Here is a 107,904-nt window from a genome sequence, read left to right on the forward strand (position 1 = left end):
GGATCATCCAGGGCAGGAGAGCCATCGCGATGCTGAACGGGGTGCTCTGGGATCAGAGCATCTCAAAGGCAAACAAGCACCGGATATATGACGCCATCGTTAAAAGTATCGTGCTCTATGGTAGTGAAGTGTGGCCTTTGACGAAAAGAACGCAAGAAATGTTGAGGGCAACTGAAATGGATTTTTGGCGGCGATCTGCCGGCATTTCGAGACGGGACCGTGTCCGTAATGAGAGAATTCGCCAGGTGATGAAGGTTGAGAAAGATATCGTGCACGACGTCATGTCCAGGCAGTTATGCTGGTATGGACATGTGCAAAGAATGTCGGAGGAGAGGTTGCCCAAACAAGTTTTGGATTGGGTACCACCTGGGAAGAGGCGACGGGGACGTCCCGTAAAGGGTTGGCGGCAGGGCGTTGACAAAGAGATGTTGCGGTGTCAGTTGCCCGATAACCTCTGGGAAGACAGGCATATGTGGCGCTTGGGTGTCGTAGAACGCCAGAGTGCGTTATAAAGCGACTTTATATATATATATAGATGTTGCATGTGTGAGGGATTTGCAATTTGACCATTGATTCCTCTGTAAAAGTTCGCGAGAAACACGATGGTGCCATTGATTTTCTCTGAAATCATCTCCCAAGCTCAAAAAAAGCTCTCAAAATGAAGCCAAAATGGAGGGGATATCCCACCGTACCCTGAGAGTCCACCTCTACATCAAAACAAACTCTCCATACAAAGATAGGGAGCAAATACATTAGCAGGGTTGCCACTTTATTTGGGGACTTCAAAACTGAAAACACGGCAACCCTGCTAATGTATTTGCTCCCTATCTTTGTATGGAGAGTTTGTTTTCATGTAGAGGTGGACTCTCAGGGTAGGGTGGGATATCCCCTCCATTTTGGCTTCACTTTGAGAGCTTTTTTTGAGCTTGGGAGATGATTTCAGAGAAAACCAGTGGCACCATCGTGTTTCTCGCGAACTTTTACTTTAGAATCAATGGTCAAATCGCAAATCCCTCACACATGCAACATCTCCATTAAAATGAAGGAGTATACTGAATGAAATGATGCACGGGAAAAATAGGGTAGTCGGCACAACTAGCGGCAGGTTAAAAATGCGCCATGGCGGTAGTGTGGTAGTTGTAACTACCGGGTTAGTTGTGTCGTCTACCGCGACACTATCATAACTACCGCACGGTTGATGCCATGGCAAATTTTTAATCAGCCGTTGGTTGTGACGATTATCGTATTTTTTCCCGTGTGGAGGGAATTTTGGATGAGTGCCCCTATAAACAATTATAACAATTTAAACAGGAAGAAACAAGGCTAATTTTCACGTAGGTACCACCAAAACGTTTCAGCTGAAAACTCAGCCTCCCTAAGTCGGATAAAAACAGTGAAAAAATTTAAAAATCTAAAAACTTAGTACTTGGCTGTGCCTTTCAACGCTAGAAAAATGTTGTTTTCCTCTAATGATGTTCTAAAATGTTCTAGGTTGACAACATTTTTCTCGCTTTTAAAGCTGCAGCCAATCACTAGGTTTTTGGATTTTTAAAATGTTTTACTGTTTTTATCCAACTGAGGAAGGCTGAGTTTTCAGCCAAAATGTTTTGGTGGTATTTATGTGAAAATTGCCCTTGATACCGCTGTTACCAGCTGTTTAAATTGTTATTATTGTATATACCTTGTCACGGGCTGCGGAGCATCAAACATATCTCATATTCCTACAAATGGGACGATTTTCGTTGTACCAAGGAAACTACTTGAACGAGAAAGGTGAGGGAGTGGAGGGGATGTGTTTGATTGGCGCACCCCCCCCCCCCTCAGTCAACTTCACAACTTCCCACTCGTCACATTTTTTTTTAAATTCACTAATTTATTTTATTATTTTGTTTATGTAACTTATTTTAATGAGTAGTTGATTCTTTGCATTTTTGGCAATTCTGATGAACGCAGGCAATTAAACAATTTCAATCGTTCATGACCCTACCTGGGAAAACATTATTAAAACTTCTTATAAAGAAGAGAAAAAAACATTTATTAAACTTTTTACAATAAAACTTAGTTACACGATAAAAAGTTGGAACAACTGAACACAATGAAAGTTTAAAGAATTTAGAGGAGAAAAGTAGAAAAATTTGGCCTCAAAGACCATTATTAAAAACTACTCTGATTATCTCTTTCCGTCCGGCAAGGCAACGTTGTAGGAACGTTGTCATTTTAGTGGCAACGTTTCCTGAGAAAGTTTTGGCAATATTGTTACAACGTTATTTTGGTCGCAGAAATCACAACATTTTCTGGCGACATTACCCTGGTAAAAATTGGCAGTAGAATTTGTGTTCCACAATACCACAGACCTACAGCCGGCTGTAAGATTTCCAATAGCTTCTCTAGCCGGCAACACAATTTCTTATAGCCTTTTATAGCCGATAGCGATTGAGCAACATCCTGGCGATAAAATGTATGCTAAAAGTTACTAATTACGGATGCTAGGACTTAGTGAGTTTTTGGACTACCGCTCTCTTTTTGGGCCGAAGTATCTTGATTTATTTTGCGAGGAAAGCCCCGTACTTTTGAAGGATGCCTGCCATTTCTAATATGTTGGAGAGCCTTCAATTTTGTATGATACTGTGCGATACCTCTGGTGTGAAATAGTTGCTTCAAGCGCCGTGATACGCTACGGCCGGCGCGGCGCGGCGGGCGGGCAGCCAGCGCGGAACGCGCATTGGCGCCTACAAACCTAACAGGGATACTTCACGCATTGCGCAATGCGTGAAGTATCCCTGTTAGGTTTGTAGGCGCCAGTGCGCCCGCTGCTCCGCTTTGTGTTAGGCTCTAATATTTAATCTCGTGGAGTCAGTGTTTTTCAACTCATGACTTTGAAATGTTTGCACACTCTGTATGGATTATTCTCATTTTAATTGATGAAAAAAGATATGTAGTAAAGGAAAATATAATGTGGGTTTTGTAAATATTAAGGTGATTCCGTACAAACTTAAGGATTTACAAAGCACACGAATTTCTACACAATCTATACTATAAGCTCCAAGACCTCCTAATTTTGCGAAACTGGTAACGCTTAGTTCCAGCGTTCTACCGGGCCGATTTTCATGATTTTTGCGGCTATCGACGGGCAATTGCCTCTAGATAAGCCAACTCTTTTCAGATTTTCAAAATATGGCCCAGGTTTTTTTATATTACGTGGTAAAGTTGCGAATTCTCCCATTTAAACAATGTAAATTTATACTTTTTGTCATAGTTCGTTTGAGCGTTCTACCGGGCCGATTTCCATGATTTTTGCGTAAATCGACAGGTAATTGGCCCTAGATGAGCCCGCTGTAATCAGATTTTGGAAAAAGGATCCAGGTTTTTTTAAAATCACGTTATAAAAGTGAGTGAGTTTACAGAATGCTCCGGTACTGCTACCGCTATGCGCGGGAGGATGCGCAGTGGTCAAGGAGGTTGCGCAGTAGCTGTGTAGCCTGCGCATCAGCTCTACACTTATCTACACAAGATTCGTATCTGGAACCTCACGTTGAGCGGTGGCCGAGTCGTCTAAGACGTCGAGTGCGTCCACTTTGATCTCGGTGTGGGTTCGATCCCCGACTCATAGATTCATAGTTAATGTCTGCCTATCATTGCTAATCGTTTTATTGCAATATTTCATCAAGCAGTCATTCCAAAACGCGTCCTTTTAATTTTGAAGTAATTTCAAGTAAAGTTTAAAATTAAAGTATACATCATATTGTAATTTTTTAGGGGAAAAATAAAACTAACACTACAGGGATAAAAATAGGGCCGCGAAGCGGCCCATTGATGGCGCGGAGCGCCTTCAGGGGGTTGGGCCGCGTAGCGGCCAGGGGGCGTAGCCCCCTAGTTTCTTATAGTCTTTTATAGCCGATGGCGAAAAAGCAGCAGCCAGGCGATGAAGTGTAAAGCCCGGCGATAGGAACTACAGCCGGGCTGTATAATTTTGTATCGCTTCGTGTAGCCCGGCCATATGATTTTTTCCACTTTCTACAGCCAGCTATATGATTTTCTATCGCCTTCTTCAGTCGGCTATAAGAACTCCTATGGTATTTCGAAACGCAGGTCCTATCGCCAATTTTTACCAAGTTATGGCAATGTTTCATTCAGCAATGTTCTCACCTCATTGTTATGAAACATTTTGGGTATCTTTCTCGGAGGTCACTCGTTATTATGACCAAAATTATGATTAATAATAGTTTTAAATTGATACATCTGATAAGTATTCACGGAATAATCAATGAATTACGTACCTAGCGGTATCACTTGACGTTTGATCCGATTCTGACTTGCAAATTTTTGGTCTACTTTCGCGGGACCTGAACCATTGATCTGTCGTTTAACATACCCTAACGTCCAACCTGTTGCCAATTCCCTCTGTTACAGCAGTTTTAGAAGTGACAAGGTAATGAAGGTACAGTATATACACAAAGTAATAAAATGGTCATAAAAATAATAGGACTTCATGAAGTAATTTTCCTCCCGGACTAGGTGAAATCAGTGTAATTATTGCACATTACAGATAAAAATATCACGGCTAAAATCAAAATCTCACTGATAACTATGATATGATTGCAAATTATTTAAGAGACAATAAAGTGTAAATGGAAGATTACATGAATTGTAATTGATTGAGAGTTGTATACTTGGCCGAGGAGCCTTAAAATTCAATTAAAACTGGAATCTCAGAATGAAGAAAAAAGGCTCATTCGAGCACAAATTTGCCTTCAAAGAGCTATGCTGTTTAAAGCAGCACCAATTACGACCAAGCAGGAAAGCAACTGTAGAAGCGTTACGGAACTATATCTATGTCTAAAGTGCAAAAGCACGTATCTCCATTGCGGTGTTTCAAAATGTCCGCTCCTTTTTTTTCTTTTTTCTTCGAAATGGAAAATTTGTGTTTGAAAGAGCTCTTCCGCTCTTTACTCAGAATCACAGTTTTATAATGAATTTTAACGAGAGTTAAGGAAATCACTAACTCTCTGTCAAAGGGTGGATTTTTTTCCCTGATCGGGTGTCCAGCAAATCTTTTGGACACCCGTCATAAAGCAGAAAAAGGAAGAAAAAAAGCCTCCTGAAAATTGAAGGAAAAAAATCTACCCTTAAACGACTCGCGTTTCGGACCGCAATCTGTTCATTGTAAATACTATGAACTCGTACGGTTTTTCTATACTTTTTAACCATCGAACTAACTTCATCAGTTTAATTATTTCTAATGACCCATAAGAAGCTAGTTCCAACAAGTGATTCATCTCTCTCTTCAACTTTACGCTTACTTCATAATTTGGTGATTTTTTAGGCTGAAGCGCTTATTTTGAGACTTTTGTGCTCTTATCGACCGATTTTAATGGAGTATTTTCAAGTGCGTCAGTAATTTATGACGCAATTCATCTGGATAAATCTTATCATTATACTTAGGCGTCCCTGTGATTATACGAAGATTTGGGAGCTTTGGAAGAGGTCCGCGGGAAACTACATCGCACGGTATAAAATCATATACAATATTTAGAAGATTATTAAAGATAAAGGCAAAGAATGGAATCCAAGATCCTCAGTCGGAATTAAATGTATTTACAAAAGCTTTAAAATATAATCATTAAAGATTCTATGATTGTAATCAGTCCGCACTGTTCCGCTGTGTTCCCAAGTAGCACAGTGCGATGAAAATATTGAAATAAAATTGCAATAAAGTTTTACATCATTTAGCCGATAAATGCATATTTTAAACGATCGATACGATGAGCTCCATACATCGAAGAGGTAATTTGCAATGCAAAAAAAAAAAAATTGCAACTTTTTTCAATTTCATTGCAATTTATTTCGACAAGGTGCCCCTTCGATGAGTAGATAGGCAACACACACAACTTTTTGATGCAGTGGCAATAATTTTACTGTGCAATTTCAATGAATTGCAATCCGTGCAAAGATAAACATTCCCGTGTTTGATGTCTCTCTGCGTTACTTTGTGTTACTTTTTTTTGTGTCAGGTCGACCTGAAGGACTTGCTTGCTCAACACAGTTTTGTGTCTGATCGACCCCAACCGTAGGCTACTCTGAAACATTAATTGCGATGTATCGATTGTTATGCCATTTAAACCTATGGTAAAGAATCTATTATTAAGGTGTTCGCTGCGAACACCCTGTTTATCGATACTTTTCCATTGGTTTAAATGGCTTAACACATTCGCAGGTTTTCAACACAAAGATTTGGTCGATTTGACATAGGAAAAACTAACACAAAATAAAAAAAAACCAACCAACAGCTTAAGCTACTTCGTGTTCTACTTCCTATATTAGACGCAAGATTTTTGTTACTTTTCCTTCCTGTGTGCTACTTGGGTTGTGATATATTCTAAAGTCCCTTTATACCCAGAGTTACGATATCTCACTTGTGGTCGGGCTCGATTGGGCTGAAAGCGGCCTAAAAAAAATCCAATTCTGATTGGTTCTCGCTCATGGAGCCACAAATGAGTGCGCCAAGATGGCGGTGCCTCAAATGTAAACAAAAATAATGAAAATATAACCAAATTATGATTTATAAAGAGTGAAGTGTTCTTTTCATTGCAATTTCCTAACTGAGACAGATATTGTAGTTAGTAATTGCAAAATGTAGACATTTTGATGTCTGACTTAGCAGTGGTAATTTTGCAAGTTGGAAACATTGTTTTTCCTCCATTTAAATCCCTTTAAAATATCGATTTTAGGTCGGGCAAGATGTCACACCAAGAATCGATCGTTTTACGTGCATTTAAGGGGAAGAAAATCAGTGTTGCCAATTTTCAAAAATCTCCACTGTCTCTTACGGATAGCTAGAGGTCGTTTTAAGCATTTTCTCATTACTGAAAAACTGTTGAAGGCGTGCTCGTGAGTACAAGAGGTATCTTCAGCGTGGCTCGTGATTTTACACAGTTGATATTTGGCACTTCTTGCAAAGAATTTTTTTCACATAATTGGACTCAAGTAGATCTCCATGGCACACCCTTTCCTGTAAGCTTAAAGTCAAAGTGGATTACATTTCAATCACCGGCGCCACCCTTTCCTTAAGCCATGATTCCCCCTAAATCGGCTCAGCGACGTCACGCAGTGCCGTGCGGCATCAGTTGCCATTTGATTGCTTGTAATGTATCGAACGCCACTCGGCGCGGTGCGATCTGGGCCTGGATTGTTGAATCGTTATCGAATGTCCTTGACAGATACATAGCATTGCAAAAATAGGGAGTTATCGATCAATATCATTCGATAACGATTCAAAAATCGACCTACTGCATCTATGCGCTGCTACAATCTACCATGAAGAGTATAGCTTATAATTCTAGAACTGAAACAGTTTTTTAGAGTTTTGGCAAAATAATTCTATTTCATAGGCATTTATGAAAAAGCATAGGCGGATCCAGACACTTGAAACGGGGGGGGGGCATAGGGGGGTATGGGGGGGCTCCCCCAAACTTTTCAAAATTTTAATGCATCTAATACGCAGTTTTAGTCAATTTCGTCGTGAATAATTATACCAAATTAACGCCCTGCCTTCTACTTTTCTCCGTTCCTGCCTCCTTTCTTTTACCCCTTCTTCTTTCTCCTTGTTCTCGGGCGAAGGTGTGGGGGGGCTGACACCCCCTACGCCCCACTGGAAAAAAACACATTAGATCTAGAGTCCAGACTATTGAAAACATCGACAAGAAAAAATACTCTTGATTCAATCGGATTTTTGCTTAAATCAAGAACCAAGCCTCTTGATTTGAGCGGATTTCCTTTGGATTCAAGCAAAAATCTGATTGAGTCAAGAGTATTTTTTCTTGTCAATGTTTTCAGTAGTCTGGACTCTAGATCCAATGTGTTTTTTTTTCCAGTGCCCCCCTCTGGATCCGTCTACGAGAAAAAAGGCCGGATTTTGCAAATTTGCCGATACTTAGGCAAATTGACCCATGTCTGGACCTTTTGAATGCGCGAGTGTTCAGAAGGAGAGGTTACAAGACGTGGAGGTTTTCGCATGATTTGGATTTACTATCCTTGAGGCAGATTCGATGGAAAATATCCCGTGCTATGTTGAATGTGAGCGAAGCTCTGGAGCCGTGGGAGAGGACCTTTTTCTGTTGCTTCCTCTCTCTCGTCTCCCTGAGTCGAATTTGCTTGAGGATTCCGACCAAGAGCTCGTCGACGTTGTGCTGGATCCCGCTTGAGGTTTCGATAAATTTGCAGCCTCGCGATGCGGCCAGTGCTTTTCCCTCTGTGCAAAAATGAACAAATGCAAATTAAAAGAAAAGAGAGAGAGAGAAACAAAGCTGGCATTATATCCGTTGAAGCATAGCTATGTTATTGCGTGTGTCGCAGGCAAATGGTCAAATTAGGCGTTTCACCACATGCCCAGAAAAAAAAGTCAAATTGGGCCTGTTGCATGCAAGAGATACAGCCGTGCGAATAGACTTTTTAGTGGTTAAATGACACGAAAATTACGATGCTCACATTAAAAAAGTCTGAAATACACTCCTTACTGCGCAATTTGCGTTGTCAGGAACGCGCTTTTTCAAATTTCCCGCGTCTGGGGGCAGTTTTCTAACGGAGACAATTAACGGCAACTCGCGGCTATTTCCGGTCAACTAAAACTGACAACATAACCTAAAAATCGGAGCTCGTGATATCGTGAAATGAAATGTAGAAGGATTGCGTTGGATATTTAAAAGTTGATCGATTTGGTTACTGCATAAAGCGTATATGGACCACTATAAGAGATCACGTTGGGTTTGTAAACAAACTGAAGGAAAAAATAACAACAACAACAACGACTCGACATCTTCCGGAAATCACCGAGCCCGCCGTTTGCTCGTTTCCGGTGATTAGAAAACTGCCCCCAGACGCGGGAAATTTGAAAAAGCGCGTTCCTAACAACGCAAATTGCGCAGTAAGGAGTGTATTTCAGACTTTTTTAATGTGACCATCGTAATTTTCGTGTCATTAAACCTCTAAAAAGTCTGTTCGCGCGGCTGTATCTCTTGCATGCAACAGGCCCATTCTATGGAGAGGAGCTTACGAATTTTCAATTGATTTGGGAAAATAACTCATCAAATCTATAAACTCTTCTCGTCCCTTCTCCTTCAAATACTTCTCATATATTTGAATGTCAACGTTTTAAAAATCCAATTTTTTATCCTTTAAAAAAACTAGGATAGAGATTTTAACACCGCAAAAAAATATAGTATTTTGGGAGTTTCAACATCGATGGACGATATGCTCTTGATGTTTTCTTTTGAGGTCTGAATACAGGGTGATCCACGGTTGAACGGTGAGACTGCAGGAGCCGAAACACCCTTAGACCCCCTCTTCAAATTGTGATTTTTTTTCTTTTTCTTTTTTTTCTTTTTTTTTTCATAATTTATAGAAGAGGCATAGAAGTACAGAGTAGTACAAATTTTCATGAGATTTGGTTTACAACCGTTGCCAAAATTCAGGCAAAACGATTTAGCTTCTGAAATTTTTTTTTTTGGGGGGGGGGGGGGTCGTAGCTTCGATTGGGGGCACTTTTGGAAAAAAAAACCTTTATACGACAAAAAAGTCTTACTTGGACCCATAGAACATGCTCCTGCAGTCTGGCCTTTTAACCCCGGATCACCCTGTATAAATTAATACAATGAAAGTAAAACTAACCACTTGCAGAGATGACCCTAGCACGGGCGAGATCTGCTTTATTGCCGACTACTATAACAGACTTTTCTTGTGTGAAATTCTCTCTCCATAAATAATTGAGGATTTCCTCTGCAGCCTTTAGAGACGACCTATTCACGATTGAATAAACTACAACGCAGGCATGCGGCTCGTACGTGGATAATGAATTCTCCACCTGAAACAAAACAAACGAATTCTATGAAATTTGCCCCAAAAAAAATGTAAACAAGCTTCAAAGTAAAAAATTATAAAATTTATCGTCGAGTTCGACGTTTTGCGAGATAGCTCTAAATGTCGGGCCGTTAAAACTCCGGACGCGAATGGAAAAACCAACGAGTAGAAGAAAATACGCTCACTTCTTTAGGAGGAGCTAGATGTATTTACCCCTGAAGTCGACGTATCTCGACGTTAAATTCTCAAACTACGTATCTGGTTTGTTCTGGTGTTTAAAAATCTCACTCCAATTTTTTTAAGGCAAAATAAATCAACATTACCCCTTAAAGTTTTTTTCAGAATTTTCTTTGGAAAGAGAAAAAAAATCATGTTATTGAGAATTGACGCTCAGTAGTTCTTCCATTTCAATAATGAAATAAATCATCGGTGTAACGTACGCGTTGCGACGCAAAACGCTTGAGGCGCGAAGCGCACGGGGGCTTACCCTCTGGTAGTAAATCAAATTGTCGAGGTACTATATGTAATTCCCAAATAGTTAAGGGAATGAAAATCTTACAGCCTTGTTAGAGCAAAGCGTCTGAATGTGTGTTTTTCGGGTAGATAACTATTCGCGCTCTCCGGTAGGATTGTTGCCTATGCGGCAAAATTGAAGGCGACATTCGAATCGGTGACAACTACCAGTACCCATCATTTATCGGTTCAATCGAGTCATTGACAAAGCTCGGTAAAATAAATGATAAATTGAGTATCAGGTTGGGATTGAGTTAAAAGTTCGGCTCTTCTCTGAAAGTTTATCGTCCTCCCGAAAGTTCTGCGCCTCTTTTGATGTAGTTACTCATCAGAGCAAGTTGCATTCCGGAGACCACCTGCCTGCTCGTGTCCGGTCTGACGCATCCGAAAAGTAAATTTAGGAGACGGAGGTCACCCCCTTCCCCCCGCGTTTACGCTGGGGTTGGTGCCACTTTCATGTTGGGCCTCCCTCTGCCTGCTTTGATAACGTGTATTTCCGCGAATGGATTTGGTCAAATTTTTCGACCATATCGGTGGGGTTGTAACCCAAAGGAGGAGAAAGCTTTTCTAAAGTTAAGAACTAAAGTCAGTACCTTGATGAATGTTTGTCAACGTTTACATCAATCCACTTTTTTTTTCTTAGCGACGAGTATTGCGATCGAGCACAAGATTACGTTGCAACAATGTGGCCACAATATATTGACCTAAATATAGCCACCTCTCCTCCTCAACAATTGGCTGCTTTCCGTTATATCGCGCGAGGAGTTAATTAGATAAAAAACTAATTGAGTAACATCAAGGAGAGATATGTGATGCGATTCCAGCACTTTCAACCATTTCGAGGGACCTTTTCTTAGCGTGTGGGTTTGTTCCCGGTCCTTTGTTCGGGGCGCTCGGTTCGGAAGTATTGATGCACAATTCGCCTGGCAGCATTCAGCGATCAGTCACTGTGTGTTGTCTCCACGGGGGGAGCCCGTGATTTATCGTCAGACCTGTGTCGTATCGATGGGGACGCAGGGCTTACGTTGCCGCACCCTCGAAATTTCCCCGAGTTCCCTCGAATCCGACTCCTGCCGCTTCCCTCGAGGGGGTCGGGTTTCGCTTCCGATCATTCCGCGTCAGAACGACCGGGTCCGAAACGCGACCCCCTCCGATTTTACTCATTTTCAGCACCTTTTAAGCGTGCCAATACGCGTATTTTGATCACATAAATAACTTAATTTTAAAGGGGTGTTCCCTCACATGGACTCATCTCTGCCAAACGGAACTACTGACGAGTGGATAAGATATGAGAACTGTCTCCACTCGTCAAAATGGCGTCAAAGTGGATCGATTTCAACGATAAGTGGCTAAAAGCCGGGACTTGATGCGATTGATGAGTGTTGCAACTCAGAATAGAGCGACGCGACTCTTTTTTGATCAACAATCGCGAACAGATTGTACTTATCGATTCACTTTGAGCTTCCATTTTGACGCCATTTTGACGCCATTTTGACGTCATTATGACGCCATTTTGACGAGTGGCACGTCCCAGCAGAAAGTAAGTTGTGGTATCAAATCAGTGGTGTAGCGTGAATTGCGATGTATTGATTGTTATGCCATTTAAACCTATGGTGAAGAATCGATTATTAAATTGTTCGCTGCGAACACCCTGTTCATCGATCCTTTTCCACAGGTTTAAATGACAGATCAATCCGTATATCGCAAAACACGCCACGCCACTGTATCAAATGGTTTACTGCAGGTGATCAATGTTTCAATATTGACTTTTCTCCAGAGTTATATAGAGCATGTTCATAGTAGGCCTCAGCCCAATAGTGAAAGCTATCCGATTTGGCGGAGGCATGATGCGGAAATTTTACTTATTTTTAGTTAACTAGCATCTAGAAATATTAAATCTGCTATGAGCTTTTCCCGAGCACCTTGCAACTCCCTCCCCTCAAATATACATGCAGTACATGTTTCTTAATGTTCATAATACGCTTTTCACCTCGTATTCAGGGTCGTATTTACTTACTTGGGCGGCCCACTGGCCGCCTGTATTTTGCCGCCCCCTTCTCATTCGTTTTGAAACATCAATAAAAACCATCAAACGAACGTGCCGGAGGGGGAGGGATGCATAAGACTCGTTTACCTACTCGTGTTGGATATAATTTTTGCGGAAGCCCTGTCAACACTACTAGCAAAATTTCACGGAACTTGGCGCGAAAGTTAAGTTCTGTGAACCTATCTCTGTGTGGACAAGGCCTTCCATTCACATGAAATGAACGAAAAAATTATGAAAGAACAAACATAACTGTGATTTAATAATTTCAACTTCCGCCGCCGCGCCGCGCTGACCGCACTGTGTTTGACGCAATGCGTGAAGTATTCCTGCAGTCTTGTATGCGGTATGCGTTTCACGCTGACCGCTACTGTACGCACTGTGTTCGACGCAATGCGTGAAGTATTCATGCAGTCTTGTAGGCGCTATGCGTTTCACGCCGCCCGCTGCTGACCGCAGCGACCGCACTGTCTTTGACGCAGTGCGGGAAGTATTCATGCAGTCTTGTAGGCGCTAATATTTGTTACATGCCGACCGCCACGCCGCGCCGAGAGTTTCTCCTTTTCATCTCAAGTCCTCGTCATCATTGCTCTCCGCGCCGCGCCATTCCAGGCCAAATTCCGTGTCCCGATTTCTCTCTCAGTCTTAACTCGACTCATTAAAGGTGCTGTCTATTGTATTATAGATAGACGACAAAATTAGAGATATACTCTCAGGAAATGAGAGATTTCGTCACATTCTCTCGTTTGCAATTTTTTTTCTGAATCCGATTTTTCTTTAAAACTACATTTAAAAAAATTGCAAAATTTGCCGCCCCCTAATTTGCCGCCGTGGGCCGCGGCCCATGTGGCCGCCCAAAATCCGGCCCTGACATGTAACCACTTGAGCGAGTAAAAAAAAACGAATAAATCCTGGCAGAGAAAAGTCGAGCCTGCTTTGGGGTTACACGATTGACGAAGGAAAGGAAAAGTGTTTAATGAGACATCGAAAGAGGGGCTCTTAAACTTAGCATATTGAATGACGGATGCCGCGAATTTTTCTTTCTAAAAGACCTCATTTGCGAGGAATAGAAATCACCTGTGACAGGAAGGAGCTCAGCGCGGCCGCCGACGAAAGCAAAGAACCGAACGGCGCGCGAGAGGGCCGAAGAAAGCGATGGGTTAAGAAACCGGGCGGCGCGGCGCGGGGCACAGAGGCGGCTGATGAGTCCGGAATCGGAAATCCAGGGCTAAATGGGCCGGATTAGCGTAATGGCATAAACCCTGCGGAATTTCAAAGCGCGCCCCTCCCTCCTCCGGCTGAATTCCTGTTTCGCAGTTGCTACAATTGGCAACAAAATAATCACGAGCCTCGATTCTGTGTTCCGCCTCACCGACGACATGCCAACGCGATAGGCGCACGCGTATGTGCTCCTGTAACTTCATGAATAAAATGTAGGTTACAGTCTTGTCGGGAACATAATCTAATTGCAAGAAAGTTAGCGTGACGCATGATAAAGGCGCCCTCCCGTCCTTAATGTCATGAAACCTTCAAGTCGAAACTCTGGGACCCACTTATCCGATCGCTCGTTGCCGGAATCGCTGCCAGGGTAGGCACCTTTATGAAAAAGTACGGCCGCAAATATATGCTGCCGTGATAGCGAACAGAGCCGAAAGTGAAAAAGTCAAGTTTGGAGAAAATGGGCTTAACAGCGTCTAAGCTGAAAATTTTATTGGAACTGGGAGAAGCCTCCAATCTTTGTCAAATTGCCACCGATCATCCGAAAGACTCCTACAAATCATTAAAAATCGACCAATTTTATTTCAATTACATGAGAGGGGTATTCATTTTCATGTTGAGCAAGACTTCTGCATGCTTTCCTGGTTGCGTTTTGAACACGCGACAAACACATTTTAAGGTTAGACATTGGCAGGAAAGGGCGGCATTTTACTTGAAAGTTCTTTTTTCATTTCCTCTCTGGAGGAATACTGCTCTTAAGGCTGTTTTGTCTGAAACTACGTCATTTTTTGCGCACTTACGGCTTTCGCCCTAATAAAAGTGAGTCAGCCTGACGTCAGGCTATGTTTCATAAACTACCCTGAGTCTGACTGATTCAGTCTGACTCAGGGTAATTAATGAAACATTGCCTGACGTCAGGCTGATTCACTTTTACTAGGGATCCACATGTCTCGTTTTCATATAACTAAGACGATTTTTGCTGTTTTCGCTATTTCAGATATTTTATCTCAAAGAGATTAGACGAATTTTTTAAGGAAACTGGTTTTTTAAAATTTGAGAGTTATGGCTCTCTTCGCTATTTCGGCAATCTATGTAGAATTCGCTTCTAATTGGTTTGGCCATCTTGGGCCTCACGGAGATCTCAGGAGTAAAAAAATAGTCGATACTGCATGTAGCACTTTGGATTTTTGCTCCCCACTGAAGTTTGATGCTGACACACCTACGGCCGTGGAAGCTAAGAAATTTTATTCATGTTGGTGCAAAATCCGCGGGGAAATCGCCGTTAAAAAGGCTGATTCTTCCCATTTAAAGAATGGGTGCGATCGATCGTAAGAGTGGGATAGGGGATTTATCGAGCAGATCCTTGTCTTTTGCGACAGTGCGAGGCATATCGTCACCTTTCGGCCAAATTATCACAAGCGCCATGCAACATTTAAAAATTTCCGCTGACATTATATTTATTTTTACAGAGAAATTGTTGGTTGAATCTGTTTGAAAATTTCACTGAATTTTATCGGCAGCACAAAGAAAATTCAGTGAAATTTTCAGACAGCTTCTTGGAACAATTTCCCGTAAAAAAATATGATGGTGGCGGAAATTTTTAAACGTCGCATGACGCTTGTGATATTTTTGCCGAAAGTGACGATATTTCAGAAAGTTAGCTGGTGCCGCTTCCCAGTAATTTTACCATGCCTTTTTCGGTGCAAGTCAGTCAAAGATTGGTTTCAATGAAGGAGAAAAAAAATGCCTCAGTGACAACATCTTCGATTTTGACTAATCAACGTGTGTTCCTTGCCGGGACGGTGCATACGTGACAGAACCACTGCGCGCAACTATTCGTGCTCCAACGCCACTCATATTGCCATCATGATTATTGAAGGCGAACTTAACTGAATGAGATACACGCTATCGAGCAGTGAGGAGAGTAGGCAAAGCGCATTCCTTGGCTTCCTACGATAAATCTCCTTTTTTCATTAACTTATCAATATTATTTAGGCGTAATTGATAAAACATTTACCGCAAGGAATGTTCTCTGCTCAGCGCGTAATGTAACGCTCCGTGCGATACACGGATACACCTATATAATGCTTGATTTTCATTACTTTCATTAATTTGACAAACGAGATGTATCATTCGGCTTCCAATACTAAAGCTACACCGAAAAAAAGAAAATAATAACACGGCATCGGTCGTTATAAAAGTGTCTAGTTTGTTATTTTACATCCTGGAAATGAAAACTTCACAGCCCGGACAGTCAAACAATGCATCTAAGAATCACCAGACGCATTTTTGACATCCTAGATTCTGAGGGAACATAATATTTTATTAGTTTAAGTTTGCATAAATGGTTTGTCTTTTGTAAATTAAACTATTTCTCATCATATTGAGTCTGCTAACGTCTAAAGCATGTCCTCTGTACGGCTATTCTTCGAACGAAGAAATCTCCTACATGTTTGCGTGACGATCAATAAAAATAGGTACAACAAGAGTTTCAGGAAAATAATTAATTGAAAAGTTAATTATTTTAGACGTCACAATTTTGCAGATGCACATTTTTATCCATTTCGCATTATTTCCTTTTAATGTCTATTTGCCTTCCCTGTTTTGATATTCCGAAAAGAAAGCGCGAGACAGGTGCTAGGTCATTTTTCCTAAAAAATTTTTTCCTACATCAGGTTTTCCTATTACTTTTTTCCTACTCGTTTTTTTTCCTATTACAGTAAGTCCTACGAGTGAGATGTCCCACTGGCTTTCTTCCTAAGGGTGTTTGTCCTAAATCCAATAAAATTGAAACGTAAGCATGAGTAGAGTAGAGGGAAATTTTTCAGAAAGAGTAAAGTTTTCTCAGCGAGCCGAATATAAGTGCGTGAACAGGAGACATTACAAGCTGAGCCTTGTATACCCTCAATATAAGGAGGAGGATGAAGCTCCTTTACTTACGGGCATGCGGCCACAACTTTAACTTGTGAGGTACCTATGTTGTTTTTTTACTTTCTCGATCCCCTAGTTTTAAAATTGAATTTAGGACAAATGCCCCTAGGAAAAAAGCCAGTAGGACATCTCACTCGTAGGACTTACTGTAAAAGGACAAAAAACGAGTAGGAAAAAAGGAGTAGGAAAAAGTGCAGTAGGAAAAAATGTTTTAGGAAAAATGACTTGCCACCGCGAGACAAAGCTTTTACGGGACACGGGACAGTCTTACAATAACAATTAAACAAATCGATGTCCACAGTTGACAAAAATGTATCCTCGGAGGAAAAAAGTTTGGTTCATACTGAAGTTTTTCGATTGTAAACTGAACTTTGAGCTTTACCGGACATTGATTCCTATGACCGGAAACTCCGATCACCTGAACCAAAGAAGTTCGATGATAAAATTGTTTCTCTCTACATTGTATAGCGCCATTTCGACGTTAAAAAAACTCCGATTAAGTCTTATTTTTTGGACGGCAAGTAACGAGAATGTCTCCTTGAAACTTCCGGTGAATATCTAAGATTAAGTGAGCACAATTCACAGAGAGTGTCACAAATGTTGGTCGGTTTATTTTTTTAAAAAAAGATATGAATAAATAAATAAATAAATTAATAAATAAGTAAACAAGAGCAGCGATTTGCGACGTCGCTGTGTTTCAACTTCAGTCATCTTTTTCTTCTTCTTGTTCTTCTTTTTTTAACTTCAGTCACCTACACAAAGCGTATTTTCATGGCGTTAAAACTGGCTTAGAGCATTTTTCTCCCGCTTGTATTAATAATTTTTCTCCCTTCTTCCGCCAGGTAAAATTAAAATGAGATGTGATAACAAGCAGAAAAAATTATGTCGAGGAAACTCTTTCACGGAGTCGCTCCTAAATAATTAAGTCAAAATATTCAACAGTCTCCATTAATTTTAGTCCTCGATTTTTTAAAATTAAATTAGGTGGATGTTCTCGCCTGGTCATGAATATTCATGACCTTACGCAAGATTTAATAACAATGCGTCCGGGGATAACTTTTCAGATTATATTCTCTCCCCCGAAAAATGGAAGTACTCCACTGCGCATCGGATTTCTGCCGTGCTTAGGAAAAACGCCGTATGAACATTCGGGTGTTGCCAAATTTCACCGGATAAAACACGTATTTGTGAGGAGAGTTTTCTACCTTTTCTCTTGAAATTTTCAGATATGTAAGATTAAATTACGAGCAAAATTGCCCTAACATTTTGACGAAAAATATTCACAATTTTCCTTGTAAATACGTTTTTCATTGAAAGAGATATGACAACGTCTAGACGTTTATACGGCGTTTTTCCTTAGCTCAGCAGCTCTACTCGGCTGTGCATAGTCAGAACAAGATGAGGAAAAGGGTTACGGTGCTCAAATTGTCAGTTTAACATTCATTATTGTAAACTCTTTGGAAATTATCAAAGAAAAACAATTGTTCTTAAATCTATGAGTATTTTCCCCCTTTTTCTTCTAATAACGGGCTGTGAAAATGTATCTTTTGCCTTTACATTACCAATAAAATGATATGTTTATGCCACGTATCATTATCCGCATCTGTGACGTCACTATCAGGACTTCGAATTGCCTCCATTCATTCATAGGACCGCGTTTATCAGAAAATTGCCAAATTGAACAGGGCGATTTAATTTTTTACAAAAGAACGTTTGTGCGGATTCCTTTAAAAATGTTAGGGAATTTGCTTCGTACTATGCAGAAAATTCACTGAAATTTGCACAAAAATGTGCACAACCGTTTTCACGTTAACAATTAAAGTGCCCGAATAAACGAATAAAAGGCAATGACTGCCTTGGCTTGGCTTTACCTCGACGCGGTTCATTCAGACTTTGTGATTTTTCACCTTTTTTAACTCGTTGATGATGACGTCATACAGAAAGATATATCCAGGCTTTTTTATCATCGGTATCAATCTTATAAATCTCATCATTTCTATCGACCTTTTCGTAGAATTCCCAAAATCCGATTTTGGGATCGAACTAAATGAGCTCACTCTGAATACGGAATTCGGTGCCCACAAAAAGTGAACATGATAACCTCTATTAGATCCAAAAGATAATTTGTAAATTATTTATAATGACTAGATATGCCAAAATTAAAATTAAGACTGTTGAAAAAGCTATTACGTCAACAAATTCCGGCTTACCTTTCAATTTTCAAAATTTACGCCGGTATTTTCTTTAATGACTTTCTTTTTGTTAGGAATTTCCCTATCATAAGGAGGACTGGGTCACTCATTAAAACTCCTCATTATTTCAGGTATTGAATAGCAAGGCCTGGGACGCATGGTTAAATTTTTGACCCCCCCCCCCCTCCCCCCCAACAGCGACTAAGACGGTCAAATGAAAATTAACTCTATAGTCTCTTCATCACTTTTGAACGGTTCAAGATCTTGAGGAAACCCTTGCTTTGAATTGAGGTCGTTACAAGAGCTTTCTTGTTAAGAATAATTTGTTTTCCAGTTCAGTAGTGTTTCACTGATTCACGCTCTATCAAATATTTTCTATCAGTTCAAAAATTAGATTCCTTTAGTCTACAGGAGTGCGAATTGCAAGGAGGTGAAAAAAAAAACTGTCCAAGTTAGTTGACGGGTAAACAAATCCCAAGATCAATAGGGGGAAACAATTTTCCTTGAAGTTATGATTTTAAATGCTAGGTCGGAAGGCTGGCGTACACGGGGCAGCTCTCGAGAGTACCCATGGCCAAAATCACGTATCTCCGGTGCCGCGCTGCTTCAAAATTTCCGTACCTATTTTATTTTTGCGAGGAGTAATAAGCCAACCCCCTGTTGTAGCACAAAATTTATACAGAATATTCTGCCTACAGAAAGGAAAAATCAAGGAAGTTTTCAAGAAATAGGTACTTTGACTAAAATGTTCCAAAGAAATAATAAAGTATGAAAGGAAGTATGCAACGTCACAAACAGAGATATGTGGTTTCGCACTTTGGCCACCGACATATTTCCTTCTTATTGTCACGCTCACCCCCCCCCCCCCCCCTGGTAAAAATTGGCAGTAGAATCTGTATTTCGAAATACCGTAGACCTACAGCCGGCTGTAAGATTTCCAATAGCTTCTATAGTCGGCAACACAATTTCTTATAGCCTTGTATAGCCGATGGCGATTAAGCAACAGCCTGGCGATAAAGTGTATGCTAAACGTTACTAATTACGGATGCTACGACTCAGTAAGTTTTTGGACTACCGCTCTCTATTTGGGCCGAAGTATCTTGATTTATTTTGCGAGGAAAGCTCCGTACTGTTGAAGGATGCCTGTCATTCCTAATACCTTGGAGCGCCTTCAATTTTGTATGATACTGCGCAATACATCTGGTGTGAAATAGTTGCTTCAAGCGCCGTGATACGCTGCGGCGCGGCGCGGCGCGGCGGGCGGGCAGCCAGCGCGGAACGCGCATTGGCGCCTACAAACCTAACAGCGATACTTCACTCATTGCGCAATGCGTGAAGTATCCCTGTTAGGTTTGTAGGCGCCAGTGCGCCGCCGCGCCGCGCCGCTCCGCTCTGTGTTAGGCTCTAATATTTAATCTCGTGGAGTCAGCGTTTTTCAACTCATGACTTCAAAATGATTGCACATTCTGTATGGATTATTCTCATTTTAATTGATGGAAAAAATATGTAGTAAAGGAAAATATAATGTGCGTTTTGTAAATATTAAGGTGATTCCGTACAAACTTAAGGATTTACAAAGTACACGAATTTGTACACAATTTCTTATATCCTTTAATAGCCGATGGCGAAAAAGCAACAGCCAGGCGATAAGTGTAAAGCCCGGCGATAGGAACTATAGCCCGGCTGTATAATTTTTTATCGCTTCGTGTAGCCCGGCCGTATGATTTTTTCCACTCTCTACAGTCTACAGCCAGCTATATGATTTTCAATCGCCTTCTTCAGTCGGCTATAAGTACTCCTGGTATTTTGAAACGCAACTCCTATCGCCAATTTTTACCAGGGCCCCCCAATACCCTAATTTAATTCACAGATTGATGCACAATTGTGCAACAAAAGCCAAACAAAACTCCCATGGTACATACGGCGCGGCGCTAGGTAGTAGGGTTTACCTTTGTATGTTACTTCGCCATTTTATTTCCTCTGACATCGAAAAACTCTAGAGGACAGGATCACTGAGCCATGCGCATTAAAATTTTTACTGAAGTATTTTTCAAAATTAAGAGACTTAAAATAAAATGTAGTTTGCTATTCTTTTGTACACTTCAGTTCTTCGATGGTGAAAGTTTGAAAGTGAAAAATGTAGCTGTAGTTAGAATGTACTGACCGACATTTCTGAGGCTGGATGATCTATGAAAACCATTTCCGACTCAGTTCCATCGAGTAACACTGACACCGCTTTCTCCCCGAACTCGTCATCTGTAACATCATTAAGTCAGACATTGTAGTACATTAGAAGTATACCGAAGCCAACAAAACCAACTGAGTTTAAGAGGGACTTTACAAAGACCGAGAAAGTTTCTTCGAGAAAATTATGAACTAATTATCGTCGAATGTCACTGAAATAAAAAAAGGGACGAGATTTTCTGACTCTTACATACGGTTGCAGGAACTTTTAGACAGAGTTGTTAAAAGAGTTTAAGATTATTTCCGCTCTCTCTTCCACGAAAACGATTATTTTCAGATGCGCGCTCCAAGATTTTTCCCTGAAGATACCATGAAACGACACTGTCGCATTCGTTTCTCTTGGATTCGTAAGTGGATTACATTTTGCAATAAGGAGCCACTATCTCTAAGTCTTCCATAAAATCACTTTTCTGGATAGGGAACCCAGTGGCATATGAAACAACAAATATGCCACTGGTTTCCCCATCCAGAAAAGTGATTTTATGGAAAAGCCAGAGATAGTGGTTCCTTATTGCAAAATGTGGTCCAAGTGTAGGCGCCGCATCTTATATTTCAGAAAAGGAAGAGCAGAACATTATATAATTTTTACAAACATATTTACAAGACTTATTTCGCTTTAGTTTTTCCAATGAGACTTGAAAATCATATACGTGTATTTATGCTTATGATAATACAGATTTCCAGGAGCATTTCATTTTTTCGAAAGACGGATGGTTATCGTTTCTATTCCAAGTTCCGAGCGATTGATCAAGATTGTTCTTTGAAAATTTTGCACTTAAATATCAAAATTATTTTTCCAGCAGGAAAACAAAAAAATACAAACAAAGGATGACTCGTTGAAGTAATATCAAAACAGCTTTACAAATGATGCTCAGATACCTAGTTTTTTGCAAAATTGAGGACCCGCAACCTTGCTAAAAATGATGAGTAGGCTATTCAGAATTCGCCGACTCACATGAGTGGAATTTCCTACTTAAATGAGTAGAAATCCTACTCATATCACTAGAATATTCTACTCATAAGAGTAGGAAAGTTCAAGTCATATGAATTCAATTATTTTCATTTTTCCGAGGTGGTGTTTTTTAACCAGGAGGCACCAACCTTATAGGTAAATTTGAAAAATAAGAACATTTTGTTCTTACACTTTTTTTGATGCGGTGACTAGTTTCTGAGATATCAGACACGGTAGATTCAACGCTGAACTCATGTGAGTTGAAATCTCTAGTCATATAAGTCGGCGAAAAGTGAATAGAGAAATTCTGCTCATGTGAGCTAAATTCTATTCATTTAAGTTGAAATTCTATTCATATGAGTTGAAATTCTATTCATATGAGTTGAAATTCTATTCATATGACTTTGATTTTCTACTCATTTGTACTCACCATTTTTAGCAGGGAACGTTTTAATACATTTAAAGTATCGATGAATTATCAGGAAAATCGACAATGTTGCGATACCAAAAGTGACACACCAAAGATACTCTCATCCCACGCCTGTGTACAATAATTCATACTTAAGAGATGTCTTCGTCGTATTGACGAAGAATTGAAGGCGCTCTATCGTTCCGGATCCTAAATAACAGTACAGCCTGCCACCGAGGGCTGCAGGTGAGGCGGCGAGTGCCCGCGAGCGCAGCGGGAGAGTCAAAACGCCTTCAAATCGGGTGTATGCAACACGGACATCCGTAGAGCCCGAATAGTTGCATTCAGGCGTTGTGATGGAATTTGTCTAGTGCTCGTCGCATGCAATAGTGAGTGCGCTTTGTATGTTTCTCCTACGCTTTAACTTAATTCCAGCTTTGCGTATAGTGCCGAAGCGGTAAATTACTGATTTTTCGTCAGTTTTCTGAAAAATACTTTGTATAAATATGATTACATTTTCCTCCATTATCCTAGACAAATGCGATGCAAGTATCCACTATCCCGTACAAACATCTTCTCTGCCGTGCTAAGGAAGAACGCCTTATGAGCCTTCAGACGTTGCCAAATTTCCTTCGATAAAAAACGAATTTACTGGGAAAAATGTGAAGATTTTTCCCCTCATTTTTAGACAATTTTGTACGCACTCTAATCTAATATATCTGAGAATTTCAAGGGAAAGTATGTATGAATGTCGTCAAATAAAGAAAGGGAGAATTAAAACATGGGTAAACAAGGCTAAAACATGAAAAACACTAAAAGGCAGGACATTTCGAGCTGTCACCAGCTCATTTTCAGCTGCAAAAAAACACAAAAAACAAGTAATCCGCCGAATCCTGACCCCAGCCATTATCACGTAACCACTCAAAGGGTCCACTCGCCACTCAATTTTTGACTTGTTTTTTGTGATTTTCGCAGCTGAAAATGAGCTGGTAACAGCTCGAAACGCCCTGCCTTTTAGTGTTTTTAATGTTTTAGCCTTGTTTACCCATGTTTTAATTATCTCCTTTTTTATTCGTACATTCGGGCTATGTTTTTGTGCTTTAATGTCGTCAAATATACATGTTTTATCGTGAACCATTTGGCAACGCTCGAATGTTCATACGGCGCTCTTCCTTAGCACGGCAGTACTGTCCAATGCAAATGTTGTCCGATGCAAAATATCCCGCAGCTCTCATGCACGATCCTGTGCTCTGACGCGCGCCACCCTTGCCGAATCCGCTTCGGTTTAACAAATTCGATACTCAAAATCATCATTTTCATGATAAATTCGGCAACTTCCCGATGCAAAACTCTGCTCATAACGCTTCCAAAGTTCCTACGACCGTATGCAAGACACGTAGTTGCAAGAGTAAATTTCAGACTTTTATGATATGCTCAACGTGATTTTAGTGCGATTTGACTTTAAGTTGCGTACACGGTTGGCCGTATCTCTTGGGTCCGACGATACATCTGGCAAGCCCCGCATTTTATGTCGCAGTAAAGGCACCCGGGTCCAGGAGCCACCACGAAAATGTTGGTCGAAACTTTCGCACACGAGCATAAGAAATGAATAAATAAAGGAAGTAAGAGTGAACTTTTCCATTAAGCGACGTTTAAGTGAAAGCGCGGCAGCCATTCTGAGAGGAAGCAATACATTAATGATGAAGTTGTGGCAGGTTTGCAACAGGTGCTTACGCCAAATGATGACTTTTTCCTCTCTCCTCGGAGTTGATCCGCTCGCAGTATTACGATCCTCCTTTTTCGTTCGACCCTTGATTACCTCCGACAAACTTGACTGGAGCGACTGTCGATAAGTAAATCAGTTCAAGTTCATGAGTTCTCGAATCAGCTAAGAGGTCAGTCAGCCACGCTTTTATCCAGTTTAGTCCAATTTAAACCCCACGCCATTCCCTCTCTTCGTTTCCTCTACACAAAGGGAATTAAAAAACTATTCACGATTAAAAAATTGTAATTTGAAATTGTAATTAGTACACATTTAAAATGTACAAGGGACACGGAGAAAAAAACTTCGTGCGTGGGACCCGAAGTTTAAGTCATATGGATCTCTGAAGTTTTCGGATTGAGCATCTGAACACTTTAGGTCCAGCTGAAGAACTTCAGATGTAAGAACTGAAGTTTCAGATGTGCGATCCGAACCTCGACAGCTAGACCTGAAGTGTTCAGATGCTCAATCTGAAAACTTCAGAGATACATATGACCTAAACTTCGGGTCCCACGCACGAGGTTTTTTTCTCCGTGGAGGAGTAGCGTTACCGGACCTTCTCCATCCCCTAGATATTTCTGAGTATTTCATTTTACCAAAGTACCATGGACAGACTCAGTGCTAAATATTTCACCGAGCATAGTCCTCATAAAGATGCAGAGACGCATCGTTCCCAAAATCCCGGAATTGAAAAAAAATAATTATTTTTGCCAACTTTTTCGACTACTATCACTCCATCGTGGGACGATGTGGAAGTAGTAATTATTTGCGTAATTTGTATTCTTGGCCTTTAAAAAGGCATCTGGTGAATTTTAAGGGGCCGCAGAGTCCGTTGTTGCCAGATTTAATCTAAAATTGTTGGCTAGTTATATGAGGATACATCCTGTATAAGTAAGAACTGTTCTTGTCATTTCATTTATTTTTGTTTGTTCCACCTCTGAATTATTTTTCTTCACTGTCCCTGTTTCTTCCAATTTCCAAGCAAAACTACGCAAAAAAAATGCGTCATGACTTGGGAGTCCTTGCTTACCGAGAGAGGCATCATAGGTGTTCATGTATTCTGACGTCATAAACTGCGAAACGAGGGCAGTTTTCCCGACTCCGGTGTCCCCAAAGAGCACGACTCGATACTTGGGGACTTCCTCGCCTGTGGAATCGGTGCTTATATTATTGTAGCTACTTCCACAGCAAGAACCCTCGAACGGACTTGCTCCACTCGCGTTACTGTGATGGCTGTGCCTGAAATCAAATCAACGTGTACATTTAGTAGACAAGAGGAGATTGAGAAAACTTTTTCACAATCATATCGATGACCAAAGAGCGAAACCTTGCGGTGTTTCAACATTTCCGCTCGCACTGAAAAAAAACTCTCGGCGTTTTTACCAAGGTCCGTTGGTACCTTTACCATCTCACTTTTTTTTACCAATTATTGGTAATTTTACCAAGACAGACTGGTAAGCTTACCTAAAAACCGGTATTTTTACAGCTTTTTTCAGGTAAGAATACCACTTTTATTCGTAATCAATTCCCGGTAACTTTGCCATTTTATCTCGGTAATTCTACCACAGTCGATAAAAAATATTGGCATTTTTACCAAGGTCCAGTAAAATTACTGAGAAAGTTCAATAATTTTAGCGAGATTTCTCGGTAAAATTACCAATTCAATAAATGGTAATTTTACCAAGAAAAAACTGGGATCAAAGAGAACCCTGAATTCTTGGTAATTTTACCCTTTTCTTAGTAAATACACCGAGATTTTTTTTTCAGTGCGAATTTCATTCTTTTACAGAGGAACAAGCCACCTTGACGGCTTTACATTTGCATGGAATATTCTGGTATACCAGAGAAAGGAACCAGGGGATTTTAAAAAAGTTACAAATAGTTTTCAAAATAAAAAGATAAGTATGACAGTATGTTGCAGAGTCACAAACGAAGATAAGTGGTTTCACACTTTGTCCATCGATATACTTGACGAAAAATGAAAATTAAGGAATAAATAAAAAGGATACGAAGATCAAAAAACGGCAGAAATAGGTAAACCATAGATAAATTTATACTGATTTTCGCAGGCAAGTGGACAGGATTATTCAGTCTTCACACAGACATTTAAGATGTAGACTTTGGTGCCGCATTAACTACTTTTGAAAAATTCAAGAAGATGAGATACCATATAAATCTCAAAAATTCATTTTCTTGAACTCGATAAAATATTTCATGAAGATTTTAACGTTGGGATACATATTACGATGTGCAAATTTGTTAAGAGATTTAAGCACCCTCAGTATGTAACGATCAATTTCCGGTAAGCATTTCCTTTCAAAACTTCAAAAGTAAATAGGCTTATCTTACTTGAATGGGGCCAACTCACCGCGAGGTAGTGGAATTAACACTTGTATTGCTCCGAGATCTTCTGCTAATTATACTGTCGCCGCAGTTAACGACGCTTCCTTTATGGGTAATACTAAAGGTACGCAGTCTATACAGTTCGTCCCCTGCCCTTGGGTTGTAAGGTTTTTCGGGCAAGGAGCATACCCTAGGCCGCACATGATCAGGAACTGAAACATAACACATAGAAAGCGAAAATATAGAGAGGCTCAATTAATTTTGAGAGAATGATTTATATGAGAACAAGGAGCACAATCCATCAGAAAGTGCAATGAATATTATTCCAATAACATGAAGAAACCATTCCGCTTTCTTAAGAACCGCAAACCGGCGCACGGTGGATCGAGTCAATAGGGGAGGTCGGACAAAATTTGGAAACTTCAAACGCTTATAACTCTGTTCATACAAAACTTGGAGGTTCTAAAAATGGTTTCATTGGTTTCCTCGCACAGTTCTCTACTACAAGTATCCCTTGACGTATAAAATGGACGTATTTCTGTCAAACGGAACTAAGCGCCAATTTGAGTTCCTTTTGAGGAAATTAGAGTGCCGGATAGCGGGTTCTGTCAAACGGAACTAAGCGCCATGGAAAAACATTGCGAGTATAGGACGGAATGAGCCCGACGCCCGGTTCCGCCGCCAATCCAAGCCCCCCTCTACCTTCCTCCCCCTGTGGCGCTTAGTTCCGTTTGACAGAAATACGTCTAAATGTGACGAAATAAGCATCTAAATTTGCAGTTTTAGTCAAACATTGTAAGTCCGACTCCTCTAACTGGCTCGAACCACTGGTGGATTGAGTCAACTAGCGTCAACTAGTCCATTAGAGAGGTTGGACAAGATTAAAAAACTTTAAAAGCGTATATCCTCGATGATATAAAATGTCGATGTCTAAAAGTATTTTCATTGGTTTTCTCGTTAAATTCTCTTCAAGGAGCACCCCTTAGAATTAAAATTGTGACGAGAAAAACGTAAAATTTTACAATTCTGTCAAAAATTTCATGGCCGACTTCCTCTAAAGACTCGTTCCACTGTGCGCCGGGCTGATCCGGGTCCCCAATCCCCGATGGCGAGAAAAATAAATGGATCGGGTGGCGGGCCCCGCGTTCCATGCGCCCTTTGGAAGACCAGATGGACTACATTTTGCAATTTGGAACTATAAAATCTAGCCCGGTTCAAAAACAACGTATGCGCCATTAGTTTCCCTACGCACATAAGTATTTTTCCAGAAGAGCCAGAATTTATAGTTCCAAATTGCAAAATGCAGTTCAGATATCTCGTTCGTCCGCGGGGAGATACGCGGTTTTTCGTTTTTTCCGTGCGATCTTTTCCGGCATGTCGGCTGCCCGGGACGTTTTTCGTCGTGAAAATTCCCTTGGGTGAGGGATTTACATCTCATAAAAAGAAAATAGAGCTAACGAAAATATAGCGTTGAAATTTTTGATGACTTTATTCGGGGTGACTCCGAGAATTCTCTGGAAACTCTTCAGAAAAACTGCGTATACATAGTTTCTTCAAAAACACTGGAATAAAATGAAACATGAGAAGTGGGGTCCCCAATCCCCGATGGCGAGAAAAATAAATGGATCGGGTGGCGGGCCCCGCGTTCCATGCGCCCTTTGGAAGACCAGATGGACTACATTTTGCAATTTGGAACTATAAAATCTAGCCCGGTTCAAAAACAACGTATGCGCCATTAGTTTCCCTACGCACATAAGTGTTTTTCCAGAAGAGCCAGAATTTATAGTTCCAAATTGCAAAATGCAGTTCAGATATCTCGTTCGTCCCGCGGGGAGATACGCGGTTTTTCGTTTTTTCCGTGCGATCTTTTCCGGCATGTCGGCTGCCCGGGACGTTTTTCATCGTGGAAATCCCCTTGGGTGAGGGATTTACGTCTCATAAAAAGAAAATTGAACTAACAAAAATATAATGTCGAAATTTTTGATGACTTTATTCGGGGTGACTCCGAGAATTCTCTGGAAACTCTTCAGAAAAACTGCGTATACATAGTTTCTTCAAAAACACTGGAATAAAATGAAACATGAGAAGTGGCGCGTGACGTTGCGATCGGTGAAAAATACGCTTTTTTGTGCAGGCGTAACGGCAGGCGTAATGAGATAACTATTCGACCCGGGTGTAGGCATATTGCCGCTAGCCGGATTGAAGGCGATTCATACTGCGAAGATGACACGACAGCTAACCTGGCTAGTTCGATGCTTATGTTACCGGAGAACTAGGATTCCGCGTCATTATTCTTGACTTTCTGCCTGGTTTTTACAATACTTAAAGGGTAAATATATTTATATTACTTGCAACGATTCAGAAACTCGGACCATTTTTAATTTTTTTGGTCGGTGGAAATAATAAAGAAAATACAATGAACAAAAATATGCCATCGAGACTTTTTGTGATTTTATTTTAGAGCATTCCGGAAAATTCCCGGAAACTCGTCAGAAAAAACTGTTTGTAGTTAAAAAAGAAAAGAAAAAAAAAAACCTGAAACAATGTAAACATGAAAGGTTGCGTGCAACATTGCAATCAGCATTTGATACGCTTACGCGTATAAATAACGCGTATAAATAACGCGTGATAAATACGCTTTTTTTTTGCGTGCGGGTGTCTATACTAGAATTCATTCACGGCAGGCGTTATGAGATAACTATTCGAGCACGGGTGTAGGGATGTTGCCGCTAGCTAGATTGAAGGCGCGTCACACTGCGGCGACGACACCTCCGCATTCCCTTCCCTGGCTCGCGCGACATTTAAGTCGCTGCAAAACGAAAAATACTCGTCATTATTCTTGCCTTTTCCCCTGACTTTACGATTATTACGGGAGAAATATTACCATTTAGAAACTTGGGTGGGGTCAAATTTTTTCTGATTTAAAAAAAAAAAATGGATTCGAACGAACGAAAATGTCGCGTCGATTTTTTTTTTATTTATTTTAAATCGTTTAGGAAAATTTTCAGAAACTCTTCAGAAAAAATGTGTGTAGCTTTTTAAAAACATTGATTAAAAATAGAACAAAAAATGTGCTTAACGTTGCAATCACAGATAAAAGCGCTTTCTTTTGCATGCACCGCTGCACCCATCGGCATTTGAATCATTCATTTCTTAAAGAACTTGAACATGGTTATTACGACTTTTTACGTGTAGTTTTCTTTCAGTGGTTGGTGGTCGCGTAGGGGCCACAAGCCCCTAGTACTATACATATATATCGATGGTGAAACTACCAAACCATTTATCTCGATTTTCGTCGGTTTTGAGTTAGCTAGAGAGAATTAGTCGACTAGGAAATGTCCTTCATCTGCCATCATAATATGTCGTCGAAAAAAATCGGGAAGTTACTCGAAAGCGTTGTTAAAATATCACATATTTCAGCGCCGCCTCGCCGTAGCGAAGTTATCCGACACAGGAAAAATAGGAGCCTTTGGCAGAGGCAAATTAAAAGGTGTTTCCCTATCCGGGTCAGCTATAATAAAACGGAATTTTCTTAAAAGAGAATTAAGGCCTGTTGCACCAGGTATGTACACTTCAATGGTAATACATTAAATTTTAATCAAAACAGTCAACCCTCCTTTTGAACCTTTTCTGTCATGCATGCCTTACATTCATCTCGACCATTTTTAGAAAAGCAAAGGATCCCTCGTTGCCTGATTTGATTTTATATGTAACCAACACAGTTAGGACGAACACATTCGTCGCTTGGCTGACATAAGGGCGTAACTACACATTGAGATGAGCCCTGAAAAACACTGAATTGTATGGAGGACAGGGTTCATGTCAGAGTGTAGTTATGCCCTTATGTCAGGTAGGCAACGAAAGATTAAACATGAAAAGCCACCGCGCCGCCTCAAAATAAGTAAAATGCACACTTTTCAAGAACTTTTACGGGGATTATGTAAATTTCAGCGATCATTAGCTACTCTTTATGAATTATTTTGAGTAGGTTATCTTCGTGTTTCAACTCGGCTTCGAGACTTCTAAGAGGAAAGAATAATATTTTTCCACATTTTCTCGATCGCCTTGTCAACTAATCCAAATACCCAAGAGGGACGTTACCTCATTTGAACGTATTTCTGTCAAACGGAACTATGTGCATTAAGGCATGAGCCCCAAGATCCATAAGAACATATGCATTTCAGGGCTCACGCCATAATGCACATACTTCCGTTTGGCGGAAATACGTCCATTTGCATTTATTTGTGTTCTAGTTGGAATGAGATAATACTAAGAAACAAACTGAGAATGCTTGATGAAAAATCTCAACTTTCCTTCTTTCCTCGTTACTCGCAAGCAAATGAAGGATCTCCGAAAGTAAATTGGACGGACCTAAAGAAATCAGCCTAATTAAAAGTGCTTAATTTCCTCTTCAGTTTTACTTTGTCAACCGCGAACCGAACATGACGCCTTGAAACTTTCTGCGAGGTTTTCTCTAGATTAAGAAGAAGAAACTAGCAAAATTTCAATATAAAATGTGGACAAGTTTTCTGTTGAAAAAATAAAACATATGAGGAAATTCGACGGCGTTTTTTGTGGTCTGCGGCTGATTATTAAAATTGACAGACTAAGAGGACACAGGGAACATGGAGCGATCCTATTGGTTGAGACGAATGGTTGTTTTGGACTGATAAGGGGGAAAATGATGGACTAACTAGATGGTCTCTCGTTGGTTGCCATTAATTAGTCTATTACTTACCTCCTTTGTCCATTGCAACCACACGCTTCCACCAATAGGATCGCTCTATTCTCACAATGGCGTCTTTGTCTATGGCTTTGTCGATCAATTTGAATAATCGGCCGGATGAGCCCGGTTAAATCCGTCCAATTTTCATAAACAGAAAAAATTCAATTTGAACTTATAACTTCCACTTACATAAATGACTTATCTACACCGGTTTCGGGTGCTTCATCAGTGATAACCAATACTAATTTCCATGGAGATCACCTAAATCGCGAACCCCTGATGTGGTACAGGGCCGGATTTACTCACTTGCCGCCCATGGGCCGCCTGTATTTTGCCGCCCCCTTCTCATTCGTTTCGAAACATCAATAAAAACCATCAAGTGAACGTGCCGGAGTGGGAAGGGTGCATAAGACGTGTTTACTCGTGTTGGACACATTTTTTTGCAAGTGTCCTATCAACACTACTAGCAAAAGTTCACGGAACTTTGCGCGAAAGTTAAGTTCTATAAACCTATCTCTGTGTGGACAAGGCCTTCCATTTATAAGAAATAAACGAAACAATTATGAAAGAACGAACATAAATGCGGTTTAGTAATTTTAACTTCCGCCGCCTCGCCGCGCTGACCGCACTGTGTTTGACGCAATGCGTGAAGTATTCACGCAGTCTTGTAGGCGCTGATACGTGTTACATGCTGACCGCCGCGCCGAGGATTTCTCCTTTTCATCTCAAGTTCTCGTCATCATTGCTCTCTGCGCCGCGCCGTTCCAGGCCAAATTCCGTGTTCGGTTTCTCTCTTAGTATTAACACGACTAATTAAAGGTGCTGTCTATTGTATCACAGAAAGACGACACAATTAGAGATATACTCTCAGAAAATGAAAGATTTTGTCACCTTTTCTCGTTTGCAAGTTGTTTTCTGAATCCGATTTTTCTTTAAAGCTACATTTAAAAAAATTGCAAAATTTGCCGCCGTGGCCGCGGCCCATGTGGCCACCCCCTAAATCCGGCCCTGGTGTGGTATGCAAGCATTTCATTCAGAGACCTATGAGCCGCTGACTAGTGCTAATGCCTGGCTGGATACCCTCTTCTACTCTCTGCGGGCTGATTCTTGGAATTGATAGACAAAGTGCTAGATGTAGAGACGCAGGGAACATGGAGCGATCCTATTGGTTGAAACGGGTGGTTGTTATGGACGAAGGGCGAAAACTATGGACTAACTAGAGGGTCTCGCGTGACTTGCCATTAGTTAGTCTATTATTTGCCTACTTTGTTCATTGCAACCACCCGCTTCCGCCAATAGGATCGCTTTATCTTCAGCTTGTCTCCCTTGTCTATAGCTTTGCCTATCAATTTCAATGATCAGCCCGCTAGCAAAATCCTATGAACGACCGAGGTATCTACCCAACCAGTATCCGGTTTCATGGTATCTGGCCACGGCATGGTATTTTCCCGTTCAATATCCGGTAGGTATCCATCAGGATATTTATCCGTCAGCGGCATCGATCCGGCCAAAATCCGGTTTCCAGAATCCGATCGCGTTATTCATAACACCGATTCCTGGTTTCTAATATACGATCGCGTCATCTGTAAGATCGATTTCCGTTGCGGGCTTCCGGCCGTCACATATATCCAGTCAACATCCAGAATGCTGAAAAAAACGGCAACGGCCCGTGACATCCGTCTGGCCAATCATTCCCGGTTTCCAGAATCTGATCACGTCATCCGCGAGACCAATTTCCGGTCATTTACCATAGAGGCGCACTAGGCGCGCGCCTAGGGACCCTCACCACAAAGTTTTTCCCCCTTCTTATTAGCTTTTTAATTTTTTTCAACCACAGTACTTTTCCTTGTTTCTCATAAGCTGATAGCTAAGTCTACAGCAGTCCCTCTTCCCTTCTATTCCCCTCACAATCATTCCCAAAAACGCCTCCAATGGAGATGTTGCATGTGTGAGGAATTTGCGATTTGACTATTGATTCTTGTGTAAAAGTTCGCGAGAAACACGATGGTGCCACTGGTTTTCTCTGAAATCAACTCCCAAGCTCAAAAAAAGCTCTCAAGTTGAGGCCAAAATGGAGGGGATATCCCACCCTACCCTGAGAGTTCACGTCTACATCAAGACTAACTCTCCATGCAAAGATAGGGAGCAAATACATTGACAGGGCTGCCACTTTATTTGGGGACTCCAAAACTGAAAACACGGCATCACTGCTAATGTGCACTGCACCATCGTGTTTCTCGCGAACTTTTACATAAGAATCAACAGTCAAATCGCAAATTCCTCACACATGCAACATCTCCATTGCGTTTTCGATGGATTAAAATTTTGAATTTATATCGCGGGAGACCTTCTGGACTTCCCTCTGCCGGGATCTTCTCCATTAGATCCTTCTCCTCCAGGAGATGCACCGGGGGGGGGGGGGGGGTGGTCGCACCACACACTTCACCTATGGGCCGAAAAATCTTAAATCCGACCCTGGTGAGGAAGTGAGTGATAGTCTCTCTTTTGTTAATATCGATTTCATTTGAACGCACGTCGGCCAAATCAATAACGCTCTGTCTAAAACGACATGCGTCAAACCGCAATCTGTTCCGTATAAAATAAAATGTGTAATGTAGATTTATTTCGCAGGCAAATAGTGAAATCAGGCATTTTGTCAAATGCCTAGGCAGGTAGTTAAATTTTAACGGTCTACAAAATTTTGTGAATTCATGGCAAAGAGCTCACGATTTTTACTATTTTTGGAAAAATAACTCATCAAATACCTGCGAACTCTTTTCGGCTCTTCCCCTGCAATCGCTTCTCATATTTTTAAATGTTGAAATTCTAAAAATTCTAGTATTTTATGACATGTTGAAAATTTCAAGATAAGTGTCTGTTCAGGAGCTAAAAACCGTTTTAAATACTATTGTATGATGCCAATTTTTACTAAGAATTTTTTCTTGCAGGAGCAATGAATTATTTTGTCTAAAATTGGGAAATGCATCAGAATTTCAATCCAAGTTAGAATATTTGACTATTTGCCTAGGCATTTGACAAAATGCCTGATTTTACAATTTGCCTGCGACATAGATACGTTGATATCCAAATTCTTATTCGCTATGAAGGCGCAATACTCGCATGATGTTTTCCGGATCTAACCCTTAGTATTCGCAGTCGGATCTTTTCGCGGGAAAAATCCTCTTAGCTTGTGAAAGTGTGAGATTTTATGCCTCCGTTTATTGATGTAAATTGAAAGGAGCGCCTTGAATCTACAACAGCAGCACAGCATACGGCAGTCGGCAGCGCGGCACGGCGTTGAGCCTAGCTAACATAATAACTACTTGAAACGCAGCGAGCGAAACGAAATTATCGATCGGTTTACCACCTGTGGCGCAACGCTCTGCAGCTCAACAGGTCCCACTTTTCCTCTCAATTCTAATTTCGTCGTCGTTGGTGGAATCCTTCCCTACTTGAATCAGCTGAGCTCATTCTTTTATTTCTCACGAGCCTTCTTCACTACCTCTGCCTCGATTTCATTTCTTTGGGATCGACTGTACCTATATATGACGAGTTGTTCGATGTCTGTTTGTGTAAAGGAACTTACGAGAGCGCGCATTGAATTCTTCAACCGCAACAGAGTTGGGAGCCAAACCCCAAGTAGCACAGATTGCAATAAGTAGCAATTACAATGCTAAGATATTCTAATTCCACTGAGTGTTGTGTATGTTGCCTAGCTCCTATTTGAAGGGGCCCCATTTATTGAAACGTATTGCAATAAAATTGGAATAAGTGCAATCTTTCATTGCATTGCGTCTTGCCTATATCTTTCTGACACATGGAACTCATTGTGTTGATAGTTTAAAATCGGCTAAATAAATTGCAATTTAATGGTAAAAAAATTACAATTTTATTGAGATCAAAGTGCAATTAAATTTCAATTTTTTCGTTGCACTGTGCCACTTGGGAGGCAGTGATCGCGATAAGTTGCTATTTAATCAGAAAATGTATCGCGATTTTATAGCCGTCAATTCATCGCAACATTATCGGATAAAAAATTGCGATTTCATCACATTAGTTTGCAATAAAATCGCGATTTTATCGACGATGATTTATCGCAATATTATCGAACAAATAATCATGATAAATTGAAAGTTAATTCCGATTTTGCGACAAGATCGATAATAGTCGCTCAGATGCTGATAATCCTGACGATTTTATCCCCAAAAAATCGTAAAAAAAAAATCGGGATTTAATTTCAAAATATCGCAATTTTTTCGTCAAAAAATGTTACATGGGAAGGCTCGAAAAAATCTCATATTGCCGGTTTATGTTGGGTTACGATAGATTGGCATAATATTGTAAGGTTAAATTTGGATTACATCATATATCAGTGATTCCACCTACATATTATATTGGCAATCTATCGATCGACAGTCCGTCAAAACAGGTCCTGCTCGCGAGATAAAATGCCTAACACATAGCCAGCGGGTCGGTTGTTGAATCGCTATCGAAAAGCTTGATCGATAAAAAGCATTGCCAAGATAGGGCTTTATCGATCGAGTTCATTCGAGAACGATTCAACAATCGACCCGCCGCGGGCCGATTATTGAAACTGATGGAAAAAGCGATAGACAAAGAAGATATAGGAAGTATGGAGCGATCCTATTGGTTGCCATGGTTGGTCCTTATAGACTAAGGAAGAAAATGATGGACTAATTGTCGGGTCTTCAGTGGGTTGCCATTAGTTAGTCTATTATCTACCTCCTATGTCCATTGCCACCACCTGCCTCCACCAATAGGATCCCTACACATTCCTTTTGTCGTCTTTGTCTATAGCTTTGTCTATAAGTTTCAACAATCGATCCGTTGGGCCGGATCAGCCGAGCAGCACCCTAGGTTCTCAGCCCCACAGGGCCCCTAGAACGATTTTCCTCTCTAACATTATTTTCAATTTTTTTTTCCTCTGCGGGTGGTCGGATCAAATCTTTTGGGGGCCCTCGGAATCTTGGAGATTTTTGAGGATGAAGGAGGTCCTGAAATTGAAGTTTCGGGGGTTATGGGGCCCTTAAAATTCAGGGTTCAGGGCTACCTATTGACCTCTAGAAAACCTGAGACTGGAATTCCGATGAGACTGTAAGATAAGAATTTTGTGGGCATTCGGCTAGGTCTATGAACTCTTGGGCTCTGATCTGAGTATTTAATCGGGTTTCTAAGACAAACCGACGATGAAAGTTCGCAACCACGTATCTCGATTTTTGGCGGCTTTTGGAGGCTTATGGGGCAGTAGATGCCCATCGTCTGCGAAAAATACATGTATGTTAGTCGAGAAAATCTGAAAGTTAGCCCTTCAAAGACTAAAACTCTTTTCACAGGGGATCCAAGTCTCTTAAATCAGTATTTTTTGATCTCTTGGGACCAAAGTTACAATCAGTTGCGTGATGTGAGTGATCGATTATTCATATTTCCCCATTTGAAGCCATGGTAATGAATAGATCATTAAGGTATCCGTTTCGAACACCCTGTTTATCGATCCTTTTGCATGGGTTCAAATGGCAGATCAATCGATGTATCGCTCGAGCGCCTCGAGACCCTGTGTCTTCTTGTAAATGCGAAACGCCTTCAATTTACAAAGTATACAACCCAGAATGTGAGGGCCCATTTACACGCCAGCACCGCAGACCCCTGAGCGCTAATCCGGCCCTGGCGGAAACGTTTAACACGATTAAGTGGTGCGGAAATCCCCGATTTGCAAAAGTGTAAGGGAATGTACACCTCTCTTTCCGAAGTGCTCTCACACGGACTTGCTGTTCCGGAACATTGGCTCATACTCAATACCATTCACATGTTCCGACTCAAAGGCATTACCTCCCTTAGGTAACTTTTGGGACGGTTTCGGAACAAGTTAAATAAAAAGTTGAGTTAAAAACACCAGTGTAACCAACAACACAGAACGAGCGAAAACCCTGGTAAAAATTGGCAGTAGAATGTGTGTTCCAAAATACTATAGACCTAAAGCCGGCTGTAAGATTTCCAATAGCTTCTGTAGCCGGCTGTACAATTTCTTATAGCCTTTTATAGCCGATGGCGTCTAAGCAACAGCCAGACGATAAAGTTTATACTAAACGTTACTAAATACGGATACTAGGACTTCGTTAGTTTTTGGACTACCGCTTTCTTTTTGTGCCGTAGTATCTTGATTTATTTTGCGAGGAAAGCTCCGTACTTTTGAAGGATGCCTGTCATTCTTAATATGTTGGAGTGCCTTAAATTTCTTATGATACTGTGCAATACCTCTGGTGTGAAATAGTTGCTTCAGACGTCGTGCGGCACGCTACGGCGCGGCGGGCGGGCAGAGAGCGCGAAACGCGCATTGCGCAATGCGTGAAGTATCCCTGTTAGGTTTGCAGGCGCCAGTGCGTCGCCGCGCAATGCGTGAAGTATCCCTGTTAGGTTTGTAGGCACCGATGCGTCGCCGCTCCGCTTTGTTAGGCTCTAATATTTAATCTCGCGGAGTCAGCGTTTTTCAACTCATGATTTTGAAATGTTTGCACACTCTGTATGGACCATCTCATTTTAATTGATGAAATAAAATATGTTTTAAAGGAAAATATAATGTGTGTTTTGTAATAATATTAAGGTACTTCCGTATCAAACTTAATGATTTCCGAAGCACACAGATTTCTACACTATTTCTTATAGCCTTTTATAGCCAATGGCGATAAAGTTTAAAGCCCGGCGATAGGAACTATAGCTCGACTGTATACTTTTTTATAGCTTCGTATAGCCCGGCTATATGATTTGCTCCGCTTTCTACAGCCAGCTATATGATTTTCGATAGCCTTCTTTAGTCGGCTATAAGAACTCCCATGGTATTTTGAGACGCAGCTACGTATCGCCAATTTTTAGCAGGGAACATAAACCACTAAAAAAAAACTCTGGAGCCGCATCACGCCAAATGTAAAATATCGGAAAATAGAGCTAAAAATACTACCGGGCGAAGATAAACTGCTAAGACTTTAATTTTTTCAGTAAAAATAAAAAATTATCCATTGAAGCGTCGGAGGAGGCCTCTTTTGTTACCTCCATTTCCTCAAACTTGTGCATGAAAATCGTTACAAGGTTAGAGAGGGAAAAATTATTAGTTTGACCACGTTTTTGACCTACATAAATTGGGTGAAAATGGTACCTTGAAAGAACTTTGTGGGTTAAAACTCTCTATTGAAGCGCTTTAGAATCGATTCCCGACAAAAGAGGTCGGGCTCCGGGCGTTTTAAAAGCCAAAAATTCATTTTGAAATTTGAAAATTATTGCTTTCGCAGGAATGCTTCGAGAGCAAGCAAGGAAGCAGCCAATGAGTTTAGATCAGTAATTTTTGATTGTTGCATTTTTGGAAGGTAGACAGTGCACTTGATTCACGGGATTAACTTAGAAAACCCTTCAAACTAATCTGCACTCTCTACTTTTCACAAACGCAACAATTACAAATTATAAATTATTTGGGACCCACAACCGTATATTCACTACCAGAAAAGAATGCTGCGACCAAGTGCCTCGGTTCATTCCATGCAACTGTAACACTGCTTTACCAGCATCCATTTAAGGCTTATCACTAGTAACGGTGATCATGATAAGTTGTGATTTGATCGGAGAATGTACCGCGATTTTATATTATCGATTAAAAACTGCGATATATTGAAATTTCATCGTAAAAATAAAATGCAATAAAATCACAATTTTGTGGACGACGATGGATCGCAACATTGTCGAACAAAAAATCGCGATAAATGAAGATAAAATTTCGATTTTATTGAACGCGATTTTATAAAGATAAAATTGCGACAAGACCGAGGATAATCGCTCAAATTTTAATAATCCCATCGATTTAATCGCCTAAAAATGGCAACTTAACTTCAAAATATTGCGATTCTTCCTTTGAAAAATGCTGTATACTTGGGAAAACTTCTGGATTTGGAACACCCTGAACCAGCTGATCAACATGATCAGCTGACCATCTGATCGGGGCTCAACATCCTCGTTTTTTCTTATCAAATTTCCGGTGTAAATCATACACGTCGACGGTGTAAGTCGGCAATCACATAACTCGTTTGCGGTGTCTGAAAATCTTCGCCTCTACGTTATTTTTTTAAAGGAGAACAAACCGACATCATTCCTTGAAGTTTTTGCATAATTTTCTTCACACAGAGAAGAAAAATCACGGCAGTTTTAAAGGATTGCCGTCGAGTGGTTTTTCGTTTAAAAAATAAAGTATGATGGGAAGTCTGCGACGTCGCAAACCGAGTTATGTGATTGAGGACTTACACTGAAAAAAAAATCTCGGCGTTTTTACCAAGGTCCGTTGGTACCTTTACCATCTCACTTTTTTTACCAATTATTGGTAATTTTACCAAGACAGACTGGTAAGCTTACCTAAAAACCGGTATTTTTACTGTATTTTTCAGGTAAGAATACCACTTTTATTGGTAATCAATTCCCGGTAACTTTGCCATTTTATCTCGGTAATTCTACCACAGTCGATAAAAAATATTGGCGTTTTTACCGGGGTCCAGTAAAATTACCGAGAAAGTCGATAATTTTACCGAGATTTCTCGGTAAAATTACCAATTCCATAAATGGTAATTTTACCAAGAAAAAACTGGGATCAAATAGAACCCTGAATTCTTGGTAATTTTACCCTTTTCTTAGTAAATACACCGATATTTTTTTTTTTCAGTGTACACTGTCAATGTATCTCGCGCATTTTTCTGCTCATTATCTCCGCAACTGGTGCCGCGAATCTCGGAATCTCGGCCGCGGGTGGGCACCACGCGCCTACCTCGTTACAACAATACGCTCTTAAAAATAGAATCCGCAGTCGAATGTTTACCTGGAAGCTCGAGGAAGTTGGACGTCCTACGTTGCCTGCTGCGGGCGGTGTTGGCGAAGTTCAGCGGGGCGAGCTCCTCGTCGCAGTACTCCGAGGCCTGCGAATCCCTGCTCTCCCGCCGGGACGCGAGATAAGCCAGACCGCTCTTGACACTCCCCACGCGGGATCGCGGCCGCGGCGAAACCGGGGATGACGGACGCGAAACGGACGCCGCGCTCTCCTCCAAGACGTCCGTCAGGTCGGTCGTCGAGCACCCGCAGGCGTCGACCCCGCACGAGAACTCGGACGAGGGGTAGCTCGAATTGACCTTGGACGGGCTCCGCGGAAGGGACTCGAAGCCGAAAGACGACGACCCTCGAGCCTCCGGGGACCTCGGGGCCACCGGGCTCCTAGGCGAAGACGAGAACGAGAAGCGACGGCTCTTGCTCCGGCTGTTGGGGCTCGGCAGCAAAGGCGGGAACTTGAAGACCGTGCTCGAGCTGGACGAAGGGGTGTTGGGGCTCTTGCGGAGGCTCACGGAGCTGACCGAGTTCTGCCGGAACCCGCACTCGAAGTCGTCCTCCTCGCTCAGGTTCTCGATCTTGTCGTTGCTCTTCGTCTTGGTGATCGGGCTGCTGGCGTGGGAGAAGATCGTCGACGCCGAAGACACCGAGCCGGAGCTTTTGAGGGGGATGTAGGAGTGGGAGCAGGATCTCGCCAGCTTGGATTTGCCCTTGAGCCTCGCCTCGCTCTCGATCGGTGGGACAGAGTTGTAGTGGCTCAGGTCCCGGGTCTTCCTCACGGTGCTCTTCTTTCTTTTGATCGAGTTGGGCGGACTCCTCGTCGAGATGATCGGAGGCGAGGACTGCTTGAGCGGCCCGCTGAGCCGTTGCGCTTCCTCGAAGCTGTAGCGCTGCTTGGCAGAAGGGTCGTGGCATCTCCGCGGCTGAGAATGCTCCTCGCTAGCTCCTCGGGTGCGTCGTTCTTCTTGTGCGACTTGGGCTTGCAGAACTCGAAGTGGAGGGTGAACTGCTCCTCGAGGGGGTCGTTGGCGGATCCGCATTTGTGGAGCAGCTTCGTGGTGCTGTCTTCGCTGCCGCAGTCGGGCGAGCTGGAGACGGAGAACATTTTTTTGAGGTGTACCTTGACTGATAATTTGGCGAGGACACAGACGTAGCGGGGATATTCCATTAAAATATTTTCCGGGGCGCATTAGCTAATGAGAGTTCAGTGCTCGTGGTGATTCCGACCGGGCCTCGCTCGGCGTGGTATCGCATGGAGGCAGCGCGGCCGGGATTCCTCGCTGTCGGTTGCCTGTAACAGATGAGCAATCATTAATTAATTAATCATGGAGCAATCTTTGAGCGGACGCGTGAAAGGGATGTGCAGGATACTATACCTGGTGGTAAGCGTTGGCATAGGTGCCAACGAATACCACTAGTGCTCCCGTTCCCCGAAACTGGTACCGAATTGCGGAATTTTTTAGATTTTCCTGAATTTTTCCCGGAACTTTAGAAATTCCCGAAATGTTCCGGATCTTTTGCATTTTCCGGATCTTTCTATACCTGGTGGTAGGCATTGGCATAGGTGCCAACGAATACCACTAGTGCTCCCATTTGCCGAAGCTGGTACCGACTTGCGGAATTTTTTAGATTTTCCTGAATTTTTCCCGGAACTTTAGAAATTCCCGAAATGTTCCGGATCTTTTGCATTTTCCGGATCTTTCTCGGAACTTTTGAACAAATCTAAAAGGAATCCCAGAAATTTTGGCGGTCATGGAGTTGGAGAAATTGGAACAAAAAAGTTCCGAATCCCGGAGCTTTTGAGGAACATGGAATGGGAGCACTGCACACCACCAGGTACCACGAAATCCCTAGTAGCAGAACAAATTTTTGTTTTTCTAAAAAAATTATAAAAAAACATACCTGTTACCTAAATGATCGTTTTATATAAAAAACATGTAACGGTTATGTAAAAAAAATCAAAGTTCAGACCTGACCGTAATATATGAAAAATGATAAAAGCTAGATAAGGTCCTTTTTTTTATACACAAATGTTTTATTTTTTTATGTAAGGCATGCATACGAAAGTGTTAAAAGTGAACATTTTTATGTAACTATTATATAAAAAAAAATAGGTCACCATTTTCGTGAGCTTTTCGCGAATTAGAAGAAATTTTAGTATGTTTGCGAAAAGCTTACGAAAATTATGACATTTTTTTATATAATTGTTACATAAAAATGTTCACTTATAACACTTTTGAATGCATGCATTATATAAAAAAAATTAACTTTCGTACATAATATTTATCTTTTCCTTCTATGGTTCTGCTACTAGGGATGATTCATCAACACTTTCAAAGCATGCGACGGCGAGTTTTACATACATAGGGTGTCCAAAAAGTATGTTGACCGTATTCATTTTTGGATCAAACTACAGTAGCTTCTAAGATGCGGTATGCGTGGTCTTAAAGTTCTCCTAGGTACCTTTATAATGGAACTACATGGAGCTCTGTTAATCAAAAATTGAATGATTGACGGATTTTTGAGAACGGTGTATTCACTATACTCCTCCTGGATTTTCATCATGTTTTCCAAGAGAAAAAGAGAAAAAAAACCCTTGCCACAAGAGCAAGCGGCAGTGTTTTTCCTTCGGCTTGCCTTTTTGGAAAGTGGAGGAGGCGGTTTTTTGGTAGTCCGTACATTTACCGTGGCATTGGTGTATTTTCCAAAGATTTTCATGATTTGAGGAATTCACGACTGAGTTACGGATGTATCTTAATTTCGGTTTAAGTTATTCATTTTTACTCGAGTTATTGTAACAAGCCCCCCCCCTCCCCATGCACCCATGAAAATACTAAAAAATGGCCGTCATTGCAAAAGGCGTCGGCTGATTATGCTGCACTTTGATAGGAATACATTTCTTGATGGATCTCTTGGTGCACAAATATTTCAGCTCAAAGACACAATTTTTCTCGAGTTTTCGCGAGGGAAAAATTAAACCTTTATTCTGATCCCTCACGCTGCAAAGTAAAACTAACGCATTCCGAATTTAGCTGAAAATGGGGGGGGGGGGGATTAGGCCACGTATCGGTCAGGGGGCGTAGCTCCTTAGTCCCCTGTAGAATATTCAGATTGATCTCTGTCGGCGAATTCGTTTTAGACATGATAACTTTTGATAGAATCGCGTCGACTTATACAAATTTTGTAATGGTCAGCTTCTGCCGGCGGTAAGGAGGTTGAGTTCTAATTTGGGTTTAAGGGAATTTAATGTTTACTACAAAACATTAATTCTATAAGGTGCATGGTCTCTTTGCGCTGTTTACTCTGAACTGGGTTGTTTTTTCTTTATTTCCTGTCGGAACTGAAAAAGATGACAAGAGGAAGGAGAAAAACAAAAAAGAAGGAGCAAAACAAAAAGACAAGAGAAACGAGAAAGGAGAGAAAAAAGAAAGCACAGATGAGAAAAATAAGCATGTAAGAGAGAAAGGAAGAAGAGAAATACAATTGGGAAAGAGGCGAAATCAGAAATAGTAGTGCCATCGTAAAATTGCACGCGTGCTGGAAATAGCTATTTACCAAACAGGGAAAGATTACACTAACGCCATGTCAGTTCGTCTTCAATATCAGTAAAGGCAACTCGAGCTCTCACGTGGTTGAATTGTGTTATCATCATGAAATGCCATACGCTTACTCGGGATACACATTCAAAAAGTAGCACTATATCAGACGGGAAAAGGTTACTGCAACGCCGTCTCAGTTTGCCTTCAATATTTAGGGTAGGCAGCACAAGCTCCCACGTGGTCGAATAGTGGTAGCGTGTCCCCTGTTATTAGTCACACGGCCTTTCCTGGCGAATTCATTGTAGACACGATAACTTCTGTTAGAACCGTGTCAACTTTTTTAAATGTTTAAATGCCGTGTCTTTAAATCGTATAAAGGTTGAGTTTGAATGAGAGTTCAATACTTATGGTGCATTTGCTGTTTATCTACCGATTAACAGCCACTAATATAAGTGCTCCTCTTCCGCTGTTTTCCACTGAACTTTTTCTCTTTTTTTTCCAATTCTTGTCTAAAGGAAAGAAGATGGAAAGGTATAGACGGGGAGAAGAATAGAGATAGGGGAAGGAGAAAGAGAAGAAGAATAATAGAGGAGGAAATAAGGAAAAATAGTTAGTACAATTTTTTTACTTTGAAGATGTGCCGTAGCAACTTTTGGCCATTTCACACGTTTGCAATTGAAGTACGGATTCGGTTACGAAGAGAAGAAAAGAGGAATAACATCCTTAAACTTTAGAACGAATTGAGCTAAGGACTGGACATTTTGACTGTCTTGCTGTGTCGAAGTAAACTAATTTTGTCCCTTCCTCTAAAAGAAACTTTTGTGATCCCTTCTGGAGGGGAGCTCCGGGAATAACTTTTTTTACAAATGGGAACCTCTACCTTGTGGCAAATCTTTGGATGGACAATAAAGAAGAGAATCTTTGGCGCAAATTTCAGGTAGATATTTAGATTTTAACAGAACCCAAGTAGCAGTGATCGCGATAAATAGCGATTTTATCGGTTGGTTATAGCGATTATATCGGTGGCAATACATCGAAATATTATCGCATTAAAAATTGCGATATACGGCGATTAAATTGCTACACTTTGCAATTTTTGGTTCAATAAAATCGTGATTAATTTTCGTCGATAAAATTAAGATTAAATCGCCATTTATCGCGATTTTATCTCGAAAATATCGCGATAAATTGTCCAGCGATAAAAGCGCGATTTTATCGCGATAAAATCAAGGATAATCGCTTAGATGTTGTTGATCCCGGCGATTTTATCGCCGATAAAATCGCATTACAGCTATTTTTCCGTTGAGAAATGTTGTGCGCCCAACTTGACGGGATTTTTAGGGGTTTTTTTACCGATGGAAATGCTAGAAACTTGAAACCTGAGGTATTTTGATACGAAAAACAGGTAGGCACGACATTGGCATCGGGTTTTCAAAATTTTGAAGACCTTTCAAGATGGCGGCCTATCGAAATAATTGGGTATCTGCCTGTTTTTATGGCTTGTTGCCAGAAATTCAGCATTCTATGGTTTTCCGCGAAATTACAGGTCAAATAACCCCTGTCTCTCGAGTTCCGAACTTTCAAACCATATCTCGTTGTTAAAATTGAAGATTCAAATTTCCCGCCATTTCCTTTATCCATCATCTTGAAAAGGCTTCGACATTTTGAAAGCCTGGAGTAAAATTATTATCTCCCATGGCAACAAACGACTTCCCCTCAAAGTTCAAGCGAAACTAACACTGAAACTCGCACTTTGAATTTTTCGTCATTTTAACGTTAGCCACCATCTTGAGGGAACTTCACAATTTTGAAAATCTGATGCCAAATTCGAATTTTTCGTGGCAAACACTTCGCTTCTCTGGCAAAAATATCGGTAAAAAAAATCCCTGAAAACTCTTAGGGGCGGGTTTCTCGCCATTTCGACTGGCTACAGTAATTAAGGGGTTCGGGCGATTCTGATGACCTGACGTCAAATTTGTACTTTTCAAGCCAAAATACTCTTAAATTTCGGATGCCGGCAAATTTATCAGAGAAATTCCCTAAATTCTTTGGAACGGGTTTTCTGCCATTCGATGAGTTGACATCTTACGAAGGCTTCAACATTTTGAAATCCTAAGGGCAAATTTGCGTTTCTCGTGTTAAAAAACCCGTCGAAGCCGCATTCGTGACAAATTCACTTGTAGAACCCGTAAAAACCCTTGAAAACCGGTTTTCTGTCGTTTCACGGGTCCTGGTCTCCGATTGGCTGGTGTAGCAGTCCACTGCAATAATTTCTTAACCGAAATAGCTATTTGACGGAAAAATTGCATTGTTTTGAAAGTAAGATGCGATTTTTTGGTGATAAAATCTCCTAGGATTATTAACATCTGAACGATTATAATCGATCTTGTCGCAATTTTATCTCTATAAAATCGCGTTCGATAAGATAGAAATTTTAATTCCATTTATTAAGATTTTTTGTTCGATAACATTGCGATAGGTCGCTGTCGATAGAATCGCAAGTTTTGTATCCCATAATACTGCAAGAAATCGACGTCTAAATCGCGATGTATTCTCCGATCAAATCGCAACTTATCGCAATCACTGCTTCTTGAGAATCAATTCCTTGTTTCCTTTATGCCCTTCCTCGCTGAAATAATTTAACAAAATTTCATTATTTTATAAAGTTTCATGAGATTTTGCATCTCTCTTCTAGACGCTATCCTAGCTTCGTAATTTTCTAAAATTTGATTTCATTCTATTCCGCGAATTCATTCATAAAGAGCGTGCGAGAGTACACAGATTTCAGCAGGGGGCACGACAGTATGCACTTGGTGGCATGAAAATCACGAAGAAAAATAATATGTACCTTAGAACTGATCAATTAACCACTAGGACCTTCGAAAGTGCATCCAACGCCGTAAGAACGGAGCGGATATCCGACCGATTTTTTTTTACACCGTGTGTTTCCGTGGAATGAAGTCATTCCGAAAATACAACGCACGATCCCACTAAGTTTTTCCGCAGAACTCACTTGCATTCATCGTTACGTGTGTAAACACGAAAATATTTGCGTTTCGAGAGATTGAAGGCGTTACTTGCATTACTCCGCGCCGGATTTTGGAAACAGGTGGCGAGAGAGAGGAGAACGGCCGAGCGCGAGTGGAGACGAACGCGGAGGAGACTAGGGCGACATCGGGATAGGGAGCGCGGTAACAATAGCGGGAAAAAGCGGGAAAAAGCGAGGGCGCGAGGCGAAAAACTGAGGAACAACTGACGCGGCGATGTCCGAATCAGCATGTGGGCGGCTCGTTGACAGTGGTCGAAATCGAGCGCAGACTCTCTGGCAATAACGGAGAGCGGCCGGCGCGGCGCGGCGCACCAAAGTTCGCGGCCCTCGTCTGAACCCCCACAGAAGTGGGCAATCTTCGGAGCGCAGACCGCGGGGAATAAAGGATCTGTATCTCGATTCTTTTTCGGAGCGTCGGGGGTACCTGAGAATTTCCGTGCACGCTTGCAACACCGCAAACACCCCTTTTCGTCGGCCAAGGAACCCTGGGTAACGGCCTTTGTTATTCTCGGGGAGAGAACACTCGCCAGGACCCTCTTCTCCTCTTCAAACGTTGAAATTTCGCGAATTTTTCACTCGAAAATTGAGAGGTTCAGCAAAACTCAGTTCGAACGAGTATTTTTAGCGCGGTGAGAGCTTTCAGAGAGTGTATTGCATGATAGGATTTTATCAATTTATGCTCGAGTTAGCGTCTTCGAAGCGCCGAGAGACCCCCTTTTTACGTCTGGGCCAATTCCGAAAACGCCTCATCTTTAATTTTGACGACATACTGACAGGGCCGGATTTACCTACTTGCCGCCCATGGGCCGCCTGTATTTTGCCGCCCTTTTCTCATTCGTATTGAAACATCAATAAAAACCATAAAAAGAACGTGCCAGCGGGGGAGGGGTGCATAAGACGCGTTTACTCGTGTTGAACACATTTTTTGGGGATGCCCTGTCAACACTACCAGCAAAAGTTAAGTTTTGCAAACCTATCTCTGTGTGGGGAGGGTCTTCCATTCATAAGAAATGAACGAAAAAATTATGAAAGAACCAACATGAATGTGGTTTAATGATTTTAACTTCCGCCGCCGCGCCGCGCAGACCACACCGTGTTTGGCGCAATGCGCGAAGTATTCACGCAGCCTTGTAGGCGCCATGCATTTCACGCTGACCGCACTGTGTTTGATGCAATGCGTGAAGTATTCGTGCAATCTTGTAGGCGCTGATATGTGTTACATGCCGATCGCCACGCCGATGGCTTCTCCTTCTCATCTCAAGTCCTCGTCATCATTGCTCTCCGCGCCGCGCCGTTCCAGGCCAAATTGCGTGTTTGCATGGTTTCTCTCTTAACTCGACTAATTAAAGGTGCTGTCTCTTGTATCACCTAAAGACGACAAAATTAGCAATTACGATACTCTCAGGAAATGAGAGATTTTGTCGCCTTTTCTCGTTCGTAATTTTTTTTTTCTAAATCCGATTTTTTTTATACCTACATTTAAAAAAATTGCAAAATTTGCCGCCCTCTAGATTTGGCCACCCCCTTAATCCGGCCCTGCATACTGATATATTGTTCCTAGCTCTCTGTAAATGTAAATTATTTTTTTGATTCAATATGAAATCATGTTTTAAAAATCTAATAAATTAATAAATTGATCATGGATTACAGATTCGGTATGGATGCAACTGGATGCCCATTTGGCTCAATGCACCCCCCCCCTCCCCCCACCAAATTCGAAACTCAAACTTTCCTCATCGTCAGAATTTTATTTGATCGTCCAGAGTGTCGAATTATTAAAACGGACTGAAGAGACCGCACAGTGGTCTTGAAGCAAAAAAAAAAAAAATGTGACATAAATGTACCCACAAACGGTATGCAGCGGGTCAGTCGTGAGTACGTGTGGACTTAAAATCAAGGAAAATCAAAATCTTGGCTGATCCTAATTCCGAGGTATCGCAATTTGAAATTTTCACAGTAACTGCAAGTTTTCTACTGATTTTGATCCTCTTTTTTATTTATTTGTTCGTTGAATCGGTGGTGATCGGTTCACGTTTTTTATTTTTCGTCATGTCGATCAAATATTCACATACCCTCTCGTTACATGCAGACTACCTATCAATGTCTTTCTTTTTAACCGAATATTTCACCTTCCGCTGCGTCTGCAGCAATTGTTGTTGCGAATATGTTGTGCGTGCTAATTTTAGCCCATTACATACTCGACTCTCTGAAGGCGTTTTATGGGCGCAAATAGCGCTATCTGCTGGAGAATAAAAGAAGTGAAATTGAATGAATCGCTCGATCCTTTCTCCGACAGACAGCGCTACTTACGCACATAAAACGCCTTCAGAGAGTCGAGTATGTAATGAGCTAAAATCAGCACGCACAACATATTTGTAACAACAATTGCTACAAACGCAGCTGAAGGCGCATTGCTTTCGCACATAAAGCGTCTGCGGAGAGTCAAGTACGTAGTGAGCTAAAATCAGCGCGCACAATATTTTCGTAACAATTGCTGCAAACGCAGCAGAAGGCGAAATGTTCGGTTAAAAAAAAAGAGCGTGACAGGGAGTCTGCATGTAACGAGAGGGTATGCATTTGATCGACATGAATCGAACGAAAAATAAAAACGAGAACCGATCAACACCGATTCAATGGACAAAAAAATAAAAAAAGCTTATCAAAATCAGTGGAAAACTTGCATTTACTATAAAGATTTCAAAATCCGATACCTCGGAATTAGGATAAGCCAAGATTTTGATTTTTCGCGATTTTAAGTAGGTAACTATTTGTGTTCTCGAGGCGTCCGTATTGCATACACGAAAAATTGCAGGCCTGCCGGTTTTCTTAATCACAAATCACAATGCACGGCTGCGGATGTTGCTTTCCGCAATTTGCACCAAATTGCAACGCTGCGCAAACGCGACACATAGTGCTACAGGACCCATCCGATTTCGAGGATTTCATGGTAAACACGCTTGTAAATACAACGTAGAAAATCATTGCGAACCAAAAACCGCAGCCATAAATTGTGACGAAGAAAACCAAAACGCCTGCAATGTCTCGTGTAGGCAACAAAGACATCCCGCAAACACGAATAGTTGCAGCCACACTTACCCATTGAAAAGCCAGAACGGCGTCAATTTTCTCCGCTTGTGATAGCTAAATACGTCACTCATTGCATTCATGCGTCGTCGTTGCACAAAAATAGGGCGCTTTGGATAATTAATAGGATTGAAAAAAAGAGATAAATAAAATAAAAATGAATATATAATTATGTAAAATGAAGAATATTCGTGCGGCAATTCGGCACTCGACTGCGACGTTACCGGCTGTTACACATTTATCCTTTTTCCGAATCTTATTTTATTTACTTGTACATATGAAAAATTGTATCCTATTAATTCTACTATCTTCCCATGCGACAGAGTTGCCAAAGAGAGTAGTTAGCGGGACCGTTATCAGCAAAAATGATAGGAATCACGACTATCTTGATCATCGCTATTTTCGCCAAGGTGACAAGAATTCTGGGATTTAAAAATTCCGCCGACTTTCCGGATATTTTGATCATAAAAATCCCCGACTTATTCCTGGCTTTTCAGTGTTTTTCGGTATGGTCTTCGATAAAAGTTCTAATCACAAACAATTCTGAATGCGAGGTGTAAGTTGCAGGAATTTTATTGGTCGTGACCTGCGGGCTTGACATCCGCAATGCATTTATGCCATTTTTTTGTTTTCGGCAGATGATTTGCGGAGAATCGCACCATTTCGCAACGTTGCCATGATGCTACACGACTAATCAGAATTTCTTTGTAAATGCAACGTATAGATAACCCTAGAGAAACGAACATGTGACTAGGCAGAAAACCAGAGCGCCTGCAATTTTTCGTGTATGCAGCACAGACATACACCTCACACATTGCTTTCATACGTCGTCGGTGCACGAAAGTAGATGAGCGCTTCGAATCTGTATTCAAATTGAAAAGAAGAAGAAGAAATGAGCAACTAAATCAGGGTTTTGGGAATTTGAGGGAACCCGGAAATACCAGGGCAAACTTAAGGAATTTGGGGTGAAATTAGGGAATCAAGCGAGAAACCGAAAACCTCTTTCTGCAACTGGTTCACGACCATGATCGGCATGCGGCGGAATCTGATAAACCAACCAGAGTCAAGTATTTTAATTTATCCGACAATAGCATGGTAGTGCCAGAGCCGGATTTACCTACTTGCCGCCCATGGGCCGCCTGTATTTTGCCTTCCCCTTTTCATTCGTTTTGAAACATCAATAAAAACCATCAAGTGAACGTGCCGTAGGGGAGGGATGCATAAGATAGGTACGTTTACCTACTCGTGTTGGATATATTTTTTGCGGAAGCCCTGTCAACACTACCAGCAAAATTTCACGGAGCTCTGCGCGAAAGTTAAGTTCCGTAAACCTATCTCTATGTGGAGAGGGTCCTCCATTTATAAGAAATAAACCAAAAAATTATGAAAGAACAAACATAAATGTGGTTTAATAATTTTAACTTCCGCCGCTGCGCCGCGCTGATCGCAGTGTGTTTGGCGCAATGCGTGAAGTATTCCTGCAGTCTTGTAGGCGCTATACGTGTCACGCCAACCGCTCCCGACCGCACTGTGTTTGGCGTAATGGGTGAAGTATTCATGCAGTCTTGTAGGCGCTAATATGCGTTACAAGCCGATCGCTGCGCCGAGGGCATGTCTGTTTCATCTCAAGTCCTCGTCATCATTCCTCTCTGCGCTGAGCTCCAGGCCAAATTGCGTGTTTAGTTCCTCTCTTCACTGTACTAAATAAAGATGCTATTTCTTGTATCACCGAAAAACGACAAAATTAGAAATTACTATACTCTCAGAAAAGATAGATTTCGTCCCCTTTTCTCATGGATAATTTTTTTTCCGAATCCGATTTTTTTATACTTACATTTAAAAAAATTGCAAAATTTTCCGCCATGGGCCGCGGCCCATGTGGCCACCCCCTTAATCCGGCCCTGGGTAGTGCTGTCAGCCTTCGACCAATTCCATCGACGGATTACAAAAATTGTGCTCTCTATCGGACGCCGATGGACTTCTTTTGAATGAATGCGTCCATTTTTTTTTTCTTTTTATTGTTATGAGAAAAATAAAAATAAGCTTTGTTTTTCGATCAAGATGTTTCATGCTTTATTCCATACTTCGTAATTGATCTATTCAATACGTTTAAAACATACAAGTTTCAGAGGATTCATAAGGACCCCATTCGAGCCCAAGACCAGCCCGTTACACTATTAAAGAAAAAATTTGGATTGAAAAAGTAAATCGTACAGGACCTATTTTTTCGTACTCGGAAGGGGGGCAGCGGCAGGTCTACTGACTCGAGAGTCATGGTAAATTCAATAAACTTGTTCTTTGAAGCAAAATATTTGGGAGTTTCTTAAAATGTTTGGGGTCAATTTACTAATGTACGTCCTTTCAAGAAAATTTGAGATGGAACTCAATACAAGTATAAAAACCGGTTTCAAACTCGTTACTTCCATTGTATGCAAGTCTACTATGAACTACGAACAATTCATTTCAGTAAGGCCTTGATACACGATCAAATCCCCGACCCAATTAGCATCAAAGTGTCTGGAGTCATCAGTCTTAAAATCGTTACATTTGCCTAATTTTCAAATGAAACCTGGCAGAAATGTTTCGTCTGGCAAGAAATGATAAATGGTTGCACCCCATTCTGATCAAAATTTGACGACCCGTCCAATTTTGATCAAAGAGGACTGTTGCATGGTGACCATCAGTCATGAACCTGTCTACTTTGATCGGAATTGGTTCGGAATTTGATGGTGTATCGAGACCTGTACGAAAAAGTACCAAAATAACGAGAAATGCTGCATTAATTTTCACGAGTTGCGCAGATTCCCCGCTGCGCGTCGCTCGTGCAGTGCAACGACCAATCAGAGTGGAGCGCGGTCAATACGCGATTGGCAGAGCTCTCGTTGATCAGGAGGCGGGAAATATTGAAAATAATGAAATATTTCTCGGATTTTTACGAGGTTCACGAGGCACGAAGCTGCGTTTATGGAAACTATGAATAATTCATTCCAGGAGAGGTCACTCAACTCGCATCCAAGAGTATACGGAAAAATGCTGCATTAATTTTCTCTGTCCGCGCAGATTTCCCGCCACGCGCCGCTCGGCCGCTCGTCAGGTGCAACGGCCAATCTGCGTTGAGCACAGTTACAAAATCGAAATGAAAATTCGAAAATTCTAAGCCTATCCGAGGCCGCGGCGCGATCGGTTAAGGAGTTACTTTTGGAGATTGCTATGAAAATATGAAGCACAGAGCTCAGTTTTGTTTTAACTAGTTAGGTTTTTTTTTTTATTTAAAAAAAAAAAAAAGAAAATTAATATTTTGATGTTTATTTTGGTTTTCAAGAACAGAGAAACAACTTAAAACGGGACTAAGGCAGCAAATAATAAAAGGAAACACATAAAATAAAATAAGATACCCGGACGTTTCGCAGGGATCACACCCGCATTATCAACCGGCAAAACAAGAAAAATTAAAAGAAAAGACACTATGAGCCTCACCGTTGTCATTGTCCCGTTTTAAGTTGTTTCTCTATTAATGTTTCGGGCCGATTAAGTTGTGTTTTCAAGAACAAATCTGATGGAAGAACCAAGCTGAGACTTCTGAATATATCTACAGGAGAAACCAATCTCAAACCTTCAAATAGTTTACATGAATAGTTTACTTAAGTAAATATGGAATGACGCCAAGTTCCGAGAATACTGAAAATGAAAACGAATTACCTTCTATATTGAAGAAATTTGTTAAAACTAGTTAGTAAAAATAAGTGTTTTCCATGGCTATTGCTGATTCTAATCGACACACCTGAATGGAAAATCATCAGAAGCCGTATCAAAAGTTTGTGTGCATCTGTATTTGTAAAATATCCATGGCTCCGACATCTAATCACTTCAAAATCGTTGAAACACTGAAAAAAGACTATAGCACTCAATAATCCTTTAAATTTTCAAAAGAGAGAACCAAATAACTGTTTTAACGGTTATTTTAATCTTCGAGAGACTCACTGAAAGCATAAAAAACGAGTTTGAAACCAAACATAGACTCATATAGAATGAGAGATCTGTCTCAAATCATACCCAAATTTTCTTGGAAGAACCTGAAAAGACCCGATATTTAAGGAAACTCCAATATTTTGCTTTCAGGAGTAAAGCTGATATTATTACCTTGATTTTTTACGTCAGTAGAACTCTCCTCTCCCTCTGAGAGGGAAAAAATAGGTACTGCTTGATTTCACCACAATGTAAACCAAAGAGCCTTCCGAGGAAAGAAAACTTTTATTCCTACAATCATGGCTCTTATTTGATAGAATCCAGGCCATATAAGTTTACGCACTTCTAGACTGTGACAGAGGATCATGTGACGTCAGTTTAGCATTGAAAGTAAATGCAAGAATCAAGATAGCAGATCCTCTGTCACAGTCAAAAAGTGCTTAAACTTATTGGGGGAGGACTCTGTAAATAGCTTTTCATTTTCAATGTTTAAAAAATATCTTATTTCTAGATCTTACATTTGGAATGAGTTTAATAGAGAGGAATCATGTACTTAGATATACTTAAAAGAGCACCTATTCCAATCTAGGAATCAATGACAAATATACTATGACTGAAGTAAGCAAAAAATAGGTACCTTTCCAGCTGGAACCTCAGTCCACTTATTTATCATAAAAACTTTTACAGCAAATGTTAGCATAATAACAAAAAGCATTGATATCTATTGGCAATATATAGCAATATTAAAAGTTACTCTATTTCAATAAACTAACATTGTGAATACGAATGTCCATACAAGTCAACGAAGTACACTCTTCAGAAGTAAGAGCTTACTTAAATGCTTCAAATTAAAACGCAGGCATTAAAAAGTAACATTCTTGATCAAAACATGCATTGGTAAAAAAATAAAACTTAGAATGTAATGAGTTGATATGATTTTCAAATATTATAACTTATTAAAAAATGATTACACATTGTAAAAATTAAAAATAAAAAAGATGATCGATCATTCAGAGGAGAAAGCACTTAAATCTCATTGCAAGTGCCACTTCAACAAACCCATATCAACATGATGGGGTAATCTTTGATTTTTATAGCCTATTGTTCCTTCTGTCCAAATTAGTCTGGTTTCTTAGCGGCAAGATTCTGACACTATCACCTTCCAGCCTAAGTATCACAAGCATCATTGTTGACTAATTAGAATATCGAATGAATTATTTTGGTTCGTGACTCTTTGAGTTAAAAAAAACAATTCAGCTTCAATCGTTATTTTTTACAGGTAGCAGAACATCTGCATATCCTTCACTATTTGGATTAAATTTTTAAAAAAAGAAGTAAAAACCAGTTTGTCACAAGCGCCATGCTATGAGGTCTAAAAACAGTTAATCACAAGCGGCATGAGGTCTAAAAACAGGGTATTGCCAGTGCAAAATTGGACACTTAACTTGACTTTCCCTCACAAATTTTATTCAAACCAGTTGGTAGGAGTGATTCTGTACATGTATTAAAAATTTCAAATCTCTGTTATGTTTATAACAACTGTGATGAACTTTTTCCGTTTTACATCAGTCTCACAGTTCAATTGAACCAAAGTATAATGGAAAAAACCAAGAAACAAATCAACTGAATATCCAAAAGCCTGAAAAAATGTTTTTGTATAGAGCTTGAATTAAAGTACTTGCACTCTAATTTAAGATTCTGATGAAACATCAGAAGCAGTGTGTTTTTTCATTTAACTTTGGTTTAAACGAACCATGCACTGATGGTAAACAGAAAAATAGAAAAACAAAACCAGATTAATTTGAACCACGAAATGAGTAAAAAATATAATGGGGCTGTCGCAAGAACCAATAATTGCCTTGAAAATAAGTTTATAAATGATGAATTTTTGCATGAAACCCGCTTTTGAGCTTTCAAGAGCTAAAAACAGGTTTTCTGACTGAGAGATAGGCCTGAAGTTGAATACTTCAAAGGACATTTTTCATTGGCCCAAGGCTTAGGACATTATACGAGGCGACAACCCATGGTTTCAACAACCTTGAATCAAATGCAACACGGCTACCCTGTAATTTAAATTAAGAACAAATATTTTCATTTAAAAAAAAAATAACCACTTCAAACAGCCATTATATTGGAAGCACGGTCGAGATACATGACCTCTCTTTACAAGTGCAACCTGAGAATAAATAAAAAAATGCAAGTAAAAGGATACTTGGCGGTTAATTCTTCTTACAAGGTCACAAAATCTGTAGGTGCAATATTTTTCTGTTCGAAACAGACTTGGATTTTTGGCGATTTCACAAGTATTTTTTCGGCTAAAATTTGATGAAATAAAAAACAGAAAAATGCAGGCTTTCTCATTTTCCACATAGAAGGGAGTTGAAAATACTGAGCAACAGCCCCATTGAGTACAGAATAAATTAACAGAATGTATACAAAACAACGATAATTATTACAAGGAAAGCTGATATGAGTACCGAAATTTATGAGGCAACTGAGTCTTTGCCAAACTGTTAAAACATATATATTTGGGTACTTAAAACAGTCAGGCAAACCTTCAAAACTTTCAAAAACTTTTGAAGGATTGATAACACACAAACATTACCTAAAACACTCCAAGGCAAAATGCGGGCACTTTCAAAGGCAGGATTTGCAAATAGACTTCTAAATATCACAGTGAAGGCAATTGTACTTTACGAACTATCTTGAATCATTTCATTTGGCGAGTTAGCGGCACGTAGAGAGAAATCTTGGAAAACATCATTGAAGGTATCATCACTAGCGCCTTGCTCCGATTCCTTCATCTCTTCATTCAATCTACCTAACCGTAATCTGAAAAAAGACAAAAAATAATGGAATTTTTGTTGCCAGGGTTTTTTATTTATCTAAAATTTCATGCATTCACCAAGACACTATGGCTCTAATGTTCGATTGATTATTCAAACATTGTACAACTAATGAGAAAACGATAGCTCAGCTCTAAAAGATCTTTCTCAGTTTGTAACATTGCAAATTTCCTTTCATACGAGGGGAATATACCATATCATATCATATCATATGCAATATCAGTAGTACTGATATTGCAGCTACAAGCAAGCAACGTGAACATTTGATCTCACAACAAGACGAGCATAACCGAATCACACGTTATGTCATAAATTTTCATAGAAATTTAAGCAAACAATTAATTTTCAAGTAAAACACTTTTTTAAGAAAATCAGATAATCAGATATACAGAATAACTATTTTAATTCACTTAGGCTTAATTCTGCTGGTATTATTTTTCTTTTTAAATGAAAAGAACCAACTTTGTCCCTTGAATCTTCACAAATAATCCTTTACTCGAAGAAAAAATATCACAAAAGTTTTCACGCAATAACATCTTTCACCCTCCTAGTTTAATGGTTGGTCCAACTATAATTCTAGAGAGAGAGCTGAATAAGGCAATTAGGAAAAAAGTGTCACTGAAACGCATATTACTTTACTTACAAGGTAACTATATCTGCATTAACTTGATTGACAGCAATAGCCAGTGGTAAGTCTCCATCATTATCCTCTATGTGCTGATCAGCGCGATGCTTCAATAGAAGACATACTTGAGCTGTATGACCTGAGACACAAAACGCATCATGTAAGGAAAAATACTGATGAAGATGAATGAAAACAATGGGACAAACAAACCAGAGATAGATGTACAGTAACCAAACTGATTTGGACTGGTCTAATTGCTTATAGAAGTACATAAATCTTCTAATTCATTAGCACAGACAAGAAAAAAAAACACCAATAATGTGGCCTGAATATTGTAAGTAACAGGTAGTAAAATTAAAAAAATTAAGAGAGACACTCTTGTAAATGAGAAAATTCTCAAATAAATAAAAGGTTAGAGATCCAAGTACAAAATGCTAAAAACAACAAGACACAGAAATACCTCAGTCAGTACAGCATTCCGACGTAAACTCTTAAAGATAGAAACTCTCAAAGGGACAATATCAGTTTGTGTGCGTAAAGCATCGGAGCAAGATGCAACAAAGCAGTTACAGCATTTATTTTCAGCAACAACACAACATTTGGTCATCATACTGAAAAGTTCTGGTTCTTTTTGATTATTATTTACTTCATTTGCCATCTCTTGCTATAATCTTCCCTGTCTCCAAGAAAACTCAGGAGTCCAAGGACGAGCAGTATGTGTCTCAGCTCTTTGGCAAAAGAGAGATGGCTCTCCTTTGTAAAAAATCTTAAGTCCTGTGATGTTCCCATGGGAACCATATACATATAAATTGTTGCGTTACGATGTTTTTCAAAATAACGTTTTCTCAGAAACGACGTTTGAATTTTTTCGTCCTGTACAAGGAGAAACGTATTATTGGGTAATTGGCGCGCCGAGTTGGCAACAAAGAAAAGTGACCACTGTTGCAGAGAGCTGTCTGTGATAAAGTTCGTGAGGAGTTGCATTTGCAGTGTGTAAATCAGTCTTCGGCCGCCGTTTTCAATATTTTGATTTTTGATATTTATATGAAAGCAGAGTTTGGAAGCTTTTCATCAACCCTGCCCTGTTATGTCATCAAAAAATTTCAAGAAATTAAATTTCGGGATGTAGTGAAACAACGCTCTAAAACGTTGTTTCAAATTGACGTTTATCCGGAAGCAACTTTTGATTTACTCATTCCCCTTCAGAAATGTTATAACAAGGGATGACTGTATCATGATTAGGAGTTAATTTGAGCATTTCTGTTTCCCAAATTGTACTTTCATGAAGAGGAAATATAAATCAGAATGCTTAAATTCATCATTCCTCCAGTGATCCATTAGGAATAATTTGATTGGGACCATAGCTGGTAACTGATAATTTTCTCGAAAGTGGCCACATGTAAAGATAAAAATACCTCTGAGTGTAGCGAGATGCAGTGGCGTCTTCCCATCATCATCTTGAGCATTAATTTTTACACCGTTCAGAAGAAGATATTCACAAGCCATGACTGATCCCTGGGAAAGAAGAAAACATGCATAATTACAGAGGGTTAACAGATGAGGTGAAATGAATTATGACAGATAAAGATACAGGCTGTCATTAGAAGCTTTGATACAATATGTGGGAGTAAGAATATAGTATAGCCTCAGTACAGATGAAAATTTGCAAAGAGGATTTTCACAAGGGAGAATCAATACATGAAACAGGTGGCATTTGGTCAGAAGCGAAAATGTTAATTTAAACAAAGAGGAAACAAGAGCTTCAATATTAATTGCAGGATGAGTCGCACCTCCTACTTTTACGAGTCGCCTCTGATTGGCGAGCTCTCATGGAATATAACACAGGGTTCATTTTTCATCGAAAATATCTCGAAAACAAGGAAAAATTTGTAAGTTGAAAATTTCAGATATCGATTTTCCTGATTTTTCTGAAGAGATTCACGGGTAATACATGACACTTTTTTTTATAACACATTGAACAGTTCAACCTGGAACTTTACTTTTTCATGACACCTAAGTGTCATATTTCAAGTTGAAAGAGCGAAATTCAAGGTCGAACTGTTCCGTGTGTTTAAGAAAAAAGCGCCACGTTCAAAAAAATCAGGAAAATCGATTTCTGAAATTTTCAACTTACAAATTTTTCCTTATTTTCGAGATATTTTTGATGAAAAATGAACCCCATGTTATACTTCATGAGGACCCCAGAAAGTGGGCACCAGGCATATCAGTGAATCAGAGGCAACTCATAAAAGTAGGGCGTGCCACTCGCCCCGTGATTAATACTGCAGCTCTTGTTTTCTATTTGCATTTGAACTGGTAAAATAAGGAAGAACTTCATTGAATTTTACAAAAGATTTGGAGGACTGACAGTGGACAGAAGTGTCCACCTTGTACAGTACTAATCTTTACAGAGAGTTGTAACAATTAATGCAAAAAAATTTCTAAACCTAAATGTGTCTTTATAGAAAAGAAACCGCTTCCTGAGATTGGCATTGCCAACCATTAGTACTGTTCTTTTAGTGATTAAACTTTTCCCTCAATAAGAGGAAAGGATCTTTAATACATTTCTTACAGCAAATTTCTTAAAAATATATTAACACTACAAAAAATTTTGCTCCCATGACATCATCAACGGGTGTCTTAATGAGTCATCAGCCAGAAAAAGTCAAAATACGGGAGTAAGCCCTGAGGAAATAAATGCTCCATGCAACCAAGGGGGAGGGGAGAAAATAGCAAGTAAAAAGTAGGACTAAAGTTTTCTCAAAAAAAAAAAAAACTTACACTTAGCACAGCCTGGTGTAAATGCGTTCTCCCTTTGTCATCTTTATTGCACCAAAATTTATTTGCCCCAAGCGCTAGAGCATAGCACATGACAGGTAAATTGTGAGCTAATGATGCCCTGTATAATAAAAGATCTGGTTCCAACTTTGATATGTCCTCTTCATTGACTGGAAAAAAAGGAGGGTACATTAACATTCGATGAATTGTTCTCCCGATCTTGGAGCAAAATTATTATACATCAAAAACAGGGATAAAACTAGAACAAGATCCTTGAATATCAACTACTAAATTAAAACAAAATTCACTGTGTGTTGTGAACAGAGGCTCTTAAAAGCACTGAGTTGGAATGAATTTGCCGTACAATTTTCAAACCAGACTTTGCTTCAACAAAAACCTAGGTTATCATGGCATTCCGATGTTCATAAAACGTGTGACATATAAATATGTGGTTATTCTTATTTCCCTCCCTGTCTCTGTCTGGTGTCTGTATTCCTATTGGGGGATCCGGTCATATGACTCGATACACCAATGGAAGAGCTGGATACCAGGGAGAGAGAGGGACGGTTACGAGGACGCCATACTTAAGTTACTTCGGTCTTAGCGTGCAGACGGTTCAGTGCTCTTTTTCAAGGTGTGAGAATCTTTTGTGGGGGAAAATCACTCCTAAGGTGATTTTCTTTATGTGATTTCGTTTTTGTGTGTTCGGGCCGGACGGCGAGCCGTTCATCTTCATTCCTATCTCAGTTGTTATTCTTTTCATGTTTCCGTGTTCTTCGACTGCTATTGCAGCACCATCTCAAACGTTTCGCAAAACCTTTCACAAACCTTCAATATGGCCATGTGAGAAGATGAACATGCATATTTGAGCTATAAAAATCGATAATGGCTTTATGTCACTATTACCAAGTTCTACAGGTAAAATGAAAAAACAGAAAAAAATCTGTTCAGGAAAAAAAATTATCATCATGACTTCCCAAAAAAGGTCACTATAACAAAATTCAGGAGAGATGAAAAAAATAAAAAATTATCATGACTTACCAAAAGAGGTATTGTTTTCATCCTCGCAACTTGAATCATCGCTACTGACGGATATTGTATCGTCTAATGTTTGAGGCCCAACATGACCATCAAAAAGAATGAGAGTGTCCTTTCCATTGCTAATATTTGACACTCCTATCGATGATATGACATCAGGTTTTGTCAACTTATCACACTTGCGCTCCGTTATATCTATTAGTTCAGGTTTCTGTACGATTTCCATGAGTTCTTCTTTTAAACTGCTCAAACTTGACATTGAGTCTTGGAATGAGGTAGTGAGTGTTTCTCTGGCAGGGGTGTCCACGTGTTCTGATGAACTTTGTTCAGAATTTTTACTTAAGTCAAAGTTTTCCTCTATTGTTTTAGTGCTAATTTTGTCTTCTCTACTACGCGGTCTTCTTCTCAATTTTCGGACGCTCCATTTTCGAGAAACTTTCAGGTTAAGTTTTGATGAGTTTAAAGCCTCTTTCCCTTGAATGTTCAATTGCTTCACAAACAATTTTTCTTCATATTTGGCTCTGATCCAGGCTTCTCGTACAGCACTATAAAAGAAATGAAATTACTTCTAAAATTCATGATTTTCTAGTTTCCTGAGTATTTTTTAGGAGAACTGATAAAATACAGTGGAGAATAAATGATTTAGACTGTCAGTATACAGATGATCTTAAAAGTATAACCTGACCAGAAATTAGGAGAAAAATAAAATTTGAAAAAAAAAAAATGTCTACAGTCAAAATTCTAGTATATCTATGAAAAAAAGAAAGAAAGAATGGAAGTTTAATCGAATGGCTGAGACTAAAATCAATTTACGTCAACATAACATGGTGCCTAATTTTCTCCCATGCTTCATTTTTTTTTACAGTGAAAAAAAATTGCACTAGAATATTCTTGAAAAGTTTACAAATTTAAGAAATTAAAGAGAGAGAGAGAAAAAAGTAAAATATCAATATTTTTGGTTCAATGAATGAGTTAAAACTTTGCTTCAAAGACATTTTCATCCAACTATTAAATCATAACCGTAATTGGGGCATTCTTCAGTAAAAGGGCTTAAAAGGATTTTTGATTTCGAGAAACGGAAGTTGGAACGTTTGAGTTGCTGCAACCCAGGAAGTCCTCGTTTTTTCGAAAAGTACAAACGAGCTTACAAAAGAACATTTTAAGAATGCATACACCAAATACTAATTTAATTCCACTATTTTTTACAAAGTTACAGAGTTCTAAAAAAGTTCATGTAAAATTCCTTCTGACGGAGAACAACCTTGGTGACATTTTTTTAGGGCCTTGGTTTGATGAGTATCAACTGAAATACTTTTTGATCTTGTATTTATTGCGAAATAAAACAAATCTTCCGTGAATAAAAAAAGTGCTGTTGCCAAGAAATAAAATGAAGAGTCCATCTGACAACTATCTGCAGGCTAATTATTGAAATTCATAGACAAAGAGGACATTAGGAGTACAGAGCAATCCTTTTGGTTAAAATGAGTGGTTCCTATAGCCTAAGGCAGAAAATAATAGACTAATGATAAGGTCTTTCAAAGGTTAGTGAGTCTATTACCTACCTCCTTTGTCCATTGCACTCACCCGCTTCCACCAATAGGATCTTTCCATATCCCTTTTGTCTTCTATGTCTATAACTTTGTCTATCAATTTCAATAATTGGCCCACTGGCTGAGTGCGCCTTTCAAAGGCTATTTTTTTTATCCTTTCCCTTAAACTTTTAGTAAGTTCATGTTCATGAATGTCCTACTTCTTCAGGATTCCAAAATCCTGTTTGCTTAAAACAGAGCGCATGGCAGCATGGGTCTTTATACCAAAGGATACCTTGCTTGTTAGGCACCAATTTTCTGTACAAATAGTAATGTAAGGAGTAAATTTTAGATTTTTCCTCAGAATGCATTAAGACTTTAGAGCAGCTTTACATGAGTGACTCCTCTTTAAATCTAAAAACAGTCTAAAACACCAATTGGTTCAAAGAGAGGTTGATCATCCTTTGATGCACATTAAGATGAAGTATGAATACAGGTAACTCCAAAACTATACGGATAAAATTCAACTTACTTGGTACTCTTTGGCGTTGGTTTTTCTAAAAAGAGCTCTGGCTGATCAACCTCCGCTTCATAGATGCTATTGATAACTTTGTTTCCAAGTTCAGCCATTACACGAAGCATTTCAGGTTCCCAGTCGTCCAAGGTGATGGACCGCACTTTACTGTGATGGACTCCCAAACCTCTATGGACTCCGCTACATTCTTCATTTTGAAATACAAGACAAGCATTTCAATACAACATTTCAAATTGTATGAGTACTCAATTGCTATCAGAGGTAAGGCTGTTTACTTGTACATTACAAAAACGTTAAAAAATCATTATTCTTAAATTTCACGCTAGTGGCTCAGAATGCAGTCGTAATGATCACTGACCCGAAGTGACTACTAGTGAGATTTTAGAGTGTAGGTTACATAACTTATCGTGTTGTACAACTTGTGTGTACAACACTGAGATTCAGACTGAAATGTTCGGAAATATTTTGAGAGGATACCTATTAAGCCCTTGCGATTCTAAGAGGATCGAAGATAATAGAAGGAAGAGAGTATTCTCACCATAAAAATGTTAAAGACTTTCCTGCTGCATATCTCTCATCATCATTGATGCTGTAAAATAGAGCATCTTTCATGCCATTTCTTGAAGGGCTTCAGCAGCAGCAATATTTTGACATATATTTAAAAATGTTTAGAAAAAAGAAAAAAGAAAGAAAATACAACTGAAATTATAAAGAATATGTAAAATAGGTACCGATGCATAGAGTGATTCCCAGGTTGATACTTGCCCACTTGGGATTGCCCTCACCACAGTCACAGCAGGTATCATTTCCTGGTATTTTCAATAATCCTTCCCAGATTCTGAAAAAAGTAAGTAAGTGTTTGTTAAAGAATCAGAAAAAAAGATCAGTGTAAAAATCAGAAATTAACCTTAGTAGTTTACTGCTTTCCGTAGTTAAAAGCTCCAAAATCTGCTAGTGAGAAGCTCCTTTCGATATAGTAAGAAGCTAACCAAATTATTGACTGCTCAATCCTTTCGTGGATTTTATCTCTAAGAGCCTCACTTTTTAGAGGTGACGACAAATTCACTTTTACCACTTTTTCGAGTCCTCATGCTCTCAACTCAGTGTGACTAATCAAGGAGGGTTGTCAGATTAGAAACCAGATGTTCTCAGTTCCTGGTCCACTGTGCATCTCCAAGTCATTGCAAAGTTATGACATCAGTCCTGAACTTTTGAGACACTCGATGTGTAATAGTTAAAACCAACCAACATAAATATCTGAACCAAAAAAAATATTAATCAACCGACAAAAATAATAAATTAACCAGAAAAACTTACTTGGTACGACGTTGTTTGTTCTTGCAATTGCTTTGAGATGTGTTGAGAGTGGAATGCGTGTTTTTGCCATAAGAGCTTGACTGAATTGCAGCACCTATTTCTTGTTGTAAACTATTTATCCATGCGCGATATCCCTCGGCAGATTCTGCTTGCAACATGTGACTCCTACAAGACAAGAAAGTTGATAAATAAAAGAGAGATAATAATTTCCTTCATTAAAGTCCCTTCAGTTACTGTTTGTCAAAAATTAGTGGACTAGTATTCATATTCCTGGGTCAATCTAAGTTCTCTTTTCTTTTCATCAAGTTCTATGAAAATACATGTTTAAAAAACTAATTTTTTTCTCATTCAGAACGCAGCACATTTTTCTAAATGAGATTTCCTTCTGAGATGGCCTATTCAGGAAATATATATTTTATGAGTAGAGATTCAAGCCTTAAATGTTGTTGAAAAGTGCGTACTTGGTTGGCGAGATAACTTCAAAACAGAACCGGCGTTCAGAGTCAGATGCAGGCCTCACTGAGCACAACCGCAGATCTTCTTCCATTACTGTTGCTTGTTCCTCTCCTAATTTGAAGACCAAAAAAAAAAAAAAACAAAGACTGAATTATGACTACATTATGATTATAAAATAATATTTCAGGGTAAAGCAGTATTTATGTTGAATGTTAACAATTGAAAACCTGCATAACTATTGACTGTTCTGGTATTTTATTTTTTATTTGTTTTTTAGGGAGGGGGGGGGATTAATCGGATTATTCCATACGATCCCAGTTTTAAAAGGATTGATGCTAAAATGATTGACCCTTGAACTGGTGACTCTACATGAACGTTGGGGAGTCATATAGATAGGTAGTCACCCTCAAGAAATCGACACAAAAAGTTCTGCATAAAATTTTGATGAGCAAAAGTATGTTGAGGTGCGTCAGTTTCTCCCTGTCTAAAGATCCACTACAGGACGTTTCAATTATGAGAAATACACTGACCTGTCCGTTTTCTGTAAACTAGTTTGTTATCACAAAGATAAAACCACCGTCGATTCCAGGTTTTGAAAGCATTGGAAGCTCTTTTGAATAGGTAGCCCTCCATTTTAGTGCCAGAATCAGTAGAGTATGAAACCAGGTCTTCTTTATTGACCAATGCATGAAAGTGATCGAGTTGTTTCTCATGATGTGAAGTGTCCAACTGCAATTTTGTTACCTGTGTAAAAATTAAACATTATAAGACTTTGAAATTACTCTTGCATCTCTTGTTGGACTCATATGTTCTCACAGCACCATAATAATAACACCAAAACAAGGCAAAACATGGTGAATGGTTGAGAAAATTTCAAGACTAGGCTTGAAAAAATATTCAGCCTAAAGTTTGCATGTAAACGCCTTCAAAATCGCTAGCAGTGGGCGTTCATACATATCTGAAATCAGTTTGGCAGTGACAGTCTCATTAACCCAATGAGGCGCCATGGAAAGACTTTGATGTCAGGCAGATGGATCCTAACCTTATCTACAAAATTTTAATGTATGTTTGGCCTCTAAATTTTCCTCACCTCATCCGCTATTTGTTTCAGAAGAGGATGTAGTCCCTCACTTAAATCATAGCTTTGATGATAGTATGTGCTGCAAGCCTGTAGATATGACAGAAGCTGAAACAAAAACAAAATCTTGATTCATATTCAGAGCTGAAAAGATCTTAAAGCTTTCAGAGAAACTTAAAACTTCGGAGAGCACATAGCCCTATGACAGTCCGGGTATGAGCTGGCCAAATACGACAGGTAGATACAGAAATCCACCTGTGGACCAAAACAATGGGGGAGTGGGATTAATCTTTTTGTTGCATTGAATAAAACCAAATTAAGAGGATAATCAAGAGTATAATGGTGAGTACGATTAATAGGATAATATTTTGCCAATTATTGTCAGTTGGTGGTCTGAACAAAAGAAAAAATAACCATTAAAATCTAAGATGGTAGGTTGCAAACCTATATGAATTGACCAGAGACAAGAGACCCTCCACTCGTATCTCAGCTGTGGTGAGAGCTTTTACTTTCAGGACTTCAACATTAAACTGTTGACTTACCTGCATGGTTGATGTATAACAAAGTGTTGGTAGTTTTGTTTTCCACACAAACCGAAGTTTAGAAAACTTGTTTGGCTCATGACGTCACCTGAAGCTCATCATCCACCATGTAAGTAGGTCAACAGCCGAAAAAAGAGTGATGACTGTTGCTTCCATATATTGTCCATAAGGAAATGTTGAATCCTCGAAAGTAAAAGCTTCCACCTGTCACCAAGAAGCCAGTGAGGGTCTCTTGTCTCTGGAGTTGACATGGAATGACCCTGATACAGGTGTCGACACTTGACAGAGAAGTGGTAGGCTAGCTCAAGTCTTCATTCAGCGGCTTGTACTCATTCAAATGATCGTTACATGTAGACTAAAAGACAGATGTAAATAATATAACTATCAAAGAACCAAAATCAAAGCTTACTGTTGAAAGAACTTCATGACTTTTACGAGAATTCAGTTTTGTGACGCAATGCAAATGGTCCAGGGCGGTATGTCGAAAGCAAGCGCGGGTAGCAGCCAGTATGTTCAAGGTCTCTTCAATTTCTTGAGGGCGGGATTTGGGAGCTTGAGCATTTCGCATCAGAGCAGTATCCAAGTCAGTTGAAATTTTATCAAAGTGATGCCTTGATTCTCTCATAACTTTCACGCTGTAACATGAGAAAAATTAAACATCAAAATCATTTATACAACCAGTAAAACTGAGTTAATTTCCTCAAATTTTACTCACATACAAGCCACTTTCACAGCGATTTCTGGCACTTTGCGACACCTAATTGCCACAGTGCATCTTTCCACAGCCCTTCAAAAAGTTGACACTATGCCCCTCAATCTGTTTCCTTAAATTTTACAATGATTTATACTGAAATAGAGCCCTATCTTAGTGCTGATAAGTACAGCTGCACGGTGAGACATGAGCTGTCGAGCATTTTACACATCTCAGGCACCATAATTTGTCAGCTTAAGCCCAGTCTTAACTTTGAGCTAATGTTCCACTTATTGGTCAGGGCCACCTTTCAAGGATGGAGATTGGAGGACATAGCGAGCTAAGATGTTAATTTGTGGTTGGTCTACTAAATGTTTACTGGAGACTAAGTTGTGGTCCAGTTCCTTGTAGTGCTTAGAATTCAGCCTGATGAGCAGTTTTATTGACACAGACCTGGAGATTTTGCATCGTGTTTATTATCTAAAATCACTTGAGTGAGTCCTCCGTATTTTTTAGTGCGGAAATTCGGAAGAATAGGACCAAATGCTTCCATATTATGAGGAGAGAAAAGGCTGTATAGGGAAATCTGATAGTTCCTAAAAATAACTCAAAATACCTTAGGTCAGATGATATACTAGAAACTAAAAAAAGATCTAAATAGAGATGAATCTGTATAGAAATCAGTGTTCGAAACTCACAGACGCCAACATGACAAATGCACCTAAGAAATTGGTCATGGCGCCTAAAAAATGAAGGCTCTACGCCAATGTGGCCCCTGAAAATTGCCCCCCTCTCCCACCCCCCAAAAAATCCTAATTTTCCTGCTTGGTGATGTTTTGAAATTTCCCCTGATTACACATACTAGTTCTGTAACTAAAATATCTTGCGTCTAACTTTTCACTAAATGCGCTGTGATATACAGGCAAAAAGTCAATTTGCCCCCTAAAAAATCTTCAGTGGCTCCTAAAAATCGAGCTTGATGCGCAACATGGCTCCTGAAACTCAAAGGTGAGTTTCGAACACTGTAGAAATTAAACCTTAAGCAAGAAAAGAATTTAGGGACAACTTACTCTTTGAGAAAAGAGTTCAGATTCATCAAAATAGTTCTTGAAGCTTGATCAAGGAGTATCGTTAGATACTTATTCATTTCTTGCAGAGCATGAATCAATTTGTTCAAGTATGAGGTAGTGTCATGATCGGTTCGAAAACAAACGCTCAACTCCCAAAGACTATTAGCAAATAGAGACTGTTGCGCAACATAAGTTTTCCCAGCTTCAACCATGCTACTGCAAACTTTGACAACCTGTGGGAAGAAGATTTTACATATTAATAAAAAGTACTGTCTGGCTTGTTTGAATGGCACTGTGTTAAAATGGTGGTAATTTAAAATTCCTAACATTCAGAAAATGGCAAAAATATATTCTTCACCAAAATGCTCCTATGATTGTTGTCAGATGGGATTAACATGCCTTGAAAGGAAGCTTTGAGATGCACTACAAGTTTTGTGCCTATTAGGGAGAGGATGCAGACTCAAAAAGTGTAGATACACATGAAAGGTTCTGATGGTTTCAGCACGGCACCAAATGTCAGTCAACAACAAATCCCAGCACCAGCTGACAGGGTATTTTTAATATCCAAATCCGAAAAAAGTATTCAGGGACCCAGGCTACTATCCCTGGCTTCAGCCAAAGATATGCATGAATCAAATGCAATCAATCACTTTAAATCATCTGCACGCTCTGCCCTGAGCATAACAAAAGTTACATTAACTACGCATCGTGTCTAATACTCTTACGGTGTCAATCACCTCGACTTCTGTCAAATCACCAATTGGTATACTGTCTCACCCATGCAAAAAGTACCTGAGTAGTTCTAAGTGCCTATATTAGGTACGTTTTTAACATAATCTTTTCCCTTAAATTTTCAAAAATTAAAATCTACCATGTTTCATGGAATCCGAGTATTTCATTCAAATTCTGTGTTCCTTATTTTTGACCAAAAAAAAAAAAAAAAGTTTGGAATCAGCTAAGGTAAGATTGGGTTCCTGTAGTTGACACAGATGAAAACTGACCTTATCCAATCTTCCTTCCAGTAAATCAATATGGCTCTCTTGGTCTTCCAGAAATGCTCTGAAACAGAAATTGAGAAATTCTTTAGGAAAGTTCATGACAATAATTGGAAAAAGAGAGGTAAATACGCCAAATCAGTACCTGAGAAAAGTCAACCGGGAAAAAATTGGAAACTTTTATTCAGTAGAAGAAATTAAATTGTAATAAAGAAATTCTGTTCAAAAAACTTACATGAATAATTAAAAATGCAAGAGTCGTTCAGAGAGTAAATTTACCAATTCCATATCTTCAGGTCTAAGCTATGTAGAGAGAATCTAGAAAGAGTGTTAAAAAGCAATTAAGCAAAGTTTTCTGACACACTTTTAAATTTGGTCCAATAGAACTTAATAAAAGTGAGTTTTTCTCTAAGGCGAAGGACAGCTTGGGTCCAAAATTTTACGAAACTTAATCAATAAAGTGAGCAGCGTTTATTGCTTATCACAAGTAAATGACTAAACCAGCAACAACATGATGGTTGAAGTTCACGCAAAACATATGGGAGAGCATTCGTCAGTTAGAGAATTGCAGGATTGACTAGGTTTACTTTGATATCATTTCCATTGGAACATTAGGTAACCGAATTTTCAGCGTCAACTCTTCCTTGCTGACTGAATTTTTTATAATCCTTTACATTTTCTAGCGCCTCACCATTCATAAAGAAATCCTATCGAAGATGCACCATTTGGAAAAATACGCAGCCTTACTTAGCGACACCTTTAGTGTAAATGATGCTGAATTAAGTAGCCCTCCAATTTTATAATTTGGTGTCCACTTGGATCTACAAGGTAGTAAATAAGACAGTTTCAATCCTGTTTTAAACTCTAAGAGGTGGTTTAGGGAAACTTACGATTCAAAATAAGCATAATGGTTTGGGATTGGGACTAGAAATAAGTGGACTGGCAGGAGGTCAGAGCAACGAGTTGGCTGTCTAATTCTAAAAAAAATATTCGAAAAGTGGAGGGAAAGAAATGAGTAACAGGGCAAGAGTATGACCATATTTTTTCTGGATATACTATTAAGAGCTAATCCTTGAAACTAAATAAAAAAGTTGCCGTGGATCACAATTCAAAACGTACATTGGGGAGTCTCCCTAAATGAAAGGTGGGTGCACTGTAGCCCCTAACCCCAAATACTGCTCGCTACAGCTTGTCTAATCACCAAACCCACCGCACGCCACAGGAATCGCTACCTATCAATAACTGATGATACCAGTTCCTGAGATGAACAGAACACATACAAGATTCACAGACTACATCTCAGAAAGAGACAGAAGATCTTTAATCTTGTGTTAAGATTCACTGAAAGATTTAGGACAGCAGCAAGATAAAAGTCAGCATAATTGAAGCGAAAAAAGAGCTCGCTGTCAACAAAGAACACTGCATTGAACTGACTCCTTGTAGGGATCTATCACAACACGTACTGAGCATGAGAGATCAGGGAAAGAGAGCATCTGAGATCCATCCTGTGCATAAAAGCATTTACATTAATCATAATAGGATCACTTTTTCAGGAAATTGTAAAGGAAATAGGCTGGAGGATGAGTAATTTTCTGTCCTCATAATGTGGTACAGGCCTGAATTTGAACATACCTGAATTTTGGGGAATCTCTGAGGCATTCTTCAATTCCTAAATTAGAGAGCATCTTGAAAGAATAAATTTTCTTATAGAATGTTGAAATCCCCACAATAACAACTAATTAGAGATGGTAAATAATTTTTGGAGGAATGTTTGGACATTGCATCACACAACAACAGATAAGCCATAGAATAAACTAGATAACTTATTCTATGACAACTTTCGAGGTGGGCTATTTTCCAAATGCAACACCTGCAACACTCTTGCTGCTACATGTTGCAGGAGTTCATGTGAAGGCGCACTTGTACCCCCTTATCTATCTTACTTCTCCAGCCACAAGTGGCCATCAGTCCAGCTCTCTGCGCAGTCTATGATCTCAATTGTCAATAATAGACAAAGACAACAATACAAAAATAATTATTTCTGATCATGGAGTCTGTAACATCAGTATGGTTGAAAATTTTCTCATTCCCTAGAAAAAAGAAAATGATTTAGCTGCCCGTCGCAGCTGATTAGTGATTAGTGCCAATTACTAAGTCCTCCTTGATCTTTAGTGTACCTTCAATTTTTGTGATACATTTCTTTTCGACCTCATCATGTCAATGCAGAGCCGAAATTTACCTGTAGGAGTCAGGGTAGTTCTTGGTATTTCAAGGAAATGTTGCGCCAGAGTATCCTTCAATCGTAACGTTCTGTAAGTAACAATATTTACTTATTTTGAAACAAATTCACATTTTTATTCAGGCAAGTTGTTTGGGTAGCTGAAAGAAATCGGAATTTGTTCGGCTCTTACACACCCAAATACGTCACCCCGAACGAGCTGAAACTGAACTGCTGGCCAATCAGAAGCCCTAGAACAGAATTAAGGGCAGTAGCACTGCATTCTAAGTTTTTTTAAGTATGCCTATTTTTCCTAATTGAATGGATCGTGCGGCAAGGTCGATAGACCCAGGTCAGTCCGCCAACAAGATGTTCTTTGGAATTTTCCAACCTGGCGACAAATTCTTCAAATTTGCTGTTTCACTGCTTTCCAAACTTTTCCCCGATTTGCGTTGCTCCCTTCCACAGTTCCCCTCCCCCCTGATCTTTCCGATTTGCACAAGACCTATGTAATCGGATCAAGGGAACAGCAGAGTGGGACAAGCAAATAGGGGGAATCAGTCTGCAATGCAGACAGCCCTCGCCCCCATTTTGCAGTGATTATCACACTCAGCTTTCCTAAAGGACTGATGAAGGTCTATCGACTTTGATCGGTAGTTCCCATGTAGGTGTATGAATAAGTCTGGGAATCTACGCCTGTCTCATGTAAGTGGAAATTGAAGCAGCCATTTGCATTGTAGCCCCTTTTATAGCGGATCTTTAGAAATATACATGAAATTTTTATGTGGAAGGCTCTGAAAAAAAGGCCAGTAAAAGTGCAGGTATGCTTGTTTTTCTGAGCAGCTGCTACTTGGACAAGCAGCAGTGAAGCTTATTACATTATCATTGTCTTGGTTAGACAAGATAGACCAGAGGAATGAACTGATCCATCTTTTACAAGCCCCCCCCCCCCCCCTCCCTCCTTAAAAAACTGTATGCAATTGATTTGTGGTAAGTAAACATAAGAAATCAGCATTTTTCAAAATTAATTTTAAAAAAAAATAAAAATAAAAAAAACACTCGCTAGAAGCAGGCTCAACTAGGTTCTCCTGGCATGTATGAGGTTTTTAGTCCTCCTTCCTCAATTGAATTGACCTTCCTCCATTTTTAACGCATATTCCTGATCAAGAAGCAAAAGACTAAGAAAAAAAATCTCCAAAAATGGAGCTTCTAAGTCCGTCACACAATTGCGAGTTAAGTACTTTTTCTTGTGTACAATTTTGTGAGAAACACCATGGTACCACTGGTTTTTTCAGAGACAAACCCCCAAGCCCCAAAAAAAACTCTTAAAGTTGAAGCCATAAAGGAGGGAATCTGCCACAATACACTGAGACACACTCCTCCTTTATATATACCTAGTCAAAATGGCACAGGTTGGGAGCAAATACGTGAATAGGGTTGTCATTGTTTCAGCCTCGGTGTTTGAAAATAATGCGGCAACTTTTCCACTATATTTGTTTTCTGTCAGAGTTTGACGGGATATAGAGGTGGACTCTCAGCATAGCGCAGGGGACCTGGATCCCCTCTATCCTAATCTCAACTTCAAGAGCTTTTTTGAGCTCGGAAGTTTGTTCCAGAGAAACATATTCATGTGTAAATATTTACATAAAACAATTTCAACATACTTGTACAAGTATGTTGAAAAGGATTGAGTTCTATGGAAAAATATTGTCAAATTTGGGTTCTGTGCTCCCGAAAAACCATTATACCTAAAAAATGAAGCAAATCCGTTGATAGGTGGCTGAAATACGCCTACACTTGCACGAAAAGTTTTCTTTTGTTATACCCTCTCTCAAAATGTATCACAAGACAGGGGTTGTCATTTGGCAAAAGAAGTTAAGGTCGCCCCCTCTCCCACTCCCTTGCAGGGGACCAAAAAGTAGGTCACTTTGACTTAAGAAAATTGACTTTTGCATCTCTCAGGAAAAAATAGTCTCCCTATTTGTCCCAGATTACTCCCTTTTTTTGCATTCTCTCTCATTATATGTTTACATTTTGGTGCTAAGAAAACACTAATTTTTTTTCCCTTTCTCTGGAGTAAGACCAAAAATGTTTGTCATTAGGATACTATTGAAGTACTGATTTTACAATGCTGGGTCCTTAATAACAATTGTTCTGAACATGTGTGATTGCATTGCATCAAAACGAGCCCGAAAATATACATAACATTATTGTTACACGTTACACGCCAAGGAAGGGTACTTTGGTGGGACACTTCAAAATTAAAATTTTTAAAGTCTGAAAAAAGAATCTGAATAGATTTTTCGAGGTCTTCTGTAAATCGGAATCGATTTTTCGAGTCGAAATCGAATTATTGAAAAAAAATGAAATTTCCTACGTTGATGTGTCACATAAGGCCTAAGTTTTGTGAAACCCGAGTTTCATCTCAAGTTCAGTTTTCGTAGTACCTATTTTTGTTTTTGGCGCCGAACTTTGGTTTTTAAGTGTTTTAAAATTGAATTCGAAAAAAATCAATTATTTTCATCCGATTTTAAAATTGAATAGATTTTTTTACCGAAAATCAAATCGTTTTCCCGAAAGCGATGTAGGAATTCGAAAAAATCGTCATCCCTACAACCCATGAGTCAAAAGTGTGATTTTTTTTCGTTCCAAATAAACGCCCGCCCCGGGTGCCTTTCTCAACGCTCGTCAATTTTTTTTTTTTTTTTTTTTTTTTGGGGGGGGGGGGTGTGTTTTTTTGCGCTATCTATCGACAAAACGAATTTTCGCGAATTCGACATGAATACCAATTTGATTATTTTCCGAGATTTCGATAGCTCCGTGAGTCACCTATCAATGCCTTGAATTTGCCCTCAAATTTTCGATAGCTTATTTTTTTTCATGGATGGAACCAGGAACCAACCGTCACCCAACCGCAATTTCGATGTTTTGACATGACCGGAATAAGACGCACCCAACGACCCCCTTCGTACTAGCACGGTTTTAATCTTTCACGGAACACCTAATGGCGAGAAGGCAAGTTCGTCGAGGTTGCGCCGGTACAGTCATCGGTTCTGCCACTTACTACTGCCATGATAGCGAAGAGAGCAGTAAGTACATTTCTGCATGGGACATGATTAGCACGTGCTTTTATGTGTCTCGAGGTTCGTCCCAGCATGCACTTACTGCTCTCTTCGCTTTCACGGCAGACAAGTCGTCTTCCAAGACCTCGTAGTCCGAGAGCCAGACGACTTTGAGTGACAAACTCGGGATACATGTTTTGACCCCCTAAATCGATAGCCTTGCATGCACTGAAACGGAAAATTTTTGTCTGCCGCCCTCTAGCCTGTGCCATCACCCTCATCTAGGCCCTCAAAGTGGTCCAAAAAACACCATCTGGTGACAAACTCCTGACGCTCGGCAGACAAGTCTATTATTAAAGATCATACCCAGGGTGACTAGAAAAACTTTGTCTGCCGCCTTCTAGCCTGTGCCATCACCCTCATCTAGGCCCTCAAAGTGGTCCAAAAAACACCATCTGGTGACAAACTCCTGACGCTCGGCAGACAAGTCTATTATTAAAGATCATACCCAGGGTGACTAGAAAAACTTTGTCTGCCGCCTTCTAGCCTGTGCCATCACCCTCATCTAGGCCCTCAAAGTGGTCCAAAAAACACCATCTGGTGACAAACTCCTGACGCCTAGTGCGGTTGCAGATGTACTCCTGTGAGCAGCTTGTGTAATAAAGTTTGAATGATACATCATTCTCTTCGTTTTTTCGTGTAGAATCCGATTTTCGATGTTGTCAAGTCCAAAAATGATGCTGGTGCCCCCAATTCAAGATGGCGCCCAAAATGGCCGCCCCGGGGGTCAAAATTCCAAAATTTGAGAATATTGTCGAGTTTGGTATCCATTTATATGTAATTTTGGTCGTAGAATTCATATCTGGTGTCAAAAAATAATTTCAACCCCTTAGGGTCCGTCAAATCCAAGATGGCGGCCAAAATTTCAACTTTAATGATAATTACCCAAGATGCACCTTTCACTGTCGAATGACGTGTCTTCATTTATGTTAATTAGGTCAGAAAACCTACAAGGGAGGTCTACAATGCCACTGCACCCTATGGAGGGCCAGGGTTCACCCCCTCCTACCCCCAATATGGCCGCCGCGGAGGGCATAAATAGTGACATTCTCTCAGAACGTCATAGTAGGTAATGCCATGTGTCCATTCCTATGTAATTTGAGGCGTAAATTCCAAATTTCAAGTCATAAATCGCAAATGTGAGACTTGCAATGGCTTATACCCTATATGGGGCCAGGGGAACCCCCTCAACCCCCTCTTCTTTCTAATATGGCTGCCATGGGGGGCATAAATAGTGAAATTCTCTCAGGACGTCATGTGAGGTGTCGATTCATAACATTGGGACCATATACGTTTTCAGATCCCAGAAATCGTCCAGAATTAAGAAAACACATAACTTCCAAGGGAAATTATGAACTTGATTTATCGACTTTTTTCACCCTGAAATGTCCGCTATTCCAATATTCGCCCACATAGGAACAGTGAAATTCTCTCAAAGCGGCATAGTAGGTGTCGATTTGTTTTTAATCTGAGGCGTGGATTTCGAATCACAAGTCAAAACATGTAAATATCCCATAGTGACGAAAATACTTATATATGGCAACCGCTTTGGCCTACATTTTGGACTAAAAATGCTGCTTGGGTTCATTTTTGTCGAAAGAGCTGGAAATGAATTGGTGATTTTAATGGTAATTGACAAATTTCACGCGTATTCTTTTTCTATGTACGCAAAGGACTCAGATGGGCGTCTGTTTTTTTCATTTTTAAAAATTCCCACAAAAATATAATTTTTTTGCCGACGAAGTATGTATCTGCATTCAGAGTTCCTATGTTATTGTTTATGAACGCACTCAGTTTAATTGCAATTAAAACAACTGGATAATTGAGTGCTTTTTGTAGCGCAGGGTTTCGTCTCCTAGTAGAAGCGACACCTACAGTTTCCTGCGTTATCTGCAACAAAACGCACGCTCCTGCTAGAAGAAAATCGATTACAAAAAGAACCATCTATTATCCAGTTATCTAATAATGAAAGAACCAGAAACCAATATGAATCCTCTGTGTACATTTGAAAAAGAACACCGGTGAAATATGTCAATCACCATTAAATTATCCGATTCATTTCCAGCTCTTTCGACATAACTGAACCCAACCCAAGATGCATTCTTTATTCCAAGATGAAGGCCAGAGCGATTGCCATGCTTAAGTGTTTTTGTCACTTTGAGATATTGACGATTTCTGACTTAAAATTCGGAATCTACGCCTCAACTTACATGAGAATCGACACCTCACATGCCGCTTTGAGAGAATTTCACTGCAACTATGTCCCCCCGGCGGCCGTTTTGAAGAGGGTACGGGGCTGCTCCTGGCCCCGCGTAGGGTGAAATGGCCTCAACTTACATGAGAATCGACACCTCACATGCCGCTTTGAGAGAATTTCACTGCAACTATGTCCCCCCGGCGGCCGTTTTGAAGAGGGTACGGGGTTGCTCCTGGCCCCCCGTAGGGGTAATGGCATTCCAGACCTCTAATTTGCGATTTCCGACTTGGAATTCCGAATCTACACCTCTATTTACATTAGAATCGACACCTCACATGCCGCTTTGAGAGAATTTCACTGCAACTATGCCCCCCCCCCCCGGCGACCGTTTTGAAGAGGGTAGGGGGCTGCTCCTGGCCCCGCGTAGGGTGAAATGGCATTCCAGACCTCTAATTTGCGATTTTCAACTTGGAATTCGGAATATAAGCCTCTACTTACATAAGAATCGACACCTCACATGACGTCCTGAGAGAATTTCACTATTTATGCCCCCCATGGCAGCCATATTAGAAAGAAGAGGGGGTTGAGGGGGTTCCCCTGGCCCCATATAGGGTATAAGCCATTGCAAGTCTCACATTTGCGATTTATGACTTGAAATTTGGAATTTACGCCTCAAATTACATAGGAATGGACACCTACTATGACGTTCTGAGAGAATGTCACTATTTATGCCCTCCGCGGCGGCCATATTGGGGGTAGGAGGGGGTGAACCCTGGCCCTCCATAGGGTGCAGTGGCATTGTAGACCTCCCTTGTAGGTTTTCTGACCTAATTAACATAAATGAAGACACGTCATTCGACAGTGAAAGGTGCATCTTGGGTAATTATCATTAAAGTTGAAATTTTGGCCGCCATCTTGGATTTGACGGACCCTAAGGGGTTGAAATTATTTTTTGACACCAGATATGAATTCTACGACCAAAATTACATATAAATGGATACCAAACTCGACAATATTCTCAAATTTTGGAATTTTGACCCCCGGGGCGGCCATTTTGGGCGCCATCTTGAATTGGGGGCACCAGCATCATTTTTGGACTTGACAACATCGAAAATCGGATTCTACACGAAAAAACGAAGAGAATGATGTATCATTCAAACTTTATTACACAAGCTGCTCACAGGAGTACATCTGCAACCGCACTAGGCGTCAGGAGTTTGTCACCAGATGGTGTTTTTTGGACCACTTTGAGGGCCTAGATGAGGGTGATGGCACAGGCTAGAAGGCGGCAGACAAAGTTTTTCTAGTCACCCTGGGTATGATCTTTAATAATAGACTTGTCTGCCGAGCGTCAGGAGTTTGTCACCAGATGGTGTTTTTTGGACCACTTTGAGGGCCTAGATGAGGGTGATGGCACAGGCTAGAAGGCGGCAGACAAAGTTTTTCTAGTCACCCTGGGTATGATCTTTAATAATAGACTTGTCTGCCGAGCGTCAGGAGTTTGTCACCAGATGGTGTTTTTTGGACCACTTTGAGGGCCTAGATGAGGGTGATGGCACAGGCTAGAAGGCGGCAGACAAAAATTTTCCGTTTCAGTGCATGCAAGGCTATCGATTTAGGGGGTCAAAACATGTATCCCGAGTTTGTCACTCAAAGTCGTCTGGCTCTCAGACTATCGACTCCAAGAAGGGACGTGAGAACGGCCAGTCACTGCGAGCACTCGTGAGCAGTATCGTTTGCCGTGATTTTGCCTCGGGTCAAAGGCCATTGATAATGCTCAACGTCAGCATCTTAAGCCGGGTCTCCCTAAGAAATCGCTGAGCGCCGCGCCATGCACTACAGCTAGTTTCCAGTTGCCGTTCAGCTGCGTGTTTGTAGTAATGAAAGGCAACTTAAATTGGAAAAATCGCACAAAATCTCGAACTATGTTTTGTATTTCGAAAATCAATATAACCGAAATCACAATTGGATCGCATTTAGCAAAAAGGAACCAGCGCAATTACAGTGTTGTAATAATGTTGCTTCTTCATAATCATCTAAAAAAATATCCCAGAAGAGCGAATAGTTTTTGTCCAAAAATTGTTAGTTTTAAAAAAAGAAATCTGTAAATTTTAACTTGTATGACAAGTTAAATTTACAGGATTTTGAGTATTTTCAAAAGAAAAAAAGAAGTTGCCTGATTTTGAAAACACTGCAATCGCGCTGGTTACTTTCTGCTAAATGCGATCCAATTTAAGGTCATGATTTCGTCGAGTCCCCTTTGCCAGATCGCACGGCTGCAAATGTGCAAAAAAATTGTCCGCGTGCAGCTGATGTGAAAAATTTTATGATGTATCATTCTCTTATAATTCTCTTTATAGTTATGAAACATGGAGTCCGATTTTTAACGTTTCGAGCTTCGAAAAGATACCTCGGGGGGTCAGAGTTCTAAAATTCAAGTGTATTGTCGAGTTTTATGTCCACCTCCACGTGATTTTGGCCGAAGAATTGATTCTCTATTGAATTTGAAAAAGTGGCCTTTTTTCTGAAGGGAATTTTGAGGCATAGTACAGGGGAGATTTTACACACAAAAAAAATTAAAAGTAAAAATAAAATAAAAATTAGAGCAGTTGATTTGTATATTGACAACTTTTAAAAACTTCAAAATTCAGGTACACATTTATTTCACTAAAATCAGCCCTTTTGAGCTATTTACCCCCCCCCCCCCCCTCCCCCGGCGCCTTAAATCCCTGAATATAATCATGCTCCAAGTTGACTTAGAGAGGGGGGAGGACTTGTTCGGGCGCGATTCAAGTGAATTTTTTCTGGGCATACGAAAAAACTTAAAAACAACTTAGACGCAGATAACCTCATTTTTGTATTTGTTCTATTTTTCCTTTAATTTCTGAACTAGAGATTTGCATATTCCTCGCGTTGGCAAAATGAAAACTGAGGGCAAAATATTCCGCGTTATTACGAGTAAACGGAAGTTTTTAAGAACGGTTAGTTTCGATAAACTGGCCCTGACTTTATCATCGGTCCTCTTGAAAGATGTCGATTTCTCACGAAGCAAAGACGTTGAGCAGTCACATACATTGTTGCACGATGTAGTGTTGCCGATGTTTTTGTAATTCTATTGAGTAATTTCGTGTAATTTTTCTCCTGCAAGTCACCAATTTTGAAATCGCACTGATTGCCGCGTGCAATGGTCGTTCCAAATGGAGTGGACAGAGCCAAATTCACTGGGCTTAACGGCATTGCAACGTTGCAATTTTTTGACTGATATTTTATTTATTATTTACTGACGAGTGGGAAATTGCCAGAAAAGAAACCGTCGAAAGATATCTCAGCTACATTTTTAAGGGAAAAAATCCAAACAAATTTAAACGTATAGGTATTCACATCCATTCTTTCTTTACGGACGGAATAAAGGATTTTGGTTGGCGTGTTTTTTAGGAGAGAGATTTGGAGAACGGAAAATCAAAATTTAAGTTTTCGGCATATAACCGTCTACTGTAGGTGTCTCGAGAACAAGCTGCTAATGGTTAATGGCTCTGTTCGTTTTTGTGCCAAATGAGGGCTGGCAGGTTTATTTTGATTCAACAGTCTTTAGTATCAAACGTATAGGAGACTGGAACTTTAAAAATTAATGTCCCTAAACTACGATTTTTGAACAAGAAACTTCAAACGGTCATAATCTTAGTAACAACCAAACGACAATTAAAATGAAAATAATAATGAAAAAGATTTTCCGTCCCATTAATTTTGGAGGTTTTTCAAGAGTTGTCTTTAAAATTGATGATTTTTCCTAAAATACAACCGTTGCCGTGATAAAAATTGGCGATAGGAGCTGCGTTTCAAAATACCATAGGAGTTCTTATAGCCGACTGAAGAAGGCGATAAAAAATTATACAGCCGGGCTATAGTTCCTGTCGCCGGGCTTTACACTTTCTCGTCTGGCTGTTGCTTTTTCGCCATCGGCTATAAAAGGCTATAAGAAATTGTGTAGAAATTCGTGTGCTTTGTAAATCCTTAAGTTTGTACGGAATCACCTTAATATTTACATAACGCACATTATATTTTCCTTTACTACATATTTTTTTCATCAATTAAAAATCCATACAGAGTGTGCAAACATTTCAAAGTCATGAGTTGAAAAACGCTGAATCCACGAGATTAAATATTAGAGCCTAACACAAAGCGGAGCGGCGGCGCACTGGCGCCTACAAACCTAACAGGGATACTTCACGCATTGCGCAATGCGTGAAGTATCCCTGTTAGGTTTGTAGGCGCCAATGCGCGTTTCGCGCTGGCTGCCCGCCCGCCGCCGCCGCAGCGTACCACGACGCTTGAAGCAACTATTTCACACCAGAGTTATTGCACAGTATCATACGAAATTGAAGGCGCTCCAACATATTAGGAATGGCAGGCATCCTTCAAAAGTACGGAGCTTTCCTCGCAAAATAAATCAAGATACTACGGCCCAAAAAGAGAGCGGTAGTCCAAAAACTCACCAAGTCCTAGCATCCGTAATTAGTAACGTTTAGCATACACTTTACCGCCAGGCTGTTGCTTAATCGCCATCGGCTATAAAAGGCTATAAGAAATTGTGTTGCCGGCCATAGAAGCTATTGGAAATCTTACAGCCGGCTGTAGGTCTATGGTATTTTGAAACGCAGATTCTGCTGCCAATTTTTACCAGGGTGCACTTGAAGAGCTCCAGTTAAATTTAACATTTTCAGACGTTTTTTGCATGTCATTAGTGCGTAAAAAAATGCCTATCGACGGTGAAACTACCAAACCACGTATCTCGTTTGCAGTGTTTAAAAATCTACGCTCGCATTTTATTTTTTTGAAGAAGACCAAATCAATATCATTTCTTGAAATTTTCACAGAATTTTCTCCGCACGAAGAGGAAAAATCACAGAAATTTTCAAGACTGGACGTTAAGTAGTTTTTCATTTAAAAAATAAAGTATGACAGGAAGTCTGCGACGTCGCAAACCGAGATACGTGGTTTGGTAGTTTCACCGTCGCTATGCGTTGTGTCATCAATGTTTCAATTTTCATTTTTTTTTCAAAGCTAATATCTCTCCTTTTGTGGACGGTCACAAAATAATGAATCGTCGAGAAAAGCTTTAGCAACTTTGTAATCAAAGACAAAACATTTTAGAGATGAGATCCTGCCATAGAGTATACAGAGTCGTAATGTTAATGGGAGAGCTGGCGCCATGTTCTGGTCGACGAGTTCCGAGCCCGCTGTACGGCGAGCTTCGGTCATTTTTTAGATACATTTTCGATCCAAAATGGCGATGTACTTACACAATAATTCATTTCTTGTTTGTTTACATCGGATGGTTCCCATGTATCTAAAACGATCGATTTGGTATGTATTGAAAAAGTGATCCGGCGTGTGACACTGGAGTCTCGGAATCCAGGACCTGGAAAATGCTCAAAAGCTCTCTCATTTACATTACGACTCTATGTACTCTATGGATCCTCTTGGGATTTTTAGTGTAATTTCTCTAAAATTATTTATCTTTGGTTGCAGTGTAGTCGGAGATGCAACATTTTATTACTTTCTTACTAAAGGAAATTTCACTTGGAAATTTCATCAAACTTGATGAAATTTTTTGAAATTTGTTCAGTTAAATGAAATGATTACATTTTCTTAGTAAAATCCCACGACTGTCATTCCGGAATACAATACACTCTCTAGCTTTCGTCGGCTGAACGCAAATTGAAAATCCCTTCTCTCTCACTACCGCATTTAGAGCCATGAAAATTTTTTAATGAACTTCGTAAATTTTTTCACTTTCGCCAATTTGCTCCAAAAAAATCTCCTATTCGTTGTTATTGTTCATTGGATCGTAAAACCGATTCGCAGTAAATATAGATCTTGAGAACTGGATCCGACTCTTTTCATCTATATTCCAGAATTTTATTGAATAATATTAGATAAGACGACGATTCGAGTGTTGTCCAGAAGAGTTATTACTCGTCACTTCTTGCCTCGATCGTTTTTGCGCGGCTGTAATTCATTGATTTTCGATTGAAAGGAAATTCCAAAATAAGCAAATTGATCAAGTAGTTGACTGAGATTCTCCGTACCTATTCAGATGGGATTTAGAGATTATTTCTCCTCTTCAAACTTTGCACTAAAGTGGCAGATATCAGCCGCGCTTTCTTTTTTGTCCACGTGCCGGCTGCCTCGGCGGAATTTTGCTGTTTCAGCTTTCAGGACGCATTCAGTTTCGAGTCATATAACTTAAGCCGGGAAATCTTCTACAGCTATCATCACAACTGGAAAGAGCGTATTGTTGACCAAAGTAGGAAAGGGTGGTTTCATTACGCGAATTTTTTCGCATTAGTCTTCAAAGGGTTGCGTATTATAACGCTTTCTAATGATTTATTCCTCTACTTCTCAATTAATAAATTCCGAAAATGTGCTGTCTGTCACGCGGTAAAAAGTCAGCGTAACAGACAGCATATCGATGGTGAAACTGCAAAAATGCGTATATCGGTTGCGGTGTTTGAAAATCTCCCCTCTTATTTTATTTTTTAAAAGGACACCGAACCAACATCGTGGCTTGAAATTTTCACAGAATATTCTTCACATAGAGAAGAAAAATATCCGAAGTGCTCAATAAATGATGTTAAGTGGTTTTCCATATGAAAAATAAAGTATGACAGGAAGCCTGCAACGCCGCAAACCGATATACGCATTTCTGCAGTTTCACCATCGATATTTTTGGCCATTTATATATTAAAATTGAAGAGTAGAGCGATAAATCTTTGAAAAGCGTTAAAACACGTAACCCTGTGTAGATTAATGCAAAAAAAATTCGAGTAATTAGCATTACCACTAAAAATAGGACCGAAAAATGTGTTGTCTGTTACGGCGACCAAACTATTCCAGTTACCGTGAAACCACCCGAAAACGCTCAATGCCTAAGTTGGCAAAACTGTTTTGTCTTAATTTAGGTAAATGTATGTTAAACAATCTATTCTAGATGAGGCAGCAGCTGTCTCGCCTAGAATCGATAAATCCAATGCATTTAAATTAAGTATTAACAGTGTTGCCAACTTGCTGGAATCGTCAATGAAAACGCGCATCCTGTTGCACCGTCCAACGTTGCAGACTTCCCGTCATTCTTTATTTGTAATCCGAAAATGTACCAACGTCATTTGAAGAGTAGTTCAAAACCTGGCAAGCGCAACCGGGTGTTAGAACGATTGTGAAAAAAAAATGAGCCAAATAGGCAGATCTCTGAAATGATAAAAAAGATTATGCCGGATCCAATAATGTAGTTAGTTTTTAAAGACCGGGATCCTTCATACAATGATTCTCGTATGACGTCTCGCCATCATTAAAACATAACTAAAACAGTAGTAAAAATAAAAAAAAAAAACAAGAAGCTCGAGTTAGTTAAAACCAATTTAGTAATTCTTGCAACAGAATTAGTTAAGTTTAAGGCGATTAGGAGAGGTCATGGACTATATTTTACTAAATGGAAAAAATGGTTGTCTATTATCATTTTTGCATTTTAATCTTTTGATATTTATATATAAGGTGAGTATAATCCATGGATATAAAAATTAAAACATAAAATGAGTTTAACAAATTTTATCTTCGTGTCTTTTAATTTCGTGTTTCTCATCAAATAAACTAAAATTGCCTCGTGCCTTCTTCCTTGAACTTTAATGGTGAAACTGTCTCTTATCTTGTCTTCGCCCCGAAGGAGATACTTTTATTGGTAGGTAAACTGATTTCCGTTACCTGAGAGAATGGTGGAGGCAGGGCCGGATTTTCCTACTTGCCGCCCATGGGCCGCCTGTATTTTGCCGCCCCCTTCTCATTCGGCTTGAAACATCAATAAAAACCATCAAGTGCGAATGTGCCAGCGGGGGAGGGGTGCATAAGACGCGTTTACTCGTGTTGAACACATTTTTTGGGAAAGCCCTGTCAGCACTACTAGCAAAAGATCACGGAACTTTGCGCGAAAGTCAAGTTTCGTAAACCTATCTCTAATGGACAAGGCCTTCCATTCATAAAAAATGAACGAAAAAATTATGAAAGAACAAACAAAAAATTTGGTTTAATGATTTTAACTTCCGCCGCCGCGCCGCCGACCGCACCGTGTTTGGCGCAATGCGTGAAGTATTCACGCAGTCTTGTAGGCGCTATGCGTTTCACGCTGACCGCACTGTGTTTGCCGCAATGCGTGAAGTATTCATGCATTCTTGTAGGCGCTATCCGTTTCACGCTGACCGCAATGACCGGACTGTGTTTGATGCAATGCGTGAAGTATTCGTGCAGTCTTGTAGGCGCTAATATATGTTAAATGCCGATCGCCACGCCGAGGGTTTCTCCTTTTCATCTGAAGTCCTCGTCATCATTTCTCTCTAAGTCGCGCCGCTCCAGGCCAAATAGCGTGTTTGGTTTCTCTCTTAACTCGACTAATTGAAGGTGCTGTCTCTTGTATCACTGGAAGACGACAAAATTAGAAATTACTATACTCTCAGGAAATGAGAGATTTTGTCGTCTTTTCTCGTTAGTAATTTTTTTTTCTAAATCCGATTTTTTTTTATACCTACATTTACAAAAATTGCAAAATTTGCCGCCCCCTTTAGATTTGCCGCCATGGGCCGCGGCCCATGTGGCCAACCCCTTAATCCGGCCCTGTAGGTACTTTCATTTACTACATGCACGAATTGGCCGCGTTAAGTAGAAAGGAACCAAGCCACATCAGCTATTGCCAAATTTAAGTAGGCAATTCAATTTTTTACATGAAAACGGTCGTGCGGATTTTTTTGCAAATTCCAGTGAATCTTCTGCATAGTAAGAAGCAAATTCCCTAAAAATTTTCACAAAAAAATCCGCACAAAAGTTCTCTCGTTAAAAATTAAATTGTTCAGTTAAATCGGCAAAAGCTGACGTGGCTTGGTTCCTTTCTGCTATACGCGGTCCAATTCCACTTCTACTTAAGTATTTAGTCATTGATTCGTTTATGACCTGGATCTACTGATGTTCCAAGTCGATGACTTTGAAGCAATCAGTAGTGTAAAACATGTCCTCTACAAGCTTTGGGTCTTGTCTCGCCGGGTTCTAAACTGACCGTAGGTTGATGTAACTCCATTCTGACTGGACTTTTTTTCAACTCTTCTAGGAAAATAAATTTGTTGGGACACGCGCTCGAAATAAAATTTCTCAAGTATCCATGAAACGACTCGGCCGCATCCTTCGTTCTTATTCTCATGTGCATGTCAGTCGGTAGGGACCGCAGCCTTCATTGCGAAATGGTGACGTTGTAATACATTTGAACCATCAAACCATTTTGCGAAAAATGGCCGAAAAAATGGACGAATTCGCGATAAAAATCAGTATTAGTTTACTCCCTCCGTACAACAGGAAACGCTGAAATTGTGTTGAGGTGTAAGAAAAACGAGCAAGCGCCCTCAGTTAGTATCGCGTGCGATGAACACCGAACTAATTTCATTCTTACTCGTGGATGCAACTATTCGTACTCCATGGGTGTTCGAGTTGCATACGCACGGATTTGAAGGCGTTTTGACTCTCCACTAAAGACATCTCTTCAGACACCACCTTTTTACCCGCAGCGCCGCACGGCGCACAGTGCGGCCCTCTGTGGACGAAAATAAGAAATTCACAACTCAACTCCTAAATTTTGTTTTTTTTGTGTGTGAGGGGTGTGTGTGTGTGTGAGGGAGGGTGTGTGTGTTTGTCATCTTAAAAATATTCCTGACTCACAATGATGGTTAATTCTCACATTTTTCGTCCAAAACTTTTTTGAATTTGGGTAGAACCTGGGCGGAAAATGGCTCAAGAATTACTAGCTGGTCCATATGAAATCATCGCAAGTGAGGTGGCAATTGCCTGGAGAGTCAAAACGCCTGCACTTGCGTGTTTATGCAACACGGACATCCACAGAGCCCGAATATTTGCATCCAGGCTTTATGAAGAATATGTACGTCGCATGCTGTACTGAGGGCGCTTTGCTCGTTTCTTTTACACCTTGACTCGATTCCAGCGTTGCCATTTGTGCCGATGCAGTAAATTATTACTGATTTCTTTCGCGACATTGTGAATTCTTCGAAGAATGAAGAATATCTTCATCGTTTAAATGTATGAAAACAATGTCGGTCCCCAATATCACAAAAAATTCAGGTATTTAAGTATGATTGATGGAGTTCCCCTCAACTCAACCTACTTTAACTGGTCGTCCTTTGTTCGGATTTTCTTCCCTTTCAGAAAAATAATTTTGGGGTTTAGCGAGAGCGCCTGAATTCGAAAAATCAAAGTAAACGAATTCAGGTTAAAAATTAGTTTTTTTCCCTTTTTAAAGCAGCCAGTATTAGTCCAAAATAATGGTTTTTTGGGGCGTGTATTGCGAATTTTAGTCAAAATCAGTTCTAACATCCGTGCATTGATCAACATAAAAATTCGATTTAGGTACCAATTTTTTTTTTTTTTTTTTTTAATTTTTACTGTCGAAGGTCTCTAACTCTATTTTTTGTTTTATTATGTTTCAGAAACCAAAGTCTAGTTTTCTTTTTGACGTTTATGTCGTACACATTCTACCATGCAGCCCGAAAACCAATTAGTGTCGTTAAAAATGTACTGAATCAAAATTGTTCGAATTTAATACCACCTACCAACACAACCGATGATAACTGGTGTGACTGGGCACCTTTTGGTAAGTCATAATCATCTTTTTGTGCCAGCTTAGCAATTAAGTAAAACTCCTAACAACAAAGAATAAGGAAACACCAACACATGGGCAATGCAGCCTAAAAATAACATACTTGCTTAAAAGACCAATATGTTTTGGTATCCCAACAGCCCCATATTCAATTGGATGAAATGAAAGTGTATTAAAAAAATAAACAAAAGCGGGAAACCTTTGTATCTCAGTCTTAGGAAAAGAGAGGTAACCAGCAAATTGATTTGTGCGAATTCAAGCTGTACAATTCCCCTATCAATATCTTCCTAGACTGAATAGTAATGAGCCTTCATTGGGTTTTCTATTCTGACCATTTTGCCCCTGGACTTGGTTGGTGTAAAAGACTGTAATCATGGAAAAATGATGCTTTCTTAGAATCTAAAAGTGCCAAAAATCGAGATATTCTGAGGAATTGTGAATTTTACATAGTGACACAGTGAGAGATCTCTCTAACTCTAATAACCTATCACTCCTCTCTAACTGAGAGGAGAATAGTTCTTAAAAGAGGATACATCAATTGATGAGTACCTACTTAGATTCCGATAATGATACATTTATACCTGACATGTTAATATTTTCTAACTAATATATCCTGAGGAATGGTGAATTTTACATAGTGATCTCTCTTTAACTCTAGTAACCTATCTCTCTTTGCTAACTGAGAAGAGGATAATTCCTAAAAGGGTATACATCAATTAACGAGTACTTAGATTCCGATAATGGAACATTTATACCTAACATGTTAATATTTTCAAATGTTGTCCTTTTATTTTAGATGGCCCAAATGTCAAAGTTTTACTGGGTTACTTGGATTCCTCTTTCCTCTTCTCGTACGCCATAGCAATGTTCTTCAGGTAAGTTTTTTATGTCTTGGACATAAGATGTTCAGCTTTATTTGTCAAAAAGACTGTCATGCTTTTATCACTTTGTCTATTGACTATCAACATATAGATCATTTAAATATGGCTATCAATATAGATAGACATATCTGGACCTTGATATTTTTGCTATCTGTCCAAAAGATTACATTTAGAATACCAAGGAACTTAGCCCTCGGTAAATTTCAATATTATTGATATGATGTTCTTCACAACCCCCGAAGAATGATGAGCTTTTAAAGTTGAACTTTCTAAATATGTGCCAACCTCCAAAAAAGCGAGGCTTAATAGTGAATTTTTCAACACTCATAAAGGAATTATTCAGCAGAAATGTTGCAATCGCTGATTTGTGATCGAAGAGAGCTTTTTTTTCCCCTGCTGGCTGGGGACATAAGGTAGACAAAAATAATCAGATTCCTTTAAATAATAACAGCATATGGCGCAACATCTCAAAACACATAGTGGTAGTCACATCACTATGCATCTTCATTAGAAAATGTGTTTAAGGAGACCAAAAATTACATTTTTCAACCCTGCTTTTTGAACAGTGGCATGTAAAAAGTTTCATTTTAAAAACTCTGCAGAGAATTATGCTAGCAAGCAAGTGACAGAAGTTATATGAAATGTTAGAAGTATTTTAAAAAAATGGGAATGGTGCATAAAAATAAGTGTTTTTGTACAGCTACATGCAGTTAAATTATGTTTAACTGGGGTAGCTCATTTGTTCCTGATGTGACCCACCTCCCTATGCAAGAGGTTAAATTAGTAAAAAATTATCGCTGTCTTAATAAAGACTCTTACTTTAATTCATGCATCAAAAATTAACTCTGAAACAAAATAACTAAAAATATATTTGATCATATAAAATCTTAAGGTGAGGCAAAAACATTTTTTGAAAAACTTGATGTAATTTTTTAAAATCGCCTCATTTAACCCTGTCTTTGACTACAATTTGATATTTACCTGAAAGTAATACCTCTTTTTCTCAGTGGTTTCATTGCTGAAAGAGTGAATCTTCGCTATTATTTAAGTACTGGCATGATTTTATCTGGTCTGTCCTGCATCTTATTTGGATTAGCTTATGAGAATCAAATCCACTCTCTCACGTATTTCATCATTGTTCAGGTATGCATTTACTGTCTTCTATTTATTTCAACTCATTTGCCCTGAAAAACTCATTTATTTGCGTAAAATTTGATTATTTCCCTCAATTAAACAAAAGTATACTCCCTAGAAGAACTAATATGATTTCACACTCGCGTCTGCATTCATTTTTGTGTGCTTTTGAGACTACATTTAGAAATCAGATAATTGTACAAGTTCTTTATGATCAGAAGATTAGCTATCTTGAAAAAATGCTTTGGAGCTGTCAGTTCAGTGAAAATTGCTTTTAAAATCTTCAAAAATGGAGAAAAGGTGCTTTTACATGTATCTTCTAAGCACTTTTCAATTTTTTAACAGTTCGTTTGTAAAAAGTTGCAACTGCCAAACAACAAAACATCATCTAGAGGAAGGAAGAGTATTATGAGACCCGGCTAATAAGAGACTGCCTCCATAACTATGCTCTCTGGTGTGAAAAGAAGTAACACCTTAAGTGTGATGTTTATCTTTGTCTATATATTTCTACGTTCCTGTATTAATGCTGGACCGGAACAGATGAATAGAACTGGCAGGAGAAAGTGTCAAAATAACTTTAAATTTGTATTTGTGTTTGAAATTGGGTTATTCTCGCCTTCGTCGGCCGATTAAGTTAATAATATTTTCGAAAAAAACTGTCAAATATACCGTTTTGTAGCTTAAGATATGTGCTTCAACAATGTATTCATTGTTTTTAAATACATTTAAGCTGGGAGGCGTGAGGAGGCAAGTCTCCTTTCTGCCGATTAGCTACTTTTGGAGGTAATAAGAGACCCGGCTTTTGAATTCCATGGTTTAATATGAGACTTCGAAACAGGGTGACACGAACAGCCAGACTGCAGGAATGTGCCACAGAAAATTTGTCTTGTTCTGACTTTTTAAAAAGAATGTTCTCTAAAATGAACTGAGTGCCTCTCGTCTAATATGAGATTGCTAATTTTCAGATGTTTGGTGGTATAGTTCAGACAACTGGCTGGCCTGGTGTTGTTACTGTGATGGATAACTGGTTTGGAAAAGGGAAGAAAGGTTAGTTTTGAATTATAAGGAAAGCAACAATTACTGCATTCTAAAATTTCTACTTCCATTCTGTTTTTTGTACAAGAATTAAATGACACTTTTGGACAAATTTGTCATACAATATTCCCTGAATGGCAGGAGAAAAAAAACATTTAGAACTTTCTGCAGTAACAATGATGAGTCAGCCCTTAAAAAAAACAATGAGTTACAAAAAATCTGTGTTGACACTTATCTACATATCTGACTTTGAAGTTCCTTGATTGAGTTGAAGTATTTCTCAATCTGCACTAGGAAGATCTCAAAATTAATTTACAATTTAGAAAAAGAACCACACCCCCCCCCCCCACCAAAAAAAAAACTCTAGTTCCACAATTTTTAAGACATCTGCAGAATTCGGTTACGACCGCGCAGTCGAGAACGATTTGCACCCCTGAATTAATGTACCATTAGATAACATTAAAAATCTTCTTCTTCAAGTCTTTAATTCTTTTGAATTCCAGGCTTTATTTTTGGCGTTTGGAATTCTCATACATCTGTCGGTAACATTGTTGGGACTCTAATAGCTAGTCGTTTTGTTGAAACCAATTGGGGACTATCATTCATAGCTCCTGGTGCCTTGATCGCTATTGGAGGGGTCTTGGTATTCCTATTTCTCATCCCGGATCCCAAAGATACTGGATGTAACATTCCAACTTCTCCCATCACCAGGAAGAATCTCCAACCACAGGTATTCATCCCGATTTTATCTTAAAAATAATAATTCAGTCATTTATTTTTCTTCTTGTCATCTACATTTTAAGTGAAGAAAAGAAGTGCAACAAGTCTTGTAATACTCGTAGAAAAGGTAATGATGTTTCTCCCCCCCCCCCCCCCCACTTCAAGCTTTGCACGTTTCAATTTCAATTAATCCTTCCTGTTCATGAAAGGCTGTCTGTGACAATATTAAAACGTAAATTTAATTTTCTTTTTTTATATAGTTATTTTTTTTTAAAAAAAATCCGATTTTCGGGCTGCGAGAAAAAAAATTTCTGGAAAAAACAAATTTTTGATCATTAAAAAAGAAAACTCCCCAAAGCAAAAAATATTCGAGTAATAAACATTTATCAAGAAAAAAAGTCTTGAAAAAAAGTCAGAAAAAAAAAATTTTCAACTCGTAATATCGACGCAGACGACTTTCCATACCCACGAATTCCTCCCTAAGAGGGTTCTTTTTCCAACTTTTTTTGAATTTCAAGGTAAGGTGGAAGAAACTTCTCTTCTGGAGATACTTTATTTAATTTACAATTTTCTTTTAAATTTAATGTTTTGGGCTATTTTACATGACTTTTTCTGAAAATAGCAACTTTACATCGCTGATAAAACTGTAAGAAAAACAACAATGGGATAAATCAGAAAACTCTAAAAAAGCCGTTTTTGCCGTTGCTTGGTGCGAAAAGTTTATGTAAAAAAATGAACAAGGTTTTTGAGTTAGTTGAGGCACCAATTTTGGAAATTTCAAATGGTTTTGCATGGAATGGCTCACCCACCTTGCTTTCTATCTCGAACTTTGTAGCAGCACTATCAGTAGGCTGAATAAATGTCCTTGCTCTGGTGCCCTTTTATACATCAGCCAACTATGGTCATAATGGTTTTTAGGAGGTTCAGGCTCAAGCCTAGAGGGACTCCTTGAGAAGCCGTAATTCTATTGATTTTGCCAGGCATTTGCCTGGTGGAAGAATTATTATTAGTTATTAAGAACATACATGGGAGGATAAAGTGCTGGACAAGGCAACATCTGTGTAAAGTATTGTCTCTGATAAATCCACAATGCCGCCTCAGCACAGTGGCGTGGTTTAATCTCACATAGTCAAGAATCCATTATAGGTGACATCCATTGGCAAGGGGTTACACCAGTGGCGTCTCATCAACCATCAGACCTTCAACTGCATCAGTATTCAGGCCATTCCTTTTAGTGGTTGGTCTTTGAAAAAAAAAACAACTAAAAAGAGCATGGATGGAAAGCTTCATGATTTTGAAGGATAATACGGACACTAAGCTCGAATTTTGAGGAAATCAGGCATTTAACTCTCTTTAAAAAGCTAAATTGCTCTCTTACCCACCTTGAAATTTTAAAGAAAGTTGAAAAATGCAAGAAGAGAGAAGAGGCTTGTAATTCTCTTCAAAAGTCGTTTTTCTTCTGTATTTTATTAAGTTGAAGTGGAGCTCTGAAGGAGAATACCAAGGAAAACCCTTTAGAAATAATTGCACCAAATTTCTTGTTCATGTCTAATTGGATATATCAACAATTTTTAATATCATTTTAATCTTATCACTTTAATATCAGTATAACAACTATTGTGGCTAGAGTTTACAGTTTTTCTGCATGATATCAGCTGAAATTATCGCTTTTTGAACCACTAACGAATGGATTTATTTTTGGGAGCAAAATAATCCCAGGATGAGTGTTAATTAATGTCATTTTACTCGTGTGTACGTTTTCAGACTTTTAAGGGATTCAATGAGTTGGTGTTGTGAGAAATTTTGTTTCAAGACAAGGTAGGGCTTGATTGATGTTTGTATTTTTCCGTGACATCTTCCCAAACTCTTTTGTTCAAGACTGAGTAATTAAATGCTAGCCAATGGGCTTCTTCAATGGATTTTCTCTTTATTTACTTTCATGAAAAGTTTCAGAAGTTCAAACTTGTTTCATGAAGCACGGCAGCACCATTGAATCGGTCACTCCGAAAAAGACTTATGTGCCGAAAAAATGGAAAAGTCGGTTATCGAGAGGATTGCTTCAATGTAGATGCATCTCATAGTAAAGCAACTAGTAGAAAAACGGATTTTTAATGCCTAAAAAAAGCATCTGAAAAATCTGATCCTTCAGCATTGATTACATTTTAAAGCACATTGATCTCATTTTTGATCACATAAAAAGTTATAATAGCTGTTGCAAATCTATGAAACAGGTATTTCTTTAGGCACAGATCCTTCAAGATATATAACTTGGAGGGTATGTTTTTCAGGATCAGCAGGTGATACTTTACTAATCTCAAAAAAAAGGGTGGATAATGTAATGCATCCTTCTTCCAGCAAGTCTTCAATTGAGAATTTGGAGGATAAAATATTGTTTTACTCTTTCTTAGTTTTGTGTATAAGTCGCTGGATTCTGTTGTGAAAATGAAGTCACCATCGTAAAAAGTGTCTGTTTAAGCCTCAATTGATCACTAGACAGGCTAAGGATCAAGGCACAGAAAAGTGCATCTCCTCTTCAATATTTCACACTGAATACACCAAGTATGTTTAAACATTCCAAAAGTAACTTAATATGAGAAATCAGCATTTGAAATCTACGTAAGAATTGGTAAATTCAAAGTTTTTGCTCGCTAAAAAATCGAAACCAAAAAAAAAAAACTAACACGAAACTTGACTAGCGTTCAGAGTCACAAAAATCTTTTGCATCCTGTGCTGGAAAATTTTGTTTTGCTGAAATTCATTCAGTGACATGTCCAACTCAAGTAGAATTTCTTTTTTTGACGAGTGAAAATTTCAAATGGACGAGTATAGAAAATGCATTTTTTCACTCATGAGTTAAATTTGTAAATTTTGGATGTACCAACCATGCGGCACTTAATCTCTTACCCTGTCTAGTTCGTTTCAAATTTGATGTAATGGTGAGCGATATGATTGTTGAAAAAAGTTGAAAGAATTTATGGAGGCAGTCCCAAAAAAGCAAAATTGAACAAAATTAGGAAACTCTGGAGGAAACCAGTTTAAAGTAATGAGGCATAGTCTATGGAGGGCGAAAAGTGGATAACTTTGAAGCTTCAATCAGAGCGTCTTGAGCTCATATCTTCACCTTCTAGCCAAAGTATCACAAGGGCCATTTGGACCGAGTTGAACAGAAAGGAACCAAGCCACATCAGCTATTGCCAAATTTAATTGGGCAATTTAATTTTTTACATGAAAACGGTAGTGCAGATTTTCGTGCAAATTTCAGTGAATTTTCTCCATAGTACAAAGCAAATTCCTTATCATTTTCACAGAAATCCGCACAAACATTCTTTCATAAAAAATTGAATTGCCCATTTAATTTTGGCAACACCTGATGTGGCTTGGTTCCTTTCTGTTAAACTCGGTCCATTTACGCTCTCACTATATGTTGCCGGACATCTTAATATTGCTTCAATTGTTTCATTAAAAATTTTGCCCCTTACTTCTATGAAAATTACTGGTCTGTCAAGGTGATATGAATTCAGAAATTTTCAAAGAAGATCATTTTAGTGATTTTCATTTTCTCGACTTTTCTCTCTTCGGCTCTCCATGATGGCTCTCTTTACAAATTTACCATTTTAGGTATGAGTTTTGCCGGACCAATTTTTCTTGTAGCTTCCCAAATCGCCATTGAAATAATGTTAGAATTAAATGGCCCTTATCATAGGATTTTCCAAAATGTACACTTTTTTTCGCCATTTCCTCCTTTCTTTCCAATTTTTTTCCTCGTTCAAACTTAGATCATATGTTTTTGGATGATAAACCATCAGATACTGCCTCGATTCCTAATTTGCAAAAATAAAAAACTTACCGTTTGTGGAGACTCAAACCCTCATTATTTTGACCACCTTATATGCTAGCTCTCTTACTTTGAAGTGGAGTTTCCTCTTGTGACTTCGAACTCCAGTAAGGCAATGAGGCATATATTATCATTAGTGTCCTTCATATTAATGTGTTACTGACCTCAGTGTTACAGTGGTAATTCGGTGAATATTTGCTTCATCGCTTTTGTTTGTCTTGATTTCATTATTGGGGAAGCTTCTATATTTGTTGCTTGTGAATTTGTTCATGTTAGTCGAGAGGATTGCTTGATGGGAGGTATGAAAGAATTAACACTCAACCGTACTCAGAGGAAGAGGAGTCATCTCAAATTGAGAGCGATCTTTCTGACGATCAATGCAATGCAGATGAATCTGAGGTATTATAGTTTATTTTTGTCTATCAATTTTCACCTCTTTCACCTCTTTCTTACCTCTGTCATCATTTTTCAATTTATCTCTTCCAATAAATGATCAAATAGACCCATTGACAAGATTCAAAACAAAGTATCATAACACATTTATTCTTGTCATAATTTAATGTAGAACATGGTAGGCACACTGAACATTTACAATCTCAGCTCAGAAGACATGATTTAGAAATCTGCATTTTTCCTATTCGCAAATTCATACTCCCTGCTTGCAAGAAAAAAACCAAAATCTACTGAGGTCAAATCGAACCCTTAATCCATTTCGTTGTATTTTACAATTAAATAATTTCCTCACTGTGCTGAATTATTATTCTCGACAAGATCACAGGTGTATTTTGCTCAAGAGGAAAGAAGGAATTTTTCCGAAACCAAATCTAGTTATTTGTTGATTGTTTGGGTTTGTTTTCAATGACCAACTTGACTTACGTTGCTGTTGGTTTTTGTAAGTGAGCGGGAAATTGTTTTCCAATTTTAGTGTAAACAATTAATGCCAACATCTTATTTATGATTTGATTTTGGAATTTTCAATATGTATATCTTGTTCACGCATGTTCGGCATAAAGGAAACATTTCTTGAGTTACTCTAATTTTTACTATATGTCTTCTGGTCCATCAATTACAATTGCGTGTATTTAAGTTAAAAGGAAGCATCTCCATTATGATCTGGGCCCTGTGACCCATGAGGACATGCATGGATGTAAGTCCTTTTGATTTGAATACGTCTAATTATCCAAAAGTGAAGAGCATCAAATAATCTTTGCTTTACGCTTTCTATTTTCATCTGCTAGCTCTCTACCTGTTTTTTTTTTTACTTCTTGTGTCTTTTTTTCTTATCTTCAACTCATCTCTTTTTTAAATTTAAAACGTATACAGAAGGCCTGAGGATTAAACTGTCCTTCTACATGAGCTTGTTCTATGGATAAAAATGAGACTTTTCTCCTCTATGAAGTGTTTACCAAAAGTGCCCCCAAATTGAAGGTTATTTGGACATTGCAGTGACGACGCAGAGCAGAGTTTGGAGCAAGTCTTGACTTGCTTTCTTCAATTTTCTGTGTTGTCGCTGCGAATAGCTGGCCTCTTTGTAAGTGCATTTGTATTCATCCATTCAAACTCGATTTTCTAAAAAATTAAGTCCTAGAGAAAGTACACGCTGAAGACCATTCTCTAAGATTATTTTACGCCTGAACTAATGGTACCCTGAATGTAGGACAAGATATTGCCTCAAAAGATCCAAACCCCCTGAAACTCCCCTTTAACTTCAGCTAACTGTGAGTGCACCGTCAGAGTTGCTAAAAAACTTAATTGAAGAGGAAAGTCTTATCTTGAACTAAAGAACACGCTCTCGTAGTATGGCTGTTTAAAATGCGGGAAGTCTGTATGTGCAGTTGTGTATTTATATATTATCTAATTTACTTTTAATTTAGAAAATTGAAACAAAAGGAATGGTGATGACTTTTAAATAATTTTGCATGGATACATAAACTCCTTCGTCATTACTGCATAAGCCATGAATTACCCGTAGTAATGTTTGCCCATTACTTTTTTGTATCTTTCTTTTTGTGTTTAACATGGATAAGAAAAGTCCAAGAAGAGGCATTAAGAATCGGACAGCAGGTGAAGCTCCTGTAAAATTGACGAATATTATGACTGCAGAAAGTCTAGTATCGTAAGATAAGTTACCAATAGCTTGAAAATTGTCCAGGTTTCGAATCCTTACCGTGGACAAGAGATTATAGACAACCTGTCCGACCTGATAAGTTTTATACCACAAAAATTGTCATGCAATGCGCTCAAAAATTGTGACGGAAATATTCAGGCAGTGATTTTTACAGACTGCTATTATATTGTTGTGGAATCAGTCACTGAATTCGAGAAAGTCAGCATTCATTTGACCTGTAAAACTAATCAAAATAAAGAAGCCTCCCCATCAATGTAAAGAAGGGTAACCTCTTACTAAAAAAATTTATGAAGGTGGCTTTTCTTAGAAGGTTTCTTCTGTCCTTATTATCTTCGTTGCCCACCCTTCTCTCCTTTCTGTGACAAGGTCCAAATTTTTACCATCATTGTATAAAGGCAACAAAAATATTTTCTGACTCAGTGTGTGTAGTAATGATTATTAAATCATCTCATTCGAATTATTCTTTCTATTCTTTTCTAGACTAATGGCAAAGTTCGAACTGAAGGCAGCCCCATTCTCTCCAATATGCCTGATAAACCTGTTGGCTTTTTCAAAGCATTAGTAATTCCAGTAAGTTTCCTGTAATTTTAAAGGTACATTTTATTTATCTCACCTCAAAGATCGCCTCAAAAGTATTTCTTGGAGGTGAATGTTAACAGGTACACTGTTTATGTGACCCTAAAGTTCTAGTAGTTACCCATAAATCTAAAGCGACTTGAGCCATGTATGTTAAAAATGCTTTGAGCTATGGTGTGTTCATACGACTTATTCAGGATTTTTAGCAATTATTAAGAAAGCAAAAGAAAAGTAAAAAAATGTATGGTTCTCCTGATCAGACTTAACAAAGTTGTATAAGATTTACCAAGATTTACTCTCGTTCATAGGATGACCAAACATCACTTTGGTCTTTCCGCAATATCAGATATTCATTCGACGAAACCTCTCAATAGAGATGTTGCGTGTGTGAGGAATTTGCGTTTTGACTATTGATTCTTGTGTAAAAGTTCGCGAGAAACACGATGGTGCCATTGGTTTTCTCTGAAATCAACTCCCCAGCTCAAAAAAAGCTCTCAAGTTGAGGCCAAAATGGAGGGGATATCCCACATTTGAATTAATCTTCATTGTCAGAGACTTGCTGGAGTTTTCAGATCCAAAGAATACTCATTTGAACTTTTGTAATTCTTTTTTCATTTAACATGTTTTTATTTTTCAGGGTGTCATGGAATACTCCCTGTGCTTATTCTTTGCTAAATTAGTCAGCTACACTTTCCTGTATTGGCTACCTCGATACATAAAATCATCAAGTGAGTTGTTTGTTCTCTCTTACATTCTTGAATTTCGATGACAACATAAATGTATTTGAATAAAAAAGATTTATGTAAGCAAAAAGAACCTATCCGTAATACAGAATCCCATACTTGCTGCCATTTTATGTGGCTTAGCATCCAATGCTTTAATGTCCTTTTATACTTCTAGTTTTTCATTTTTATTTTTTCACAGCTCATCACCCACAGGTATTTCTATTTGAGGAATTAAAATGGGTTTTATCATTGGATCTCTAATTCGCAATCATATCCTTTGTGATTTCCTATTCTCCTCATTTAAATCTAACACACTGCTTTTATATTTAAATACTTACAATGTTTCAAAAAAGTTTTAAAAAAAACTTGGACCAAAGAAGTAGTCTCTTTGAAATACTTTTTTACTTATATATTATCAAGCATAAATTTTACGAAAAAATATCTAAAAAAGGTTTTCTGCAGCATAATTTTTAAAAGTTTTTTCAAGATTTTTTAAAAAGAGCTCGCAAGCAGTCTTGGTTACTAAATCAACTTGAGATTGATAAGACTGTTGTACCATGTGCCATCTTTACAGTAACTAGAAGAACTTTTATTTTTTGGTTTGTTTCAGCTACATTAAGTGCATCAACGAGTGCAGATGTTTCCACATTCTTTGATGTTGGTGGTATCTTCGGCGGTATCATTGCAGGTGCTCTCAGTGACTCTACCAACATGAGTGCAACCACATGCCTATTCATGTTACTACTTGCTGTGCCTTCAGTAAGTATTGTTTCTGTCTATTGATTATTGAACGAGTTTAATGATTGTCTTTCTTGAAAAAAAAACTCATCCTTACCCTGCATACTTTAAACTCATAGTTTGAGATTTTTTATCCCCCCCCCCTCCCTCGGTATTCAAGCCATTTTTATTGATTTTAAAGCCAACAACAAAGAATTAATGTCAACAATCTACAGATTGCTGTACATTTGGCAAAAACACTCGCGCACAAAGGATTCTTGCCAGAATCTAAGAATTACTGCTTTCATTATTCTTGAGCAAGGAAAAAGTGTATTAGCAAAGCGGAAAAAGTGCATTAGCAAAGCAGAAAAAATTCATAAGTTTTTAGATGCCTAGGTACTCAAAATTATCATTACCATACATGCATGATATCAAGTATGTCACTCATCGGTTTGCGTTTCAAGAGGCAGCCATTTTTTTGGTTATTTTGGATTCGCAGTCATAACTTTCAGTTCTAAAGGATATTTAATGCAAATTCTCAAACTCTAGAAATCTAATTTTTGAAATGTTATTTGTCATCATCACTCTAAACTAATGTTTCAGCCTACAATCGGTTGCCATTCTGGTTGCCGTCTTCAATTTCCTGGGGTTTTTTTATCGGAAAGGAAAATTAACTGAATTTCCAAATTATTCGACCCCAAAAACTCGAACAATGATGCCAAATTCTGTATCTAAGAATATGTAAAGCTATATTTGCCTGCAAATGCCATTCTAGCTGCCTTTTGATTTTCAGGTTTTTTTTTTTTTTTTTTACTGGAAGAGAAAATGAACTTTACTTTCGAATTATTTGATCCCTTATATACAAGCTGTGACACCGAATTCATATTTGTACGTATGATAATGATGTACCTGTTCTCTTTATCAATGAAGTTTTCTTAACTGGACCGTATTAAGCAGATAGGAACCAAGCCTTATCAGCTATTGCCAAATTTTATTGGTCAATTGATTTTATTTTATTTTTTTTTTTTTTGCATGAAAACAGTTTTGCGGCTTTTGTTGCAAATTAAAGTGAATTTTCTGTATAGTACAAAGCAAATTCCTTAAAATTTTCAAAAAAATCCGCACAAATGTTCTCTTGTGAAAAATTAAATTGCTCAGTTAAAATTGGCAATTGATGATGTGGCTTGGTTCCTTTCTGCTAAATGCGGTCCGACTAATACCCTCCCAATAAGTGGTTGAGGCTTCGGTTGGTTTGTTTTTTAAAATCGTAAAAAAGTAAGCCCTAATCCCTTTCATTACTTGATGTTTCAGCTTTACTTATATGATGTACCAGTTGTTTTTGAAAACCAAATCATCTTAACCGGTCTCCTTCTGGTGAGTGGTGCCCTGGTTAATGGGCCGTATGCCCTTATAACAACTGCTATATCAGCTGATCTTGGATCACAACATTCATCACGAGCTTTGGCCACTGTTACTGCAATCATCGATGGAACTGGATCAATAGGTAATCAATGGTTTAGTAAATTTGCAGGACACAGTGTCACTGCCGAGCTTGTGAAAAGAGCAGTAACGACCAAATTTCCAACATCAAGTTTTCCTAAAAATGTCACTTACTATGGCCTAAACCATGAACGAATTTTGACTTGCGAATATATTTTCCGAGGAAAATGACCGTAACACATTCGAATTACGCGAACAAGTAATCAATAACTGAGAATGCCAGTTCAAATCGCTCAATTATCCAAATTTAAACGTCCCAGTATTCGCGGCCGCGCCGAATGATGTCATCCGGCACCAATCAGAGCGGGCAGGTTTCCACGACTTCGTCAAATGTTTATCTACTCTTGGTATATGAAAACAATACCAAAGTCGAAATTATATCTTTTGAATTCAAGACTTGAATCTCATTCATATGTTACTGTAATAACGAGCAACAATTCCACATTGATAACACTTTTATTTTAACAACATCAAGGAAAATGAAGAAGATTGTGATATGACTACCGCAGTGCGTCAACACCGTCAGTTTCCTGCCATTCGGTGCGTTGTAAATGTCTTGCAGTTTTTAGATTTTCAAAAGCGGTTTCTCCGCGATTTCGGCTCATAACTATGCGGAAAAATCACAGTTATCACTCACATTGTACTTTCAGAATATTCAATAAAATACAAGGTTAGTGACCCATTTGAATGAACTGACATGTTCACGACAATAGCAAAATCCGCCTTACTAGCAAAATACAAGAGTTGTCGGAGAGCAGTAAGTAACAACTGTGAGTTCATGTTGCTCAGCAAAAGAGCTGTAGAGCTGTTTTTTCTGTCTCGTGCAAATTTGTATTCTTTTCTGCTCTCTTCTAACCCTCAAATTTATGTTTTTATTCGTTGGAAACATAATATTGTATGCAAGTGGAAAATTCCTCACACATGAAAAAATTAGTCCCTGTATCAAAGTCAAAGGTTACATTCTTTACTACGGAACAATAAAAAAAATGCAGTCTTTTGGATATTGATTGATCATTTTGAAAAAAGAAACAGAGATCTTATTATTCGATTCCCATAATTAGTTGTAGATCCATTTTCTGGAAACTCTATTTTTAGACTCACTATGTTCCTCACCATCAACAAATTCTACACTAATTTCATGTTTTAAAAAACATTATTTTCCTAATTCCTCAAATTTTAATTTAAATGTTTAACCAAAGCTGCAAAATGTTATGCTGCCTCAGTCTGTTAAGCATATTTTGACTTTCCCTATGTATGAAACAGTGTTCAATAACTTTTCTCTCTGTTTAAAGGTGCGGCTTTGGGGCCTCTCCTGGCTGGTCTTGTTGGTAACTGGTTCGGCTGGATCAGTGTATTTTACATGTTAATGTTATCAAATACTTTTGCAATTTTGGTAAGTTACTTAGTTTGCTTCTTTAATCATACATATATCAGAGAGGTATACTTGAACTTTAAGGCACATCTTTTCTCATGTTTGACTTTTATTAATTTTAATGATGCGGCATTTTTCTGTGAAGTAGCATTGATAGCATCTATAGTGCTAAATCCCGGGGCTATCTCAAGTAAAAATTAAAGAACTTCTCCTTGGCGCCTCCCTCCTCTTTTGGTTATGAATATTTGTATTCAGTTAGCACATCGTGGCTAGCCAATAGCACTTAGCTAGAATGACGAGCAGGCCAGAACTGTTGGGCTGCCTTAAATAGGCTTGTAAGCATACCAGAGTAGCCGGGCCTACTCCCACTATAGCTCAGCTCGCAGCGGGGCTACAAGCAATCGCCAAGTGACAGGGCAAATTTCTGTTCTATGTGATAGCTACAGGAGAACTCACTACAAAATACAGTTCTAAATTTACTTTAAGGCGCCAAAAGCTATTCAAATGTCATTTAAGGCTTCATTCATAAAAGTAGGCGTTTTTCAACAAATTTGTAATCTTCCTAATGTACATTATCAGCACCTGCTTACCTAAAATACCTGCTAATTCTAAAAAGTGAAGCGTGTTTTTACATTAGTGCAAAATTCTAATTTAGTGACCCTAAGCAATGAAGTAAGCAGGAATTTTTTTAAAGTTGGATAATCGCATCAGTTATGCTCTTTCAAACTTAAATTTTAGGCTTTTGCACTGAAAATGAATTGAAAACATTATTGAAGTCCTTGAAAATGTTGCGCCCAAGAGAAAAAGCATGTTTTTACCAGAATGGTTATTTCACATTAATATCATGAATAATCGGCGAAGGATAGCCCCTTATGCTAGATTCTCCCATTAGCGGATAAATGATCATAAGAGGACTTCTCCACTGAAGAGTTCAAAGGCAGATATGTCCTCCTTAGGGTGCCGAGAGATTTTTTTCAAGAAATGTATCCGATTTACTGGTCTAAATTTTGAAATTCTCTAACCATTTTTTTCTTTATTTCAGCTTTTATCAAGGTTAGTATGGAATGAATGGAAACATTTCTGCAACACACGAAGGATAGACTGAGAGATATGAATTTCTTATTAACGAGGGGAAAAAAAGGAAAGCAAAAGACGCAGCATCAATTTTCTGTCACTGTATATTTATGGCTTAATATTTTTTTATGAATGATATTTTTTTCCTTTTTTTCTACGATGATATTTTAAGCAAAGAAATTTCTATTTTAGGTATCTATGTTTATATAAATATAATTATTAGATCATCTTATTTCTAGTAAATCATTGTTTTCAACTTCTTTTAAGATGAAAGAGGACTGATGTATTTTGATCTCAAAAAGAAAATTAGAAACTTTTGCCGCAGGTTTAAGTCGATGCTTTTCAACTGCTTAACATCTTTAAATTTTGTAAATTAGCTCCTCGAACAATGCCTTTAAATTTTGTGAACTTTTTTTTTTTTGTAATTTTTTCTGAAATATTTTCAGATTATTTTTATTTTTGGTTGTAACAGACTTTTCAGTCCATGCAACAGTCTTTCATTTTTTAAATTTCTAATTAGCGTTGTTAACTTGCATTTTAAATATCAGAAACTCAAAGGTATCTGAATGTTTGTTCCTCTTTGGCACCGGCCAAAATTTAAGAGTTGCTCAACCCGCTTTTGGGGGCAGGATTGTACATTACAATTTTCAGCAAACACTGTAAGTCGTATACTTTTCTTCAAATTTCTGGTAACCTCTCAGAGATAGGGACAGTGTAACTTTTGATTAGCTCCTACTTGCTTTTACAATATTTATGAAATTAATTTCATGTAATAAGTAGAGCTGTTTGAAGAATGAATCGCAGAAAAAAATAGTTTGAATTACATAGTTTACTTTCAAACTTTGGTGCAAATACTGTAAAGCCGCATGATTACGTATCTGTGCCTTTGTGAATACCTACCTATTTCTAGCTGAAAGCTGATTTTACCCTCTCAGCTAAGAAGTGCAGTGTGTCTTGATCATTCTGAGCAAAAGAAGAAAATACGATTTGGCCAAAATGTGATTGGTATTAGCAATGGTTCTTTAGGAATGTTTGTTAAACTAGATTAGTGGCCTCTTGACTTTCAGTAAAGCTGCTCATATTTTGGGTCATTTGCCCCCTCCCCCCCCCCCCCCCATAAACCATGATAATTTTGAGTTTCCTTAACTTGTAAGAGACATGATTGAGATTAGACTTGCTCACAAAGTGAAGGTAATGACAAACAACACATGAAGCTCGAATTACCGAACTTCACTCAATTCTGACATTGTAAGAATTGACTTTCTAAAAAGTCAATTTTAAGGCAAAATTTCATCTTATTCAAATTTCCCTTACTAATTTCTCCTTCTTTACTAATAGCAACTGTGAAGTCGTTTAATGAGATTAAACATTGTGAAACTAACTTTAGGGTATAAAGTTACAATTTTAAATTTAGAATGTAATGCCATACTGATAGAAAAAATAATAATATTCAAAGTAATGAGTAATGGACCATTTGATTATCCCTGCAAAGAGTTATTTATCCCAACATGAGATTTTAACATTTCCTTCCATGTAGTAACTAGACATGCATGGATAAGTATTTAATAACAACCTCATTACCCAGGTTGATCTTGAACCATTTCATACATAGATGGACCCAAAAGTAATGCGACTAACAATTCTTCTACGAACAAATAAATGGAAAAAATTACCTTTAAAACCAGCCCTTTATTTGGTAAAAAATAGTATGAGTTCTGATGTTCTAAAGATCGTTAATTGTGGGGTATCCTTGCAAATTTGCAGCCCATTTTTTAAACAGAAAACAAGCGACTATGAAATGAAGATTCAAAATTGAAGTCACAAAAGCAAAACTTCATGAGCGCATTTCTGATCCAACAAGATTCGAACTTTCAATTCCTCCTCTCACCATTGAGGTGCAGACTATTCTTCTTGCTTTTTTTTTGCTCGTGAAAGAACCTCTTTGGGACAACTTTGTGTATACCATAGCTAACATGAAAAATTCAAGTTCCTAAAATTAGGCTGAAGATAAGATAAACTGAAATCAAATGGTTTGCAATTAAAATTTACAATGCGATGCCAGCAGCAACCAAAAAGCCTACGAAAGACAGAGAGATTACTAAACTCTTTGCTCTCCTTTAATTATTTCTCTAGAAATAAGCCTTGTACCTTCTTGATTTCTTTGCGGACTTAACTAATTATAAGTCATTTTATTTACCACGAAATTTTATGTACCTAAAAACCGACCATCATCATATATCTACAATTGCATCCACCAATTCTGACGCGTATTGTATTTTTTTAGAAGACTTATTTATCACTGTGACAAGTAAAAAATAAATAAAATTTGTTCCATAAATATTATATGCCGAAATGAAATTGTTTCTTGTTATTGGTTTGTGTTTAAGATAATGAACTTGTGTTGAGGTATGTTTTTGTTTGGTAAATCCTACATCATTTTTGTACCTGGTAACTTGAGGCGTATCTTTAGAAATTGATGGTGAGAAATTTTTACAAGCAGGCACGTCATTACTGCATTTTGATTTTTATAATAAACTACTCCATGAGAGTTCGTATAGTCGTACCATGAGTCTTTGAATCAATGTCAAATCAAAGAGAATTTTGTTAAAATAAAAGAGATTTTCATTTAATTATTAGTGGTATTTGTTAAAATTCATGAGTCCCAAGTTGTAACCAGAACTTTCATCCTCCTAATCACACCAAAATGAATAGAAAATATATTCTCTTAACCTTTTTCTTTTTTTCAAACTTGATGCAATTTGGTGCATTTTTGTCTAACTTCCATTTATAAAAGACTTGATCTCAGCATTAACGGTAATACAAAATGTCTAGAAGGGACCAGGAACTAGATTGTGCCGCTTGAGAGCTAAGAGATCGGTCTAAAATCGGAGGTAATTAAAGTACTAAAGCTCAACAACCACCATGCAAACTTAAATATTAATGGCAGGTAATTTCAGGCCAAGGAAGCACTCATGAATTACATACTTCACTTTTTGACCTCCCCCCCTCCCCCTTTTAACTTTTCACAACACAACCTCCCGTACCCTCCCTTAATAATTATGTACCGCATGACCCACCTACTTGAAGATTTTAATGATGGCGTGACAAATAGTGATGAGAGATTACGCAAACTTGCGTAATTTTTGCGTATTTTTTACCATTGGAGACCAATGGAGAAGGTCACTCAACGCTAGCAGTACCTTTCCTCTCCCTTCTTGTTATGCAGGCTCATATCCCTTCCACCCCTCCTTAGATCGTAACATAATTTATCAACGCCGCCCAACAGGGTGGTGTAAGCAGTCTATTGGCATCTAATTTTTCTAAAAGTAAAGCCACAAGAGTTGTGATATGTGTAGTGTGCCTTGAATGGTAAATCCAACCCTGTGACTTTCGATATTTTATCACCCCAGAAGAGTATGTAATGAAGTAATGGTTTCGCAAAAATTCTTTATGCTCTTGATAGGAGTTGTGGATCTCAATGGTGCTGGTGTCGGTCCTTTTATTTGACCACTTTTATTTCATTTCATTGAAAAATTACATTTTCACTGTTTTTAAAAAAGAAAGCCGAAGGTGATTTGAAATACCTCTAGTTTTTTAGTTTTAAATATTAAAAAGTAAGTTGTAGCATTGGAAAGTTACATTTTGCTTGATAATTGGTCAGTCTTTAATTCGTTAATGAACGAAGAGAAAACTATGTGAAAATTGCTTCTTTCTCATAATTGGGAGGGTAGTACAACACAATACAGTAAGAGTTTTTACCAGAATATTTGAAAACTATCAAAAAAAAAACTATAAAATCAACAAGTCAACTTCTATGCAGCAACTGAGCAACAGCACTTCATTCGAATTAAAAATATCAATATCAAAAATCATAGCGGTCCATACGTTTTTAGAATGAGTTGAGGTTTAATGAGCATTACCACAAAATTGGATAGGAGCTGAATGTTATCAGACTAACTTCATATCACCAGAATGACATAACATCACCAGAACGATATGCTGTTATGAAAATGAGACTCTGCATAAACTATATAATTTTGAGGGTACTTTCAATTTCATTGAGTCCCTCAATTTAATATTTAGGTGCTTTCCTACTTTTCTAATTTTTTGATTGAAGGGTCATTCCACAACAATTGTGACCAACTCTCTCCTATCTGACTGAAAAATTGTCCACAGGGTCTCATCATCGTTCTAGGAGACTATTTTGAAGGGTTTTCCATCCACTTCCCTTCGCTATGGTCTATGGTATTTATGGTCTATCTTATCTGGGGTCACACGAGCACCATACTCGAGTGTATAAAATAACGAGCACGTTATATCATCTTTGCCAGCATTCTTATGCTGACTTGCAACTTATTGTAGCAATGCATTTTTCTGAAATTGCGGTTAACGGATTAAATTTTAATTGCAGTGATAAAGTGTCTGCGTACACCATTCCTACTGGTTATTAAAGAGACTTTGATAATGGAGCTTAATTCAAATAAGATCGTGACTGTAGAGTGAGAAATCAGATGATCGAAATTCCAGTGGCGCAACTTATATTACAGTGCTCTAAAGTTGGGGAAATTATTGAAAACTCCTTTCAATTGAAAAATTCTACTACTTGGGTGTAAAATAATCCAGTAAATTGTAACATGGACCACACCTTGACAACCAGATTTTATAACTGAAATTTAACTTGGTCCATGAGGAAAATTGGTAGAGACTTGAAAAAAAAATCAAGTAAATCTTGTGCACGGTAAAGTGAGCTTCAACTGTACAATTTTTCTGCTAATG

General features: G+C 38.9%; 3 protein-coding genes across 5 annotated transcripts; 1 reads left to right on the top strand and 2 right to left on the bottom strand.

Moving 5' to 3' along the window:
- Positions 1-2,008: 2,008 nt before the first annotated feature.
- On the bottom strand, positions 2,009-56,426 carry LOC109043549 (uncharacterized). Of its 2 annotated transcripts, none has more exons than XM_072296905.1 (7): positions 56,298-56,426; positions 40,053-41,345; positions 26,486-26,672; positions 25,148-25,356; positions 20,915-21,006; positions 9,664-9,856; positions 2,009-8,248 (listed from the first exon to the last, which is right to left on the bottom strand). In XM_072296905.1, exons 2-7 carry the CDS (start codon positions 41,242-41,244, stop codon positions 7,989-7,991), a joined length of 2,133 nt encoding a protein of 710 aa, XP_072153006.1. In that variant the 5' UTR covers positions 41,245-41,345; positions 56,298-56,426; the 3' UTR covers positions 2,009-7,988. The 2 variants fall into 2 exon arrangements, with proteins under 2 accessions (XP_072153006.1, XP_072153005.1); XM_072296904.1 differs by lacking the exon at positions 56,298-56,426 and adding an exon at positions 46,442-48,010.
- On the bottom strand, positions 54,426-71,011 carry CenB1A (Centaurin beta 1A). Its single transcript, XM_019060762.2, has 15 exons — positions 70,825-71,011; positions 69,199-69,256; positions 68,198-68,430; positions 66,846-67,071; positions 65,907-66,002; positions 65,347-65,560; positions 64,822-64,927; positions 64,361-64,525; positions 63,775-63,881; positions 63,041-63,230; positions 60,983-61,524; positions 59,945-60,111; positions 58,579-58,678; positions 57,182-57,302; positions 54,426-56,524 (listed from the first exon to the last, which is right to left on the bottom strand). Exons 1-15 carry the CDS (start codon positions 70,875-70,877, stop codon positions 56,386-56,388), a joined length of 2,517 nt encoding a protein of 838 aa, XP_018916307.2. The 5' UTR covers positions 70,878-71,011; the 3' UTR covers positions 54,426-56,385.
- Positions 71,012-71,183: 172 nt separating this feature from the next.
- MFS16 (major facilitator superfamily transporter 16) lies at positions 71,184-105,758 on the top strand. Of its 2 annotated transcripts, XM_019060852.2 has the most exons (13): positions 71,184-71,504; positions 87,262-87,425; positions 88,228-88,306; positions 89,320-89,455; positions 90,412-90,493; positions 90,985-91,211; positions 95,313-95,435; positions 97,645-97,734; positions 98,378-98,468; positions 99,076-99,224; positions 100,494-100,686; positions 101,975-102,075; positions 103,097-105,758. In XM_019060852.2, the coding sequence occupies exons 1-13, from the start codon at positions 71,407-71,409 to the stop codon at positions 103,157-103,159; spliced, it is 1,596 nt and encodes a 531-aa protein (XP_018916397.1). In that variant the 5' UTR covers positions 71,184-71,406; the 3' UTR covers positions 103,160-105,758. The 2 variants fall into 2 exon arrangements, with proteins under 2 accessions (XP_018916397.1, XP_018916398.1); XM_019060853.2 differs by lacking the exon at positions 95,313-95,435 and having other exon boundaries at positions 71,185-71,504.
- Positions 105,759-107,904: the final 2,146 nt, after the last annotated feature.

Source organism: Bemisia tabaci, chromosome 2 (assembly GCF_918797505.1).
Source record: "Bemisia tabaci chromosome 2, PGI_BMITA_v3".
NCBI classification, from domain to species: domain Eukaryota; kingdom Metazoa; phylum Arthropoda; class Insecta; order Hemiptera; family Aleyrodidae; genus Bemisia; species Bemisia tabaci.

Coding starts and splice junctions, on each gene's coding strand:
- LOC109043549 (XM_072296905.1), bottom strand. CDS start 41,244: ATGCGCCCCGGAAAATATTTTAATGGAATATCCCCGCTACGTCTGTGT. Junction 26,673..40,052: donor CAACTTCCTCGAGCTTCCAG/GTAAACATTCGA, acceptor GTTATGTTTCAG/TTCCTGATCATGTGCGGCCT. Junction 9,857..20,914: donor ATCCAGCCTCAGAAATGTCG/GTCAGTACATTC, acceptor GTTTTGTTTCAG/GTGGAGAATTCATTATCCAC.
- CenB1A (XM_019060762.2), bottom strand. CDS start 70,877: ATGCTCTCTAATTTAGGAATTGAAGAATGCCTCAGAGATTCCCCAAAA. Junction 65,561..65,906: donor TGAAACAAATAGCGGATGAG/GTGAGGAAAATT, acceptor ATTTTTACACAG/GTAACAAAATTGCAGTTGGA. Junction 64,928..65,346: donor AGTTTACAGAAAACGGACAG/GTCAGTGTATTT, acceptor TCTTCAAATTAG/GAGAGGAACAAGCAACAGTA.
- MFS16 (XM_019060852.2), top strand. CDS start 71,407: ATGTCAATGCAGAGCCGAAATTTACCTGTAGGAGTCAGGGTAGTTCTT. Junction 91,212..95,312: donor GGAAGAATCTCCAACCACAG/GTATTCATCCCG, acceptor TGTTCATGTTAG/TCGAGAGGATTGCTTGATGG. Junction 102,076..103,096: donor CAAATACTTTTGCAATTTTG/GTAAGTTACTTA, acceptor TCTTTATTTCAG/CTTTTATCAAGGTTAGTATG.